We start from the raw sequence: 135,012 nt of genomic DNA on the forward strand, positions 1-135,012 counted from the left end.
CTGAAGAGAGACATAAGTCCTTAAAACCTAGACACACAGTAGTGAAACTATAAACATTTAGAATAAAGAGAAAAATCTTTAGGATTTTTCAGATTCCAGAGATAGAAATCAAATTTCCTTTGGTAATCAAAGGAACACTAACTAGACTGGCAGCTGACTTCCTCTCGGCGATAACAGATGCCAGAAGACAACAAAGTGGTATTTTCAGTGCTGAGAGAAAGTAATTAATATCCCTAAATTTTATAACCAGAGAAATGATCACTTAAGAGCAAAGGCAAAGTGAAAAGGCAACCAATGGAATGGGAGAAACATTTGCAAATCATATATCTGATAAGGGATTGCTCTGCAGAAAATGTAAAGAACTGGCTCTTCCCCTCACCCTGGCATCTCCCACCCCTCTGTCAGACCTGGCCCATCTCTGCCTCAGGGGAGCCTTCCCTTAATCCCTGTCCTTGCCTGGCTGCTAAGGAATTGGTCCCAATCTCACAGGACCAACTTATCCCCAGACCTTGACTTTACTGAATGTAAAAGTAACATTTCCACTAGCCATCCCTTAAACGTCAGAAACGCTCCATCCGTCAGCAGAGATGGGTTCCAGTTTATGGTGCCTTTTCCGCCCTTTTCTTTTTTAATCTTTTTATTTTGAAACAATTTTAAGTTTGCAGAAGAGTTTTTAAGATAGTAGAGCTCCTATATAGCCTTCACTCAGCCTCCCTAATGCTAACATCTTATAAAACCATGATGTATTTATCAAAACGAAGAAATTAACATGGATACAACACTTTAAACTACAGGCTGATTTTTACCAGTTTTCCCATGAATATCCTTTTCTGCCCCAGAATCCCACTTCGCATTTAGTTGCCACATCTTCTTAGTGTCCTCCAGTCTGTCTTCCTTGCTTTGCATGGAAAAACACTTTCAAAAAGTACTGGTCAGGTATTTTTCAGAATGTCCTTCAATCTGGGTTTGTCTGATGTTTTCCCATGACTAGACTGCAGTTGTGGATTTGGGGAAGAAAAGCACAGAGATATGTGCCTTTCTCATCATGGCAGGTGGATGTGATGTTGACAAGCCTACTGTTGACATTAGCCTTCATCACTTGCTTAAGGTAGTGTGTCCACTGTAAAGTCACAATTTCCCTATCCCTGCACTATGCATTAGAAAACAGTCGTCAAGTCCAGCCACATTCAAAGGGAAAGGAACTAAATTCTATCTCCTGCAGGGAGGAATGTCAAGGACTTTGTGGCCATCTGTTCATTTTTGGGGGAGGTACTTTGAGGCTATGCAAATCCTGCTTCTCTGCAAAGTTTCTCCCACTAATTTGAACATCCATTGGTGGACCTTGGCTGCACCAGGCCTTTTTCTTTTTTTTTCTGTGTAGTTGACTAATGATCTGTTTGTTGACTAATGAAATACAGCCAAAAAGTGTGTCCAGAGACTCAGCTGTCACGGTGGGATGACAAATAGATTCCTGACCCTGATGACTGCAAGAGTTTCTGGTTTGGTTAGATCTGTGTTTGCTCAACTGGAATCTGTCCCCAGAAAGCTTCCGGGCCACTGGTTCACTGATCGGTCCAGGCACGTGTCACTGACTGCATTTAGGCTCCAGGGAAAACCTGGGCTTGGCTGCTGCCTTAGGAAACATTGACTCCTTACCAGAAAAGAGCAGGTTTTTAGGAAACATTACGCAGCTCTACTGTCTGCATTGCTGTGATCTATGATTGTTCTGGATTGAGAACTGACAAGTTTCTGGCAAACAAAGGCAGAGTGGACACGCCATTCCAGACAGGAGAGGGGCACAGGCCAAGCTCTTGAGTGTGTCTATGTGTGTGTCTGTGTGTGTGTAGGTGTGTGTGTGTGTGTGAGGGGGTGTCAGTATTTGGAACTGCCCTGTAGTCATTCAGCCTCTCTATGTTAAACCCCTGTATGATACACTCAGGTAATTCTCTTATGTATGATTATTTAATTAAAGATAGTTTCCCTAGACTGTGAGCTTTCTGAAAGAGGGACTAGGTCTGTTTTGCTCCCATGGTGAGCCCAGCACACAGTCAGGCACAGAAGAGGCACTGAGTCATATCAATTGACATAACCTGGAATCAGGGGTGTCCATGCTTTTCCCAAAGTTATGGGGAGTTTTCTCAAACTCCCCATAACTGATCACAGAAGCAGTCTTGTATACGGTGGTGATGTTCTTAGTGTTATTAGAATAGCGTTAATGCTTATTTATATTATGAGGTGAAGAAACATTTGTGGACCAGCCTAGGGATGGAACTATGATGATGTGGAACACTAGTAAGGATAAATTGACTTGGGCATAGTGGAAAAAAGATGGGTTGTGGTGTCAGTGATATTTGGATTCAAGCCCCAGCTTTCTCACTTGTTAGCTATATAATATCGTGGGACTTATCTAAGTTCCCTGAGATTCAGTTTCTTCTGTCTATCAGGGATAATAGCATCAATCTCACGGTGGGAGGGCTAGATGAAATTTTATATACACTGTATGTGTATATACAGGTATATACGTAGTATATGTAAAAACATGTATATATCTACTTGTATGTACACATGAACCTATAGATCTACTGTGTGTATATATACTAGTATGAATCTACGTATGCTCGTCTACCTATCTATCTTGTGTGTCTACAGTTCCTGACATGTGGTCATTTTTATCAGTTAGGATTCACATTAAGTATTTCGACAGAGAAAATTTACTACAAGGACGTGGTTAAACAGGTGTTAGAGAAGCAAACAGCAAAGGGGACTGAGGTCCCACAGAGGAAGCACCTGCAGGAAGGGCCCCCCACCCCTGAGGCTGGGGCACAAAGAGATGAGGGGCAGTGTGTTAGGATCCAGAAGCTTGAAGGAAACGCCCCGGGATGCTTAGTGAGGGAAGCCTGCCAGTGGTGCTGGGTCTCCAGGAGAACACAGCCGTCAGGTTCTGGGAGTGCCAGAACGTTCACAGCAACCAGAACAGTGGGAGACTGGTACCAAGGGCTGCTAGGGTGCTGGCTGGGGCTCTGGGGACATTGGCAGGACAGCAGCAGATGGGAGCATGGCCCAACCCAGCATCACGAGGCTGACTGTGTATGGGAGGGAGGGCTGGGAACAGAGACAACAGCTTAGCAACTAGCAAAATCACGGAACTTAATTTGCTGCCTTCATCACGTTAACCGCTGCCTGGAATTCCATTGTACAAGTCTAGCACAGCTTATGTATCGCTTTCACGGTGCTGGACATTCAAGCCAGTTCAAATGGATACAAATTACATTTGTATTAATTGAAATGATGCTGCAATGAAAATTCCTTCAATTCACTTTGGATTGTAACATTTTGTCACTGGGGAGAGCTTGTATGACATGATGTAAACCATAAAGGAGTTATTAATTAATACTATTTTCTCCCAAGATTGAATGTCTGAATATTATGTAAATCCAGGTGTTATAAATGTCATAAGGAAAATAGTTTCTCCCGTTTCATTCTCTTGGAAAGAAAGCTTCCATACAAGGAAGACTAGCACCTCGCAGAGTGCACTGGATAGAGCAGGTTCAATAGAGATTTGATACTAACGCTGCTGAAGAAATAACCTACCCAAAATACGATGCGTCACCTAGAGATTCCAAAGATTAATTTCCTTCCTCACTGAGCATAACCAAACACAAATTTCATGTGAATGGGCACCATGGTAGCGCCCTGTGTTCATCTCTCTACGAGCTGGTGGATATTTAACCAAGGCTCGCCCGGCCAAAGTCTCCTACGGGGCTCCTTCAATAAGTCATTTTTGAAATACTCTGTAATTTTCTGGGTATTTGCTTGGTTTTTCTGTTAAAGGTCACGCTTGGTGCGCAAGGAAGGTAAACTATTTTGGAAAGGCGAGAGCGCCATCTTGTGGCACATTTGTAAACTATTTTTTTGGAAAGGCGAGAGCGCCATCTTGTGGCACATTTGTAAACTATTTTTTGGAAAGGCGAGAGCGCCATCTTGTGGAACATTTGTGTTGCAGTTCTTTTATTTTAAAGGAGCTGCCGGGCTACGTCACCGGACGGGCAGGGTTCTCCTCACTTTCTCCCTGAATCTCATCTTTCTGTCTCATCTATTCTACGGCACTGGGGTGCTATGGTGTCAGTTTGCCCCCAGCTTTTGAGGACGTGCCGTTTCCCTTAAACACACCTTAGCTCCTCGTCTGCCCTGTGCTGCCTTTATCTACTTCTGTTTCCTTCTTAGCATCAAACTCTGATTTTGCTGTTTGCTTCGTACCTCCCCAGGGAAGATCGGGGAAATTTCTTTAAAAATCCACGTAACCGTTACGATTTAGAGGGAAATACCTGCCGCTTAGGAGGAGAGCGGGGAGACCGTGGAGTTGAACAGCCCCCCAGAGGTCAGGAACCCTCCGCTGAGCTCCAGCCTCCGTCCCGGCCTGACGGGAGGTCGGCGCAACTGCTCACCTTGTGCTTTCCTTCCGTGCAAGGTCGGCAGAGGGCGGCGTCTGGAGAAAGGCCTCACGGGTCACTGAGAGGAGGTTCAGGCGCCCGTACTGCGGGGCAGGTGCCGCCTTTTCTCCCTTCTCCTTCCCCCTGCTCATCACCACCGGGCGGAGGTGAGGGGTGGCGGGATACGGGACACTCGGAGGTTTAGAAAAGAGAAAAGACCCGGGGCTACAGGGCCAGGCCGGCTCCTCTCTGCTTAGCCAGCCAAGTCTCACCGGAAGTCTAAAACGTGCCCCAGTAAGAGGAGGAGAAAATAAAATATACAAATCAAATGAGAATCTTTTCCATAGCTGTTAATTTAGGGAACACTTTCAAATATACTGGTGCCAAAGGGTTACATATGGAGACTTCTTGGAGCAAGTCCTCAGTGGGCAGCCGACTTCTTGAAATCGCCCCTTGATCTCTGGCGCTGAGTCATAGACCTGCGGGCCCCCGGAGACCCCCAAACTGGTCTCAGCCATTAGACTCTCCACGTGGGGAGGAAGCACCCACCCTCGCCCCCCTCTGGGAGCAGCAACCCCCTTTTGATAAGCCTCCTCCCCTGCCCCCTCCAGTCCTGGGGGGGTCAAGGAAGCTGCGCGTTTCGTACAAGACACCACCCTTCGGGGCACATGTGATTGGCCAGGGGTGGACCCCGGTCCTGGCGGCAGCCAGGCAGCACTTCCCTGGTCCTGCGCTGGGCCTGGCGCAGCCAGAGAGGATGGAAGTGACGCACAGAGCAAACGGTGGTGCGGGCCTCGGTGGGTCTTTTAGTGTAGTAGTGTCTGACCATGTGCATATTTATTATATGCTATTATAAATTTAAAAATATAGGTTAGTGCTTTATGTTATTAAAAATATGTAAGGTTATGTTACGTATAAATTTCCTTTCAGGATAGTATAAGGGCGTTACAAAAAGAAATTTAAAAACAAATCGTGGTGGTGGGGAAAGGATATTAGGTCTCACTTGGTGGAGAACCAGGATGTAGATATGAATCCCTTCTTCGTTTTTGACATTTCCAAATACTTTCTTAACTATTCACCCACTGGTTAACCCTGACCATATCATACATTGTTTTTAAAAAATAGCTTCTTTAAGGGGCTTCCCTGGTGGTGCAGTGGTTAAGAATCCACCTGCCAATGCAGGGGACATGGGTTCGAACCCTGGTCCGGGAAGATCCCACATGCCGTGGAGCAACTAAGCCCGTGCACCACAACTAGTGAGCCTGCGCTCTAGAGCCCGTGAGCCACAACTACTGAGCCCACAAGCCACAACTACTGAGCCTGCGTGCTGCAACTACTGAGGCTGCACTCTACAGCACATGCTTTAGGGCCTGTGTTCCGCAACGAGAAGCCACCGCAATGCACCGCCATGAAGAGTAGCCCCCACTCGCCGCAACTAGAGAAAGCCCATGCACAGCAATGAAGACCCAATGCAGCCAAAAATAAATTTATTTTTAAAAAAGCTTAAGATATAATTCACATACCATATAGTTTACCCACATAAACAATTCAGCGTCTATTGGTGTATTACAATACTGATTTTAAAAAATTACGTTAAAAAGGATATATATATACATATATATGTATATACACACAAAACATAAAGACTGCCATTTTAACCATTTTAAGTACACAATTCAGTGGCATTAATTAAATGTGCAAACATCACCATTATGCATTTCCATAATTTTCCATCACCTTAAACCAAAATTCTGTAATCATTAAGCAGCAATCCCCCATCCCCCGTCCTTCCCAGCCCCTGGCAACCTCTAGTCCACTTTCTGTCTCTATGAAGTTGCCTATTCTAGGGACCTACATAAGTGGAATCATACAATACTAGTCCTTTTGTGTCTGGCTTATTTTACTTAGCATTATATTTCCAAGGTTTGCCTGCACCTGTCTTGGAATCAGCTGTTTATCCAGAGAGTGGAACATGTTTTAAATATTTGCACTATTCTTGAGAAGCATATTAAAAAATAATTTTTATTTGCCATATTTAAAATATTTATATTTAATGCCAATTAAATTCTAGTACCATTTTAAATGTTCACCCATAAACCACTATATCCCAAGACACCCTTATCATGTGATCAAGGTTCTCCCGATCACACTTTTTTTTTTAATTTGTTTTATTTTTGGCTGCAATGGATCTTTGGTGCTTCTCATTGCGGTGGCTTCTCTTGTTGCGGAGCACGGGATCTAGGCACTCGGGCTTCAGCAGTTGTGGCTCATGGGCTCTAGAGTGCAGGCTCAGTAGTTGTGGTGCAGGGGCTTAGTTGCTCCGCGGCATGTGGGATCTTCCCGGACCAGGGCTTGAACCCGTGTCTCCTGCGTTGGCAGGTGGATTCTTAACCACTGTGCCACCAGGGAAGCCCCCAAAATGTAGTTTTAAACAGTACATATAAAACAAAATGCACCTCAGTAATTTTTTTATCTTTATAAATACTTTATTCTGTTCCCAGAATATTCCAGAATACTGAAATTTACATATAATTTTAAAGACAACTAATATACAGCTCACTGAAATAAAATGTACAAGAAGTCTATGAGATGTAAGGTACAGATAAGAAAACCTGAAATGCTTTTTCATTTGCCCTACTAGGAGCATCAGGTCTGCAGAACTGATCCTGGCCTCACATCAGTGACTCTTCCTGTGCACCTGTTGACTGCTCCAGAGAACGTGCTGTGCTGCTGTGTTGACACCAGTGAATGACCAGGTTTTCCATCTTATCAAAGTCAAAGCGTTACTTCAATCCTAGGCTTTGGACAGAGTCCACTGTCTGTTTTTGTAAAAGAATACTTTCTTTTTACGAAGTTCTGTAATGAAATCTTACTAAGAAATTATTGAATCAGAAAGCAATACAAGGCATCTTTATATTACAAAGGAAATCAATGAAGACTTAAGATAACCATCTAGTACTTTAAGAAATCCCCAGTTCCGACACTTGGAGCAATGTAATTCCCACATTATGTTTTTCTATAAAAGACCTCTTCCTGCTTGTTTCCAGACTTCTTTCACTCCTTTAATGCTTTCTTTTTTCACACATTTCCAGTATTCTTGTATACTGAGCTGTTGCGGCACCTGTTAACCAAAAATGAAAACCAAGGGTCACGGTCTGCGAGTTAAACCCGGTTCACACGTGCTTGTCGCTGCACAGTCCCGCATTCCTCCAGAAAGGACTGGAGGTGATGACGCTGTGAAGGCGACTGCGGCAGACTGTAAACTAAAGGTAAAGGCTGAGAAGTGAATGTGAGTACGATTATCCCAGGGTACCGAGAGAATGGAGGCTTCTCCCCAGCAAGGTAACAAAGACTTCGCGTAGCTTTCTTTCATATGTTGGTTTTAAAATGTAATTATTTCATAATGTTTTCTTTTATAATATTTTATAATGTTTCTGGTTTTCTGGTGAACTTCAGTTAGCTATGTGGAACAAAAATTATAAGCCTAAAACTTTGACCTAACCTTGGCTAAAATTAAAAAGAAAGAAACCATAAGTCACAATATACTTGATGAGAAGCCTTAAGAAGAAACAGTGGGGCTTCCCTGGTGGCTCAGTGGTTGAGAGTCCGCCTACCGATGCAGGGGATGTGGGTTCGCGCCCTGGTCCGGGAGGATCCCACATGCCGTGGAGCGGCTGGGCCCGAGCCATGGCCGCTGAGCCTGCACGTCCGGAGCCTGTGCTCCGCAACGGGAAAGGCCACAGCAGTGAAGGCCTGCGTACCGCAAAAAAAAAAAAAAAAAAAGAAGAAACAGTGGTTGGCCAAAGAGTTCGTTTGGGAAAACACGAATGAACTCTTTGGCCAACCCAATGATATAGTGATATGTAATATAATATAATTCACACAAGTACTGTGCGGCTGTGATTTCTCTCAGTTGAAGGAGAAAAAGCAAAGGTTAGAAAACATCTGGCTCCTGGTGACCATATGCACAGCATTGCTGGAAATCCACCAAGTGGAAGCAAAAGTCGATTTCAGATTATATTTATGTCCTTTTCCTATCATTGATTTGAAGCTCTTCTCTTTAATAGGTTTTTGAGAAATGGCAAAGAGGCTGCTGGATATGTTAAACTGTTAACTGGAAAGGCTGGTTTAATTTCCAGGAATATGATCATTAACTATGAGGTGCTGGATGACCATAAGCTTGTAAATCACGTCTGCTAGTGGAAATCGTATTTGTTCATTTCCCATAAATAATGTTTGCAGCAGGAAAATGAATGTGCTCTTCTAAGTTGTAAATGAACAGCTCTGTTTACATGAACCTACCGCAGTCTCTCTCCTGTTCTCCCTCCTGCCTTTCTTCTGGACTCATTACCTACTTATCATCTCCTGGAACCTTGTTTTCAACCTGCAGACGGCTTTCTTGAGTGTTTCTAGCAGATTCTAATCTAAACAAAATTTGAGTTTGATTTGTCCCTCAGTTATAGACCAATATGTGAATTTGAGTGAATAATGTTAACAGCTAACATCTACTTCAAGTGTCTCAGCCACTACATTAAATATTTTATGCTTAACTCTCATAATAATTTTTTCTGGTAGATTCTGTTTCTCACTGTAACAGATGAGGAATCTGAGGCTCAGAAAAATTAAGTGGCTTTGCAAGATTTGGCAGTTAATATGTGATAGGGCTGTGGTTTGAGTCTAGGTGTCTAATTACAAAGCCCTAAGTAAAATTCTAGGCTATGACTTCTGAGTAGTGCTTCCTGATTCAGACTATTTTTTTAAAAATAGCAAAGAAAAACGGTGGATCCCATCTGTAGGAGATACTTCAGTGTTGTAACTATAGCTTATAATAGCTTTAAAAATGATAAAAACTCCATTTAAGGCTATACATTTGCTCAAATTCTAGGTTTACTTCCATTCATTTAACTACATATAAACATGTAACTATTTAAAAACTCAAAATCTGTTACCCATAAACCTCGATGCATCCTGTTTTTTAACACCCCAAGAAACTCTTCATGACTAAGACACTCATCACCATCCAAATCAAAGATCTTGAAGACGGTGTCCAAAATATTGTTGGAGAGTTCTTGTCCTGTTGTTACCTTCACAGCTCTCTTAAACTCCGCTAAAAGGAGAAAATATAAAAACTCATCAACAGTGTAAAATAGTCTAAGTCTAAATGTTTATTATTTGAGAAGTAAAAACATATCTATATATTTATCATTTGGGAAGTAAAACAAGAACAAAAATACTCATCAAGAATGTGTTCAAATAATAAACTTGGCTGAGAAATGTCAGCACGCTATTTTAATGTAATCAGTGTTTTGAACACAGGTATTTAAATATTTCCTTCTACTTCTCAGGGGAAAGGTAAAGTAAAAGCAAAAAGGTAATTGTTAATAAATTGTTGTAAATCTGGAATAACCACACTGAATTCATTGAAAGGCCAATCAACTGTTTTTTCTGGTAAGTGGTCCCTTGACTGGTATCAACCAGGTGAAGAACAGAGTGACACTGTTTACAGATGATAAAAATTAAGTGATTCATATAACTTACCTAGTCTGACAGGGCGATGAGCTAAATTAAACATCTGCATGGCAATAGCGAAGTCTTCCAAGTGGGTCGCAAAATGACAAAATGACTTGAACTCATCCAAACTAATGCTCTAATAAAATAACAAAGTGAGTTTTTATTACAATCTTGTAAACACATTAAATAATTTTATGAATACAACTGAGTCCTCTTTTCTGTCATAAAGCCTGTGCACTTACATCTTTCTAAGCAAGTCTACTGAAAAATCTGAGATGCAGAATAACAACAGAACTATAGATTCTAGAGATGAGGAGGAACCCCAAGAGATTAAGTGCAGGGCCCCTGGGTGTGACCGTGCAGACTGCGCACTGTGTGAGCCTGAGTGCACGGCTGGGGGCCCCGGGGCTGTGAGCGTGGGGCTGGGGGCGTGTGTTACAGCCCCGCTGTATCTCCTCAAAGGTCCTACGTGGGGCTTCCCTGGTGGTGCAGTGGTTGAGAGTCCGCCTGCCGATGCAGGGGACGCGGGTTCGTGCCCCGGTCCGGGAAGACCCCACATGCTGCAGAGCGGCTGGGTCTGTGAGCCATGGCCGCTGAGCCTGCGCGTCCAGAGCCTGTGCTCCGCAACGGGAGAAGCCACAACAGTGAGAAGCCCGCGTACCGCAAAAAAAAAAAAAAAAAAAGGTCCTACGTAAAGCCTTAACCCCCAGCATGGCCATGCGTGGAGGGGGCCTTGACAGGGGTCATTAGGGCTGAGTGAGGTCTCAGGGGTGGGCCCCGTTCTGAGAGGACTGGGGTCCTGATGAGAAGAGGGAGAGACACCAGGGTCTGAGTGTGAGCAGAGGAAAGGCTGCGTCTGCAGCAAACCAGACACTGACCACGTTGGCACCCAACCACCTCGAACTGCTGTTTAAGCCCCCGTCTGTGGCAGCCCCAGGAGACGAATACATCCTGTCACGTGGCTGGCCGCCTCCTTGCTCTTCCGCCCCGGGAGCTCAGGGCTCTGTAGTGAGAGGGACCTGCCCTTTCCTCTGTGCACGGTCCAGGCCTCGCTAAGCCTCCAGGGGCCTCTCAGGGGTGAAGTTCATCCTCTAAGGCTACTGAACAGAACGGTCAGGACTTGACCCTTGGCCCATCTGATTTTAAAACCTATGCACTCAAACAAAAAATAAGTTAAAGAACCTAGTTTTTCCACTGAAAAAAAAAAAAGTATGAAAATTCTTATTTTGAAAGTAGATTCTTCCCTGCCTGAAAAACTTTCTCTTTGTGGAGACCTTCGGGACCACGCCCTCTGCACATGTGAGGCTGATTCAAGTTTCACTGCTTTCAGATACTGTGAATTTATCGAATTTTTATTTTTTTAAATTTAAATTTTTGAAGAGGTAATATGTATACATGGTAAAAAAAAAATCCAACAATTCAAGAAGTAAAAAATGAAAAGTCTTCTTTCTTCTTTCACCCGTGACACACCCCTTCTGCGTCCTTCCAGAAAGGCGCTCCTCCTGTCAAACACGCACACGCGCCTGCTGTCCACGGCGGGCATGCCCCCCTCCACGTCTCCTCCCCGCTGTACTCTCATCAGCACACATCAGAGGGCGGCTGGTTCTCTACGTTGTGGTCTCAAAGCAGGCACCGGGGCCACCTTTCTGATTTTGGCTTTACTGCTGGTGAGAAATGGTTTGTCGTCAATGCTGCAACTTGCATGTCTGTAATTGTGAGTGAAGGTAAGCACTTTGCACTTCTATGCGCATCCGTCATCTGTGGATTTCTGCTCCGGGGCTTGAGGGGCTGGCGGGTGACCTGTTACTAGGAGGCAACTCTCCATGGTCTTTGGCGTTTCTGCGTATCTTGTGAACAGAGGCCCAACCACCTTTCTGCTCCAGATGGCCTTTCCAGGATGTCTGTAGAGTGAACAGCCTTGAAGAGAGACGGTGTTTCCCTCGGAGCAGAGGGCAGCCTTGCCTACGGTCCGTCATGAGAGACCCAGGCTCCTCGGCGGTAGCATGAACCCACTTCGTGAGCCTTGGGGGCAGGGGGACGGACGCAGACGTGGTGCTCGTGCTGCCTCTAAGCTGCAGATGATGAGCTTCCCTGGCTCTGACCCAACGGGCTGTGTCTTCTGCCGGCACCCGTCAAGCGGCAGAGGCTAACTTGCAAATGACAAAATCTCAGACACTTCAGTAATTAACACATTGATATCTGAGATCCCATTTTCTCTATTAAGTAGGGTAGAATGTCAGACCCTTCAACGTTCTTGATTTTTTAAGATCTCATTATAAACTAAAGAAATTGGTCTATTACATGTGATGCCAGTATTTCCCCCCATTTTGTTAATTTTTTTCTGTTGACTTTGATTATAATTTTGGGGGGATGAGGGAGGCAACAGACTTCTACATTTTAGGTAGTAATTTAATCAATTTCATTGAAAGCTTCTAGGTTTTTGCTTAGTGTATATGCCTCACTCTAAGACATTGTTTCCAAGTCGTCTTCTGTACTCAGTTTCAGTTTTCTCTTTAACATTTAATTCTTTGATCCACCTAGAATTTACTTTAGAGTAACGAGTGAGGTGGAGGTTTCCTTCATTCTCTCCCTCAGAGGGCCAGTGAACTACCCCAGTGCCACTTACTCACGGTTGTTCTTTTACCCAACCAACTTGCAATCTGAGGTTACACATACTCAATTTCTGTATTTGTAATCTATTTCTGACTTAATATTCCATTCAACTGATTTGTCAAATTCCTTGTCAGTAACACTGTTTTAGTTCCAGTGTTTGGTGATGCATTTTCATATCTCAGCTTTCTTTTTTTAAAGACTTCATTTTTTTAGAGCAGTTTTAGGTTCACAGCAAAAGTCCGGGGAAGGTGCGAGATTTCCACGTGCCCCCTGCCCCCTCATCGGCAGTTTCACACAGACTTGTGGCTTCCCTGGCTCCCTCTCAAGAATCCAAGGCCTTTTGATGGATGCCTGTTGGTGGTCACCAGTATCTGGTGCTCTCCTGAGACCTGCACATGTCAGGACCACGCTGCTTGGCTTCCTTGCAGTAACATGTGGTCATGCAATCAGTCCGGCCAGTGGCCGAGTGTGATGCTTCCAGGCCTAAAGATTTAATTGCTGGAATGTGACTCACTCCTTTCTTTTCCTGCCTCTGAGGCTGGTGTTTCTAGCAGATGGGGGAGCTCCAAAGGGGTGGAGCCTCAGAGAGTGTGGGTACCCCAGCAACTGCGTGGGCAGGGTCTCCCACCAGCCCACAAGGGATGTGCAGCATGACTGAGAAGGAAGCTCTCCCGTGTCAGCCTTGGGCTTCCAGGGCTAATGTGAAAGTGCAGCAAACCAAGGCTGTTCAGACTGTACAACATTACATTTACAGACTGATTTAAGGGACAACTGCTATGTTTATAATAGTTAAGACATTCTAGTCAATACCAGGGTGTGTCTCTACAGTTAGATAAGTTTTCTTTTCTATCCGTCAAGGCTTTAAAGTTTTTTCTATATATTTCTTGTTAAATTTATTTCTAATTGTTATATATCTCTATTGCAATTATAAATGAGATCTTCATTATATTTTATTATCTTTTTCCTCATTATAGAGATAGCTTTAAAAAAATTATATAAAAACACATGCCCACTAAGAGGTAAAATGAGGTTTTTTTAAAAAAATGAATTTATTTATTTATTTATTTTTGGCTGTGTTGGGTCTTTGTTGCTTTGCACAGGCTTTCTCTAGTTGTGGTGAGTAGGGGCTACTGTTCATTGCAGTGCGCGGGCTTCTCATTGCGGTGGCTTCTCTTGCTGTGAAGCACGGGCTCTAGGCACGCGGGCTTCAGTAGCTGTGGCACGCGGGCTCAGTAGTTGTAGCTCGCGGGCTCTAGAGTGCAGGTTCAGTAGTTGTGGTGCATAGGCTTAGTTACTCCGTGGCATGTGGGATCTTCCCGGACCGGGGCTCGAACCTGTGTCCCCTGCATTGGCAGGCGGATTCTTAACCAGTGCGCCACCAGGGAAGTCCCGAGGTCTGGGTTTTAATTTGGGGTAGTGGGACACATAATGAGGGAAATTAAAAAACAAAAAACCCCCCAAAAACCACATCCCCATTTGAAAAAAAAATTTTTGGAACAATAAAGTAAAAAACCACTCAAAATCTTACCACTGTCCATTAATCATTATTAACAGTTTGGCAATCATTTCATGCATCACACAATTATGTAATAGACAGTAGGTTAGTCTTCATTAATTTGGAAGTTACTTTATTGAATTATATAAACACATCTAACGTACTGTTTCATTTTCATCATGAGCATAGTAAAAAGGCACACCAACCTCTCCTGCGGACAGCTTCTCTCTCACATTTTTCCAATAAACGTCTTTATTTTCAGTGTTGGTGAAAAAAAGGAGCCATTCTGCAAAGTCTTCTTTTCTCATGAAACTCAAACCTTTAGAGAACTGAAGGAACTCCATTTCTTGGACCTCCGTCTGTAAGTTTTCCATAAATCTAAATGTTAAAATATGAGATGGTGTCAGTAACTCATGGCTTCGCCTTAGTGCTATAAATGGATTGCAGGCACCTTAAGCAGCACCTCTATGAGTTTCAATATGTTGCAGATCCCCTTACGTACCTGCCACGTGTTACAAGATCTGTACTACATGTCATGTCACAATTTAACAGAAATATACATGGGGAGCAAAAGAGGTATATTCTTGTTCAATGGGAGAAGAACCGTCACTGTTAAAAATGTACTTGCTTTAGAGCCTGCATTTATTCCGCAGACCTTAAAAGTATGAAGGGGGAGTTTGACTTCAGGCTTCTACCTGTGTGACAGGTAAGAGTCGGTTTCCCACAACATTTTCTGAATGTACTGGATACATGAATTTAGTTATCAATGCCGTGTGTCTCTGGGTCAAAGCAGAATTTTATCTAAAATTTGAAGCATTTCAAGTTTGGGCTGATCAACTAACTCTTTTAGTGATACGCTTTGTCCTCCGTTTTACTGAGTTTTACTGTACTGAGTACTGTGATGGCATCAACTGATTCTTATAAGGATTGTTAAAAGGGTGTTTTACTTGCAAATGAGTGTACAGTGATAAGGGAAGTAGAAAATATGGTATAAAAACATTACTAACTGTTCCTTTCCTTTTTCTTTTTCTTTGGGCTCTACCTGAGGCTGAAATATTATAAACTTAATTGTTGTTAAACTATCCATTGTCTGGTTTTAGCTCTTTCATCTTAACTAGTTATACTACTTCTGAAGAACATTAAATATGCTTAATGATAAAATCTTGTCTCAAATTATACGTCTTGTCAAGACATGAAAGTCTGGGTACATGATACTGGACATAAATATCTGAATTGAAGAAGTTACAGTACAAAAGGCCACCAAATGCATCCTGAACAAATTAAATAGTTTATAAATTACTGTCTTAATTGGAAGACAGTGTCATAATTGGAAACAACGGGAAAAATCTGTTTTGCTTATCTGGGTTTTTTAGGCCACGGTGTCTTGTAGAGTATGTACTATTAATTTGCAAGTTTACCAATCAAGGCCGTTCTTCCCGAGAGCCGATCGCAGAATATATTTACCAGCAGAGCACTGCTTACAGACATCTCTGAATTTATAAAAGCTCTTCATGAATTTAGAACATCCTCAACTAATAATTGGTATTTCAGAATTTAAAAAAATCCCAGCCCTAAAAAGTACATCTGCATCAATATCCTCCTAATTTTTCCTGATGAGAAAACTTGAGACCAATTTTCTTCCCTTTCCAACCACTTCCCTATCTTCAGTGACAAAGTTATTTTAAGTTTTAGCTATTTATTGGAATAAAAAACGAGGTCAAACATACCACACAGGAAATAAACACAGGGGTTATTTCTGGTCACTAGTTTTAGGGCTAACCGTTGAGTTTAGAAGAAGAGAAAAAGAAATGTAGAAGACAAGTCCCCAGTAAAGTAAGAGGACAGGGAGGAAAAGACAGGAAAACCAAACAAGACAAACAGGCGCTGGCACAGAGCGGGTAAACACCATCGCAGCTGCCTGCGTAGTCTGAGCTTCAGTACTTTTTCCCCTGCACTATATATATGCTGATAAAGACCTGAATTTTCACAATTAAATTACCTGAATTTTCACAATTAAATAACAATGAATAGACACCAAAATTCTAGGAGATAGAACTTAAATTATACTTTAGCTTTTACTGAAATGGCTAAGTGGTATTTCAGCTGGAGAATCTGACTAGTTGTAGAAGTAAAAAACAAAACAAAACCCCCAAACAAGCCACCAATTTATCCACATGTTCCCTCAGTCACTGGCAAGTTTCTCTTGACACCTGATGGCATCTACTAAGTCCGTCTGTCCCTCTGGTCACCTGGGGGGACTACTTCCTTGAAAGCCCACCCAGTGCCCCCAACCACCTAGCAGGCAACTGCAGGACCACCTCTTTCAGAAACTCTGTGACTGCTCGAAACTTAAGACAAAAGCTGTGTCTGAATTTCACCTCTCCAATTTCCAGCCACATGATCTGTTATAATACTTATACCTGCATCACAGATAAGCTTGTGAACAGCCTCACTGAGTGGGTCTCACTGGTGAAGGAACAGACCTGGCACTCAGGTCCAATCGCTTGTCAAATCAAATCACACTTAGCAAACGGTCAAGCTCCGCACTGGAACCCAGGTTTGTCTAAATCATAAATATGTGTTTTTTTCAAAATATAATATTGTTTCTCTAAATGAAAAAACTAATATCTCTAGGCAAATACCATAATTAGCTGCCACAACACTAACTCCGTGTCACCTTCCCTGCCTTTCCTTGAGACTTATAAGCTGTAATTTATAAAACAATATCCTTTATCAGACAAGCTGTAAAGAGGATGCTAAGACAAACGTCAGAAGAGAAAAGGCAAACATCTTTTTATAAGGAAGGATTTATACATTATACTCCCATAAAAACAAAACTATAAGCTCCACATAACACATAGTGAAAGAACTTCTTGTGTTGTGCAATTTCAATGAGTAATTTGGCCACTATAATGGTGACTGGTTAAAAATTATATATATAATTTTATATTACATTATATATACATAATATAATATAATATATGGAAGCTATTTTCTGTTACTTTACCACTTACGCAAAATGTTAAAGACATGTTATGATTACTGAATTCTAGCCCAGTACACCTGTAACGTTAACTTTAGGGGCGGCCTCCTCCATCCAAGAGCCAAGTCCCTGAAAAACTGCATTTAAAGCATTCTTTGTTAATTGGATCTTTTTCTTAAATTGCATAATGGTATTACAAATTTCACAGGGCCCATTAATTACAGAAACTCTAAGAAAAAGTTTAAAGTAAGAATTCTAAATGAAATTATTCCCTTTAAGGAAAATTAAAGTTAGAAGCAACTTTAAATAATCACTAAGCCCTACAATCTTATCTCCTAAATGTGTCTTGAAAACTCCCAGTTCAAAGTCTTCATCGCCACCCCAGTGGTTCAGGGCTCCCGTCATTCCTCATCTGCAGTAGCCCAGCGGCCTCATGTCGCATCGGATCCCCCCGTCGTTGCCCACCATCCTGCCAGAGTGACGCCCATCTGACCAGGCACCAAGCGCGGGACCCCTGCGGGGCCTCCCTCACGGCCTAACTCAAGCTGGACCTTCTGGTGCGTGAGCCCCCACACAGGAAGCATATGCCTCCCGGGCCTCCACCCTCACCTCTGCCCACCCCTTATGCTTGTTTATTTCTCCAGCACGCCTGCCCTCTCTGATTCCTGGACAAGCCACACGTTCTCCTGCGTGTCCTTCCTCGTGCTGTTCTCCGTCCCTCCCTCCCCAACCATTTCTCCCTGGCTAATTCCTGCTCATCTGTCAAGATCGGCGTAGGGCTATTTCCTCCAGAAAGCTTCCTGATCACCCACTCCAGAAGTGATCTTCTGTGCTGCCCAAAACCCTATCCACCTGTGATAGCACTGACCGAATGCGTTTAAATGTTCTCTGCACATTTACTAGATGGTTCCCAGGAGGGACCAGCCCTGCGTCTGAGGCACAGCCCGGCACATAGCAGCACGTGGAATACACTCAGTCTTTAGTTAGCTGCACTGAGTTGACAAGAGGCGTTTCCTTCCTCCCAAATCAGTGCTTTTCCACCGTTCTGAGCTGCTTTCTGGTATTTGTCCTACGACGCTGGTTAGCGGGGAGGCCCGCGAGCACAGGGTCCGGTTCCGCATGGAGCTGTTCTTGCCGGGGACGAGGTGAACAGGACACGACACCGCGGTGCTTACAATGCCACAGATGTAAGTGCGATTCCCTCCCTGCAGATGAAGACGTGAGTGCAGCGAGGTCCGCAAGCTGGACTGGACCACAGACACGCCCACCACGTACCAACGCATCAACACGCCTGTGCTGTTCACAGCCGCTTTCCCGCTGTGACGGCTGAGCTGCGTAGCCAGGACAGAGACCGTACTCACTGCCTGGCCCTTTACGAAGAAGGGCTGCAGACCCCTGGGCTGCGGGCGGGGGCGGGGGCAGCAGAGCTGGGCTGGCCCGGCTGTGCCGTTTCAGCAGCGCCGGCCCCAGCTCCAGCCACCCATCAGCAGACGGCAACAGCAGGGGCCTGTCCAGTCTAGAAGGCCCGATTCTGGCCCCTGCTGGAGAAGCACCCAGCTGACCCAAAGACTCATGGCAGTAACGAATGGTCACTGTTTTAAGTTGGGCTGGTTTGTTGTGAATTAAGAACTAACTGATACGAGGTGCATCTCTCTCTTCTAGCTGCAAACAGTAAGTTACTAAGAATAATTATTGTCGTCTGTAAAATGAATACTACTTTTCATAATAGGTTAGAGGTATTTTTGAGCATAGTTACTTTAGTTTACATTTCACAGGTTTTGCTCTCAGAGATACTATATCTGGTTTTATGGCCTGCAGTTCTGGGACATAAATAAAGGTATTCAGTTGTTTCTTTACCTCTTACCTATAAAAAAATTTCCCTAAATGAATATAAATATTTGCATTTACCTTCGAAATTCTTTATAGTGAAGTTTTCTTTCTCCTCTTTTTCCAAAGAAACGTATCTGAAGGGTTGTGTTAATTTCAGGTTCTTTCACTGCTGGTTCCTGTAAAAAAATGATACAATAATTTCAAGTAATTATATAACCAAGGACAAAAAATGGATCCTGTAGCCTGGAATTCTTAGGACAATACCCACAAAAGATTCTTGTAACAACAACAAGAGGGTGAGAACAGATGTAGCCATTCTGTCTGTTACTCTACATAACACTATTCTATATCATGGCTCAAGCAGGAGGAAAACAACAGGGCTAAAATATTCAAAGGACCCAAGGTGGACTTCGGCAGTGAACAACATTTTGGATCAGGCCAAAAAGAGAGCTTAGAATAGTGAGATGAGTTATTTTAAAATGTGACCCTTAGGCATTTTGTAATAAAGCAGGACTGAGAGAATTAAAGCAGGGAAGTCTTGGACCTTTTGTTGAATGCTAGAAATGTGAGGAGCACTAGCTTTTCCTAATTATAAAGTTACCAGGTGAGGATTCCATTCAAGGCTACGAGAGAAGCAGATTCGTAGACTCTTCCTCCTTAAAATCTCCAATAAAATAAACAAAAATAATAACAAAACAGAGCTGCTAAAAAGATTATCAGCAGCAACTAAACAACAAATGGGGGTAGAAACTTAAACCAAATAATCTGAAAAAGAGCATCTGGAGAAAGAAATTCAGGCACTGAATGGTCCAGCCTGCTCCCCAATCCTGCCCCCACTTCCCAGATACAGAAGCAGGTGGGGTGACTGTCACATGGTGAGAACTCATAAAAGCCTGGGTGTAGTGGGCGAGAAGGTGGCTGGGACCAGCGAGGCTCCGAGACAGTGTGTGGGCTCAGGCAGAGGGCGGGCCGGCTTCCGGACGTAGAACCTTCTGGGCACTGTTCACCTGAAGGGTGATCCGGAGCCCAGAGAGGGGAATGCCCCTTGGAGGGCGGAGTGGGCTGTGGTCCAGGGCCTTTACGGGAGCACAGGAAGTGAGCACAGTTTAGTCCTCCAGCAAGGGCTGCAGGGCAGGGCACCAACACGTGACCACCTGCAGCTCAGAACCAGAGCTGGCCCGGGGAAGGCAGCGACAGACTTGAAAAGAGCCTGAGGTGGGACGGGGGCCCAGCCTCTCAGCCCGTGAGCAGGGCTGCATCCGCAAGCGGACTCCCTGCTCAGTGTCTGCTCGACACCGGCCGTGCGGACACGGGGACAGCTCCCAGGAGGCCAGCCAGAGACGAGTGCAGCCTCAGGTTCTGGAGGGGACAGACTGCAGAGACTTAGCGCAGGCAAGTCACCCACACATCCAGCAACCAGCCGGCCACGGCCCAGGGGCCGCAGGGGGCTCGCCCGCACCTCAACCCCCTACCACGGGGTCAGTTCATGCGGAGGAAGCGGTGGTCCCAGCAGGGCTGACTGACACAGAGCCTTCCACAGTACTGACTCCTAAACACTTGACTTTGTGTCTAATAATTTTATAAAATAGCCACTATAAATACAAATGTGGATTTTAACTGGACTTTCACACAAGTGTGGACAGGAAGTCATGCCTGGAGTTTTTTCTTAATTCCCATATAAATGCCCAGGAGATACACTAAAATACAAAACCGTATGTATTCTCGTTAAGGTTAGAATATGATCAGGGTGTCTACTAAGAACACTATTACTAAACATTTTTGGGGGTAATTTTGTCCAATACATAAAGGAATAAACTAAGATTAATATTATTTAGAAATAATTTTATACTTAGAACAACCAGGAAAATCAACAGAAAAAATAAGAAAATTCAGTAAGATAGACTGGTACAAAAACATTAAAAATTAAGTGAATTTCCTGCTTAACAGCAATAATTTTTCCCTTGAGGGTAAAGAGTCCATTTATAATAGTAAAAAAGTTAAGTCATGAAATATCCCTAGGGATGCCCTTAAGAAACAAATTTCAGATGAATGAAAACGTTATATGTAAGAAAATAAAACCACAACTAAATCAGAGGATAATATAGGTTAGTATTTCACAACTGATTTTGATGTGGGGAAGGCATTTTAAAGAACGAAAGTAATTGAATAAATAAAAAGACAGCTAAACATGACTACATTAAAAATAAAAACATCTATAACCAAAACATCATAAACAAAAACAAATCTGAAAAATATTTCAATAATTTTGACAGACACTAGGTTAATATTCTCAAGTATATGAAGAAAAACCCTAAAGAAATTCTCAAAGAACAGAAACTGAAAATTTGGGTGTGAGGGAGACACAAGAGGGAGGGGATATGGGGATATATGTATACGTATAGCTGATTCATTTTGTTATAAAGCAGAAACTAACACACCACTGTAAAGCAATTATACTCCAATAAAGATGTTAAATAAAAGAGAAACAGAAAATTTATAAAATAAGAAACATGAATGGTGTACATAACTATCTTAAAAAACAATCTGCAATACCTTTTCCCCGGTCATACTGACACAGATTAAGAACAAAACAAAAAAGATACTAACCTTGGAGAGAGTGCCGGCAGGCCCGTAAACTGTTACAACCTTTGCGGAAGGCAGCCTGACAATATGGGTCAAAGCCTTACAAGCAGTCATGTCTTCATCCAACAACCTGACTCTTAGATCGCTATCTTAAACGTACACGTGTAGCTATTTACTGCATCGTGTCTTCTAACAGCAAAGATTTGGAAACAGTCTTAATGACCAAGAACAGGTCAACGGTTAAAAGTGTTATATCTGGGGCTTCCCTGGTGGCGCAGTGGTTAAGAATGCACCTGCCAATGCAGGAGACACGGGTTCGAGCCCTGGTCCGGGAAGATCCCACATGCTGCGGAGCAAGTAAGCCTGTGCCCACAACTGCGGAGCCTGCCCTCTAGAGCCCGTGAGCCACAACTACTGAGCCCACATGCCACAATTATTGAAGCCCGCACACCTAGAGCCTGTGCTCTGCAACAAGAGAAGCCACCGCAATGAGAAGCCCGCACACGGCAATGAAGAGTAGCCCTGCTCGCCGCAACTAGAGAAAGCCTGCGTGCAGCAACAAAGACCCAACGCAGCCAAAAATAAATAAAATAAATCTATTTTAAAAAAAGTTAAAAAATAGTGTTATATCCATAAGATTAGGTATTTGTTCATTCATTAAAAAATATTTATGGAGTATATAGGGTATGCCTGGTGCTTTACCAGGCTATGTAGATACAACTTGTGTAGTAAGGAATTAGCGTTACCCAGATGTCTGGCCTTTGCCCTGGGCTGCTAGGAGGTGGTCCCTAAGAGAAGGTGTCTTTGTTTACCTGGGGACCTTGGGCCACAACAGGGAGTCCAACAGTGAGATGTGGGGTGGAGGCTTTGGGCCATGGGGTATCAGCTTGACCTCTGGAACGGCTAGAGTCTGAGGTCGGCCATGAGGACAGCCAACCAGGTTTCCATGGCTGACCCCAACAGTCTCTGGACGCCAAGGCCCTGGCTGGCACTACTCCGTGCGTGCTGTCATAGTCACTGCTGGGAAAGTTGCCGCTTTCTACACTCCCCTGGGAGAGGACGACCAGAACCTCTGGATTCTGCCTACGAGTCTCTCCCCTTGGCTGATTTTAACCTGCATCCTCTCACTGTAATAAACCGTAGCCACGGACCTAACAACTTTCGGGGAGTACTATGAGTCCTCCCAATGAATTATCAGACCCAAGGTGATACTGGGGGCCCCCTGAGCCTCCAGCTGGCATCAGAGGTAAGGGTGGTCGCGTGGCCTGCTCCCGAACCTCACACGACCTCAGAAAGAATAAGGGTGCGCACGCTCCAGAGGACACAGACGATTAAACAACTACCCTAAGGAGGGGCAGGTGGTGTGGCAGGACACGCAGGGAGCCGAGGACACGGAGGAGGTGCACACCCGGGAAGCGGGGCACCATCAGAGGACCCGGATACAGGTGAAACAAGTCCAGCATAGGGCTGCTCAAAGGGAATGAAATATAAAAAAATTGTGATTTTAATAATGTGCAAAATTTGAAGCAGACGTGCTCTAAAAGCTGAAATGATTTGGAAATTTAAGAAAATCTCACAGAAAGCAAATTGTGGAATTACAACTGATTAAAAGATTATCAATGGAAAATTTAAGGATATACATTATTGGTGGGAATGAAAGTTGGTTCATTTTCTACAGAAGATATTTGCCAATATTTATCAAAGTTTATCAACAGCCTTAGAAATGTTCATACCTTTTGACCCAGCAAGTGAATTTCTGGGAAGTTACCCCTTGGATATATTCACATATATATAAAGTCATATGATTACAGGATTATTAACTGCATTATTTGCAATATCAAAAGACTGGATACATGTTAAATATCTTTCAAATGGGGAATGGTTACATCAACTGGTACATCCATCCATACAGCAAAGTACTATGGAGCCATTAAAAAGAATGAGATATTCGGATATGGTAAGAAAAAATGGGAGGGTATGGAACAGTGTATAGTATGCTACTGCTTGTATAAAAATGGTAAAAAGAACACATGGAAATGTTTAGTTGCTTATTTACATACATGCTTATATACACATGAAATATCTCTGGAAGAATACCCAGGACCTGAGTCATGGGGAGGAAAGTTCTACCCTGCATACATCCTCTTGTGAGTCTTTTGAGGTCTGGATCATGTGAATGTAGAAAACCTATTTAAAATATTTAGAAAAATTAAGTTACTGTTAATTTCCTCAACTATTTGGGAATACTTATTTGAGCAAACAGAATAGAGAAGCTATTGTAAATAACATCTGCTTGGAAATATTTAGTTTATTTGCACATACCTGGCATTCTGTTTCATTAGTTATTGTTGTCTTCAAGTCATCCTGTTTACTTAAGATCTTCTGCAGCTAGAAAGAATGCAAACACGAATTTAGATGCATTTCTACTGGATTTTAAAAAACCTAAAAAACAGATGCTAAGTTTTTATTATAAAATGTTTACTAGTTATTTGTTAAATATTAAATTATTTTTGCATTGTAACTCCTAATATTAGTTTTTTTTTTTTTTTTTTGTGATACGCGGGCCTCTCACTGTTGTGGCCTCTCCCTTTGCGGAGCTCCGGACACGCAGGCTCAGCAGCCATGGCTCACAGGCCCAGCCGCCCCGCGGCATGTGGGATCTTCCCGGACCAGGGCACGAACCTGTGTCCCCCGCATCGGCAGGCAGACTCTCAACCACTGCGCCACCAGGGAAGCCCTAATATTAGTTTTTACTCCTTAGATCATATAAGAATCAAAGGAGAAAACAGATATGCAAGTATTAACATTATTATGATTTGGATCATTTGTTCTCCTAAGAAAGCTGGCTTACTTTATGTGTGTATCTATCTATCTATCTATCTAAAATATATACACACACACACACATATATATATATTCTAAAGGCATCACTGTATAAAAACTTCATGATTACCCTCATTCTTCAAGAGAATTTTTATTCCCTTCTTTTTTTTCTCTATCTCTTCTTTTCCTATCTCTGGTGCTTTATGGCCACATTTCAAGTACTTAGCTCTTAAAAAGCTATTTGTATCATATAAATGCTCTTCCCTTTTCTCCTTATGCATTTACAAAGCATTAAAATAATTTAAAGGCCTACATTTCTACTAATTATAAACTATCAATAGTACCTTCAAAAAAACCCCCAATAAACAAAAAAACAATACCTTCAGACTGAGTATATTAAAAAACCTACCTACCTTTCAGAGTCATTTGTACCAATCCTCACATGGAAAGCAAATTAAAAAAAAAGTTTTAAAAAAAAATTAAATGCAGACAAAATCTCAAACTATGGATTCAAATCAATTAGGAGACAAACCTTCACCCATTTTTTTCTAGGCTACTTCTTTCTTAATAGTTTGAAAACTGCTGCCAGTAAATTCCAAATTAATAAAGTAGTTGCTTCTATTTTATTTGTTTTAGGCATATGGTTTATCTCTAGTTCTCTAAAGCCCTCAAACTTTTCAACATTCTCCCACTCCCACTTATTTTAGGGAATAAAGTTGAAAAGCTTTCATTTGTTTTATCCTTTATTTTTAAATTGACCATCAACATACTGCCAAGTTCAATACCCAAACATTTCTTGCTTTGCTTTCCACACCTCCTCTTAAAATTTTTAATATGGGAATTTCAGACATAGCAAAGAGACTCCTATAATAACCCACCATATATACACTATTCAGCTTTCACAGTTCACAGTATCCTGCCATTCTCGGTCCAGCTATACTTCTACTACCTACTCCCGGTTCCCTTCTCAATTATTATTTATATCTCTTCTGGAAAAATTTTTATACACTGAAACGTACACATCTTAGCCATACAGTTTTAACCTGAGTAACCAATCCTCTGTCACAGAGCAGAACATTTCCATTCCTCAGAAAGCTTCCTGTGTCTATTCCCAGGCAATGCATTCTAGCTGCATCCCCACAGAGGTAGAATCAAATTAGTCTCACTTAGTTTACAAATTCAAATAAATGGTATCAAGTAGTACGTGTTCCTTTGTGTCTCTTTTCACTCAGGATAATGATTTTGTGATTTATCCATGTTGTTTGCGTATCAGTAGTTTGTTCTCATTTATTGCTGAGTTGTATCCCATTTGTATAAATACACCAAGATTTATCCATTCACTCACTGATAGATGTTTGCATTTCTGTCTCCAGTTTTTGGCTACTGTGAATCAAGCTGCCATAAACTTTCCGTTTTCCCAGCTTTACTGAGGTATACTTAATATACAGAACATTGCACACAATAATGTATACGTTTTGATGAATTTGTACCTAGGCATACACCCATGATACATCACCAAAATCGAGATAATAAACATATCGATCACCTCTGTTTTTGTTTGTTTGGGTTTTTTTTGGTGGTAAGAACACTTAGCATGAGACTCTCAGCCTCTTAGCGGAGTTTCAAGTGCAGGGCACCATATTGCTAACTACACCCACTATGTTGTACAGCACGGCTCTGCCATCAACTTTCCTGTGCAAATCTTTGTTTTTGACATGTTTCAATATTTCTCTTGAATAAATACCCAGGAGGGGAACAGTTAGGTCTGTGCAACTTTACAAGAAACCGCCAAACTCTCTTCCAAAGTGAATTCTCGTTCCTTCACATCCTCACCATTTGGTGTGATCAGTCTTTTTAATATCAGCCATTCAAACTATGGATTCAAATCAATTAGGAGACAAACCTTCACCCATTTTTTTCTAGGCTACTTCTTTCTTAACAGTTTGAAAACTGCTGGGTAACCAGCAGGGGAAGTACTGTACTACTTCACTGTGGCTTTAACTTGCATTTCCCTGAGAACTCACGTGGAGCACTTTTTCAAGTGTTATCTCCCATTTGTACATTTTCTCTCGTGAAGTTTCTGTTGTAGTCTTTTGCTTACTTAAAAAAATTTTTTTAAACTATTAAGTTGTAAGCATTTGTTATATATTCTGGATACAAGTCTTTGGTTAGATATGTTTGGAAAATATTTTCTCTTATCCTACAATTTGCCTATTCATTTTCTTAATAAACAGAAGTTATTAATTTTGATGATGACTACTTTATCAGTTTTTTCTTTTATGGTTACTGCTTTTAGTGCCCTAAGCAACTCTGCCTACCCTAGATTCTGAAGATATTCTCTTGTATTTTTTCCCAGAAGCTTAGTGGTTTTAGTTTTTATGTTTAGATATATAATACATCTCAAATACATATTTTTTTCAAATACATTTTTGTATGTGGTGTGAGGCAGAGGTTATGACTAATCTTTTTCATATATATATCCTATCCGTTTGTTCTAGTGTCATTTGTTGAAAAGACTTTTCCCATTAACTGATTTGGTGTTTTTATTGAAAATTAAGTGACCATGTAAGTGTGGACTCTTTACTATCCTCCACTATCTACTTGTCTATCCTGTGGGCAACATCACAGTGTCACTGTTACTATAGCTTTGCAGTGTCTTAAAGTCAGGTAGTGTGAGAGTCAACCAGATTTGTTCTTGTTTCTCAAGAGTGATTTGAGTATTTTAGGTCCTTTGCTTTTATTTGTTTATTTGGGCCATGCCTCGTGGCTTGCTGGATCTCAGTTCCCCAACCAGGGGTCTTAGGCTCCCTGCAGTGGAAGTGCAGAGTCCTAACCACTGGACCGCCAGGGAATTCCCAGGTCCTCTGCTTTCTCCTGTTTTTTTTTTTTTTTTTAAATAAATTTATTTATTTATTTTTTGGCTGCGTTGGGTCTTTGTTGCTGTGTGCAGGCTTTCTCTAGTTGTGGCGAGTGGGGGCTACTCTTAGTTGCAGTGCGCAGGCTTCTCCTGGCAGAGGCTTCTCTTTGTTGCGGAGCACAGGCTCTAGGCACACGGGCTGCAGTAGTTGTGGCACGCGGGCTCAGTAGTTGTGGCTCGTGGGCTCTAGAGCGCAGGCTCAGTAGTTGCGGCGCACGGGCTTAGTTGCTCCGCAGCATGTGGGATCTTCCCGGACCTGGGCTCGAACCCTTGTCCCCTGCATTGGCAGGCGGATTCTTAACATTGCACCACCAGGCAAGTCCTAGGTCCTCTGCTTTTAAATATACACTTTAGGGACTTCCCTGGTGGCACAGTGGTTAAGAATCTGCCTGCCAATGCAGGGGACACGGGTTCAAGCCCTGGTCCGGGAAGATCCCACATGTCGCGGAGCAACTAAGCCCATATGCCACAACTACTGAAGCCTGCACGCCTAGAGCCCGTGCTCCGCAAAAGAGAAGCCACCGCAAGGAGAAGCCCACGCGCTGCAACGAAGAGTAGCCCCCGCTCGCCTCAACTACAGAAAGCCTGCGCACAGAAATGAAGACCCAATACAGCCAAAAATAAATTAACAAACACTTTAAAATCGGCTTGTCAACTTCTATAAAAAAAGACTGCTGGGATTTTGCTTGGCAAAGTTGAATCTCTACACCAATTTGGGAAGAACTAAATCTTCTAATCCATTAACATGGTATATTCCTCCATTTACTGAGGCCTCCTTGAATTTCTACCAGCGATGTCTGAAGTTTTTGGTGTATGTTTTTTGTTAAATTTATTTCTACTTATTTTATACCATCCAAAAAGAATTGATCTTAATTTCATTTTCCAAATGTTTGCTACTAATTATATGGAAATACAATCGATTTTTCCATACTGATCTTCTATGCTTTGATTTTGTTGTTGGTTCCTTAGTCATATTATCTGTGAATAAAGTCAAATATACGTCTCCCTTTCTAATATTTTTATCTATTTTCTTTTCCTGTATTGCTGTTATCTCTAGAATCTCCAGTAAACTGTTAAGCAGCAGAGGTAAGAAAAGACATCCTTTGCCTTGTTCCTGATTAAGGGGAAAGCATTCAGTATTTTGTGTTATAGCATGATGATATTTTAAAAAATTTTTTTGTAAATGCCCTTTATCAGTTTGAAGAAGTTCTCTCCTATTCCTACTCTGAGTTTTACACAAAAATGCTTATTTTGTTAGATGCTCTGTCTGCATGTTCTGATATGATCATGTTGGTTTCTCCTCTATTCTGTTAATATGATGGACTGCACTGACTGACTTTCAACCATGAAATTAATTTTGTATTCCTTGATAAATCTCACTTGGTTGTGATGTATTATTTTATATGGTGCTTGATGTGTTTTGTTCTATCTGGTTAAGTATTTTCATACCTCTGTTCATGAGGAAAGTTGGTCTATAATTTACTTCTCCTGTTAGGTTTTTGCCAAGTTTTAGTTATCAGGGATATGCTGGTCTCATAACATGAGGGAAATGTTCCTTTTTCTTGTATTTTCTGAAAGAAACTGTGCAAACTGGGCACAGTTTGACAGATTTCACCAGTGAAACCATCTGAGCCTGGACATTTCTTTGTGGGAGAGTTTTTGATAACAAACCCAATCCTTTGATACAGGACTAATTAGATTTCTATCCCACCTCTTGTTTTGTTAAGTTTTGCTTTTCTAAGGCACTTGTCCAGTCATCTGAGTTATCAGGTTAACAGTCACATATGAATAAGTTGTTCACAATATTCCATTTTTATCTTTCTGATACCCCTAGGATCTCTGGTGATTTCTCTCTTTTCATTGCTAATACTGATAATATGGATCTCCTTTTGTTGTTTGTTTTTGCTAGATCAAGTACTGAAAACTAGTCAAAATTTATCATATAATTAAAAAAACAACAGATGTTAGTCATAAAATGATAAATTTGTATAGAAAATTCAAAACATCTTTTTTTATTATAAGACACAATATTGTTACAATAATCTTCAGTTACTATAAATAGTTAAAAACAAACAAACAAAACAAAAAAGCAAATAGGATTAGTTCACTGAAATAAGAATTTTTTAGGAGGCTTATTACAGTACTGGCTTATTCCAATTTTGTGTAATTTAGAACAAGGGTCTGTGCTGAAGTCTACCCATGTGGGTTTAGTGCCACATAAAGCTTGTCCTGTCAGAGTCGTATCTAGAACATTTTGGTCTGGACTCAGGGAAAGTGTTACCCAGGTTCTGGTGCATGTTGAAATTACAGTGCTGTATATTTAGTTCTATAATAGCCCCCTTTGAAACTATTTTGTATCCAGGTATCCTCTTAGGCCAAAAGGTCTCTCTGGTCTACCAAGATACTTTCTAAGATGGCTTGTGCATGTTGCTGACTCATGATAGCAACAGACTAAGTGCCTCTCCTGTGACCATTCTAAGTGCTGGGATATAGTGGTTACCGAAAGATAACATCCTTGCTGTTGTTAACTTACATTCTAATGGGCCAGAGGTAACAAACAAGTGAACAAATAAATAAGAGAATTTCAGATAGTGTCAAGTGCTATGACTAGAAAAAATAAAGTAGGGTGACAGGATTCAGAGACTGCTGGGGAGGGATTTCTGTTACATAGGCTTATTCTGGGTAGTTCTCTTTGAGGATGTGACATTTGGGTGGAGATCTGAATAACTAAAAGCTACCACAGGAATGGGGAAAGGGCATTCTAGGTGGAGGTAAGAGCAAAGTCTGGCACAAACACGGGTGCTTTCTTAGAGAAACAAAGAAAGGTAAAGCTTTTATACGTAAGTGGTAAAAGAAGCAGGAAGACACATTCAAATACAAATTCTGAATGTCTAAAAAACTACCAACAAATTGACTAACTTTATATTGATCCATATTTTCAATTTCAGGCTGAAAATGAAGAAAAGTACATAGGGTCAATTTAACTTATTTTTGCTTTCAGGATGGATCATAATAGTTTAAATTCCGGAATAAGAACACTGTTCCAAAATCAAGAAGGATAAATTCTACTGAAGGCCTTTATATTTAATAATAACTCTAGCAGGTGTATTTAGCATGATAAAATTATAACCTGACTGCATTAAGAGCAGTTCTTCCTACCAGTATGGAAACAATGTGAAACCAGAGGACCACCTAAGGAGAAATTTATACTAGTAAACAGACTTGTCAGTCTATCTATTTATTGTTTAAAGAAGTTGCACTAAAACCCTGGCACTTATCCCAATAAGCAGATGTACTATCTATCAAGGTAAAAATTAAATGGATTTACTATTACTGGCTTTGATCTTTGCTGGTATTGTTTGTTATTATCTGACAGAGAATGGCTTATACACTTAGTTGCTATTTTACTTGTTCTTGGGATAAAGAAGTAAGCAATACACTTTCCAACACAGTTTGTAGATCTGGATATTAATAAGACAGGAATGTATCACAAAACACAAAAGTAATAAACGAAGGCAATTTATATTTTAGGACATTTTTACAAGACTTTATATTAATACATTCCTTTATTACTTTTGCATTTGCTGTTCAAATCACTTTGTTATATCTATGTTTTGGGTATTAAAGTAACTCTCATTACTTTTCTAGCAACAAATAAAATGCACAGGGGAAACATTCAGATAAGCTGAAAAAAAGAACAAACCCACAAAACCCTGCCTTTTAAATATGCTTTTCTGATCTGAAAAGAACTGTTTGGTGCTTTCAATAAACTTTCAAATAGAAGATGCTACAAACTTAGGTTTCCTAACACAATGACCATGGAAATGAAATAATTATTTAAATAATTAATGTAAGCATAGTTTTTCCTCCTCTATGCTGTTATTTTATTTTTTATTAAAAAAATTTATTTATTTTTGGCTGCGTTGGGTCTTCGTTGCTGTGCGCAGGCTTTCTCTAGTTGCGGTGAGTTTCTCTAGTTGACAGCTGCCTGCATGGATGTCCTACCAGTTTATCAGGCTCACATTTCCAAGCTCAGAGTTAAGACCTTTCTCAGCCCAGTCCTCCTCTGAATTCTCCCACATATGAGGCAGGGTAACACTGAAGAAAGAGCAGGCTCCAGAGCTGGACAGACTCAGAGTCAAATCACGTGCTGCACACCAGTTCCCTCATCTTTAAGATGGGGATACTACTACTGATTCTGTAGGCTGCTGTAAAGATCTAATAATATAGCACAGATGTCATAACCAATCCTCAAGAGAAGGAGTCCTCTGTGCCCTTTGATCAGTTAGCACTATCATGACTCCTGGTCAGGCTGGCCAGAAAAAGCAGTGACCACCGTTGATTCCTTCCTCGTGCTGGAAGCCGGGCCCCACACAGCCTGCACGCAGCACCTCTTGGGGGATTTCCCACTTCTCACTCCCAGCTGAAAACTGGACAATGACAACAGCCTATGGGCCTCCTGGCCTCCAGTCTCTCCACTTCTGGTTGGCCTTTCACACTGCGGCCAGAGATGAATCTGGAACACTGACGAGCCGGCTGGTCTCCCCGACAGGGTGTGCAATTCACATCCTACGTGTCTGCGCACATTTCAGCTGCACAGCTTCCACCACAGTTTCAGACAGCGGCCTACAGGTATTATCTCCCCAAGGGAACACTAATGACGGTCACTTAATCACTGTTTGTGCCAAACAGAGCAATGCTATTTCTGCTTTCCTTCACCTGAATGGAACTGATTTCAAAGATAAATTTATGACGACTACCTAGTATTTCCCGTCTTTCGTGCTTTTCGAGCATTTTTAACCCACGGTCCTGAGCAGAGCTACGTGTGATACCTGGAAATTCCTGGTTCTTTCCATTTTGTCTGTTTACAAGTACCTTCAACTTCTTGGTGGAATTCCAGGCTGCTTTCATAAACCAGTTGGTAACTGGTTAACAGTGATAAACTTTACCCACACTGCTTCTTTGGAAACAAACAGATTTGGTAATGTTTGTTCACAATGACCTAATGAAACACATTTTTTTTCCAAATCCGTATCTCTTACATATAACATATTTTGAATACATGAAACATTCCAAAGATTCTTTAAGCAGTTAAATGGTATGGTTTTCTCTATAGTTTTTCTATTACATTAAAAAAATTATTATTATTTATTTTATTTATTTATTTTTGGCTGCATTGGGTCTTCATTGCTGCGTGTGGGCTTTCTCTAGCTGCGGCGAGCGGGGGCTACTCTTTGTTGCGGTGCATGGGTTTCTCATTGCGGTGGCTTCTCTTGTTGCAGAGCACGGGCTCTAGGCGCCGGGCTTCAGGAGTTGTGGCTCACGGGCTCTAGAGCGCAGGCTCAGTAGTTCTGGCGCACGGGCTTAGCTGCTCCGTGGCATGTGGGATCTTCCAGGACCAGGGCTCGAACCTGTGTCCCCTGCATTGGCAGGCGGATTCTTAACTACTGAGCCACCAGGGAAGCCCCTCTATTACTTTTAACTTCTCCCACTTTTGAGAAAATGAATTCCACAAGATCACGGCCTGTTTCTCTGAACAGTACAGTGAAACCTCACATATCTAGAGGAACACTTCAGACAACTCCAATCCTTGGGAATCCTCCAGCTTTCTTACTTAAGCTGAAAACCCAGAAGTAAGAAAAACCTTTTCAGCATCTGAGACAAATGTCATAAAGAGCATGTAATAAAATATACTAAAAAGTTTCTAAAAATCTATAGCCTTGTATGTTCTAAAGCAGTGCTGAGCAACAGTAATATAATGGAGCCACACAGTGATTTTAAATTTTTTAGTAGGGCATTAAAAAAAGTAAAAAGACAAATCTGTATCATGGTGCTTAGCACATACTAACTACTTAGACAAATCACTGATGAATTAATGAGTATTCACATAAATGACTAATTTATGACTTTTAAAAAAAGCCTTTGAGATATGAAACAAATGGAACTCTCTTACATTGCTGGTGGGGATGTAAAATGGAACACAGATTTCGGAAAACAAAATTGGCAACTTCTTACTTTATACTTAGCATATGACCCAGAAACTCCACTCCCACATATTTAGTCAAAGAAAACATATGTTCACCCAAGACCTGCGTATGAATATTCACAGCAGCTTTATTTATAACAGCCCCAACCTGAAAACAACCAAAATGCTCATCAAGTGACTAGATAAACAGATCACATCCACACAATAAAATACTACTCAGCAATAAAAAGGAGTAAACTACTGACAAACGCAACACACAGATGAATCTGAGTCAAACAAACAGTACACATCAATACTTTCTGATTCCATTTATACGAAACTCCAGGAAAGGAACACATCTATGCTGGAAGAAAGCAGACCACTGGCTGGTCTCCTGGGGCCAGGAGAGGGGAGGAACTGAGTGTAAGGATACAGGAGGACTTTGTGGAGTGTGGAAATGTTTTAGACCTTGACTGGGCTGGTGGTGACATGAGCAAGTGGACTCTTTAAACAGGTACATCTGACTGTATATAAAGGATCCCTCAGGTCCCTTTGATAAGGATCCATCCACAGGCTTTGCAAATTTAATTACTAAAATATTTGGTTTTTTATGTAGGAAGCTATCTCAAAGATTAGAAACAAACAATATAGCCAAAAAGGTCTTAAGTAGGGAATACATTTATAAATCAGTGGGATCCTACAAAAATTAGGTTTATAAATATTTAACATCTTTAGAAATTATCTGGAAGAGGGTGTATAGTGTATAAATCTAAGCATAAAGTAAATGACAAGAACACATATGTGAGTGGGCAGTAAAGCAGCAGGTGAAATTCTCAGTGTTTCAGCTTGAAGTGTAGCAGAAACCATTTACTGCGGCCAGTGGCGGTAGTTGTTCAATTATTTTATTTTATTTTATTTTATTTATTTATTTTTGCAGTACACGCGCCTCTCACTGCTGTGGCCTCTCCCGCTGCGGAGCACAGGCCCCGGACGCGCAGGCTCACGGCCCAGCCGCTCCGCGGCATGTGGGATCCTCCCAGACCGGGGCACGAACCTGTTTACCCTGCATTGGCAGGCGGACTCTCAACCACTGCGCCACCAGGGAAGCCCTGTTCAATTATTTTAAAAAGTTTGTTAGGGACTTCCCTGGTGGCGCAGTGGTTAAGAATCCACCAGCCAATGCAGGGGACACGGGTTCGAGTCCTGGTACGGGAAGATCCCACATGCCGTGGAGCAACTAAGCCTGTGCGCCACAACTACTGAGCCTGCGCTCTAGAGCCCGTGAGCCACAACTACTGAGCCCACGTGCCACAACTACTGAAGCCCGTGTGCCTGGAGCCCGTGCTCTGCAATGAGAAGCCACTGCAATGACAAGCATGCACGCCGCAATGAAGAGTAGCCCCCGCTCGCTGCAACTAGAGAAAGCCTGCGTGCAGCAACGAAGACCCAACGCAGCCAAAAAAAAAAAAAAAAAGTCTGTTTATCTGGGGAGTCATTTGAAAAAATAGATACCTACATAACAAACATTTAAATTAACTTAAAGAAGTAACATCCATTTTAGAACCAAAGGCTTTTTTCTTTGGAGTGAAGCCACTGATTGAAATTACTGGTTATTTTTCTTGCCTAAGTATATAAAAGATAATTTATCATCTGTAGTTTCCAGTTTCATTTTTGTTAAAGTGCAGCAAAAAATATAAAGAAACAGGTGAAATTAATATCTCAAAATTATGACATTACCACGAATCAAGATATTTTACATTCCTTTCTTTTTTCTTCAAAATCCAGTGCGTATTTTACATTACAAGACATTCAGATAATGTATCTCATTGGAAATACAGGCACACGTCGTTTTATTGTGCTCTGCAGATTTGGTGTTTTTTACAAACTGAAGGTTTGTGGCAACCCTGCATTGTCAGATGATGGTTGGCATTTGTTAGCAATAAAATATTTTTAAATTAAGGCACATTGTTTTTTAAAGATATAATGCTATTCCGCACTTAATAGACTACAGGATAGTAAAAACATAACTTTTTTTTTTATGTTTCAAATTTTTTATTTTTATTTATTTATTTATTTACATCTTTATTGGAGTATAATTGCTTTACAGTGGTGTGTTAGTTTCTGCTTTATAACAAAGTGAATCAGTTATACATATACATATGTTCCCATATCTCTTCCCTCTTGCATCTCCCGCCCTCCCACCCTCCCTATCCCACCCCTCTAGACGGTCACAAAGCACTGAGCTGATCTCCCTGTGCTAAAACATAACTTTTATCTGCCCTAAGAAAGTAAAACATTTGTGTGACTTGTTTTATTGTGGTGGTCTGGAACCAAACCCACAATTTCTCCAATGTGTACCTGTACTTGAACCATATTTAGATTTTGTAAAATTTACAAAAGTAAATAAAAAGCAAATAAAAGTAAAAATTAAAAAGTAGATTCACATACTCAAGTTGTTTCAAATATACTTGAAAATCTGCCAATACCTGAAGTGAATGTCAGTTTTTAAATTTAAATTTAAATTTAATTAAAATTTGGAAACTCAAGTTTCTTAGTCACAAGATATTTAACAGCCACATGTGGCCACTGGCTACTTGACCGAACAGTCCAAGTATGACTCGTTTTAAATATAATTTCAACAAGCCTTGTGGTCTGTCTTCCCAGTACACTGGGGACTGGGAGAAAGACACAGAGGACAGAACTGACTTATCTTCTCCATAAAGCGCTCCTCTAGATCGGGAACAGTGAGCTCTGCCTGGCATACTCCCCGCTGTTTACATGCACTGACGTACTTTTAACAGTACCATCGACTTCCTTGGAACGGAGTAAAATGTACTGCTGGCGTGTTACAGAGTTATGTCTTGGGAAATATCATTTAAACATATTTCACCTTTTCAATTATGAGCCTTCACAAATTCCTAGAGAATTTGAACCAATTTATACCTTTTGTGGCTTTTTCATTTTCCTTCCCTATTCTTCCTGAAGGCTTAAGGTTTTATTTTCCTTATTCTTTTTTTTGGTGGGGGTGTATCAATAATTTTTAACCCATCTATAAAGCGCTTTTTGTTGTATTATCATTTGCTGAAATCATAAAAATAAAACTCTAAAACATGCAGATGCTTAAGCTCATTTCTCCTTTTGGAATCTCATGCTCTGTTCTGTAACTGTTTCCTCAAGGCCGTATTATAGAAAATTTAATATTTTTGAATGTATAAATGATTTCTTGGCATTTTATATGTAAGCAGTAAATATAATTTTCATTTTAATGGAAATGTAAAATTATCACACAAACATCCAGGTGTTTTATAATAAACCAAAAATAACTAGAATCTACTTACCTTAAAAAATTCCTTTTTCTCAACCATCTCATCGCCGTCTGCATCCAACATTTTAAATGCAACATGAAACCCAGTATGAGGTTCTGCAAGTGAAAAATGAATAATTATGTAAATGTTGGTGGAATGCAAGTTACCTGAAGATCTACAGGTCTTCAAACTTGAAATAAGCCACCAGAAACAACATGAGTAAGTGCCTGAAGTAGAGGAAAAACAGTCTCTCCTCAGGATAACAATTTTCAAAGGCTGGTATGTTTCCATGGTGTGCTGTTCTGCTATTAAGTGTTCTGCCTTTCAAAACAAAATTCATTTGAGAACTGAACGTATTTCTTCCGCTCTACTAGGGGCTTTCCTACATTCTTACAGTACGTTCTCTATTTTCACATTGATTACTACTCTTTATTTCCCTTTCCCAAGAGTAGGGTTTTGTAAAAATTATTTTGAAATAATTTTAGGCTTACAGAAATACTGCAAAGCTGGTACGGTGAGTTCCCACAGGCCCTTCACCCAGCCTTCTCTCATGGCAGCATCTTATGTAACCACAGTACCTTTACGAAAACTAAGAAATTAGCACCTTTAACTAAACTAGAGACTTTATTTGGATTCCATGGTTTTTCTATTCTAGGGTCAAACACAAGGAAGCCTGTTGCGTTTAACTGCTATGTCTCCTTATCTCCTCAGAGCTGTGAAAGTTTCTCAGTCTTTCCTTGATTCTCATGACCCGGACAGTTTGCAGAGAGTAACTGGCCAGGAGTTTTGCAGAATGTCACGTGAAGGATTTTTAATATTCCCAAGTGAAGGCTGCGTCTCACTCTTCAGTTCAATAAGCCTTCAGTTAAGGAGACAAAGTTGTGGGGAGCCCGAGTGCAGGGGAGGTGGTGAGACTTCAGGGATAATCTCACCCCACAGAATCATTCTGTAGGTACAGAAAGCAAGGCACCAATAACATTCTTCACGATAAAGATATAAATACCAAACTTCCAACACCCTGTCTGGTAAGACGAGAGAATTCCACATGATCGATGAGAAAAACTGTGGAATACTTACTAGTGAGGATTGTAAGCAAGAAAAGATACTCGGTATATGAAACCAGCCCTGAAAGAGATAAAGACATCAGAAAGTAAGTTTTAGATGGTTTAGAAGTAACCATATACATACTATATGGAACCTTCACCTAATTAAAAACACACACGTTTACTTTAAATTACCTCTCTGGTATAGCAGAAAAATTTCATAAGAGTTAAGTACAGTACTAATACTTCAAAAAAAAGGAGACTTTTATTAGGTCACTATTACTAGGAAGGAAGGGGAATGGTCATTGGTCAGCAAGTACAAGCCTCCACTAGAGGTTTTATCTGCATGGCATTTTGCATAATTTCATCTCAAATTTTACTACTCATAACATCTCAAGTGAAGCAAACTTATAAATTCAGTAGAGTGACAGAGATTTGGATATACCAAAGGTCAAACCATGTTATTTAAAATGAAGGAATTAAATTTCTGTAGCAGTGACTTGATTTTAATCTATAGGTTCTCCCTGGTCTTTCTCCCCCTCAGTTTCAACTTAACTGTTGAAGAAGCCTGGTCATTTGTCCGGTAAAGTTTAAGAGTGTAGAAGATTTGCTAACTGCATCTTTTTGGTGTCATTTCACATGTTCCTCTAACGTCTATATTTTCTACAAACTGGTACTTACTGAGATCCAGAGCTGTGCTCTGATTCAAGTTTAGTTTCTGGCAACAATTCTTTTTTTTTGGCCGTGCCGTGCGGCATGCGGGATCTTAGTTCTCCAACCAGGGATCAAACCTGTGCCCCCTGCATTGAGAGCGCAGAGTCTTAACCACTGGACCACCAGGGAAGTCCCAAGAATTCTTAATAGATGGTGCTGCATACTTTCACCAGGAGGTCAAAATGTAAATGTTTACAGAAAATGCTAAATACCACTGAGAGATACTGATAGTAAGAGTTCCAGGACTTAAAAAAAGGTGAAGTCTTCCAGGGTTTAGATGACCGAAGATGTCTCAGAGGAAGTAGTTCTAAAAATGGTCTTTGTTCCTTTTTATGGTTGAGTAACTATACTCCAATAAAAATTAATTAAAAAAACGGTCTTTGAATGATGGGTGAAAACTGCAATGAAGCAGGGGTGGTATAAGTGGGAAAGCCATATGTATAGGAGAGATGAAGCTGCATATGAACACTGAAAAGTGAGGGTTTGTCTGCAAGGATGTTCCTGTGGAAGAGTCGGTGGGAAGCACAGCTACATGGTGGCTCAGAGATGAGGAAGGAAGCCTGGCAGAGGGTGACGGCAGCGGACCTGCACCATCCTGCTGTGAAGACGGACCAGTCCCTATGGGCCCCCGGTCGGATACAGCAGAGACGCAGGGCCGAAAGCAGTGCAGAGCAAACAAGGCAGGTAAGGGTTTGACACCCAGGTAGTTCAGTGCTTCAGCTAACAGGCAACTTCAAGTATGTATTTAAATGCTCTTAATGACTTAACAGTTTTTTACATCAGCAATTTTTCTGTCATTTTTATTTTGGAGCAGCTGTGCTTCCCTTTAATAAAAAGCCTAGAGTAAGTCTTCAGGTATTTTTTCCTAGAAATATTCAGTGTTTATATGAAGGGAGAATAAATTAAATGTGTTTTGTCATATCTCATACCTGAGAGAAATGCTCTAACGTTAGTTGAAGGATCAAAGTATTTCATATCTTCGCAGCCTCAAAAAAGTGAACAGTTTTTTTCTAATTTTCAAAGGAATACAGCAATGCGAAAAAATGGCCAAACTGCTGGACTGAACTGGGCTTGGTGCCAAAAGAAGACTTCACTTTTCTTTTCTCGAGACATAGGTACATGTCCTGTGCACAGGGCAACTTTTTGAAAAAGAAAATTCTTTGAAATACTGACTTAAAAAAATGCTTGAATAAACACAGTTGAGACAGTGTAAAAACAGCACCTTACACTCTCAAGATAGATTATAGACAATATAGCTCTCAAACAGCATTCTAGGCACCTGCCTCTGAAAATGCTTTTAAAGGAAACTGACACTTCCGAATATTTATAGGAGAAACAGTTTAATACATATTTGTTGCACTGAATTGTAAAATAAATGCTGTTAAATGTCAATGTTTCAAAACTGCATGTCAAATAGGAAAGTATTTTAAAAAATTTATATTAAAAAAAAATTCTTTTTGGCTACACCGCACGGCATGCAGAACTTCCCCGACCAGGGACTGAACCCCCCCGCAGTGGAAGCGTGGAATCTTAACCACTGGACCACCAGAAGAGTCCCTATATTTAAAAATTTATTAAAGAATCCTTAAGGGCCACTAGAAGAGATGATTAAATTCTGTTAGTTACTATGCTTCTGTAGAAATATTTTAAATTTGGAACCGTTGAAAAATATGACTTGCTACTAAATGCAATTTTGAGAACTCTGTTCTCCAAAGAGAAATTACTACATGTATCATAAGAACATATCTATATCTTACAATATATGTTATAATTTATATCCAGTATATCCCTGAGGATGGTATTATGTTGAGAATTCTGCTCAGTTTCAAAAAATACATAATAGGGGCTTCCCTGGTGGCACAGTGGTTGAGAGTCTGCCTGCCGATGCAGGGGACACGGGTTCATGCCCTGGTCCAGGAAGATCCCACATGCCGTGGAGCTGCTGGGCCCGTGAGCCATGGCCGCTGAGCCTGCGCGTCTGGAGCCTGTGCTCCACAACGGGAGAGGCCCACATACCGCAAGAAAAAAGAAAAAAAACATAATAATTATAACTTATAATTTACTTTTCTTTATAATAAGGCATGGAGGTGGATTATTTTCTTATTTCAAGAGTATACTACCCTTTTGTTAGTTATGATATAATATACATTCTGATAGTTCTTTTAGGTGGTAAAATAGAATATTTTAAATTGTTCCAAATGTAGCTCAATTTACATTCTTTTTTTTCAAATGGCTTCATTAATATCAACAAAGGAGTATATCTGGAAAAAAGTGTATCTTGAATCTTTCCTATAAAATATTCAGTGTTTTTTCTTTTACCTGGAATGTACATTTCAACTCATGTATTTCAGAGAAAAACTAAAAAAATAAGTCTTGTTAAGTCCTTCCTCAACATTTTTTCTTGTCCTGTAAATTCTCTAGAGGTGGGAGAAGAGAGGATGAATTCAATAAATATTTAGGAGGCAAAATTAGAAAGATCTGTGTTTGGCTGCATATGAAGGATGGAGGGGCAAAGAGAAAGTGTTCAAAGCTATTTCCGGGTTTCAATGAGCTGGGTGAAAAGTACCACCACCCAGTAAGACACAAACAAAGCCTGGGTTAAGGGCAGCTGGCGGCTGGGGAAGCGGCAGCACTTGGGGAGGCCGCAGTAGCTCTTACTTGGCCTTTTCACTCACTCTTCTTCTGATCCCTCACCACCACGTGGCTCTGCTGTTCTCCTGCATTTCCGTCAGTGGCTTAATTTCCTTGTCATCAGTAAGTTCTACCGTTAAGTCCCGATTTCCTTACCAGTCCTAATTAGTGACGGCTGTTTTTAATACACCCCCGTGTGAACGGCAGGAAGTTAGGTTGAATTCTCCTCCTGCCGCTGCCCAGCGCACATTTTCATTCGTCCTCTCTGACTCTGAAGTGAAAGCTACCATGGTCTCTCTCCCTGCAGTCACTTCTTCCTTCTAGTTCCCCTTAAAGCCTCTCTTTCCTCTATTTCTCCTACTAACATCCTTATAGATTTGCCTAAAGGGGGGAAAAAAATCAACTTTCTGCTGTGGACTTCCATCGTCTGTTTATTTTCCGAACAGTCCGTCACTAAGGGCCTTCTCCCCTGTCATCCAGAAATACTGACTTTTTATTCTTTAAGAAATCTGTGTGATGCCCCTGTTCATTTTGAGAATATAAGTAGTCCTCCAGTTACATAAAGAACAGGGAACGAGAGCTATGGAGTGAGAAGTGTGAGTAGGCTGATGGATTTGTCTCCCATGGTTAGAAAGCGGTACGTACAGATGGAGAGAGAGCTAGAGATCCAGACGTATATGTGTCTGTTACTGACAGTTAAAGACAGTACATAGAAAAGAAGTTACTACCCATCTTCCTCAGTACCCTCTGTATCTCCTATGGTATGGAAGCAGCACAGCTGGTAACGACACAGATTCACAACCCTCCTTCCCGAGACCAGACCGTGACTGCGGACATGGCCCGGGCCCAGCAGAACCTCTAACTGAGCAGCTCCAGGGACAACTCCGCCCCTGCCCCCCAGCCCGTCTGAAGCGCTACGACTGTAACTAACACAGTTCTGGAAGCTGCACTAACTGTCTACTTCCCCTCAGGTCGAACTGCTGCATTCAGGGCTCCACGAACCCGGAGCCCGGAAGCCTGGCCACTCCACGCTGTCACCTCCGAGCCGAGCACACGACGCTCCGCTCGCTGCTCCGAAACCTCCACTCCGCGTCGTACAGGAGGCCTCACAAACACTGCCCTTCACTTGCCAGGGGGCCTCCCACTTCCTCAGAGTTTGTTAAGTCTTGCCTTTAAACCTCAGTGTCTCCCGGCTTTTCAGGGCTGACGAGCGGCTCTGCGCTCTGTGCACCGCGCCGCCCAGCGCGTGGCCCCTGCAGTCCCTGCGGAACCTCCCGCCGGCTCCTCTTCTGCGCCCTCCTCAGGCGCCTCGGCCCCCTCTGCCCAGACGAGAGGGGCTTCTCTCATCCGACTTGCCGCCTTCTTACCACTCCCCCACGGCAACCCGCCGTTCCCAGGACAAGGCCCACGCTCCTGGACACGCCCCCCCCCACGCTGCGTGCATACGGCTGAGGCTGTGCTCTCCTCTGTGGCTTAGGTCCAACCGCCCTCAGCGGCCACACCCGCTTTCCAAGCGGCCTCTGTCCTCTTTGTTGACACGCCCGCAGCTGGTCTGCACTTCATCCTTCCGGACCCAACCCACCTCCATGCCTCTGCTTCTCCCCGGACGCTCTGCGACGCTCTCCGCAATCGCCTTCCTCAGTAAACACTTTAACTGGTCGCCGTGTGCTAAGCCCTGCCGCACCCGCAAGCGGCTTCTCCGCTCGGGACGCCGGCACCCTTGCAGACGGCTCAGGTGGTGACTCCTGTCCCCACGCCACGCTCATCCCAGACCTTTGCTCTTCCAACCTCTCGCAGAAACCTGTTACTCCGAGGCTGATGCCGTCGAGCTGGCCACCTCCGACTTTCTTCCTGGTCACCTACCTGGCTCCCTCTCTTTAGCCTTCCGTCGCCGGAGGCCTGAGCGCCCGGTCCATCGTCCAGCACACAGGACCACACTCTACTCTCAGACCCGGGGTCACCCCTGTCACATTCACGCTGCCACTCACTCTGCTCCAGCCGGCCGATTCCACGACCGCACCCGAGGCCGAGCTCACCTGCAGCGGCTTCCGCTCCGAAGCGGAGCGCAGACCCTGGCTCTGCGCGCACGGTGGGCCCCGCTCCCGGGTCCCCAGCCCCCCTGCTCCCACCCTCACCGGCCGCTCTCTCCTGACTTCCCACTTTCTTTCCATCGCTCTTCCCATCTTTCTTCTCTCCAAGGCTTGTTACTTAAAGCCTCTCTTGTTTGTAAGTAAAACTGCTGCCCTCGACACCGTTAACCCCCTAGCCCACGACTTTTTTCCCTGCGTTTGCCTAGTAACACCCTAACCGCACGCTTCTGTGCGCTTCCCCGCCTGCCCGCGGCCGGGGGAGAACCAGCTGGTGGCTGTTCCCTCACCACCCACATTGTCTTCTGAGCTCTGGCCTTCCCAGAAAGCTTCCTACGTTTCTCTGTCAGCTCTCTTTACTGGTCACAGACGCCACTTCAAACCTCCTCCTTTCTCCACACCCTCCACTTTACGAAGGAATCAGGGCCACCCCCAAACCTGCCTCAACTTCTCAGCCCTGCTCTGCAAACATGTGTGGTAAACACCCGCACATCACCCCTCCCCACGCGGTACGACGCAAAGCTCCCCGCTGAGGGGCGCGCCCCCCACCGAGCTCTGCACGCCCCCCACCCCCTCACACCCAGACACGCGCTCAAAGCCCTTCGTGCAACACAGACCGCCAGGACCGGCCTCCAGCTCACACCCGCCCCGCCCTGCACCACTGTCCTCCACGCTCTACAATCTGCCCCCAGAACCCGTCCCAGCACCGCCCCTGCCCTTGCTGAAGCGCGGGAGCACCTCCCCACCGCCAGCCCCAACCACGTTCTGACCCCCTTCCTTCACGGGCCCTGCACACTGATGCTCCCTCCCTCCCAGGCTCCTGCGACTCCCTCTCCCCCTCTGATGTCTCTGCCTCCTCTCCTCCACGGGCACCTCCTCCTCCCCTGCTCCCGTGAATGCTGGTGTCCTCTGCGTTCTCTCTGAGGCTTTGTCTTCTTACTTTAGAATAATCACTTTACTTACTTACTTATTTGGCTGCACCCTTTGGCATGCAGAACTTCCCTGACCAGGGATCAAACCCGCGCCCCCTGCAGTGGAAGCACAGAGTCTTAACCACCGGACCGCCAGGGAAGTCCTTTCTCTTCTTCTTTTTTTAAAAAAAATATTTATTTATTTGGCTGTGTTGGGTCTTAGTTGTGGCACTCGGGATCTTTTGTTGCAGCGTGCAGGCTCTTAGTTGCGGTACGTGGGCTTAGCTGCCCTGCAGCATATGGAATCTTAGTTCCACAACCAGGCATCGAACCCGAGTCCCTTGCATTGGAAGGCGGATTCTTAACCACTGGACCACCAGGGAAGTCCCAAGTCCTTTCTCTTCTCTTTTTTTCTTTTATAAATAAATAAATGTATGTATGTATGTACGTATGTATTTATTTATGGCTGCATTGGATCTTCGTTGCTACGCGTGGGCTTTCCCTAGTTGTGGCGAGCGGGGGCTACTCTTCGTTGCAGTGTGCAGGCTTCTCACTGTGGTGGCTTCTTTTGTTGCAGAGCACAGGCTCTAGGTGCACGGGTTTCAGTAGTTGCAGCACGCGGGCTCAGTAGTTGTGGCACACGGGCTTCGTTGCTCCGCAGCATGTGGGATCTTAGTTCCCGGACCAGGCATCGAACCCGCGCCCCCCTGCACTGGCAGGCGGATTCCCAACCACTGCACCACCAGGGAGGCCCATCTCTCCTCATTCCAGATGCTGTGCCTCACCCTTCTCTCCAAGTTTACTGAAATCAATGTTTAAATAATTTTTCTGTGACAGCTCAAAAAGTTTAAGAAAAAGCTGCTTCAAATGTAATGAGTTTATTATGATTTAAAAACATCTATTAAATAACACACTGTTATAACAGTATCTCTGTAGATTCTCTAATGTATGTTCTTCAATATGCAGCTGCAAACCTCATAACTGAATTCCTTAATAATACTTTGGTTAAATAAAACACAAGTTATACAAATAAAAATTACCTTTATCGCCAAGGTCTCTAAAAAAAGTTGATCCACAACCAGCTCTTTTGATTCCTGCCAGCACGTCCTCAATATCCTTTGAATAAACAAATTAAAGTCTTTCAATTTAATTTATAATAGTTGATTTTCTATCTTAAAAAAAAAGAAAAAGAAAAAAGACCTTCACCTCCATTGCTTACCTTATTTGTCAGCCTCTTGACTAAAGTTTTACCTATAGCAAAGAAGAAATATTATTTAGTACCCATATACCTTGGTAAAATTCAACTTCCATTAAGAAGAAAATCACTTAAAAGACAAAACAAATAACTAAATATTTATAAAAAATAGAAGTCTGGCAATTTTACCTAATATCTTTAAACAAAAGTTATGAGCCAGAGAATTCTAAGTGTAAACACAAACACTGTATGTAGTTCTTTGTAAGACCTATGTTCATTTTCACTCACTCCCTTCCAGAAACATGGAACCTTCTAACCATCTCTCACTCATCGTAGCTGTCTAAGAGAAATAAATTTGTGCCAAACATTCTTTCTTTCTTTACATGATTATTAAAATCTGCCTCCTTTTGCTTTCATTGACTAAAAAAATACACATTCATGTTTCAGAAAGCTACCTTTTTAACACTGAAAAGTTCTTAAGGTCACAGATCTGCAGTCAGATCTAAAGGCTGGTCAGGGTCTCCCCTGGTGGTGCAGTGGTTAAGAATCCACCTGCCAATTCAGGGGACACGGGTTCAAGCCCTGGTATGGGAAGATCCCACATGCCGCGGAGCAACTAAGCCCGCGAGCCACAATTACTGAGCCTGCGCTCTAGAGCCTGCGAGCCACAACTACTGAAGCCCGGGCGCCTAGACGCCACGCTCCCCAACAAGAGAAGCCACCACAACGAGAAGCCCGCGCACCGCAACGAAGAGTAGCCTCCGCTCGCCGCAACTAGAGAAAGCCCGCGCAGCAACGTTGCGCAGCAACGAAGACCCAATGCAGCCAAAAATAAATAAATAAAATAAACAAATAAATAAGTAAAAAAAATAAAAGTAAAGGCTGGCCAAGATGGCTGTTCATTCTAAAGTGATGTTATTTTTAACAGTTGCCTACTGGATAACAGATTAAAATTCTTTCAGGCTTTCCGCCATCTTCTTTAGGCTGACCTCATTTTCCTCTTATCCACTGTAATTCTAAAGCAATCACCTTGCTTCTTTTGTTGAGACTTTTTCTGAAGACAGCCTCAAGCCATTTACACACCTAGAACACTGAAAAATATTTTGTTAATTTTATTTCTTACGTAAGCCATATGCGTCACAAACTTCCCTTCTTGCTCTCAAAATTATCCATAAAGTTCGTTCAGTGCAATTACATGGTGTGTGAAAATTCAGGTGACAGGTTGAAAAAAAAGAATACTTTTAGATGTGGCTTTTTGCAGTTTGCGATGCTTAAATTTGGACTATAAATCTACTGGGGACAAATTCTATTATTTACTGTTAATAAATTATCAAGATTTTATTTTTGCTTTAATAATTAAAACATTAATTGTGAACATGACTATATAATTTTTAGAAACATCTATGACCATGTCTGTAAGCTTAGGAGCTACTATTTTGGAAAAATTGTTTGTCATTGATAAACTATTAAGTGTTACCCAATGACAAATAACGATTCTAATGTTACGTGCTATTATAACATGAGATCATCAAATAGATAGAAGTTACCCAGTTATTTCATGTTGACTACAAGTTCTGCCCGATACCTGTATATGTATTTGATTATCAAAAATGGAGAATCCATGTACTAAATGAACTTGTCTTGCAAAAAAAATTTTTCAAAATGGAATCAATAATTAGAAAATGATAAAGAAATTACCTTTGCTGGAGCACAGGGAAATCAGCTCGGTGCTTTGTGACGCCTGGAGGGGTGGGATGGGGAGGGTGGGAGGGAGGGAGATGCATGAGGGAAGGGATGTGGGAACAGATGTATATGTATGACTGATTCACTTTGTTATAAAGCAGAAACTAATAAAAAAAAAAGAAAAAAAAAAGAAATTACCTTTGCTGATAAAAAGTCTGGGGTACCTCTGTTTCAGAAAATTCATTTTTAGGTTTAAAAAAAAAAAGACAAGGCAGAGCTCCTAGGAAAACACCCTGTCTTTCTTATTTCCTTTCTCCTAAGTCAATAAACATTTCTCTGAGTAAGAGAGGGGATTGTGGTGTTTCCAACCCAGAACGCTCTGCTGGGGTTTCTTAGTGACTCTCACCCAGGCTGCCTGGTTTTAGACCGCTCGTTTATGGGCTGCCCAAGGAGAGAGACCAAGTATCAGATTTAAGAGGGGTGCGGTCTGGTCGGCTACACAAGGGGCATGACCTTTGTCCATCCGACAACAGTAACAACACAAAGACACATTAAATATACTTAAATATATGTATTCATTTTTTGCCAGTCCTCTCCCCCCCACTTTTTTTTTTTTTTTTTTTTTTTTTTGCTGTACGCGGGCCTCTCACTGCTGTGGCCTCTCCCGTTGCGGAGCACAGGCTCCGGACACACAGGCTCCGCGGCCATGGCTCGCGGGCCCAGCCGCTCCGCGGCACGTTCTCCCCCCCACTTTTTAAAAAACTGAGGTAGAGTTGATGTACAATATTAGTCTCAGACATAAAACATAGTGATTAATAATTGTGATAGGTTATACTCCATTTATAGTTATTATATTGGTTATATTCCCTGTGCTGTAGCAGGGGTCCCCAAACCCCGGGCTGCGGACCGGCATCGGCCCCGCGGCCTGTGAGGAACCAGGCCACATGGCAGGACGTGAATGGCGGGTGAGGGAGTGAAGCTTCATCTGCTCCCCCATCGCTCGCATCACCGCCTGAACCATCCCCCCCCCACCCCCCGCCCCGTCCTGGTCCGTGGAAAAACTGTCTTTCACGAAACCGGTCCCTGGTGCCAAAAGGGCTGGGGACCACTGCTGTAGAGTATATCCTTGTAGCTCATTTTACACAGAGTCGTTTGTATCTCTCAACCCCCTATCCCTATATTGCCCCCCCCTTCTTCTCCTTCCCCACTGGTAACCACTAGTTGTTTCTCTGTATCTGTGTCTGTCCCTTTTTTGTTATATTCATTTGTTGTACTGTTTAGATTTTCCATATATGTGATAACATGGTGTTTGTCTTTCTCTGTCTGACTTACTTCACTTAGCATAATGCCCTCTGGGTCCATCTATATTGCTGCAAATGGCAAAAATTCATTCTCTTTTATGGCTGAGTACTAGTCCACTGTATGTATACACCACATCTTCTTTATCCATTCATCTATTGATGGACACCTGGGTTGCTTCCGTATCTTGGCAATTGTAAATAGTGCTGCTATGAACATCTGGATGCATGTATCTTTTCAAATGTTTTCTTTGGACACATACCCAGGAGTGGAATTGCTGGATCATATGGTAGTTCTATTTTTATTTTTTTGAGGAACCTCTATACTGTCTTCCACAGTGTCTGCATCAATTTACATTCCCACCAACAGTGTAGGAGGGTTCCCTTTTCTCCATATCCTCACCAACATTTGTTATTTGTGTTCTTTTTGAGGATGGCCACTCTGATTGGTGTGAGGTGATACCTCATAGTAGTTTTGGTTTGCATTTCTCTGGTGATTAGCAATGTTAAGCATCTTTTCATGTGCCTGTTAGCCATCTGTATGTCTTCTCTGGAAAAATGTCTATTCAGGTCTCCTGCCCATTTTTTAATTGTGTCTTTTGTTTTCTTGAGATTGAGTTGAATGAGCTATTTATATATTTTGGATATTAATCCCTAATCAGCCATAAATACTTTCACACACATAAGAAATGCATTCTTATTGTTTTCATAGCTATTTCATATACATTTATGCTGTCATATAAAAATAACAGAATGGGAAAAACAACAGCAAAAAAGGCAGATCTAGAGTTGAGGCTGCCTTGCTTCACTGTGCAGTATGAAAGGATGGAAAATACATTGTAGCTTTTCTCGGTAGGGGAAGGGATAAATCTTCAACACTATGATGGGATTTTGGCTCAAGAAGTAGAGTGTTTTAAAAGGTCTCCACCTACTCTGGAGATTCCACCATGTGGTTTTCACTGTTTACAGAGGATTTCTGAAGTTAAAAACCAGGAACAAGCACGTCTTGTTACAGGCAAACAGCCATTTTAATACTTAAAGTAAGTAAAACTGCAACAATACATATTAAGTGTTGTTATAGGTCAAATAAATCTTTGCCTGTAGCCAAAATAAAGTTATTTGATAACCATAACTATAAAAACATTGCTAACTGTATCTAATTCAACTTCATTTTGCTAGAGATAAGTGGACTTCTGACACATAAAAATTAGACAATAGAGACATTTACATCATTTCACGTCTTGCCTAAATATATGGAACAACTTAGTATCAATATTAGAATTGGTATAAGAGCTGATTACACACTTGCTTGAATCCAGTCTCAGCTATGATGGAAATCAAGGCAGAAAATAGCACATCAGCAAAGCAACTAAGCTACCAAATATCACTAATAAAAGTGATAACTGGAGGAAAAAAAGGAAGGCAAATTCAGTGGTGCTATTTTCTTTCAACAAAGCATATGGCTTGTTTATTTTGCTGGAATATTTAAACAGTGAGAGCCAGAGATGACCTCTGGTTGGCATTTCTTCTAGAGGAAGACAAATGTGATGCCCTGAAATGCCTAAAACTGGCCTCCTTGCCAACTTTGATAAGTCGCTTCTTGAAATACATTTACATCATTTTTTTTTTTTTTTTTTTTGCGGTACACGGGCCTCTCACCATTGCGGTCTCTCCCGTTGCGGAGCACAGGCTCCGGATGCGCAGGCTCAGCGGCCATGGCTCACGGGCCCAGCCGCTCCGCGGCATGTGGGATCTTCCCGGACCGGGGCACGAACCCGTGTCCCCTGCATCGGCAGGTGGACTCCCAACCACTGCACCACCAGGGAAGCCCGGGTAAAGTGGAAAGATAATTAAATTGTTGCCAGAGAGTGGGATTCTGTAATTTGGGATTTCAAAACTGGAGCAATTCTAGGTAATGGACATGGGAGGTGAATGATAAGAACGAAGGTCACTAAAATTGAGGACTAAGTACTGTAAGGCTAACGACATTTAGTAGAAAACAGCATCAAAGCCTGGAATTCAATAGAAAAGAACTTAAATAAGGGAAGTGGTGTTTTAGCTAGATAACCTAATTCTGAAAGAGCACGTTTTTATGGTTTTCTGAGTGTGCAACAAGGGATTACGATGACACTGATCTCCCCCAAACCTAACAAATAATGAAGGAGAACAAACAGCCAGCATCCACCTGAAAGAGGCGTGGGGAGACGGTTCAAATAAGCACCATCAATTACTATTAATAAAGTATATTATTTGTAAGAAGTCCAGGAAGATAAATACCAGGTAAAAATGAGTTTAGGAGCTAATACATTTCAGACTGCTTTATTTCTTTCTGTTTACACATGAGGATCACGGGTCATTGGGTTGGCTCCGTTTTTCCTTGTTTTGCTGTTCATCATGATCCGTAGGAATGCAACCAAGATTCTTCTTCTTCTTATCCATGATGAAAAATGAAGATGAAGGACATCATATGCATAAAGGATGTATTATTCAGCCTTCAAAATTACTCAATTCTTCATTTAGCTAAATGCCTTCTGACAGAGTTTAACTGCATTCCAATGAATAATAAAGTAGAAACATTGTAAGAACCTAAATTGGTTGAATCAAGGGTTGCATAAAAACAACAACGAAAGAAAGAAAAAGCCATGTAAACTTTGAACTTCATTAGAAGAACCTGGGCCTATGGCTAAAACAAAGTAGAGCGAAGTAAAAGTTCGATTCAATTGAAAGAACATAAAATGGGAGAAAATTCTTTTTTTTGGCAGGGGGGTGCTGTGCTGCGCAGCTTGTGGGATCTCAGTTCCCCAATCAGGAATTGAACCTGGGCCACAGCAGTGAAAGCCCGGAATCCTAACCACTAGGTCACCAGGGAACTCCCAGGAAAATTCTTGAAAGAACATAAAATGGGGGAAAATTCTTTGATGACACTGAGCACAAGAGTAAATAGCTCATGTTACATGAGGAAGAAAATACAAATGTTTGTGAGAGAAAGTCAAAGGAGTGAACCACTGAGTCAGGTGAAGAGAAAACAGACATTAACACATACTGTTTACAAGTATATGATATGTTAATATTCTGCTAATCAAGCTTTTACAACCTCCACTTGTAACCCTAAATGAAAAAATTAGAATAAATTACAATATAGGTCACAGCACAAACGTTTCGGATAAACAAGAACTGTTTGGCTATGAAGCATTTCTAAAAAATTCTTTCATTATCCTTTGTTTTCTTTCATAATATCATCCTCTCTGTTTTGTACCTTACAGATAAAAATTTTTAGAAAAAGCAATCTATACCTGTCATTTTCATTTCTTTCTAATTCTTTCTTTAACTGTCCACCACTCTCTTGATACCTATCTACCAAAGGTCCTGGTGACCCATGCTAATGACCAAATCCAACAGCCTCTCCCCAGTTCCCATCCTACTGGATCTTTCTGGACACCCACACTACTGACCAAACACTTCCTGCTCCCATGACACTGCACTCCCATCCGTGGCCAATGGTCTTATTTAAAAAATCTCTGTAACTGGCTCTTCTTGCTTCACTCACCTTCTAAATGTAGATTTCTTTAAGACATCTTTTTAACTTTTTCTTTTTAATGCAAATAATAAATATTTGTTGCTGATGAATAAGAAAATTACAAGACAAAAAGAAAATACAAAAACTGGTAATTCCGGGCTTCCCTGGTGGCACAGTGGTTGAGAATCTGCCTACCAATGCAGGGGACACGGGTTCGAGCCCTGGTCTGGAGGATCCCACGTGCCGCGGAGCAACTGGGCCCGTGAGCCACAGTTACTGAGCCTGCGCATCTGGAGCCTGTGCTCAGCAACAAGAGAGGCCGCGATAGTGAGAGGCCCGTGCACCGCGATGAAGAGTGGCCCCCGCTTGCCACAACTAGAGAAAGCCCTCGCACAGAAATGAAGACCCAACACAGCCATAAATAAATAAATAAATAAAATTTAAACTGTCCTTTCCCAGGGTTGCTTCTTTGAAAAAAAAACCTGGTAATTCCAAAAGTAAGAGTGAACTATTAGCAATGTGGCGAATATCCTTCAAGACTGTATTTTACTCATACATATATATAAACAAGGAAAAAATGGGATCTCACTCTTTATATGCTTTTAAAAAGTTGCCTAACTGACAGACTTGAAGGGAAAAAAGACAGTTTGACAATAATAGATTTCAATACTCTCCTTTAACAATGGACAGAACCACTACAGAGAAGATCAGTAAAGAACTAGAGAATGCGAACAACACTGTAAACCAACATGATGAAACTTACGGAACACAGTAAAAAACAGGAAATGTGAATGTATCCAAACAAGTATGGAGTGTGAATCAGTAATCAAAAACTTCCCAACGGGGCTTCCCTGGTGGCACAGCGGTTGAGAGTCCGCCTGCCAATGCAGGGGACACGGGTTCATGTCCTGGTCCGGGAAGATCCCACATGCCGCGGAGCGGCTGGGCCCGTGAGCCATGGCCGCTGAGCCTGCGTGTCCAGAGCCTGTGCTCCACAACGGGAGAGGCCACAACAGTGAGAGGCCTGCGTACCACAAAAAAAAAAAACAAAAAAAAAAAGAAAGAAAGAAAAGGCCATCTTAAAATTAATATGGAATTTCAAGAGACCTTGAATAGCTAAAAGAATCTTGAAAAAGAAGAACAGAGTTGGAGGATTCAGACTTCCTGATTTCAAACCCTAATCCAAAGCTATAGTAATCAGGCCTGTGTGGTACTAGCAAAGGATACACATACAGAACAACAAAACAGAATTGAGAGTTTGGAAATAAACCTATACATTTATACTCAGTTGGATATTGACAAGGAAACCAGGACAATTCAATGGGAGAAACAACACTTTTCAACAAATGAATAATCAGATCATTAGATAATAGATAATAGATTAAAATAATTAGATAATAAATAATAAACAGAGAGCCACATGCAAAAGAATGAAGTTGCACCCTTTTACTTTACACCACTTACAAAAATTAACTTAAAATGGATCAAAGACCTAACCTCAATAGTTAAAACTATAAAACGGGCAAATCTTTATGACTTTGTATTTGGCAATATTTTCTCAACTATGACACTAAAAATATAGTCAACAAAAGTAAAACAAATACATATGACTTCATCAAAATTAAAAGCTTTTGTGCATCAGAGGACACTATGAAAAGAGTGAAACGATAATCCACAGAATGAGAGAAAAATGCAATCTGCCCATTTCACCTAAGTTATCTGCATACAGTTGTTCACTGTATTCCTTTATGATCCTCTATGATCTAAGTTATTTGCACACAGCTGTTCGCTGTGTTCCTTTATGATATTTTAGGATCCTTATGATTCCTTTATGATCCTTTATGTATTCCTTTATGATCCTTTTGAGTTCTGTTAAGGTTGTTAGTAATGCTCCCTCTTTCACCGTTTTCCAATAGTTTGAGTTTTCTCTTTATTTTTCCTTGGTCAATTTAGCTAAAGTTTTTTCAACTTTTGACACCTCTTTTCAAAGAACCAGTTTTCAGTTTCATGGATTTTCCTCTACTTTTTCTAGCCTCTTTTTTCTTTATCTATCATCTTTGTTATTTCCTTTCTTTTGCTTGCTTTAGGTTTAGTTTGCTCTTCTTTTTCCAATGCCTTAAGATGACAGGTTAGGTTACTGATTTGAGACTTTTTCTTTATTAATATAGGTATTTACAGTTGTAAACTGCCCTCTAAGCACTCTTTTAGCTGCAATCCATAATTTTTGATGTATTATGTCTTCATTTTCATTCATCTCAAAGTATTTTCTTTTTCTTTCTTTTTTAAGAAATTGAAGTATAGTTGATTTACAATGTTGTGTTAGTTTCAGGTGCACAGCAAAGTGATTCGGTTATACATATATATATATCTGTTCTTTTCCAGATTCTTTTCCCTTATAGGTTAATACAAAATATTGAGTATAGTTCCCTGTGCTATACAGCAGGTCCCTGTTGGTTATTTATTTTATATATAGTAGTGTGTATATGTTAATCTAAAACTCCTAACTTATCCCTCTCCTCCACTTTCCCCTCTGGTAAAGTTTGTTTTCTATGTCTGTGGGTCTATTTCTGTTTTGTATGTAAGTTCATTTGTATTTTTTTTTTGGTTCCATCTATAAGTGGTATCATATGATATTTGTCTTTGTCTGGCTTACTTCACTTAGTATGATAATCTCTAGGTCCATCCATGTTGCTGCAAATGGCATTATTTCCTTCTTTTTTATGGCTAAGGCTCCACTGTATATGTAGACCACATCTTTATCTATTCATCTGTGGATGGACGCTTGGGTTGCTGCCATGTCTTGGCTGTTGTATATAGTGCTGCTATGAACACTCGAGTGCATGTATCTTTTTGAATTAGAGTTTTCTCCAGATGTATGCCCAGTAGTGGAATTGCTGGATCATATGGTACCTGTATTTTCAGTTTTCTGAGGAACCTCCCTACTGTCCTCCATAGTGGCTGCACCAATTTACATTCCCACCAACAGCGCAAGAGTGTTCCCTTTTCTCCACACACTCTTCAGCAATTATTGTTTGTAGATTTTTTTTTTTTTTTGCGGTATGCGGGCCTCTCACTGTTGTGGCCTCTCCCGTTGTGGAGCGCAGGCTCTTGATGCACAGGCTCAGCCACCATGGCTCACGGGCCCAGCCGCTCTGCAGCATGTGGGATCTTCCTGGACCGGGGCACGAACCCGTGTCCCCTGCATCGGCAGGCAGACTCTCAATCATTGCGCCACCAGGGAAGCCCTGTTTGTAGATTTTTTGATGATGGCCATTCTGACTGGTGTGAGGTGATACCTCATTGTAGTTTTGATGTTCATTTCTCTAATGATTAGTGATGTTGAGCATCTTTTAATGTGTTTGTTGGCAATCTGTATATCTTCTTTGGAGAAATGTCTATTTAGATCTTCTGCCCATTTTTTGATTGGGTTGTTTGTTTTTTTGATATTGAGCTGCATGAGCTGCTTGTATATTTTGGAGATTAATTCCTTGTCGGTCATATTGTTTGCAAATGTTTTCTCTCATTCTGTAGGCTGTCTTTTTGTTTTGTTTGTGGTTTCCTTTCCTGTGCAAAAGCTATTAAGTTTAATTATGTCCCATGTTTATTTTTGTTTTTATTTCCATTACTCTAGGAGACAAATCCAAAAAGATATTGCTGTGATTTATGTCAAAGAGTGTTCTGCCTACATTTTCCTCTAGGAATTTCATAGTATCAATCCCACATTTAGGCCTTTTGAGTTTATTTTTGTATTCATCCTGCTTGGTATCCATTTTGAGTTTATTTTTTTATTAATCCTGCTTGGTGTTCTGTGAGTTTCTTGAATCTGTGGTTTGGTGTTTGTTAATAATTTTGGAAAATTCTCAGCTGTTAATACTACAAACATTTCTTCTGTTCTTTCTTCTCTTTCTGGTATTGCCATTACGGGCATGTTACACTTTTTGAATTATCCCACAGTTTCTGAATATTGTTTTTTTCAGTCTTTTTTCTTTTCAGTTTGGGAAGTTTTGACTGACATATCTTCAAGATCACCAATTATTTTCTGGGCCCAGAGGATTATTCTGATGAGACCATCAAAGGCATTCTTCATCTCTGTTACAGAGTTTTTTATTTCTAACATTTCCTTTTGACTCTAAGAGTTCCCCTATCTCGGTTTACATTACCCATCTGTTATTATATGTTGTGAACTCTTTCTTTTAGAGTCCTCAGTATATTAATTATGGTTATTCAGAATTTCTGGTCTGAAATTCCAAAATATCTGCTACATTTGAATCAGGTTCTCATGTTTGCTTTTGCCTCTTCAGATGACGCTTTTTGCCATTTAGCATGCCACTTGATTTTACTGTTGAGAGCCAGATATGATGTGCTGGGTAAACATTACTGCAGTAAATAGGCCTTTGGTATGAGGTTCTATGTTTACTTGGCTAGCAGTAGGCTGTGTTCACTGTTTGCTGTAGTTAGATGTCAGCAGCTAAAACTTCCTAATGTCCTGGTTTGTCTCCTCTGCTGTGTTTTTGTCTCCCTAGAGCCTTCTTAAGTAAGGTCTGAGAGGCATAGTTCTTTCAGTTGTATCCGCATGCTATATAGGAGCCCTACTGATGCTGGGTGGTGACGTGTGGGGAGATCCTATGATGGGTCTCAGTCTGTTAGTGAGCCCGTGTCCCTAGGCTGTGATCTTCGCAAGTGCTTTCAGTTTTTGTTTTTGTTTTTCCTCCTTAAATGAGGCAGGAATGGGGCTGGAGTTGGGTTCTTCCATTTCCCCAGGTTGGTTAGGCTGTGGGTTAGACTTGGGTAACACAGCTTCCTTTTTGTGCAGGGCTTTGTTAAGGAGAACAGAATGCTCTGGGAATTTCAAAATGGTTACTTTTCTCCTCCCCTTGAGGGGAAGCAGGAGAGGATTTTTCTCAGACCTTCACTGTGAGGACTGTTGGGGCCCTCAGGGTGGATTTTCACAAATTTTTATCTCTGAAGGTAGCCCATGCTCAGGCTCTAGCAGCTCCTATAACACTCTGCCAGATGGTGGCTCCAGCGGTGGCTTCTCTCTGTGTCTACCTTCTCCAGTTTTTGCTCTGTGTGCCCTGGGGTCTCAATTCTCTCATGGATCTGAGAAGAGCTGTTGATTTTCAATCTTTCAGCTTCTTTTGTGCTGTGAGAACAGGAGTGACAACGTCCAAGCTCTTTACATGTTGAAGAGGTGAAACTACTTTTTTAAAAAAATAAGTTTATTTATTTATTTGTTTTTATTTTTGGCTGCGTTGGGTCTTTGTTGCTGCGTGTGGGCTTTCTCTAGTTGCTGAGAGCAGCGGCTACTCTTTGTCGTGGTGTGCAGACTTCTCATTGCTGTGGCTTCTCTTGTTGCAGAGCACGGGCTCCAGGCACACGGGCTTCAGTAGTTGTGGCACATGGGCTCAGTAGTTGTGGCTCGTGGGCTCTAGCACGCAGGCTCAGTAGTTGCGGCGCATGGGTTTAGCTGCACCACGGCGTGTGGGATCTTCCCAGGCCAGGGATTGAACCCATATCCCCTGCATTGGCAGGCAGATTCTTAACCACTGCACCATCAGGGAAGCCCTAAACTATTTTTTAAAAGAAAATTTTTTGTATCTCTCCAATTATTTACTTAGACAAATTTTCTAGGAGGGAACTTATTGCAACAAAATAAGTAAATATTTTAAAGGTTTCTGATATATACTGTTAAGCTTCCGTCCAAAACAGTGTGAAAGCTAATAAAGGGAGACGTTACTGCAAGGGAGTCGGGAGGCTAGGAGGGCAGCGCTCGTGCACACACCTCCAGTGCTCAATGCGACCCCCAGGGAGACACACCCCGCATCTCCAGCAAGAGGGAGAAACACGTGCTCCTTGCCGGGCAATGAAAAGCCACTACTTCAAACTCCCACTTCCCTCCAGTGCACTTTTCATTTATAACAGCCCCTCCCAATTTTCCCTTCTCTTTTATGAAAGAGTTTTCTCTCCTTTGCTTTAAGGGACTTGCATGTGGTTTGTCACTGATGCACGTTCTGAACTGCAATTCTTTGCTCCTCCCAAATAAACCGTTTTGCTGGTAAAATAACTGGTTGTTTTAGCGCTTTAGATTAACAGAAGCTGTACCAAAATAATCTAAATATATTTTTACCACCTTATTTTCCTTCTCATAAACCTTCACTGATCCCTCACTGGTTCGAGATGATGTCCCCTTATCTCCACCAAATACACATTTCTCTGGTGGTTGCACAGCGTCACTGAAATCCTCTGTACATTTGGCCCTTATTGTTTTTCAATTTGATCTCTCAGTACCCCCCAACGCCATGCTTTGGTGCTAGTGACTGGTGAACTTACTGTCCCTGGAACACATTATGATCATTTGTTTTTGCTCAAGCCATCCCTCAGTATCAATAATGTCTTCCCAAATTCAATCTACACTTCTTCCAGCTCACCTTGCCCTGTCCCATTCCATCTGTTCCATATGCACCTATCCACAGGGCAAAACTGTCAGCACACTTTGAAAGGTGTCAGGAAGCCAAGAACTTTTCAAAGAACACTTCTGCAATATTGGGCACAGAGGACCAGGCCATGTCTACTCTCTGCAAAGTGAAAGGGACTGATTTAGATAAATAAAACTAAGAATTTCTGACAATTTGGGATAACTGGGAGTAGACAGTTTACGAAATAAAATTATTTAATTAAAGCTTTTGGATTTTTGCTTCTCATTCTATTTTTTCAGGTTTTTTTTAAACCAGTGGCATCATGACTCTATTGTATGACCCTCCTTTTTTTTAGTTCTGAGCAAAACTTTAATATTGAGAAAACTAGGTTTTTTCAAGTAATCAAAGACCTGGTGATAAAGATAACACAAAGCACAGGAAATTATTTTGATAAAACACAAAATTGTTACTTTCTAGGCAGATTACTTAAAAACGGAAACCTTTCACAATAGCTTATCAAGAGCAGACCATTAGTCCAATGAAGCTTTCTCTTTTTAGCAGATGAAAGAAAATTAAGTTTTAGTTTTATATAAGTACAGTATAGGTATTAAAGCTTATTTTTTAAACTGTTACAATAATAATTCAATTTTTAGCCAGTCTGACCACACAAGATTCCTGTTCTCTCTCCCTCTTTGTCTGTCTCCCTCTCTCTCCTCAACCTTTTTTTTTTTTTTTGGTATTCCAAGCATTGTTCCTTATAATATTTCAACTTTTTGCACTGATTAAAATACAACCTGAGACAGAGTAAAGCTGTGTGTTCAACAATTTCCAGAAATACATCCAGTATCCATACATATGAAAAGACCCACCGCAAGAAAACAAAATAGTATTTAATATTTCAAACATTCAGAAGCATAGGAATGCATTAGAAAAGGTCTTTAAAAGCTACATAGTAAACCAGTAGTTAACTCAGGAGAGCGATCTAGGTTTGAGTAAGGTCAAAGGTGAATTTTTAATTTCTGTTGATTATTTTTTTCAAAGATCAAATATAGATATATATATTTTAGACTGTAAATATGGTCTATTTTTGCTTCTTTCCAATAGAATACATTTGATCACATTTTTTTTTATACAGCAGGTTATTAGTCATCCATTTTATCCACATCAGTGTATACATGTCAATCCCAATCGCCCAGTTCATCCCACCACCACCCCACCCCGTGTGACCCTCCTAATTGCTCTAACCTAGTTTCTTTTTTTTGCCCAATTTAAAACATCAACGCCACCAAAACGTAACATCTTGGATGAATTAGTTACCCTATTAAGAACTTAATTAGTGACATTTAAAAACTTACCTATTTTTTCCTTTCTTTAGAAAAACCCACGTACAAAGCAACTATTTCTTAGATAAATAAATAAATAAATAAATAAACAAAAGTTTAGTGTCACAAGGGTTGAAAGTCTAAATAATTAAGTAAACACATGGTACAAAGAGTGATGATAATTAAAATGAAGAAAAGCTGTTACCAATTCTAAAAAACAGGTTTTTCAGCCCTAATATTTGATTTTTTTTTTAACTTAAAAAACGAAAACACAACTTACGTTCGATTTGGTCAAACATTACTGAGAAGAGGAAGTCCCGTGGTGTCATGTAATACTCTCCCTCGTGTTCCAGTGAGGAAAACTGCATGAAGCGCTGTTTACGAGGAGATGGTTTCCCTTTCATCTCTCCAGAGTCCACACTTTTCTAAAAGAAAAAGAAATTGCAATTGCAGATTTTTTTCAGTATCATTCCCCAACTTAGCTACTTCTACAATAATCTTTAAAGAGTAATTTTAGTGTTTAGATATAACAACCTCCAAACTTTGAAGTCATTTACTGAACAGATATTTACTGAGTGCACAGGCACTGAAGATGGAGCAGTGATGAGGCTAACCTGAGGAACCTGCATTCCCAAACAGGAGAATGACAATTAATGAATAAATGTATAAAATAATGTAAGACACTAAAAAGTGCCATGAAGAGATATAAAGCAGGATAAGAAAGTGATTAGTAACATTTCGGGACTTCCCTGGGGGCGCAGCGGTTAAGAATCCGCCTGCCAATGCAGGAGACATGGGTTCGAGTCCTGGTCCGGGAAGATCCCACATGCCGCGGAGCAACTAAGCCCGTGCGCCACAACTACTGAACCTGTGCTCTAGAGCCCTCGAGCCACAACTACTGAGCCCGTGTGCCACAACTACTGAAGCCCGCACGCCTAGAGCCCGTGCTCCACAACAAGAGAAGCCACCGCAATGAGAAGTCCACGCACCGCAACGAAGAGTAGCCCCCACTCGCCGCAACTAGAGAAAGCCTGTGCAGCAACAAAGACCCAACAGAGGCAAAAATACATAAATAAAATAAATAAATTTTTTTAAAAAGTAATTTTTCAATAGGATGGACAAGGAGAGTCTTTCCGAACAGGTGACATTCAACGAGACTAAATGAGGCACGCCTTGTGGGCTTGGGCTCTGGAAGGAGAGCATTCCAAGGAGGAGGTAAAGAAAGAATACAGACCATGGGACGGGCACAAGCGTGGTGTGCTCAAGGGTGGTATGGCGGAAGAGAAGCTCAGGGAGACAGGACGGCAGCAGATCATGTAAAGATGAAGTACATCCATTCTGATCAGTGGCCCTGATTTTAGGAATATATTGACATCATGGGTGCACAGTGCTAAGAGAACAAGAATGGCTAAGATAGCGCTTCCCTGGTGGCGCAGTGGTTGAGAGTCCGCCTGCCTATGCAGGGGACACGGGTTTGTGCCCCGATCAGGGAAGATCCCACATGCCGCGGAGTGGCTAGGCCCGTGAGCCATGGCCGCTGAGCCTGCGCGTCCGGAGCTTGTGCTCCGCAACAGGAGAGGCCACAACAGTGAGAGGCCCGCGTACCAAAAAAAAAAAAAAAAAAAAAGAATGGCTAAGATATTGTTACTGTCAGAGTCTGTACCTTAGATAATGGGACCTGGGCCTTGACCCAAATGCTGATAGAGACGATACTGAAATATTTATTGCTAACCTTTCACGGAGCACTTACTATGTGCTAGGCACTGTACTAGTTAAGTACCCTCCATGGATTATTTAGTTAATCCTCAGAATAACTGAACAGTAGATATGAAAACCGTAAAGTAAATGGCAGAGCCAGGATAAAAAACCAGGTGTGTCTGACTCAAAAGTGTTTCAATCTCTTAACTACCACAACTATCCTCCTACCCACGGCTAGGCACTGTGCCCTAGGCAGACTGGAAGAAGACGACATACCAGTCAGCACACATGCCAAGGTCAAAATAGCAACCTTGACTCAGAACGTGTCATCTGTGAAATCCAAGAGCACACTGGCACTCGAGACCGCTTTCCTGAAGGTAACATCCTTCCTGGACACATCGCTTCCTTTCCATGCTGACACACAAGTCATGTTCAGTAAGTGCTGAGTGGAACTGAAAGGGGGAAAAACAGCAATTCCAGTTGCTTAAAGCTCCAAATTCAAAGCCGTCAACAGCTCCTTTTAGCTGATCTCAGCCCTCTAACCAGTATTAACTCTCTCTCCCCAGTTTGACAGCTGGCTTCCTTGAGTGCCTCTCAGAATACTGGCCGTATCCAGAACATTCAATAATGCTGTACTGATGGTGCCGTCTTCTCCAGGTCTTGCCTGTTCATGTCTTTCCTCTTCTTTCCCCTTACATTGCTACTATAAAAATAACTCAAGGGGCATGTCTTAAGTGTATGAGTCCGTACTCGTATCTCAGTCATCAGAAAACTGAACTTTGTTAATATTTCCTGAACATTTTATACATGAAGTAGATACATGATCCTTTGATTTATTATCAAATGGATAGTATTTATAGGAAAACAGTGGTAAACAAGACAAACAGTAATTCCTACTAGGATGTACTAAGTGCCTTGGCAGTGAATTTACAGAAAGTATACAGATGGGATAGGGAAGGGAGAGGGGTAAGAGTCTTCTCAGTAAATGTCACAGCACTGGCAAAGTCCTAGATACAAGAGTAATACAGTGTATTGAAGAGCTAAAGAAGTCAAACATGGATATATACATTATTAGCTTAAAGAATATTTATGTTTATTATACTAATGTTAATATATAGTCTATTAGATTTTAAAAAGTAAATAATCTATACAGAAATAGGTATATGTATTTCCAAATCTTTAAATAAATGTTGGTTCTTGAAAAAATTATTTATTTATTTATTTATTGGCCATGCCACACGGCATCTGGGATCTTAGTTCCCCCACCAGGGATTGAACCCGTGCCCTCTGCAGTGGAAGTGCGGAGTCTTAACCACTGTACCGCCAGGGAAGTCCCAATGTTGGCTCTTTTATACTATCTTGTATCTAAGTTGTTCATGACTAGTTAAAAAAATACCTTTTATCAACCACTTAATCCCTTTTATGCAAACAAACACATTCTTCTTTCTAAACTTCAACCAACTAAAAGGGGCCATTACTCATTTATCCTCCTCAAGTGCTCTCATAACAGGATGGATCGTTATTCTATGTCTCTTTTGGTTTTCATGCTGTCCTCTATCTTGTGGCAATCTTCCTCTTTCCTGGTCCTAACCTATACTGAAAATGACCAACAAGTAAAAACGCAAACCTCCCACTCTCTTGCAGCAAGATATGAAAACTATTCCTCCATCTCATAGTTACCATATTCTATATACTTGTATGCGTCTATAACTTGCATAAGCGTAACATTTCTGAAGATTCTTGAGAAGAGTCAATTATTCTAGGAAGTGTCATTTTATTTTTATTTTAAAAATATTTTTAAAGTCTTTACTGAATTTGTTACAATACTGCTTCTGCTTTATGTTTTGGTTACTTGGCTGCAAGGCATGTGGGATCTTAGCTCCCCGACCAGGGACTGAACCCGCACCCCCTGAAATGGAAGGTGAAGTCCCAACCACTGGACCACCAGGGAAGTCCCCTGGGAAGTGCCATTTTAGATAATGGCTGATTGGGTTGCCATCCCTTCCAATATTGGTTAAATATCCTCCCCAATGAACAAGAAAAGGTAGAGGAGGCGAAACCTGGGTTGATTTCTGAGCTTGAAACTGCCATATGAATTGTAGACCATGAATTTAGAAGGTCACTTACAAACAAATGACCTCCACATTTGCCCACCACCACGATTCTCTACCAGTAGGCGATGTGGCATAAAACTATCTAATGACCCCCTACTAACATCCTCACAACTCAACCTGGTGTCGTACCTTTAATTTCTGCTACTTCGTGGTATAAATTAACCTATTCTACTACCCCCAAATCCTGCAACTCCCTTTGCCAGCACTAGATGTCTCTCCTTTTTCTCATCTTTTCCACCACCTCTCACACTGCTTACTGAGGACACAGTCCTCAGTTGGAGGCCATCACCTGTGCAGATACTAATCCCACCATTTCCCTTATGCAATATACAGCGGAAGCCCCCAAGTCACCACCTCTTACTACTAGAGTTTTTCCCTTCATCCTAACTCGTATCCGCCGACCTCCCAAGTAAATACGTAATCGAGCATCTACTAGTGTGAGGGCACTCCAGGAAGAGACAGGACACATACTAATCAACGGGGCAACAATACAGTAATAAACACTAACAATATAGCTAATGTGAATTAAACACATGCCAGGTAGGGTGCTAAAATCTTTACATACATGGTCTCACTCAAGCTTCACAATGACCCTAATGGGAGACTTCATTTTATCAGCTTCATTTTACAAAAGAAGAAACCAAAGCTTGTCAAGGTTAACCAGCTTGCCTGGGTTAACATGGCAAGTCCGCGGATAGCACAGAGGCAATATGACCACCTCAGCTCAACCACTATCCTATGGCAGCTCCTCTAAGGATTACATAAACTAGGAAAATAGAGAAAGCAGTGTGGGTAATGACAGTTGAGAAAGTTTTCATGAAAAGAGTGGGATTTAAGTTAGGCTCTAGAGAATAACAAAGAATAGAACTAGAATTAGCCATCCTTAAGACCTGGGCTAAGAGTTGTCCATTTCCTAAATGACATGTATTATTTCCGTTGCTCAATAAAATTTAAAATAAGTAGGATGTTATGAACACATTTCTTCGCTACGTCAAACTTTACGCAGAGGAAAGAAGAGTATTGTTCTGAAATTGCCAGAGCCTTTCTAATTCCAAGTTGAGGAACCAACAAATCAATTTTCTTTAAGTCCCCTTTGTCATACAGTAGTTGAATTTTAAAGGACCACAAACTGATGTGTATTATATATTTATGCTTACTTCACAGAATTTGGAAGATCAGTTTGGCATTTTGAATCTTTTGTTTATCTATAAAGTTTATTCTTGCCATACTTCACATGTACGACCACTATGATCAGAGCTCCGATGGATGGATTTAACATCAAGAATTAACCCTGTCTCTCTGCCCCCAACCCTTCCATCCTCTCCCCTGGTGCTCTCCTGCTCACGTGAGCGTGCCCTCTCTGCCCACATCCTCCTGTCTCTCCCCTCCTTCCCCCGCACGTTTCAGGTGGCTTTTTTCTGTTGCTGCTGTTTGCGTATTCCCTGAACTGACCATATGGTTTCGGGCACTCATTTTTCTCTCTCTCACAGATACGTGTACATGTGGCGTATCTGTGGTCAGTTGTGCTTGGTAAACTGAGTCTGGGCAAAGGCAACGGCTTTCTGAGTTTGGTTAAGTGCAGTGAGAGGATGAGTTTGGATGCAGAGGATGGGGAGGAATAACAAAGGTCAAGGTATTAAAATTCTGTCTGAGACAACACAAGGGCAGATGCCCAGCTTAGTACCGTTAGTACTGCTCCATAGCAGGCGGTGAAAAAGTTCACAAATTCATCTTCAAATATTTAAGAACCTGTTATGTGTCACTGTTCTGAAGATATACAGATGGACACTGTGAGGTCTCGGGCTTTAAGGAGCTCACAAAAGGGAGTGCTGGAGAGCAAACAAACAATTCAGAGCACTGGCTCCAAGGTCAAACTACCCGGGATGCAAATTCCAGTTCTGTCACTCACTAGGTATGTGACCTCGGACCAATTATCAGCTGACTCACGAACAGTGAGGAAACAGGAATCAAGCTGCCTGAACTTAAATCCCAGCTCTGTCACATGGCCAAGTTCCTACTGTGACTTCTCCCTAACTAATCTGTAAAATGAAGAAGACAGTGGTATCTACTTAAAGGATCTTTTATAAACCGTGTGTTCAATGAAATAATACACATACTGTGTGCTCTGGAAGGTCAGCCATTACTATCATGATAGTCGTAATTTAAACAAATGCTCTAACAGAAATATGTAAAAAATTGTAGGAGAAGGCAGAGGGAGGACCAGTTAACTGCCTTGTTAATTGGAAGACTTCACAAAGGCATCCCAGGCCAGGAGAAACGGGACCTGGGCTGCAAACGTGAGGAGCCGCCAAGACCAGGAGCAACAGTAGAGCAAAGCACGCTGCAGCCAGTCCCGAGGGCTGGGCAGAGGGTCTCTGGGGGACACGACAAAAATGGGCAGAAGGGGAGAAGGGCAGACACAGTGCACCAGGAAGACCGTCCTGGATGTGGGCATTTTCTTTTAATTCACACAAGAGCCAGCGTAGATGGAAGACACTGGAACGTACACAGCTGATGCTGCAGGATATCTCATACCATGATTCAGCACTTAGTCTATACATCCATCCAATACGCTTGGCTTTTCAGTCTCAAAATCTCAGCATATTAGAAACATTACATTACAAATGCTAGAGTCAAGTATACTAATGGCAGAAGGGAGATCTTACAGCCTGAAAGTGAGACAGGAGAGAAAAACTAAACAAGCCAGACCTGGCCACAAGAGTCTGGATCAATCAATGTTATGACGACCAATAAATAGCCACTAGGTCTATTTATGTGATGATGATCTCCAGTCACTTAGAAATTGCTAATTATGTAGAAAACATTTTGTTAAAAATGTAGCTTAACTGTTTTTAATGTAAATCTTGCATTAAAAAAAGATGTTTTATTACTTATGAGGGTAATTTTAGTTGTCTGGAAGATTCACTTACAGGGCATAACTCATACCCCACTGATGCTGCATAAACTCAGCATTACTCTCTAATCTACTATATATATCCAAAGCACTTTGTGGAATGTATGTTATATAAAAATACCAGGGCCACGTTTATATAAACTGAAAATGATTAGAACTGTGAGTAAAAGCACAGTGTCTTTCAGAAAAATACAAGAAGACATAGCTTGGGCTCGTCATAAATACTATTACATGTCAAATAAAATTAGACCACAGGATACAAATCTTTTCATCTTTCCAACACTGTTAACAGTCACTTTAAAAAAAACTTACTACTAGTGTATTCTTAGTCATGATGAGCTCTCACTTACAGGAAAAGCATCGATACAAATAGCAATTCAGTATGCTGACACCTAGGTCTCAGGATGTCAAGAGGAATCTGAATGTCATCTCCTAGGGCTAAATCAATTCCTTTCAAAGATAAAAGGTATCATAAGGCAAACCATAATTTTAAGTAATTTATATAGGATATAAAGAAACGTTGCTATTCACGTCTAAAAATCTGTTAAATTCCAGGGGCCATTTCAAGGGTATGGTGAGAATACCAGTACTGGAGGAACTCGGAACCTCCAGCTTTTATTTTTTTTTAATTTTTAAAAATATTTATTTATTTATTTAGGCTGCATCGGGTCTTAGCTGCAGCACGCAGGATCTTCGTTGCAGCATGTGGTATTTTTTTTTTAATTGCAGAATGTGGACTCTTGGTTGCGGCATGCATGTGGGATCTCGTTCCCTGACCAGGAATTGAACACAGGCCCCGGCACTGGGAGTGTGGAGTCTTACCCACTGGACTACCAGAGAAGTCCCGGAACCTCCAGCTTTTATAGGCTCTGCTACAGAAAACAAGTTTTCTTTTTCCCTTTGGATTTTTGGTTTTCACTCTCAATCTATATGATAATCCACTTGCAAATAAAATTTGGGAAGGTCCTTTCTCTATGCTAAAAAAAGAAAAAGGTATAATGTACCTTCCTGAGTTAACTCTTAATAAAACCAAAGGGTCATTAAAAACAGCAAAAACAAACAAAACACCCCCCATAAATTGATGAGAAAGCAGTAAGTAAAACTTCTTAAAATCTCCGTCCCAAAACCTGACAAAGAACCAGAACGAAAACCAGAAAGTAAGGCAGCCGTGCTGGTGCTAGCTCCTGTCTCCCACTCCAAACTTGTTCTAGAAAGACCTTCTATTGATAGACACTGATAATGCTGACCCGCCTGCACGGCAGTGCTGGGAAGGAAAACTAGTTTCCTCCCTCAGAGTGTGATGGAACGAGAGGAGGAGATTCTGGAATCCCTTGCGGATGGGGCAGCCGGGCCTGGGTGTGCATTGCACGCCTCCGGGGGCCCCTCACACTGGGATCGCAGACAGCTGTGGAGCAGATGGCAGGAAGGTGCACTGTGGAAGGTGACTTCCTCTAACCTGCAGGGGTATCGCTGTCACTGAGAGCTCCCAAGTGCAGGGATGTGCAGGCCAGAGAGGACCGTGGGGAGTCCCCCCGGCAACCCCTGTCACTTGCTGACGTCACTAGAGACCCAGCACGTGCCTCTTTCCCCTCTTGCGTCCTATCAAAGGAGGGCTGGCATCAGCAGAGGATGCCGGGCACGGCTGGGCAGAGGAAAATACTGCGTCCACAACCACGCTGACCAAAAAGCCAGCAACTATGTCTGAGGGCATTTCTCTAAAGGGGCAGGCACCCCAAACAGGGGGACAGAGGGAATCGCAAAGCCCACCCCTGGGGATGCGCTAACCCCCAGCGTGGCAGGACGGCAGAGCGCCCAGAGGAGAGCCAGGACACAGCCTCGCTCCTCCTCCAGTCCCGCAGGCAGCAGACTGACCCACAGGCCATGGAAACTCCGAACATCCTGCTCTGCAGCGTATGTTCTGCTGTGAAGGTAAGGAGTGGTCAGTTCACGACGGAAAGGGGTCGAGCTTAGACACTCACACTGTCCTTGGCAAGTGACATACCTGGCCAGACCATCTGTGTAAAACCTGATGGTGGGCCTATCCAAAGTCTCTGGGAAAATGAAGAGCAATAGGAAACAATACTGAAAATCAAATTCTGAAAGAAAGCAGAAAAAAATCACAGAAAACAAAAGACATGATCGATGGACTTTAAACATCCGAGAGCAAAGGTAAGATGCGAGATGGCAGAGGCCTCTGAAGGGGAGCCAGCCCAGCTGCACGGGAGGAACAGAGACGAAAGATGCCAGCGTGGACTGAGAAGCTCTAAGAAACAGGAAAGACTAGAACCAACACTGCAGAAAACAAACAAACCACTGATAGGAAAAAAAATCACATAGAAGGCAGAAGAAAAGCACAGAGAAAAGCATTTAGGGAAAAGACTATCCACATGTGTGACAGACACCAAGGATTCAACATGAAAACTGCTGTACTTCAGGAAGACAGAGAACAAATCAGCAACCATTTCCAACACAGAGTGGGAAAAAGCTCACTGAAACCCTCAAAGGCCTGAACTTACTACCCTATCTGCCACTGCCCTATGTGAATATACTCAGGTCTGAATAATCCTAGAAGACCTCGGGGGAGATTGGCCAGTTTTAGTTCTTTCAGAAAACCTAAATAAGGCAGGTGTTAGAAAATCTAAGTAAGGTTAGAACTATGATGCCCTTACTGCTGGATTCAACCTCTTCAAAGCTGTTCTCAGAGAAGATAATACAAAAAAAGGACACAGTAAATGATTAAGCAAAATGTAGTTCATACCCTTGTATACTAAGTGAGGAAATGGAAGCAGCGTGAGGGGGTAACATACTCAAGCTGTTCAACCCGAAAGGCTGGGGAGAGTTTGTTTTGCCCCTCTTCACTCCAACTTATTGACTGCAGTGCAGGAGACCTATTCCAGTAGGCATGGACCAAACGGTACCAATCTTAATATTTACCCGAAGGAGATATCCTAAGTTACTTGGACTCAACCCTGTCGGCCTCAGGAAGAGGAGGAGCCTGTGGAGATCAAGGCACTGCTGAGGGTCTGCTGGGGGCTCTGCCCCTAAACCTCCCGGGACTGGGTGGAAAGCGATGGGAGCGGGGATGAGCCCGTCCCGGTATCACTCGATCTGCTTCTCAAACCTGCCTCTAAAGCTAAATGGATGGGAAAGGAGGGGCAGAATACAAGCTGGGATTGGAGCTCTCGTCCACATGGGAGAACCGTCCACATGGTTCTGGTTAAACGTAAAATGCTCCATGGCTTTCGAGGATTACCTGTAATGCAGTAACAAATGTGACAAAGGAATTAAGAGCAATGAGTGATATGAACTGGATCAAAGAGATCTTTGAAAGCTGATGACTTCTGTTGAAACATTTCACTCGTTTATTGCCTTTAAAGCAACAGGTGCTTCACCAGTCTGTCTCTACTTTCTATCCACGAAGTGACAAACTGGAAAAAGTGTTTTGTTCTTTGTTGAACATTCTTTGGTCTCTACATTTCTCATGAAAAAAGTGGTAAAAGAAAAGGCCTTCCTTACAATGCTTTCAGTATGTCCAATAGATATACATTGCATCAGGCAAAATGTAGTAAAACCTATTCATTTGGGGGTTTTATTTTGGAATTTGCAGTAATCTGGATAAAATGTAATTGTTTTGTTGTCTTTGAACTTTCGGTGGTGTAATTAAAGAGTATCTTTTCTTCTTAAAGAAAACTTCACAACTGGAAATTTTCAGTCATTAGACAGAACTTTTCCATTTCACTCTGAATCAGGGAGTTCTTATTGTACATGAAACAAAATACCACCAGAGTAAATTAGAACTATTCACTGCATAAGCTATGCTTCACGATAAATTCTACAAAATGACTGAGTATTAGTGAGGGAGACAAAAGTCATTCCTGGGAAAACTGGGAGCTCTGGAAACTATTCTCTGTGGCTTCTGGATATTGTTTCATCTAGTGATGGCCTAGCCTAGACTTCCTTCCAGAGACGGGAAGAAAGCTAGTGTGGCTTTTCTTAGATGAGCACAGTAAAATGAAATGACATATGCCTCTCTCTATGTATATGAATTTAAAAATAGCCCCTAGGACCACAGTAATCTGTCAGAAGAGGAGTGGCCACTGTTAGGGATGCTGATGAGTAAAGAAAGAAGCATCTTCTCTTCCAGTAACAGCTTTCTCTCTCCAGATGAGATCGCTGAGCAGAATACTCATTTCCCTTTCTCCATAACTACTTTTCAGGAGGTACATCATAACCACATACATTTTTGTTTAAGTTCTAACCAGAAAGTTTAAATTAGGTTTCAAGTGATTAAAAAAAAGACTAGAGCCCTAACTTAAAATCTCAGTACCTTCCTGAAGCTTCATCAGTATCACTCACTGCAATCACAACTAAGTAAAGCTTTTCCCGAGAAATGACGGAGTTGCTTTAGCCTACTGCCCTACTCGCAAGGGAAGTACTACTCTGTGAACTCCTCCTACAACCATTCAACATCAACTTATTTAATAAATATTACATGTCTCCTACGACCAAGCACTGTATAAAGTGACACATGAACAGACACCCCCTTTCTAGTGGGGGGAGGCCTAACACAAGTGGGTGAATGCTAGACAGAAGTACGAAAGGAGCACTAAGCATTTAGCAAACATGAAAGTCCCACAATGATAAATTCCAATCTGATAGTTACTTTTCCAATGTTACTTATCAATCATGACATTTTGACTTCTTTCTTTTCAAAATGAGAGATATGTACACGTACCCCAATGTTCATAGAAGCACTATTCACAACAGTCAAGACATGGGAGCAACCCAAGTGTCCATCGACAGATGAATGGATAAAGATGTGGTATATATACACAATGGAATATTATTCAGCCATAAAAAAGAATGAAATAATGCCATTTGCAGCAACATGGATGGACGTAGAGATAATCATACTAAGTGAAGTAAGCCAGACAGCGACAGACAAATATCATATGACACCATTTATATGTGGAATCTTAAAAAAATGACACAAATGAACTTGTTTACAAAACAGAAACAGGGACTTCCCTGGTGGCACAGTGGTTAGGAATCCACCTGCCAATGCGGGGGACACGGGTTCGAGCCCTGGTCCGGGAAGATCCCACATGCCGCGGAGCAACTAAGCCCGTATGCCACAACTATTGAGCCCGCGTGCCACAACTACTGAAGCCTGCGTGCCTAGAGCCCGTGCACCGCAACAAGAGAAGCCACCATAATGAGAAGCCCGCGCACCACAAGGAAGAGTAGCCCCTGCTCGCCGCAACTAGAGAAAGCCCGTGTGCAGCAACAAAGACCCAGTGCGGCCAAAAATAAATAAAAAACAAGACAAACAATAACAACAACAGCAAAAACAGACTCACGGACACGGAAAACGAACCTACGGTTACAAAGGTGGGGAGGGGGCGGGGTAACGTAGGGGCACGGGGTTAACAGACGATACACACCGCTATACATAAAACAGATAAACAACAAACAGGGAACTAAGAAGAAAAAGAGACAGAGATGCACCAAACTAACAGTGCTCATTAGTATAGAATTAAAGTTAAACAGAAGACGCCCAACAGGTCTGGGATCAGCAAACTTATCTCGGTTGTGATCTCTCTTCTTCAGGCGACTGAGAAGTACAGCAGAGCCTAACAAGGAGCCTTTTGTGATAGAAGCTACGATCTAATTTCAGGACCCTTACAAACCCATGCAAAAAAGTCTCCTCAAAACTGAGAACTTCAAGTATGCCTGGGGAAAGTGCTGCTATCAAAGGGCTGAGTCATAAACAGAGGCTACCAAGAGGGTTAACAACATTTAGGATATCATATCCTACAACACACAGTGTGGAGTGAAGAGGGGATGGATTAAAGGATCCCTTCTCGCCTTTCTCCCATCCCTCCACGGGCAACAGCTGCAGTCTGTAGCTGTACGTATTTTATAGTTTAGGATTCCAGAAGGAAAGTGATTCATCCATACAGTATTTTGCACTGCTTTCCCCCCGTGCTCCCACATTCTCCATGATCCGCGCAGGCTTCCATACCCCCAGTCCCCAGCAAGACTGTCCCCGCTACATGCTTCCTCGGTTTACAGGAAGCACATAGTGCGGATGGCTTTTTAAAGCTTGTGGCTGAATACTGATGGCAGTTTGCCTCTCTACCACCAAGTCCCTTAAGCCCCACACCCTAACCCTACACAAAATTTGGTCAAAGACTGGAATTAGTTAAAAAACAACAAGAACAAAAAACCCCAAAGAGCAACATGTTGCTTGCATACAAATTTTATCCCAAAAATAGAACAAATTTTTTGAAAACCTTCAGATAAATGGAAAAATAATGAAAGCTTGAAGGAAGGGGCAGATATGCAATTTCCTATTAAAAACGAAAGTTACATTTCTATTTTAAAAGTCCATTGATACTTTTATTTTTATGAATCGGTCTTGTACAAAACAAATACGGTACTAATTTTAAATGTCAACCTTAGTTTTGGTCTTTGCTAACATAAATTTCCTGAAACTGACAAGGTTTGCTGGTGCGTCCTTAGCTTCAGTTTTCACCTTGCTACCTCTGATGAGCTTTAATAAACCTTTGCTGCACATCTTTCCAGAAGACAGATTAAATAACCACTTATCGCTTCTGATGGTTATTAAACCTCACAAAGCTAAGCGGGTGACAGTTAGCTGCTTCTGGCCCTTTCATTTGTTAGGGTTCCGGTACTCCCTCCTCTAAGAGCCCTCCCCCAGCGTCCATTCTGGGTTAGGGTGTCCTAGAGCGAGTGTACAGGACTCAGTAAACGCTTATCAAAGCCCTGGTGACTCTGCACTGCGTCTGTCTGCCCCCGGCATGCCTTCCTTTGGTTAATATGTTAAATGGTTAAAAAAGTGTGCCAGGAATGAGTGAATCTTTATGAATGGGAATCAATTCCAAACTTGAAGTGTGATGTTAAAAAATAACAATTTAAAAATAGATTTCAGTCCTTGAACCAATATGTGAAAGGGTTTTGTGCTTCTGTATTTTAAGCCCTATTAATAATTTATTAAAATATCTTTAGGTAGCTAGGTATGCACAAGTGCACCCAAGTGTGCACACAGTTATTTCCTCTTATTACAACCACAAATTATTGCACACTGTTAATTACTTTAGATTTTAAAAATGCCTTCATAACAGGAGCACAGAGGCAAAGCTGTGGACAGGGGGTGGCAGTGTTAACTGTACCAAAAGATATTGCTTATTTTGCGCCTATTGCACAAGCCATGGAATCTCAGAAACAGATGCTCTGAAACTGCGCTGCACCAGCTGCTGTGCGCTTTCTGTCTGTAAATCTGAAGAATCTGATGGATTTCAGGCCTTATATCATGTTTGGTTTGGGTTGTAATGGATTTTTTCAGCTTCCGCTTGGAGTTCGTGGACATAACAATACAGTATGTCTAAGATAAAAGTTTTGATTAAAATGTATTTGTAGCAAATGAGCAGGGGATGAGCTGAACATTTTACCAAGCCTTGACAAAACACATAAAGATACTACTTTCACAAAAAAGGTACTAAGATGCATGTCATTTCTGTTTATAAATTAAATCACCGGTAAATAAAGTAATACATAGATTACATGATACAAAAGTATATGATTATATGATTACACATTTTGGCAAATTAATTTATTGTTCAATAAAGCTCTGCTTTTTATCTGTAAAACATGAACATAGAACAAATCGTTTAAGAACTGGCAAGGACTTGCCAAAATCTCCCTTTTTGCTTTTACCTGATTCTTTGGACATATTTCATGCTCGTAAGACACCCACACTCTCATTTAGTAATTTCTGAAGATACTTTAACAGTGAAGATTTTAGAAGATTCTATAATAGAACCTGCTATTTGCTTTAAGGTAGCACCTAACATAACTAACGTAAACAACCGCTAAATAAACAAGCTGACGAGAAGCCCCACTTTCCCACTCCTACTGCCAGCGCTGCTACTGTTCAGCCCCTCTTCCCTTCAACTTCACCACCCTTCTCCGCCTTGAACGGCAGGTGGCACCCAACGAGGACACCCGAGTTTCCACACCTCGCCTTCACGTACAGGGCAGAAGCAGGATAAAACTGTGCCAGTGAATCATATACTAAGTGAGCAGAATTGTTAGCATTTGCCCAGGCAACAGTGAGGGCTGAACCAAGTATGAAGTTTTTGGCTGCATGTTTCAGAAAAATCCTTATCTTGACCCTTGAGAATTTCAGAATCTTATATGAGAAACAAAACCAGTGAAAACATATAGTTCAGGATGGTTGTCACATACATATTTAAGGGTTGGCATGGTCTGAACAAGCACTTGGGTGATCTTTCCCTTTTAAAATTTATTTGGTGGTGAATTTACTCCTGTGCTCTTTATAATCAAGAGAATAATCCTAGTTGAATCTTAACTAGGATTAGGGAAGAAAGTAGGGAAAAAGAATGAACAGATATTTGTAGGCTAAAATAGAGCCTGAAGTTCTGAAATGATTCAGGCAACCCTAATCTCCAAACTTGAATTGCTAGCGAAGTCCCAAAGAGTTACTCTGAATATTTAAAGACTTGGATGAATTTTGTCACTTTGTTTAGTGCAAAATTAGTTTCTAAATATTCATGGCTGTTGTTTAGATACTCTTCTAACTTATAATAAAAAAACTGTATATAGGGCCTCCCTGGTGGCGCAGTGGTTGAGAGTCCGCCTGCCGATGCAGGGGATACGGGTTCGTGCCCCGGTCTGGGAGGATCCCATATGCCGCGGAGCGGCTGGGCCCGTGAGCCATGGCCGCTGAGCCTGTGCGTCCGGAGCCTGTGCTCCGCAGGGGTAGAGGCCACAACAGTGAGGGGCCCGCGTACAGCAAAAAAAAACAAACAAAAAAAAACAAACAAAAAAAAACTGTATATAGTTATATTATTACCAATATTTAAAATGTTACTATGAAATCATAGTTTACGCTCTGAGTTCCTGAATGACCCACCTCACTCGCATGCTAGAGGGTAAAGAGAATAAACCTGATGACACTTTCTTGGATAATGGATCTTTATGATTTAAAGCAGAGGGATGTGGTAATAGACCAAGGCATCTGTGACATTTATAAAGGTGTACACAGGATAAGCTAGTACAACAGGGCTAACAGAAGGCACACTGGGCTAGAAAAGAGAATGTACAGTCAGAACAGAAGTGAAGTACTGGTAAAAGGGAAGAGTTAATACCATAAAGTAAAGGTAAATATTGTAAATTATCTGATCTGAGGGTAATATCCAAAACCGAAGAGTAACGCAGTGACAGGATCAAAACAGTTTACTTGAAAATAATTTTAGATATAACACCTGAAACATTTTGTAATGTAAAGAAGGACAGGGCTTCCCTGGTGGCGCAGTGGTTGGGAGTCCGCCTGCTAGTGCAGGGGACGCAGGTTCGTGCCCCGGTCCAGGAAGATCCCACATGCCGCGGAGGGGCTGGGCCCGTGAGCCATGGCTGCTAAACCTGCGCGTCCGGAGCCTGTGTTCCACAACGGGAGAGGCCACAACAGTGAGAGGCCCGCGTACCGCAAAAAAAAAAAAAAAAAAAAAAAAAAGGACAAATACTAAGAACCTAGAAGTGACAAGAATGTAACCTAAAAATTTAGAGCTGAGCCTCATAACCCCACACTACAATGCTTCCTGGTGCTTGTGACTCCTGGAAATTATAGGTGAAAACACTGTATGAGCTTTTTGGGAGAGAGTACATAACTTTTATCATATTCTCAACCTATTCAAAGAATAGGAAGACAGGGGACTTCCCTGGCAGTCCAGTGGTTAAGAATCCGCCTTCCAATGCAGGGGACGTGGGTTCGATCCCTGGTCGGGGAACTAAGATCCCACATGCTGCGGGGCAACTAAGCCCACGTGCTGCAAACTATAGAGCCCTCACACTCTGGAACCCGTGCGCCACAACTAGAGAGAAGCCCACGCACTGCAATGAAGAGCCCGTGCGCCACAACAGAAAGATCCCACATGCCACAACTAAGACCCAATGCAGCCAAAAATAAAAATAAATAAAATAAATATAAAAAAAGAATAAATGACAAAGATGAATCAGCAAACCTGAGTAATAATATGGTAAAATACAATAACAATTAAGGGCTTCCCTGGTGGCGCAGCGGTTGAGAGTCCACCTGCCGATGCAGGGGACACTGGTTCGTGCCCCGGTTCGGGGAAAAAAAAAAAAATACAATAACAATTAGTTAAAAAAAAAAAAAAAAGCTCCAATTCTAAGCACTGCTCATGTTAGAACAGTGTACAGTTAATTAACTCTGAGATGATACGTTCTCAACACATGGCTGTAGAGGACTCTTAAAATTGAACAGAAAAAGTTTTCTCCAGCAGGACTAGATATAAAATGAGAAAACAATTAATTCCAAGTCCTTTAAAAATGTCTTACATTTTCCACCAGCTAAAGCATATTAATTAAAATAAAAAATACACAACCGCTGTATAGCCAGAATAAAGCAAAGTACTAAAGGACATCATCGTTGTATAAAAAATTCGAATAAAAGCTTGGTCTTAATAAAGTCTTATATGTGTATCTGCACAATTCTGATTTTCACATCACTTTCTCTTTTCGCTGATATGGGCTAAAGCCATGTAGGCTGCCTTCCCCAAACCAGGCACTGCCCTATATAAGCAAGCATAATAAATACTCACAGCCTCTAACAGAGAAACAACTAAAGAGCAATACAGACGAAAAGAGCCTGGAGAGCGAGGAGACAGGGGCAAGAGGTGGTCTCCAAGAGGGCAGCGACATCTCACTGTCACTAGAACGACCTCTCTGGAACCACACTTATTTCTTTCTTTCTTTTTTTAAAAACTTACTTATTTAATTTATTTTTTGGCTGCATTGGGTCTTCAGTGCTGCGTGGGCTTTCTCTAGTGGCGGCAAGCGGGGGCTACTCTTCGTTGCGGTGCGTGGGCTTCTCATTGCGGTGGCTTCTCTTGTTACGGAGCACGGGTTCTAGGCATGCGGGCTTCAGTAGTTGTGGAACACATGCTCAGTAGTTGTGGCACACGGGCTTAGTTGCTCTGCGGCATGTGGGATCTTCCCGGACCAGGGCTCGCATCTGTGTCCTCTGCATTGGCAGGCGGATTCTTTTTTTTTTTTTTAACATCTTTATTGGAGTATAATTGCTTTATAATGGTGTGTTAGTTTCTGCTGTATAACAAAGTGAATCAGCTATACATATACATACATCTCCATATCTCTTCCCTCTTGCATCTCCCTCCCACCCTCCCTATCCCACCCCTCTAGGTGGTCACAAAGCACCGAGCTGATCTCCCTGTGCTATGCGGCTGCTTCCCACTAGCTATCTATTTTACGTTTGGTAGTGTATATATGTCCATGCCACTCTGTCACTTTGTCACAGCTTACCCTTCCCCCTCCCCATATCCTCAAGTCCATTCTCTAGTAGGTCTGTGTCTTTATTCCCGTCTTGGCAGGCAGATTCTTAACCACTGCACCACCAACCAGGGAAGCCCCCACACTCATTTCTTAACTTCAGAGCCATTGGCTTTATTTCTAAAACATGAGAGAACGATAGTTGTTAATACCTTAACACTGCCTTGCAAAGTTTTAAATAAGTTTTAAATGACTTGAAGAGACTAGTCACTGTTAAAGCTTTGGGTGTTGTATCTTGAGTGAGAAGGTTTTTATTAATAAAATAAATAATTATTATTTATAATTATATTATTATTATAATAACTATATTATTTAAAAAAATAATTTTTATTAATAAAAACCTTCTCACTCAAGATACAACACCCAAAGCTTTAACAGTGACTAGTCTCTTCAAGTCATGAAGAGGCAAAATGGTTCTTATGTGTTTCTTTTGGCCACTTTTCCTAAATTTTCTATAATATACACATATCTCAATAAGAAAAAAGCCAACATAAGTAAGTAATCTTTAAGAATTAAGAAAGAGCCAACAGCTGGAACTCCCTTCCTAATATATTTCAAGAAATTTCAATAACCATAATAAAACAGCATTTCTTTAGTGTTTTAAGGAGCAATCTTTTCATGACTGTAATTGAAGACGGATTTAATCACTGCCTAATGGCAGTACTAATAAAATACAAAGTCCTACTTTAAAAACAAAACAGTTGCAGTATTAAATAAAGTCAAGCTTCAATTACAAATAAAATATGGTTAGTATTAAGTTTTTAGGAAAGAAAAGTGTGTCTGGCTCACAGGATAACCCTTACTGTCGTCTGTCTACCGCAGCAGTTCCTGGTTAAACCGCAATGTTCCCTTATCACCACTCCCTCCTGCTGCACACTAAAGTAGCTCACTCGGGGAGTCGGGGAGTCGGAGCCTTTCACATCACACTCCAGCGCAAGCGGGACTGTCACTGGAGGAACGTCAGGAGGTGTTAGGCTGTTCGCTGCCTCTCCTCGGCAGCGGCCGAAGCCACGCACTCAGAGCAGGATGCACCACAAGAGCAGGCTCCTGACCCTGACTTCAGCCCTGGAGCAAATCCAAGCGTTCCAGAACGCCCCACCAACGTGGGTCTGAACAGAGGCAGAAGCCCTACTAGGGATCTGCTTCTGATCTGAGCTGGCTCGTAACTGGTCAACTACGACCAAATTTAAACTGAAACAGATTTTGTCTTTAAAACACCTCATAGTGTGATTTAATCTCTTGGTCTTTATACACTGCACACACTCAAAAACACAGAAACTAACCCATTTATACTTTCTTATTACGTATAATCTTCTAATTGTGCATACTAGCAAATGAGAAAAATGACTGATATTCCCAAATAGCAGACAGACGAAGCCAATCATATTTTGTTTTGGAATATCTGCTGATAAAACAATTTGTGACAAAACATTGTGCTTTCCTATTTAAGGCTCATTTTGTCTAATTTTAAAGATGGCTTGCACGTCTAGGGCGCACAGCAGCCAAGTGATGCGGAAAGAGGAGGGAGCCGCCTGGAACTACGCTTGTGTCGCAGGAAACACTGAAGCTGCACAACTGCTAGCAGAGGCACATCCATCGTGCAAGACACACGTGGGCACACGGGAGAGTTTGTAAGGCTGTACTTCTTAATGCAGAGCACTCACAACGTGTGTTCTGCAGACCACACAGGCTTGAAACTGTCACGGACGTCAGTGAAAAGTGTCTATAGAGACCAGGCTGTGCTGAAATATACGATCCAGTAAGTAGTAGTTCTATACTGACATTATTTATCATCGGAAACATTGAACAATCTTGTTTATGGAGAGCACGTTAAGAGAAGATATCTGCTATGGCTTACTTTACCAAATATTTACCACTTTTTAATGTAAATTTTAAGTTCATATACTGCTACTATTGATGGCTTAAGATATGTTTATACACTGTTATAATTCATAAAACTCCAAAACTCACAGTAACAAAAGCATTAATTTGAATGCATTATCCACCAGAACATATGCTTTATAGAACAAGAGTAAATAGTAATTTTTTACTCAGGTTCAGCTAAATAAATATAATTGCAAAAGGACAGATTAAAAAATGCTTCTTTTACATTACAATTTGCTTTTCTTCCGTTCTTGGCCCCTTTGTCCCCCCTCCCCAAAAAGCACCTCCATAGACTTGCAGTAAGATACAGAAAGAATGTCCTATCGCACGAGGAAGGAAAGACCACCTCGCATTCATGCAGGACAAATAGCTGTGCCAAAAGCACAAATTACATCTCATTACAGGGTATAACTTGTCATCTTTTTTTCATAATCTGGCCATTTACACACTTTGATTTTGGACTTCCATTTGGGTTTATTAACATCAAAGCTTTGTCATCACTTATGTGTTTCTAGAGACATTTTTACCTGAGGCAATAAAGTGTAAAAACTTCTTTGCATTCTTGCTGTACTGCTGCAAGAAAGCTTTAGTCTTCATTAGGCTTACAATGTTTCACGGTTATTAAACTTCTGTATGTTGCTATAAAGTTCATTGCCCTCGGCATACCAATTTTAAATGTACTATCGTTAAACCCAATGCACGGCACACAAATACACTCCAACCAAGTAGACTCCAATATATTATTGTTTTACTCTTGCTAATGTCTTACTAATGTCCTTTCCTCCCCTTTTCACGAAAATAATGACCACAAATATACTCAGACAACTTGAAATAAAAGAAAGCAATGCCAACTTAATTTTATGAATTGTTCAGGGCTCTTATAGCAAATTAAAATAGTTTCATTAAATACATTATTTGAGCTTTTAAAATACTCATTGATATGCAATAGAAAAAGAGTCCTGCATCTAATGACACTTGCAAAATCGCTTTCCCAGTTAACATATTTCTGTTTGACTATTTAAACATGATGATCCACATTCCTTGCTTTTATTTATTTAAAATTTGTGACCACCATTTGTTTTAGTCAGGTTATACTCACAAAATATGAGTTCAAAATGTGAATTTAAGTAATATCAAAGGGCTTCCCTGGTGGCGCAGTGGTTGAGAGTCCGCCTGCCGATGCAGGGGACACGGGTTCATGCCCCGGTCCAAGAAGATCCCACATGCTGTGGAGCGGCTAGGCCCATGAGCCATGGCTGCTGAGCCTGCGTGTCTGGAGCCTGTGCTCCGCAACGGGAGAGGCCACAACAGTGAGAGGCCCGCGTACAGCAAAATAATAATAATAATAATAATAATAATATCAAAGAAACACCATATTTGATGTTCTCTTACTATTTTAGAATTTTAGAATGCCACGATGCAATATATCCTTCTCATTAAACTCATAATACCAAGGCTTCTTTTGTTTTAGACATTTAAAAAATTAATTAATCTTTGGCTGCATTGGATCTTCGTTGCTGTGTGTGGGCTTCCTCTAGTTGTGGCAAGCAGGGGCTACTCTTCGTTGCGATGCACAGGCTTCTCATTGTGGTGGCTTCTCTTGTTGCAGAGCACGGGCTCTAGGCGCGTGGGCTTCAGTAGTTGCAGCATGTGGGCTCAGCAGCTGTGGCTCTCGGGTTCTAGAGCGCAGGCTCAGTAGTTGTGGCGCACGGGCTTAGTTGCTCCGTGGCATGTGGGATCTTCCTGGACCAGGACTCGAACCCGTGTCCGCTGCATTGGCAGGCATATTCTTAACCACTGCGCCACCAGGGAAGCCCAAGGCTTCTTTAAAATAATTCATTAGGTAAGATTTTTTAGCTACATTGGAAACACTCACCAAAAGCAAGCCATCAGAAGTTTGTGGCCAGTGGTCCTATATTCATCCTAACTACTGTCTTGAAGCTCTCGTTCTTCATGAACGCGTTAACCCGTCGCCCCCTCCCTCTCTGGGTTTTCTTTCCGGCAGCAGTCATTACTGCTCTGACCCGCCCACGTTTCCCTGATTCTACCTCCTAGTTTTCCAGAGCAGCTCACCATCAGGGTCTCCTGTCTACAGCCAGCTGCTAGGGTTAACCATGCCCTCTGCTTTCACTCCTGTCTGAAGGAGGAAAACTTGTTAGTCTCAAAGCCCAACCTTCTACCTGGGGTCTGACTCCAGGTAACCTCCTTCCTCAAAGACTTCCACCTATAATCACCCCCCCAGAGGTGGACCAATTTTTGCCCCCTTATATCATTCTCCCAGCCAGTGTCTCTTTTAATACCCTTTACAGCAACACTTCTAGAAAGAAGCATCTCTATTCGCTTTCTTTGCTTCCTCACTTCAGTCTCTCCTCAACACATTCCAATTAAATTTGCCCCCAGTATTTCACTGAAATGCCCTTTGTCAAGGTTACGAAGAACTCCCCTACTGCCACACCCAAAGCTCAACCTTCTGTCCTCACCCGCTCAGTAGCAACAGACTTAGTGAGTTACAGATTCGAAGCAATCCCTATCAAAATCTCAGTGACATTTTTTATGGAAATAGAAAAAAAATCGTAAAATTCATATAGAGCCACAAAAGACCCTGAAGAGTCAAAGCAATCTTGAGTGAGAAGAACAAATCTGGAGGCATCACACTTCCTGATTACAAAATCTATTACAAACCTACAGTAATGAAACCAGAAGTAGCAGGTGCTGAAAAGTATGGTACTGGCATAAAAACAGATAATACGGACCAATGGAACAGAAAAAGAGACCAGAAGTAAATTCATGTATTTACAGTCAACTGATCTTCAATAAGGGTGCCTAGAACACGTAATGGGTAAAGGATAGTCTCTTCAAAAAGTGGTGTTGGGAAAACTCGACAGCCACGTGCAGAAGAATGAACTGGACCCTCATCTCACACCTTATACAAAAATTAACTCAAAATGGGTTGAAGACTTAAATGTAAGAACCAAAACAGTAAAAGTATGAGATGAAAATATAGGGAAAGCTTCTTGACATTGGTCTGGGTAATGATCTTTTTTTTTTGGATATGACACCAAAAACACAGGGAACAAAAGCAAAAATTCTCAAGACTACATCAAATTAAAGAGCTTCTGCACTGCAAAGGAAACAATCAACAGAGTGAAAGACAACCTATGGAATGGGAGAAAATATTTACAAACCATACATCTGATAAGAGGTTAATATCCAAAATATATAGGGAACTCAAGTCGATGGCAAAAAAAACAAAACGAAAAAACCTTGATTAAAAAATGGGCAAAGGATCTGATTAGCATTTTAAAAAAGAAGACATACAAAAGACCAACAGATATATGAAACAGTGCTGACGATCACGAATCATCAGGGAAATGCAAATCAGAACCACAATGAGGTATCACCTCCCACCTGTCAGAATGGCTATTATCAAAGAGACAAGAGATAAGTGCTCGTGAGGATGTGGAGAAAAGGCAACCCTCATGCACTGCTGATGGGAGTGGAAATTGGTGAAACCACTGTGGAAAATCCCTCAAAAAGTTAACACTACAACTACCATATGGTCCAGCAGTCCTGCTTCTGGGTATGTATCTAAAGGGAGTAAAATCGCTCTCTAAGAGACATCTGCACTCCCAGGACCACTGCAGCTTTATTCACGAGAGCCAAGCTATGGAAAGAGCCTGTCTGCGTCAGCAGACAGTGGGTAAAGACAAGATCGACACACACCCTTACCCACAAGATGGAGCACTATTCAGCCTTGAACAAGGAAGTCCTGCCATTTGTAACAACATGGATGATCCCGGAGGGCATTGTGCTCAGTGAAAGAAGCCAGATACAGACAGATACTACATGGCTTACTCATCTGTGAAATCTGAAGAGTCAAGCTCACAGAAGAACGAAGTAGAATGGTGGCTGCCGGAGGCTGGGGCTTGGGGAGATGCTGATCAAAGGGTAGAAGTGTCAGTTACGCAGGATGAATAAGTCCTGGAGACCTAGTGGACAGCACGATGACTATGCATATACACCATACATACAATACTATATCATATGCTTGAGGTCTACTAGGAGGGTAGATCTTAAGTGTTCTCACCAACCACAAACACACACACACACACACACCTCACAATGGTAACTTCATGAGGTGATGGATGCTAATTAGCTTGACTGTGCTGATGATCTCTGTTACACAAAGAAAACATCAAGTTGTACACCTTGAATATATACAGTACACCTCAAGAAAACTGAAGGATAAACAAACAAAAACCCCTTCCAGGAGTGCTGCTAAAAGCCTGGGAACGGGAGGGACTGCATTCTCCAGCCGCCCCTCCTGGGCATCGCTCCATCCGATGCCGCCTCTGCTTAAACCACAGGCGTTGCGCGTAACTCTGCCTAAGCCCTGAGAATACACCAGACTTTAGACTGGGTGGGAGGTGGGGAGATCAGCAGGCTGTAAGAGAACACACCCTTTCCAGTCCCACGCCTCTCTCTCCCTTCCGTTCCTACGCCCAGACTGGCCTGCGTGCTCCAAATTCTCCTGCCCTCAGGCAAGCAGCCCGCCCTCACCCGCGGAGCCTGAGCCACACTCACATCCTTAGGGGGCTGACTCTTCACGGAAACACTGGCCGTGCAAACCCAAACCATTCTCCCCCAAGAGGAATTCAGCCAGTTGTTAACAGACAGACCTTGTTGTATTTAAATCTTTAGTCAGTGTAATCAATACTACACAAAGTGTGTGTCATGCATTTAACTACAATATCAAAATATAGTGTCTATTAATCCATTTGGTTTTAGCCATATGTCAGGATTATTTTCCAAATTTAAAAATAATTTAATTGGCTTGAGGTTTACAAGTTGAAGCATCTCAATAATTGGAATGAAAATGCAATTTATTTTATTCTAAAATTTATTCTGATATTTTAATGTGATAGCTCAGGACAAAACCTTGCTGCATAAAGACAGATATAAACATTAACAATATGAATTAAAAATTAAATATCATACACAGTAATAGGTGAAATGGACCCACCTTTAAACTTTTGAGACAAAGGTATACCAATTATTGTTTCATTATAGATTTCATCAATTTATTTACCCATTCAATAAATACTTAGCACACCTACTATGCACAAGACTCTTTTCTAGGCTCTTGGGATATAGCAGAAAAGAGCAAGGTTTCTTATTTACTTAGGTTTGCTATTGGGAAAATGGCATATGTCTCTATGACTCTAAGTGTGTAATTGAGTACACATAGGACATTTAGTAACTGAGCTGATTCTGAACCTTTCTAGAAACTGCCTGCCTATTATTTCTACAAAGACTAATTAAACCAAAGTTAGACAAGGTCACTTCATTACATAGTGCAGTTCATTTATTTACTTTTTGTATAAACATTTATTATGTGCCATTGTGTGACTGTGAATGTTTCAGGCACCAAGAATATACAGATGAAAAAGATAAGAGGCAATTCTTCCGGGGGAGACAAAATAAACAAGAAGATAAAGTAATTGCAGGGAGTGATAAGTTCTACAAAAGAAAAGAAAAATGAATTCAATGTTAAGAAACGCTTTCAAGGATTTATAAATACAAATATAAATAAACATATCAAAGGGAATCTGACACTTATGAATCTACAGAATAAAAAATTTGATTTAGAATAAAAAACATTTATACAGTATTATAGACTAGGTTATACAAAACAACTTTACCTTAAACATGGTGGACAAATTTTTCATTAAAAAGCAAACCAAAACAATCCTATTATGAAGTCAGGGAAACATATATTCAATATCACGTATAATTTGAAAATTAATGTAAGGCCAAAAATTATAAAAATTTAGAGAATAAGTGAAATACTCATTCAACAAATCAATAAGAACAAATAAAATATTATCCCTGCTGTCACCTGCAAACTGGAATGCACTTAACTCTGGCTTTATGGTTTTCTCTTTACTTCTCTCCCCCCTCAGTTTTAGGCCTTATTTACAAGGATTTATAATATCAAAATGATTCAGAAAAGCTTTACTCTTAAGTCTGATCTTACATGCCATCGAGGATTTACTTAGTAATATGGAGATGTTTGTTTTCATCAGTTTTTGGTTTACCAATATATTATTTCTAGCTTGCAATAACAAAATACAGTAATAGCAAAAAAACTTTTACATAGTATTGAAATTCCTGCAGGAAGAAAATTATTTTGCCATTGCAACTTGAAAACTCTATAGAGCTTCTGTTTCTCCATGAAATAACTTTCTATATTTTTTAATATATCAAGGTTAGAATGCAGCTATCCTTTTAAAGCAGAATGGACTGGAATAATAGAATAATTTTGTCTTCTCCCTTCTATCATTTCTTACCTGATTTTACTATGCCAGAATCAAATATAATAATACTTAAAGAGAGTAATACTAAAATCTAGAACAGTTTTCAAATATACTTAAATGTTTCAGAGGAAGCAGGTTACATACAAATAACTGACAGGCTGACATGCTCTAAAGCAAGTCATGCCCTAAAGGATATCTGTAGGAGCAATATGTTGTTGTCCAGATGTAATCACTTGTTCAGGGCTCCTGTAGGGATCCCCCGGTTCAGGCCACTTCGCTTTCACCAAATTCACCAAAGACCTACACCGTACCCGCTTCCGCTAACCCAAAGAAACCTGAAGAAGATTTTTGCTTTTACGAAAAAAGGCAAAAATCGAAAAAAGTGCTCACAGCCTTTGTTTTTCAGCTAGCCGTTAAAGGGGCAGTGCACAGCCCAGGCAGCAAGAGCGGCCCTGGGGACCACACTCAGCATCTCAGCATCAGATGCCAGAGCTCTGAACTGCGTCTGTGAGCATCTGTGCTTCATCTCCATTTATTCTGTGCATCCGTTAGCAAGACGTGTCCTAACTGCTCCTTCACTTTATGCCAATTCGGCTTACAAAAGGTTTCATAGGAATGCTCTACTGTTGGATAGTGGGGGAGAACCTGTATATTTTCTGAAACAATACAATTACATTTTACACAAGACTCCTGCAACTTAAGACTCTGCAAATTTATCTTCTAAACTTCTTTCAAATTCATCCACTAATTTAGCCATCACCAACTCTCTCCTGAATTATTTCAACAGCTCCCGACCTCACTTTCAATCCACTGAAAGTGGAGTCACTAAAGTCTCCATACTCTTTCCAAAGGTCCAAGTCAAATCTGCAATACAGTAATACGTGTAATTCTTGATTTATGAGTTAAATAACATGGTATGGTGGCATGTTTAATAAGCACTGTAATTTCAAAGACGTGATTCTTTGAGATATCTGTCACAACTGTATCAGAACAGGACAAGATCTGAGGTTGAGGCTGTTATACTGTCGGTTACTGTTAATACTTCTGTAGCTAGTTGCCTACATTCACAATTGAAGAAAATGTTAAGTTATAGGTCAATGAAAACAAAAATGTAATCTTTTTCTATTTAAATTCAGACTCCCTTAATTCTATGCCTGTATTCTTGGGGGACCATGAAGGTTAAGCCCTATGATGGCTCCCTGCTGTCCTCAGGATAAAAATGTCTTCATGACCTGATTCCCTGCCACCCCTACCTGTTCTGAACCTCATCGCGTGCAGCTCTCATCCTACTGAGTCCAACTCCTCCCTCCAGACCTCTGCAACACTGTTCCCTTGCGTGCAGTATTCCTCCCCCTCTCTTTGCCCAGCAAACTCCATTCATCCCACAGGCGTCAGTTTACAGGTCATTGCTCAGGAACCCAAGCTTGTGGGAGGGGCTCTTCCAGGTGCCCCCAGAGCACCCAGCACTTACCACCCCTATCGCCCTCTATTAAAACTGCCCCCGCGGGCTTCCCTGGTGGCGCAGTGGTTGAGAGTCCGCCTGCCGATGCTGGGGACACGGGTTCGTGCCCCGGTCCGGGAGGATCCCACATGCCGCGGAGCGGCTGGGCCCGTGAGCCATGGCCGCTGAGCCTGCGCGTCCGGAGCCTGTGCTCCGCAGCGGGAGAGGCCACAACAGTGAGAGGCCCGCGTACCGCAAAAAAAAAAAGGCCCCCGCACCAAGCTGTAAGCACTTGAACCGTGTCTTGAATTCCCCACTCCTTGCATACTGCCTGGCACAGAGGTAGCACTTCAATAATTGTGGAAAGAAGAAAGAAAGAAGGGAAATGCCAACATATCTGCTGTTTCATGAGCTTGAATTCTACCCTTAATTCCTGACTGACCCTCACAAATGCAAGCACTGGTCACAATGGAAATCTGAAGTGTATGAGTCAGTGAGTATAAATTCACTATTTTTATTGGAGAAATCACTTACTGTGATGACTGAAAATGAAGGACATTATCACTATTATTCAGTCCATGTCAGGAAGACTGTACCACCTTGCAACGCTAAGTAAAATAACTATATAATACATATAAGTGTACCAAGAGCACATCTATCTCAGTAGTTCTCGACCATGCACACGTGGCTCCAAAGCGGCGGTGGCACTGACGGCCGGGGCGGCGGCGGGATTGACAGGCCCCCTCTTAGGGAAATGTTACCCGAGTCAGTGAGGTGGAGGGAGTTTTCAAACTACAGGCCCCTCAATTCCTGCTGTATTCAGCCACTGCTGCTGAGAGGAAGGTGAGGTCATCTTCAAGTCCACTGGGGTGGCAAAAGGACGAAAACCACTGTTTTAATAAAAGTGGTCCAACAGCAGATCAAGCCAATGCTGTGTCAACAGACCTTGTAAACCCATTGATAATACAATGGTTTCTGCATTACTTTAGCTGGACTGAAAGTACCAGAGGTTGCAGGGAGGGAAGGGAGCTGGGGAGAATTCAAAACACCACACTGGTGTAAAGTTTCAGTGTCCTGTCAGGAATTGAAAACACAAACAGGCTAGCAGTGGGCCACAAAAACACAGTGACACAGACGGACTGAACCTGGCATCTACAAATTGCTGAGTGGGTAAAACTGAAGCCATTTCTGGGCACACGGAGTGAACCCCTTTGATAGAAGGTGTGTCTGAGTAGCGCTAGGTCAGAGCGTGACTACAGATGGCTCTGCAGGACAAAATTTAAAAATGTGGATTTTATCCTAGGAGCACGAGGCACTAATGGTTTCTGAAGAAGCGTACGTCATGTGGTTAAAGTGATACTCTTGGGAAGATTAACTAAACAGGATGAATTAAGCTGTTGAGAACAGAGGCAGAGAAACCAAAGATGGATAATAAACTGAATTGCTTGACACAAAAAACACCGTTAGATAGATCCTTCCACCTGTAATCAGAAATGGTATGAGAATGAGGGGAGAGTTATTGTTTTAACTTTGTGGCATCTTAATTTAATACAAGTAAAAATACTGCATGTCAATCCTATACTTTTATTCACAAGGCCTGCTTTCCTCTCTTTTGTTTTATCTGACCGTTGAGTTTTTCAGAACTCAAGGCACTTAGAAAGGCATAATGTAAATCTAACCAACAGAAAAAGAATACTGCTTTTAATTTTCAAAAATATTCACACATAAACTTAAAAGAATTAAAATGTCCTTTAAATATTTAAAAAGTAGTACTCTTTTTCAAATGTTCAAATGTTTTGCGTGACAATTTGATATTGAACCAGGGAACATGACCTTTACTTTCAAACATGGTAGTTTTAAAAGAAACGTCTTTTGCGTGGTACTCAGAGTCCGCGGAACCATGAAGGTTTACGACAGGTGATACTGTTCCTGACAGCTGACCATCAAACCTGGCAAGCATCGACCAGCCGACTGCCTCTTTTATTATTAAAAAGGTCACCTGTTAGGACAGCTGGACCACGGGGCGCACCTGCGGGCCCGGGCGCACGGGACACGCCCCCACCGTCCCCGCGGGTGGGCGGCGCAGGCTGCCGGGGGCCGCCCCAGCACCCCACTCCTCACCCGCACACTCCACCCGCCGGGCGTCCGAGGACTGAGGGGCGCGGCGGGGTTGCCGGACGGAGCCCGTCCCGTACCTGGGCTACCACGGTGAGGCCGCTCTGGGGCGCCGCCATGTTCACGCGGCCGTGGTACCACGCTGCTCCTGCTCCCGCCAGGGCCACGCCGACCACTGCCGCCGCCACGGGCCCGGAGCTTGGCCAGGCCCGCCGGCCAGCAGCCAGCCCGCGCCGCAGCCTTCCGCCCCAGGCCGCCAGCCGGGAGCCTCCCGCCGCCGCCATTTTTGCGGAAGCGCCCAGTCGCCGCGTCCGCGTCGCTTCACACGGCGGCCCGAGAACTCGAGCGCGGCCGCGGTGTCGCGAGACCCAGGCGGTCTCCGCCCCGCCCCCGAGCCCGCGCGCTGTGAGCGGGCGGGGCCTGGGCGGGGCCTCGGGGCGGGGCGGGGCGGGGCCTGGGCGGGGGCGGGACGCAGTGGCCGGGAGAGAGTGGGCACGCTGCCGGGTGTGGCACCAGGATCGCCGTGCCGTGTGAGGGGGGGGGGCGTGTCCTGTGGGGCCAGGGCCGGGCGGGGGTCGAGGGCCTGGGGCCGGGGTCGCGCGAGGCGGCTGGCTGGCGGGCGCCGGGCGGCGGTCGCGGTGAGCTGGGAGCCGCTTTCCCGGGGGGCGTGATCAAGGCGGTGCGACCGGGTCCCTGGTGTTGGGCGCTGACGGACACGCCCTGTGGGTCCTGGGAACCGGGTCGCCTCGGCATCCTACGGGCTGCGTTCCGAATCACTTACCTGAGTCAGAAAGCTGCTCAAGCTCTACAGGCTTCCGCACAGACCTCGAGGACACAACCTGGTTTAAAAAAATTGTATTCTGTTGTCTCACTGTGGCAGCTAAGCAAACTTTTTAAAAAATGTATTCTTCAATTGTGGTGAAATATACATAACACTATCATCTTAGCCATTTTTTAGCTCACAGTTCGGTGGCATCAAGTACATTCACGTTGTTGTGCAACTATCAGCAGCATCATCTCCAGGACGTTTTTTGTCTTGCAAAACTGGCGAACTTAAAAAAAAAAAGCGTCTTCGCTGTCTTTTAAATCCTTCCAGTCCTTACATTCTCGTCTGCTCTTTGGTTTTTGCTAAATCATGTTCTTTCCCAGCCGTCTAACTTTGACGAAGTAGTTTTTTTTTTAAATAAAATTTTCTGTTTTTTAAAAATGTATTCTACTTATTTTTTATTTTAAAAAAATTTTTGGGGGCTTCCCTGGTGGCGCAGTGGTTGAGAGTCCGCCTGCCGATGCAGGGGATACGGGTTCGTGCCCCGATCCCGGAAGATCCCACATGCCGCGGAGCGGCTGGGCCCGCGAGCCATGGCCGCGGAGCCTGTGTGTCCGGAGCCTGTGCTCCGCAACGGGAGAGGCCACAGCAGTGAGAGGCCCGCGTACAGCAAAAAAAAAAAAAAAAAAAAAAAATTTTTGGCTGCATTGGGTCCTCGTTGCTGTGCATGGGCTTTCTCTAGTTGCAGCGAGCGGGGGTTACTCTTCGTTGCAGTGCGTGGGCTTCTCACTGCGGTGGCTTCTCTTGTTGCGGAGCACGGGCTCTAGGCATGCGGGCTTCAGTAGTTGTGGCACGTGGGCTCAGTAGTTGTGGCTCGCGGGCTCTAGGGCACAGGCTCAGTAGTTGTGGTGCATGGGCTTAGTTGCTCTGTGGCATGTGGGATCTTCCAGGACCAGGGATTGAACCTGTGAAGCAGTTTTTAATGAACTCGCAGAGTCAGTCTCTTTACTTCAGGCAATCACTATTTGCTGAGTGTTGGCTTTAAACTCTTCTAATAAAGTGTTTGATGGTGTCTATTATCCCACCTGGCCCCGAGTCAGATGCAGCAGCACACCTTCCCCATGTCTCTAGCATCAGGGACCCAGGTGTTTTCCACAGCACAGGCTTGGGCAACACCTCAGTCCTGGCCATTCCACTGATTATAAGAAATGATTTAGCTGAGGCAGATGGCTTGGCTTTGTTTTGTAGTCTCTGATCCTCCATTCACTGGTCTTTACTTTTCAGAGTAAATTTACTTAATAAACTTGGTTCAGCCTCTGAAATGTCCCTAAGCCATCAGAAGCTTTACGGGGGCATGCAGTAACTTACAGCCCATGTCAAAGGTGCCAAGAGTCCTCATCACATAATCACTGCCATCTTGAAGTTATGCAAAACAAACTAAAAACCAAAAACAAAGAACAAGTGCCACACTAAATCTACTTGGACCACTTAATCCCTTGGATCCTCTTGTCATGATCCACCCTTCGTTCTTGCTCCCTTTCCTTAGCCAGCTTGTCTAAACTGATCTGCAGTTGGAGCTTCCTCACTTTTCCCACCTGCTGGAAGCACTTTCTGTGTCCGTCCCAGGCAGGAAGTAGAGGGACTCAGTGCACAGCTGTCTGATCCAGACCACAGGGTTTGCATCCTGCCTCTACCGGGATGATCACTGTGATTAGGGGCAAATTACTTAAACTCTCCGAGTCTGAATTTTCTCAACTGTAAACACTGTCTCAGGGTTTGGGGTTGGGGGATTACATGAGATGTCCCATAGGAAGCGACTAGTCAAGTGCCCTGTAGACTCACCGCAGATGTCAGCTTACCCTCTTCAAGATTTGCCTCACTGCCGCCTTCTGATCACAAATGAGCTTGACCGAATGCCAATGAGTCCAGAGGGCTGGCCTCTCTAACCGGAGATCTTCCCGCTCTTTCTTACCTGACTTGACCCCGTAGACCTCTGGTCCGTTTTCCACCTCTGCTGACTCTGGTAGCTCTCGGCATATGTCCTGCTTTTCTGGGTTATTGACATCTAGCTCGTTTCTGTCCCTGGGGATTATAGGGTTTCTAGGACATGTTTGTACATCCTGGACGTCTTACCTTAAAGCTTCTTCTTTTTTTTTTTTTTTTTTGGCCTGCGGGATCTTGGTTCCCCAACCAGGGATCGAACCCACGCTCCCTGCATTAGGAGCACAGAGTCTTAGCCACCGGACCACCTGGAAAGTCCCAAAGCTTATTCTTGATTTCCGGGAACCACAGTTACAAGATGTAGTTGTGTGGTTGTGTGTATACACGCCGCCTAATTCACAGTTCCTCTACACATTTAATGAAAGCTGGCATCTGTCATGTAGTCATGGTTCCAAGCCCCAAACAGGGGCATCATCCTATGAGAGCATTTGGTGTCTTTAAAAACATTGTATTTCTCGCACAGTTTGACATCCTCGTGGGCGAGGATATCTTGTTTTTCTGAGCACAATGCCCCGCACATATTAGACACTCAGTGACGGAGGGAATATGTCACCAAGTGAGGACGGCACAAATGAAGCACTGCTGTGCCCATCTCCATTCTTCGGGCATCAAACATACAGAAATATTACTATTGTGTTATTTACTTTCCAAGACAAAAGCCTCATTTGTAATTATTTTCTTTTCCTGAAAATCTTTGAAACTACTTGAAAAACTGTGCTTTGTAATTATTATTACTTTTTGTGTGTGTGTTATGTGCCCAGACCTCTAGAACTCTCATTAAGACTTAATGCGTTCCAGCTTTTCTTTTGCAGAGGAAACACATTCTTATAATAGAGCCAATCTCTAGCCGACGAACCATTCTAAGTATGAAATCTTCCCTGGCAGCTGCTGACATTTGTCTGAACACATTGAATGTATTGGTCTTTTTAGGCTCCGGCTTTGTTCATTTCTTCCTCACCAGCTGTAGACAAAGTCCCTGGCTGGGATGTATTTTCAACCATGTAGTTTATAAACCAATCCCCAAATAAGGAACAGCTTCTAAAGCTATCAGATTTCTGCTGTTTTAAATGGTGATTGGAGAAAGACAGAATATAAACACCGATCGTTTCAAAGTATCATTCTTTTTTTTTTTTTTTTTTTGCCGTACACGGGCCTCTCACTGTTGTGGCCTCTCTCATTGCGGAGCACAGGCTCCAGACGCGCAGGCTCAGCGACCATGTCTCACGGGCCCAGCCGCTCCATGGCATGTGGGATCTTCCGGGACCGGGGAACGAACCCATGTCCCCTGCATTGGCAGGCAGACTCTCAACCACTGCGCCACCAGGGAAGCCCCAAAGTATCATTCTTAATTCACTTACTCTGTGCTCATTTTCTGTAGGAGGGACAAAATTTATATGGAAGAAAAACTGTGCTCCAGGGGCATTACTTTCACTGGAGAGTCCAAGCCTGAATTTCAAAACAATGCAGGATGGCATTGAACTATGTACTGAACAGAGGAGGAAGAGCTTGAATAGAGGGGAAGGTATCTAGGGAAGCGGGGAGACGATCTAGAACTTGGGAAGCCAGAAGGGTTGCTACAGGTAGAATCCTCCAAGACTGGAGGAACACTAGGGTTGACAGCCTGGGCACGAGGTAGGGGTGTTTCCATGGCTTGGAGCAGAAGGGCTGGTTCAGGGCTGCCCTGGAGTAGCTTGAGGGCCATTAGGGGGTCATGCAATCATCTCCACCAATGTATGGACCGCTTGTCAGCTCTCTTGATCCCTCTACACGTTTGTCTTTGGGGTATTCATGCCTCCTTTCTGGCATCCCCACCCACCTCGTGCCTGGTCTCCTCTGCAGCTCAGACCCTCTCTGCCCAGTGATTGTCTTCTACCTGTCCAGATTTTATCCTGGCCTTTATCGCCCACTGTCCCATGGACTTCTCTAAATTATCTTCCTTCCTGCCTACAACCTGACTTTGATTTTCTCTGGGTTGCTGGTCTTGAACAAAAGAGATCACCTAGCTTTTCTTTTTTTTTTTTTTTTTTTTTTTTCTTTTTGCGGTATGCGGGCCTCTCACTGCTGTGGCCTCCCCCGTTGCGGAGCACAGGCTCCGGATGCGCAGGCCCAGCGGCCATGGCTCACGGGCCCAGCCACTCCGCGGCATATGGGATCCTCCCAGACCGGGGCACGAACCCGTATCCCCTGCATCGGCAGGCGGACTCTCAACCACTGCGCCACCAGGGAGGCCCATACCTAGCTTTTCTTATTGAAGGCATTTATTCTATCATATCTCCATTTAAAAAGATGAAGTTATTAACTCAAATGCATCTTTAATCCTAGCATGTGTGGGGAAGATTAAAAAAAAATTGCTATCCTGGGCTTCCCTGGTGGTGCAGTGGTTGAGAGTCCGCCTGCCGATGCAGGGGACACGGGTTCGTGCCCCGGTCCGGGAAGATCCCACGTGCCGCGGAGCAGCTGGGCCCGTGAACCATGGCCGCTGAGCCTGTGTGTCCGGAGCCTGTGCTCCGCAACGGGAGAGGCCACAACAGTGAGAGGCCCGCATACTGCAAAAAAAAAAAAAAAAAAAATTGCTATCCTGATTCTGAAAGATTATTTACTGTTATATTACAGAATAATGGGTGTTAAGACTGATTGTCTTAGGTGGAGGAGAAAAAAATATGGAGGGTCTCAAAAGATAAGTTAAAGATGTTGAACTCAGTCCTGTAGTAATAAACAGTATTTGAACGGACATTATAAAGAACTATTGCTTGGAAAAGACAGAGGTTAATCTATATTTATGGTGGATAATTGTGTAGCAGAGGGTATGAATCATCCTCAGAGGCCCTAGATGAGTCAAAAGAATTGCTAATTATGTCTTTTTTTTGCAGCTTGGGGCCATGGGTAAAAATATCTGGGTATCGTGATTGATACCAGCATGTGTAGAAATAGGTCAAGATGAAATCTTCCTGACAGTGACAAAGCAGTGCCGAGAGCTGCATTTTCAACGTCTTTCAGATCCTCCTCTGCTTCTCATTCCCCCCCCATCACCCAGCTCACACTCTCGTCACTGCAGGCTTTGATGATCGCCGTCGTCTCTTACCACGGACTGTTGCTTCTACTCTTTTTCTCCTCTGAAGCAGCCCATAGATCTATGTCAGATCAATCTTCCGAAAACAGTTCTTTCACCATACTTCCATTAGCTGTGCAATTTAACCTTCCTAAACCTCCGTCTCCTGGTTGGAAAATGAGGAGATTGCTTTCAGTTTATTTTTCCAGTTCTAAAATTCTCACTCTATGCCACTCCAGAGTGGCTTTTTTTTTTCGTTTGGCAAATAATACTGAGTGTAGAATCCATGCCAAGCACAGTGCCACCTCTTAGAGATGCAGACACAGCCTGCCGCCACGGTGCCCTGTTATGGGCAGGGGTCTCCACACATTGGATTGTGCCCCTACGCTTAGAACTTGTGAAAGTGTGTTACCCCCATTTGTGTATGTTTTTTCCCAAATCTACACATTTACAACTAAATGTTAAAAATCACATAATAAAAACTTAAATGGTGAGATAAAAGATGAAATAGTATTTATAAAACTTAAATTTTATTATTTAAGGTGGAATTATTGTTTTGCTCTCTCTAAAACTGTTAATATTATTTTAGTGAGATCGGTGTGATTAAATTGGCTTCATTAACTTAGAAAATCTTTTTCTAAAATAATTTTTTTTTAAGTTTATTTTGTTTATTTATTTTTGGCTGCGTTGGGTCTTTGTTGCTGTGCGCAGGCTTTCTCTAGTTGCAGTGAGTGGGGACTACTCTTCGTTGCGGTGCACGGGCTTCTCAATGCAGTGGCTTCTCTCATTGCAGAGCACGGGCTCTAGGCACGCAGGCTTCAGTAGTTGTGGCGCGCGGGCTCAGTAGTTGTGGCTCGTGGGCTCTAGAGCACAGGCTCAGTAGTCGTGGTGCACAGGCTTAGCTACTCTGTGGCATGTGGGATCTTCCCAGACCAGGGCTCAAACCTGTGTCCCCTGCATTGGCAGGTGGATTCTTAACCACTGCGCCACCAGGGAAGTCCCTGTTTTGTATTTCTTAATAATGTTTGTAATCCAATGAACACACAAAACTTCACCGAGAAAAAAATGCTGGGAAGTTAGGGGACACCAAGGAGTGGAGAGAAGAAGAGTGAGTGAAAAGTCTTGTACAAGCGTGTGTCACACTTCCACATCCCTGGGAGAGCTGTGTGTGTGTGATGAGGTGCACTAGCGAAAGCATGATGGCACAACGTCTGAAGTTGCAAAAAGCAGGATTTTCTCTAGAGAGCACATTTATGAAACAGACTGTGCATGTCCGGGATATTTGATTGTTTTCAAATCACTTATAATGTCTCCAAAGTTCTGTATATTCCACCAAGAAAGAAAATCAACACTTTTTTTTCCTCTGCCCTTTTTCCACTGTAAACCACACATCTCAAGCAAATCAAAGATGGTGACTGAAGAAGAGTTAAGGAAGATGACACGTCTGTCCAGATGAGCAAGGGAAGACGGACAGGAATGAAAAACCTAACGGGATGTTCTTTGATCGCAAGATTTCAGCAGAAATTTCCAAGTCCGTGATATGTGTTTATGTGATCAAGACACCCAGAATACCATAGATGTCTTCCACTGTGTAAAAAGCTAAGGCGTTAAGTTAGTGCAAAAGCTTTGCTACTTTCACTGTTTCACAATAAAACAAATTTCAGTTTCATTATGCTTTCCCTTCCCCCAAGGGTAGATCTGTTCTTTTTCTGTCTTCAGGCTACCACGCTATGTGACCATGTGGCCTTAGGTGACTTGTCCAGTGGAGGCTGGCAGGGTGCAGGACGGTCATCTGACAGCAGAATCTCAGGTCCCTCCAGAAGCTTCTCTCTTTGTCTTGGTTTCCTGAGTTTCTTTTGTGCTCCAGGGACTCAGAAAAACACACGGAGATGGTCACCATTCAGTGGTTCCCCTGAGATGATGCTGATCCCAAGGTGCTGGGACTTATTGCGGATCTGGCAGGGAGGGTGGGGCCTGGGGGACAAGTGACCCTCCAGTAAATCACCATGAGACAGCAGACTGATGGCTGGGCATGTCGGGGACCTGCTTGGTGGCAGGGAGGTGACACCGGTGGCCTTGAGGGATTCGGTCTATGTCCTCCTGGCCGTGACCACAGTGACCTCTGCCAGTTGTGAGGCCTTCAGCTGTGACCTTTGGGTGCTGGGGGGAGGGGAGGGCCGGGACGCTGAGGCTAAGAGGAGCTGGGCGGAAGCCGGGTGGCTCTTGAGAGCCAGCAGCCCTGGCCACGCCAGGGGGACAGCTTCAGAATTTGAGCCAATAACCCGAGTCTGTGAAGAGAAGTGCAGAGCAGCATCCCGTTTGGGGGTGGGCTTCAGGACGCGGACGTTGGTTTGTAGAAGAGCTGGCACAGGGGCAGGATGGGGCTGCTTCTGGGCTCCTTGGGGGAAGGGGTGACCGTGGAGGTCTGTCTTCAGGGAGACAGCCACGGGGTGGGGGGCAGGCCTGCCGGTTCCCCCGGGCCCTCTGACCTTGCACACCAGCTCAAGTGGCTGATTTGCTGTTACTCTTTGGGGGTCCCCTGGGCCTCCTGGGGCGCCTGAGATGTTTTGCAGGGCTGGGCTGGCAGGGCCACCTGCCTTCAGTAGGAGGCCTGGGGTGGGAGACGCGTCCAGAGCCAGGGGGGCAAGTGAGCAGGGGCTGCAGGAAGCGGAGGGTGTGAATGCTGAGTCCGGGCGGGGAAGGCTCGGGGGCCGCCGTGTGTGTTCCGATTGCTGGGGTGACGCTGAGGATGGCCGACTCTTGGCAGGGCTGCTGGCTGGTGGCGTCTCTGTGGGCCAGTGGCTGCCCTCGGCTGCTTACACGCAGTCCCACGTGGATGAGCTATGAGCCCACGGCTGGGGCCTGGGGTGGCGTGAAGACAGTGGGGACATCGCACGATCGGCGCTTCCGACCGCGTGGCCCGGATTCTCACCGTGACATTTACGTAGAGTCCCACCTGTCACCGAGCCAGCCCGGGTCTGCGCCCCCGTGCCCAGAAAGCCAGCCCACTGCCTCCGGGGGATGGAAAGGGCAGCTTTTATCGCAGAGCCAAGCAGGAGCCCGGGGGACACGGAGCCACGTACACAGGGACTGTGGGACTTCCCACCTTTTTGCTGGACTGAAAGAAAACGACGCGTGGGAGCTTTAACATCTCGCTCCTGCGTCATCCGTGGTGTATACCCTCTCCTTTGAGAACAGAAGGTCTGGTGCATCTTGGAGCAAGTCCAGCCTCCCAGCTTAGTGTTCCCAGTGGTGGGAAAGACAACCTCATAGATCCGCCAAACCCCAGCGTTTCCCTCTGCGGGGGCCACGCAGGCAGCTGCGGTGAGATGGCGTTGGGCCACCAGGTCCGGCCGCGCTACATCAGGGGAGCTGGTTTCCGTCCACTCCGAGCTGACGAGTTGAGAGCCAGCGAGCCATACTTTCTTGCTAAAAAGATAAAAATAAATCACTCTTTTAATGTTTCTTTAAATACCTCAAATACTTGTTGGTAAAGAAGTTGATATGAACACATTAAGAAATATGGAGACTTTTACAGTTATCTGTCTTATTTTTCAGTTAGAATATAGACTAGTTTGTAACAGGTTTTCTAGGTTTTTGGTAGCCTTCCCAATAGCACATAATAAATATTTCTTGGTTGATTGATTAATAAAGATGTTAGTATATGTGTTGATTTAAAAAAACACAAAAAATGTGTTGATTTAAAATTCCATTTTAAATTTAAAATGGAATCAGATGGAATAAATGGAACAGAAGTTAGGAGAAGGGATATTATAATATTAAATGATTAAAGATCAGACAAACTGTAGATATATTTATATGGTGCACATGTATTTTGTGACATATATGCTTTTCTATATTTCAGTTCCAATGATCTCAGTGTGTATTACAATCTTTTTGTAAGAAACATTTTGTTTCTCACTCAAATGTAGATATTGAGAAGGATAATAACATTCAGGCAGAAATGTAGTGTTTACAAATTTCATTAAATACCTTTTTATGAAGTAAAAGGAGAAAAGTAGTGAGATAGTACGTGGGACATTTTTTTATTAATGTAAGAATTGTTTAAGTATAGTTTCCCCTAGTGCAAATATCAAGAGCACAATGGCTGCAGAGAAACATACTGAAACGCTGCATTGTGATTTTTTTTCAAAAAAGATGACAGCAATGATGAGTTTCATAGTGAGTGAAGAAGAAGTCTGACAATAGCCGTATCTACCTGTCAACGTCAGGGGGAACAGCAGCTATGCTCAGCTAGAGTAACGGCCGCCAGGACACAAAGGAGGTGCTGCAGACAATTCCTTCATTCCTTGGACGGCCGTGATGTCCCCTGGGGTAGGCACTGAAAAATCTCCAAGGCTCTGGGTCCCTGTTAACGGTAACTCCTTAAAAAGCTACCTGCAGCATCAGAAAGATACACGATGTTTGAAAGCATGGTTTTCATGGGTGAATTGCCAGAAGACAAATATGTATGACTATGTAGTGTGTATGTGTGCGTGTGCGTGTGTGTGTTGCATTTGCTTATTTGTGAACAAATGTTTGTTTGAATTTGTTTGTGTGAAGTATCTTTTTGTAAATGATAATATAATGCATCCAGAGGGTGTCAAATTCAGGAATGAAGGATTACTTATCCATGTATAATACAGTATATAAAGTAGTAAACTGTATAGTATAGATCTGAAGCATTCTTGGTAAAATAAAAAAGGTGCCCTTTGTTAAAATTTCACAGTGCTTCTTTCTTTGTGAAGCCTTATCAAAGTTCTAAGTCCTTTTTCTAGCATGTGTGAGATTCTTCAACAATACTTTCCTCAGAGATCAAAATTCTAAATTTCAGATTCGGTTAAATACATTTTATAATTCATCCTGCAGCTGTCGGAGCTATAATGGGGTAAAATGAGAATTGCTTTTTAGGGCGTATTTCTCAACAGAGCAGTTTTGAAAATGAAACCAAATCTTCACGCTCCACTTGACATTGGAATTTAAAGTTATTTTTACAGGCTCCACTGCAGTCACTATGTGAAACATTAAAAAAGTTATTAGAATATAGTAAGTTAATAGTTAAAACAATTTTCTTCTGGCATCTTATTCGGTAAATAAAAAACAGCAATACAAATTATATGTTGCTATCACCTTTAATGGGTTTTTGTATTTATGCTTTAACCAAATAACACATTTTCTTGTGTTAAATGTTTCCTCCCTTTTAATTATAGCCAGATTCGCTGCCTCGGCAGGTAGAGCTTTTATTAACTTGAAAGTATGTTTGTTTTAAGTAAGGGCTGTATGACAGACCCTTCAAGGGAAACCACATTTTCTCTGAAATGCAGTGTGGTGTCTAAATATAGCCCCAAGTCCCTAGAACATTGAGGGACTGGAACACTTTCAGGTATCCCTACTGGAGACAGATCTGCTTTCGATTTTACAAAGTACTGACTGTATGAAATCACTGAAGCTGGACCAAAAGAAAAAAAAAAAAAAAGGCTTCCAATTCATGGTAAATCCCAGGGAAGACAGACAAGCCACAGAGCGGGAGCGAGAAGCCCTGGGTCCAGCCTCCTTTTTGTCTTTGACTTGGAAGGCCTCTGACCTTGGGCACCCCCGCGAAGTGGGGCTCCACATTTCTGTCTTATTCTCCGTCCTCCTTCCGTGACCTCCCGCCCCCCACAAGCGCCTGTCCCCGAGGGCTTGGCCCCCCGACGGCCAGCTAATCCAGGTAAGGGATCTGTGAAGGGTCCCGTTCGAAGAAGGGGGCTTGCTGACCCTAATCCCCATGACTCTGAGAAATCAGGCTCAAACTACAGCTTAAGGATGGAAGGATTTAGGTTCTTTTACAGTGGAGACTGTTAAATATCACTCCCGTAGTAATTCCGGAAGGCTTATAAAATGAGAGAATTTCTCCTATGTCTGAGACAGCTTAACTCTTGACATTAACCTGGGTGGCCATGAAGATGTTGTGGCGAAGAGTAAGTTCTGGGTGACCCTACTGGGCTTAGACGTGTGACTTCAGCGTCAAGCTCTTTAGATACAAGAGACCATTTGAGGTCTGATCACTACTCTTGTGAACTTCCAAAGAGACTGTGGGTCCCAGTTTGAGAGCAACAAGGAGAAAACCCTAGTTTCATATATTTAGATGAAGAGTAATGAAACAACAAAAACAAAATAACTGAAACCTAACAAAATAAATGGCTTGCCCAAAGTTCTAGCACAAAATAAGGATGGCATCAAGAATAAAAAGTTCAGGTTTTCTGCTCTCAGTGGAGCACCCTTCTCACAACAATATACTACTTCTCAAATTTAAATTATGACAAATGAACTTATTTACAAAACAGAAACAGACTCACAGACATAGAAAACAAACTTATGGTTACCAAAGGGGGAAGGGGGAACGGATAAATTAGGAGTTTGAGATTAACATACACACTACTATATATAAAATAGATAATCAACAAGGACCTACTGTATAGCTCAGGGAACTCTATTCAATATCTTGTGATAACCTATATGGGAAAAGAATCTGAAAAAGAATACATATATATGTATAGCTGAATCACTCTTCTGTACACCTGAAACTAACACAACATTGTAAATAAACTATACGTCAATAAGAAAAGAAAATAAAATTACCATTAATTAGTCAATTGATGAGCTTTTCACAAATGATTTAAATATCCCCCCAAATATAATACTGGCTGAAGACCAGCCGATTACCATTTTTCTAATAAGAACAAATATTTAGTGACATCAGTGTGGACAATTCTGAATAGTTTAGATCAGTGCTTTTTTCCTGTAATGTGCCAACAAATGACTGGGATGTCTTGTTAAAATGCAGGTCAGTTTCTGCAGGAATGAGGTGGAGCTTGCATTTCTAACAAGCTCACTAGAGATTCTGATGCAGCCTGACCAGCAGGGTTAAGACTGAGCATGGAAGACCCTACCACCCTTGGAAAGTTTCCCGCCTTTAGAAAACTCCCACTTATAGCAGTAGATGAGACAAATGAACAGAAGTAAGACAACAATAAATATAACTTGAATTCATCTGATTTTTAAAAAATGTATATTATTTCTTTCTGAGTGATAGATTTTTCCCAATTCGCTGAATGTCCCTCCTGGCCAGCTCCTTTTTTTACTTTTTACAGAGTGTCTAGAAAATCACTCTGTACATAGTAGCTGTTAAGAAATGCCAACTACCTGTCATCACAGGTCATTGCAAATACCAGATGGAAATTCCAAGAGGAACCGGATCATTCAGTCTCGTGATAAAATTCCTTTCAGTAATGGATTATCCCAATGGCTGGATGGTGGGTTTCTTTGCAACTTCATCAACTCCCCCCAAACTCACCCCTTCACAGGCAGGGCAGGGGCAGGCCGTCTCTTCACTGCCTGGGGACATTCTGCAGATCGCGAGGCCGGTAGGCAGAGTGTGTGCAGATGGATGGCTATTCACTGTCTCCTGGTTAGACCGGGGAGCTTCAGGGTGAGGAAGCAGGAGATGAAAGCCATGAAAAAGCCCGGGATTCTCTCAAAAATAGTCCAGAGCTGTGCTGTCCCGTACAGGAGACACTGGCCACTTACGTCTGTTTAATTAGCATTCAATGAAAAATGTAAATTCAGTCCTGCAGTTGCTCTGGGTACATTTCAGGCACACACATGGTTAGTGCCTACTGTGTGGGATAGCGGTGCGGATACAGGACATTTTCGTCATCCCAGAAAGTTCTGTTGGACACAAGGGGCAAAAAAGGAAAGAAAAGCTTGATCCGTGTGGTGGCTGGAAGTTATCAAAGAAACGTTCAACTAGACAGAGATTGCTCAAGGACAGCATTTCAGCTGGAGAGCAGGGTAGTGGAATGGGGCAGGTTTAGTTTGGGGGGAAGGGAGAAGAAGGATAAAATGAGTTGCTCACATCATAACCAATTATTTTGACTTTTTACATTTTTTTCCTGAGCAGTGGGTACACACTACAGAACCCATCCACTTAGAAAATACTTTCTTTCCCTGACTGTATAGTGCTTTCTGCAGTGCCGTCATGGATTGCTTTACACGTAGTTGATGCTGTGTAACCTGCTCTTGACTTTGGGGGTCCCCCGCGCCCAGTCGTAAGCCCATGTTCTTGTGTGACTCCGATTAACTTGTGAAAGCTCTTTACGCCGGTGGATCAGAGGTTCTGCCTTTATGTCTTACGAGATTTTCTGATAATTCTCTTCCCATTCACTTCACTCATTAATTTGACGAGTGTTTATTAAATACCTCCTAGGTGCTAGGCATCTGTTAATTCTTCTTCTTTCTTCTCTTCTCCCAAGACAGCTTCTTTCTTCTGGTTGAGATTTTAAACAGTAATAAAATGAAATTTCCCAGCCAGAACTTAATATAACAAAATCTGTTCTAAGTGGAGCAAACCACACTCCTTAGCCATCTGGGCAAGTGGATTAAGTTTGATCTTAGGAGGAGAGAACGTTTATAGCGTTCTCCTCGGGTCTGAGATCCCCTCTGAGGACTTAGCATCCTTAGGGCCTGTTATCAGTTCCCTAGGGCTGCCATAATAAATTACCACAAACTGGGGGGCTTCAAACATAAGAAACACGTTCTCTCATGCTTCTGGAGGCCAGAAGTCTGAAATCAAGGTGTCAGCAGGGCCGTGCTCCCTCTGAAGGCTCCAGGGAAGAATCCTTCTTGCCTCTTCCCACGGAGTGGCTGCTGGGAATCCTCAGCACTCCTGGGCTTACAGCCGCATCCTCCAACCTGTGCCTCCATCATCACGTGCTGTCTTCCGTCTGTGTGTGTCTGTGTGTCCGTGTCCAAACCTCCTTCTCTTTTCTCTGACAAAGGCACCAGTCCCTGGGTTAGGGTCCATTTTAGTCTGCTATGACCTCATCTTAACTTGATTACATCTGCAAGGACTATTTCCAAATAAGGTCACGCTTGCCAGGACTGGAGCATCTTCTCGGAGGACACAATTCACCCACCGCAGTCCGTTTAAATACAGACACACAGATGTATACACGCAGGTCGTTGATTTTAGCCCCAGTAAAAGCAGCAAGGAAGCAGGGCTCCAGGGAGAGCCTGAAGTTCGATGAGAGACGAAGGAACATTGCTCTGACCCTTGGTCCTTCCAGCTTCTCTAGGGAGCAGATGGGACGAGCCGTGAAGAAGATCAAAGACTGCCGGGGCCCAGAGGGCAGAGTGCTGAGCACGCGGACGCCGAGGGGGTTGTAACTCACGTCTGCCTGTCGTTCTCTCCTCCTACCCTGCGCTCTGCCCTCCTCTGCCCTTGCCTCATCCCTTCTCAATTCAGTCTCTCTGTCACCCCTTTTCTTTGAGCCCCAAAGCAAAGAAGAAATATATTATGTGACCAAAGAACTTCCGAGGGACACTAGCCTATTCCCCATTAGGTTATAAGTGTTTAATCCAGCATTCTGAGCACAAATCATAGGGCAGGGTTTGTAAATTTCATTACGTTGGCCTTCAACCAAGTTTTGGTGGAACTGATTTTCTCAACCAATATTCTCTTGTCTCCTGTCTTACTAATTTCCATAGCACACAGTAGCAACATACAGTATCTTGTTAATCAATACATAGACATAAGACATTTATAAAACAGGGCATCTTCTCTTAACATTTCCTAGAGGGCTGACTCATATTATAGGTTAATCTACTCTGATTTTCGTGAAACGTTTGTCCATTCCTCTTAGAAATATTTATAAAGCACCCACTATGAATAAAGGATTTTGCTAGAATTTGTGGATGATGCAGAAATAACTAGGACATAGTCCTGCTTTCAGGAAGTTTCCGATTTGGTGGAAAAAAGACTCAGATATAAATAACTATGATATAAGGTAAAATGTGATAAGTGCTGCAATCCAGGTTCAAATGTTTGGGGACAGAGGGGTTGATAATGACTGGGAGGGCCTTGGAAGAGGTCAGGAGTTTGTACTGGGAACTCAGGATGGAGAGTGTGTCAGCTAGAGCTGTTCCTTGAAGGACGTTGTCCTCGGAATACGTGGGCAAAGGTGTTGATTTGTACAGAGCGGGCAGGTCCTGGGGGAAGGAGCAACAGGAGGGTGTGGTTAGAGGGATGTGAAGTGGAAATAAGGCTGGAAAGAGGTCGAACGATCCAGAAGACAAGGGTCTTTCTTTGAATTCCAGATTGAAGTATTTGGACGTCATTCCATATTTAATGGAGAATCATCAAAGTGTCTCACTGGAGGACCAGAAGGTCAGTTGGGAAGCTGTTGAAATGGTCTGTGAGTCAGGATGTAAAGATCTGACCTAGGAAAGGGGTGGAGGATGTGGAGAACAGGGGAAATCGAGGCACAGGTGGAAGGAGAATCACGAGAACCTGGCAGCGGACAGGATGTTGACGAGGAGGGAAAACAGAGTGCCCAGGAGGAGCCTCGTGCAAGGACATGGTGAGGGGGCCATGGAGAATCTATTGTGGTCTTCTGGTATTTTTGAACCATTGATGTAGGGAAGTCCAGAAGGGGGTGAAAAATGCATGTTTGGAGTTGTGAAGAGCAGTCAGAGTTAGGGATGAATATTATTAACTAAAGAAAGGATTTTAGAGAGAAAGGTGATGCCCAGCCTTTCTATACTGTAGAAATACTGTACGCTTAAAGTAAATTTATCCTGTCGGAAAAACACTTAGAAACAAGAGCATTATTATTTACTAAACATAACTGTGTCTAGAGAGGGAAAAATATATAAAACGGAAAAACACCAAAGGCATAAGAAAAGACTTAGGATCCTAAGGAAAAAAGGGTTAGTCCTCCCCAGGGGCTAGTTTAAAAAATTGTTGATTGAAGGGAGCCTTGTTATTGATTTCATATTTTTGATTATATAATTGGCTATTGAGTTCTGGGAAAGAAAAAAGAGGGAAGTTTAGGAACAGAATGATCATTGAAACCCTAGGTATCCGAGACTTCAAAAAAAGATGCTGTGTACTTTCTGCCTAATTTCTTCCTAAAAAGTATTCAAAAGTGTGATTACCCCTAGATGTCCAAGACAATGTCTTCTGGGGGGAAAAACACCCCAATGAAGATGAAGAATTGACTGGACTTACAGTAAGATGTTTGTAGTCACTTTATAGCTTTCCATTTGCAAAGCTAGCACTCATGAAGCTTTACTTTTTAAATGTCACTTAAAAAGCATTGCGGTTTGGGTGTTTGTCACCAGATTGGTGCCAACCACCGTCAAACAAAGGCTTCTCTCTAAATAAGCTAAATTCAATTTCATACCACCACATAAAAATCTAACTGCTGTTAAGGTTTTTCTTTAAACTAAAATCTTGATTAAAATAAGAGAACAACAATTAATGGACTCATTTAATACCTTTGAGTCTCCTTTTACTTATAGAAAATGTAAGGTAACATGTAAGGGCTCAATTATTTTTAATATTCCTCTTCTGTTCTATGATATTGCACATAAGAATGATATGTGATTTAGAGCAAAATTTAAAGAAATATGAACACCCAAGGTACAACTAAGTATTTGTTATTAAAGTTTTATTTATTTATTTTTGCAGTATGCGAGCCTCTCACTGTTGTGGCCTCTCCCGTTGCGGAGCACAGGCTCCGGACGTGCAGGCCCAGCAGCCATGGCTCACGGGCCCAGCTGCTCTGCGGCATGTGGGATCTTCCTGGACCGGGGCACGAACCCGTGTCCCCTGCATCGGCAGGCAGACTCTCAACCACTGCGCCACCAGGGAAGCCCCACCTTCACCATTTTTAAGTGTACAGTTCAGTGGTATTAAACACAGTCACAGTGTTGTACACCTGATACCAAAGCCAGACAAAGACACAATCAAAAAAGGAAAAGTACAGACCAATATACCTTATGAACGTTAATGCAAAAATCCTCAACAAAATACTAGCAAACAGAATTCAGCAGCATATTAAAAGAATTACACATCAAGGTCAAGTAGGATTTATTCATGATATACAAGGATGGTTCAACATATGAAAGCTAATCAATGTAGTTTGCCACATCAACAGAATGAAGTGGAAAAAAAACCACATTATGATCTCAATTGATGTGAAAAAAATCATTTGACAAAATTCAACACCTTTTCATGGTAAAAACACTGAATAAACTAGGAATAGAAGGAAACTATCTCAACATAATTAAAGCCATATATGAAAATCCCATAGCAAACCTCATACTCAACAGTAAAAGATGGAAAGTGTTTCCTGTAAGATTAGGAACAAGGCAAGGATGTCATCTCACCCTTTCTACTCAGCAAAGTACTGGAAGTTCTAGCCAGAACAATTAGATAAGAAAAAGAAAGAAAAGGCATCCAAATGAGAAAGGAAGAAGTAAAATTAGGTCCATTTGCAGATGATATTATCTTATATGTAGAAAACCCTAAAGTTTTCAAAGAAACCTGTTAGAACTAACAAATGAATGCAGTAGCAGGATATAAAGTCAACACACAAAAATCAGTTGCATTTCTGTGCATGAACAATGAACAGTAGCACCAAAAGAATAAGATACTTAGGAATTAACCTAAGCAAAGAAGTGAAAGGCTATCTCCATGGGAGGCCTCTGCCTTTATGACGTAAAGGGAAGAGTGAGCATAGAGAATTTTACACAAAACTCTGCTCCGTAAACCCTCCGGTGACACTTGTCATCCAGCTCACATTTACTGGGGGAGAGACCTGGGAATACAGTCTTCCATACGCCCGGGGAGGGGTAAGGAGGACCAGAGACTCGTTAGCCTTAGTGACGACTAACCATACCTTAGTCCCATAAACCCAGCACTGAAGCAAAGGTGGTGTTTCATGCAAAATTCATTTGTTCCACAGTGAGTTGTCCTTTCAGACTCTCTAGCCTGTGATGCCACCGGATTGGGAGGCCCCAGCACATTCTCAAGTGCGCTAAAACTTGAGAGCCATGCGATGTCACAAATCCTACTTTGAGTTTCCAAAAACTCAATTGATTAATTTTGATAAGGTGTATGGAATATGAGATAGTTCCTAATGTTATTTACTCAAGAGCAAATGCTTGAATTATTTAAATTTAATGAAATAGATGATAGTGGATATCAATTTGGGTAGAGAAAGCACAGAGTAGTATATATAAATATAAAGGAAGACGTTGGGAAAAATACAGGTCAAACAGGACTGAGAAAGGTAAATGGTTTTTGGAAAAAATTATAAGGCACACATGTTATCACTCACACTGCTCCTTTGAAGCAAAGGAATATTCCAGATTCCTCTCTGATAAGTATTGATAATGGTACTTGGGTGAAATGATTATTTCTAGAAAGTTTAGGATGTGTAACAGTAGTGGAATTAGTTCTTGTTAATTCTTATTAGAATTATTAATTTTGTTACTTCTTTTATTATTGACCGTTTTCTTGGTAACATGTGTTATAATATGACATTTTATATATATGTAAATCATATATATATATATATATATATTTGGCTCTAGGCTCTAAAATAAGCTGAATTAAGAAGCATGATAAATCATGTCAAGATTAACAATGTTAATTGATATATTTTACTCCAAATTCCAGTAAGATTTATTAGGGTCTCTGTATCTAAGTCTAATGTGAATTACAGAGTTTTGGATAATTGCTATTAAGTAGAAGAAACAATTTAAGTAGGAAAGAAGTCTGTTAGGTCACAACACTATTAGGACACAAGCATAGAATTACTAGTGTTTAAATCTGTTTTCAGTATTTCAAAATTATATGTTGCGTGAAAATGCTAAACTTGGAGAAGATTATTGAGTCTCTAGTTCCTCCGTGTGAGCAGCTGCCAAAGTCTAATGATTATAATTAATATGATTATTGTTAATAATAATAATTGATAGTAAAGTCTATCTTAAAATGTGATGCTTTAAAAAATAATATTGGAGATAACAAGTGTATGTAATTTTTTCCTCAATAAAGTTTAAGATTGTAAAACTACATCACAATTATTGTTTCCTATAAAACACATCATATTTTAACTGGGATTATTTCCTGTAGTCAAGATATTTAAAGAAAATACTTCTGAAAAACACATGAAACTCCTTGGGAAAAGAGGTGCCATCTGAATAGAGGAAAAGGTATTATTATTCTAATATTTGTACTAATGACAAGGGAAAAAGACCCATTTGACCTTTGTATGTAATGATAGGAATGTTTGAATTCTCTGGAAGTTAATTTTATTGTTGAATGACTATTTAATTGAGCAGAAAATTAAAAACACTCTTTTTTCATGATAAATTTTGTTATGGGATTCTGCAAATTTCTTATATACTAGCAAAAAAAAAAGTTTTTTCTTAGAACTTAAGTGTAATGGCCACACGGCTGGCAGGATGCTCTGGGTGTGAGGCCGTTCACTCTCCCCAGCAGCCGGAAGGGTAAGTCACCAAACTGGATGCAAAGCAACCGAGGATCCGAACTTGGGGGAGTCTGGTTTCCAGTCATCTTCCCTGACTCTGGGACTGTGCTCCCCTGCAGCGAGGAAGTCATGGAGCCACCCTACGGATTTACTGCTCTTTTTAGAGTTGACCCTCCTGCAACTGACTAATTTTCAGTGGGGTCATAGCTGACTCATGTAGATACAGTAAAAATAAGGCAAAATATTGGATACACAAATCTAGAGTTAAGAAAAGAAAAAGGTGAAATTTGAAATTTCTTGTTCAATTGTTAAAGGCATTATATCATTTTAGATTTGGGAGAAACATTTGAAATTTTTTATTAACTCTAATTTTACAAAGGAAGTAAATGAACCCAGAGACTGGATGGTTTTTGTGCTGATCTTGCAATAACCCAGGCCTACCGACTCCTAGTTAGCGACTTTCCTCTAGGTAAAGATTTTACTTTTTTTTTAAACACCATCTTGTTACTAGGCTTTAATAATGTTGCATTCTACGAGCGGACTAGCAAACCTGAAGCCTATGGCGTCGGGTTGTGAATGACCAAACTCTTGTTTACTTCTTTCCTACCTTCAACTTTCTCTTTTTTCTTAATGTGTCTTTATGGATGTATTCATGTGTAATGTGCATCCAGCTTCTCTAAATGGAGGGTGACCGGAAGATGTGTTTCCTTCTTTTGACTGACAATAAAAAATCGTGATATGAAATTAATGCTCTACATGTCCATGACAGTGTCTTTGGAAGATGTTTTGTCCCACGGGTGCCCCATTGGAAGTCAGAGGGAGGTCAACTCCGTAGCTCGTGGTCACCAGCCTGATGGCTCGGGAGGCACTATTTGGGGGTGGGTCTACACCTCACATCTGGGCAGCTGTGGTGTCACTCTTCTGGGCTGTGTGGTAGGCAGGTTCTCACAGTGCCCGTGCCCTGTCCTCAGCTCGGACTCACAGACAGGAGGGAGAGGCCAAGCGTGTCTCACCCCTCCTCTGCCCGCTGGGCCACTGTGCGCCCATCGGCCACCGAGGGACCCTGGTTCTCTTTCGCTTCAGGTGTCACTGCTAATCTCCGTCACCTCCTAACACCTCCATCTCAAGTGCATTTGACTCTGGAGTTGACTTTTTAAAAGACCAGTCCTCTGAGTCAAGTCCAAGAGCTGCCACTTATAACCTGACTGCTCTTCTCTCGAGCTGAGCTAAAATTTTCCTTCCTGGGCTTCCCTGGTGGAGCAGTGGTTGAGAGTCCGCCTGCCGATGCAGGGAACAGGGGTTCGTGCCCCGGTCTGGGAGGATCCCACATGCCACGGAACACCTGGGCCCGTGAGCCATGGCCACTGAGCCTGCGTGTCCGGAGCCTGTGCTCCGCAATGGGAGAGGCCACAACAGTGAGAGGCCCGTGTACCACAAAACAAACAAACAAACAAAAAAAACCCAAAAACTTTTCCTTCCTTTCTCCCGGGATTGTCTGTGGTTCCAGTGAGATAATGTCAGGGGAGCCTTTGTAATAAAGAGACTCATTGTTATTGTGTGTTTCTGTCATCAAAACTGATAGCTTATCTGGGCTTGAGCCCCTGGCACAGAGATTCTGATTTCAGTTGTCCTGGGGGTGGTCTGGGCACCACATTTTCAGAAGTTTCCAGGAGGTTCTAACAGTGAGACTCACACTGCACTTCCCATCAGTGGTTCTCCAAATGTGGTCCTCAGACCAATAGCATCACCTGGAAACTTGTTAGAGGGGCACATTTTCTGGCCCCAGCCAGACCTGCTCCCTGGGGCTCTGGGGAGTCTGCCGCCCTCTCAAAGGGGCAGGAAGGGGGTGGGCTCGCCCGGCCTGCACTCCTTCCCCCCTGCTCCCCTGTGGCTGGAGGAGGGAGCTTTTCCCTCACAGGCCTGACCAGTCCTTCATGCAGGTCTCACCTTCTAGCAGGCCAAATTCGGACATCGGAATGGGGTTCATTTGTGTGACACCCAGTTTCCAAGCACCCAGCATATGCCAGCAAGGCCTCCGAGTGCTACAGTCAAAAGGGGAGAAGGCCGCTGCCCCCGCGGCACTGACGGGCCGAGGACAGAGCGCCCCACGGCTAATGCTCCCAAACAGCTGTCCCCTCCAAACATAAGGACGGCACTGTTACGTCTCTGAGGACAAGGATCACGAGATTTACTCAGGTCAGGTGTTCTTTTCCACGTAATGAAGCTTCCGTGAATGCACAGTGCTCGACAGGGGGGTCCTGTTTCTTAGATGTGCAGCAATAAGGCCAGGGCGGCTTCGGGGTGTCCCGAAAGGGTGGGCACCTCCCAGCACGGGGGCCGGCAGCCCCTGGGGCTCTGGAGATGCACAGTGGGTCTGCTAAGGAGACTTTGGGAGGCAAGGCCCCTGATTACACAGCACATGAAGCTCCGAGGTCCTTGCTTAGCAGGACGCGTGTTCATCTGAGCAGTAATTAGGAAGGTGAACGTCTTGGAAAACTTACCCGTGATTCGGGCGGTAGTCTGATGTGGACGAGCCATCCTGACGTGCAGTGTCGGCTCCGTCCACAAAGGGGCGCCTATATTCTTTGGTTTTATTTTCCACCTGGAAACCACCATTTATATTTTCACCCCGGCACAGGATAAACAGAAGAGTGACTTAGGTTTTGCTGTTTGCACAGCTGATTGCGTGTCACTTTTGACAGTTCTGTTACATTCCAAACAGTTGTGATTTTTTTCCATCGGGACTTTGGGATGTTAGTTTAGGACATCAGGAAATATGCATCCCTATAAACAAACAGTATCCCTATAAAATATGAGCTCTGTGCTATTTGGGTTATCTGTGAAAATATCTCCTTCATCAGTGCCCATGAACAAGATCTGTCAGTAAAATAATAGTCTCCCAATTGCGCTGCTGCATATTGGAAAGAATATTGACATAACAGAGAAAGCAAGTTGATTCATTTAAGATAGTGAAACAACGGAATGATACATTTCCTCATGATTAGACAGTTACAGCTCTGGAGACATTCCATTAATAGGGTCAGATGTGAGTCACATGACACTTTTCAGGTGGCACCCAGCTATAAGGAAAGGGCTGCATGTGAGGACACAGGTGGACAAACACAAACTCCTTGAGGGGCCGGAAAGCTGGAAGTTCAAGATTGTGGCTTTCAAAGTCAGTGTGAAATTGCAACACAGATAGAGAACTAAGCAGCTCAGAGATGGAGGAAACAAGTTAAACTTGATGACACCTGGATAAAAGCATGTGCACAGCAGTGCCTGAGGCCCAGGGGTCTCTGTCCAGTGGTCCAACACACGGTACCTGGTGAAGATGCTGTTTTTAGAGCAGATTCATGCCATTTTCTGCTTTCCTGGGAAGTGTTTCCCTCTCTCCCTCTTGGCTTACCTGCCTCACCTTTTACTCCTAAATTAATATGACACAGGGAGGGGTTTGCGTCGGCTTTTTGTTTTGTACAGTTTTCTGCAAAGAGAAGAGACATTAACAGCTCTGCGACTCATGGTTTGGCCCCTTGCTCTGCGGATGAGGAGCTGGGGGAAACTTTCTACACTCTTCTGCAGGCCCTGCACTTTCCCTGCAAGTGCTGGATGGGGACCAGAGCCCTGGGCCCCCCTTCCCAGCTGGTTAGGAGGAGGCCGGGGTCTGGGACTGAGCTCTGAGGATGCGCTGACGAGATCATGGGTGAGGGGAGAGCTGCGTGGCTCTGGGGGTCTGCGGCGGGACCCAGTCCATCATTATCTGGGGGTAATTGGAGTTGAGAGGGTAGGACCTCTAATGAGCTGCTTCGCTCCCTAATGGCCGGGGGCCTGGGAATTAGCACGGCCGCTCTTCCACATGAGTGAGCCCCGGCCCCCGGCCACCAGCGAGCCCCTCTGGGAAGTTCTCAGCAACTGCCTGATGGCAGCCCCGCTGATGGCGACAATGACCGCCAGGCCCTTGCAATGAGGCCGTGGGCACCAGTTAGAGACGAGCCTCATGGAGTGACGGTGGCCTTTCAGCGACGAGTGCCCCAGCGCCAGTGGCTGGGGGTCCAGGGGTGCCTTTCCAGCCCCCGAGAGAGCCCAGACAGACAGACGGACTCTAGCCTGGCTGCCCCCTCGTGCACTGACAGACCCCCAAGCTCTGCCTGCGGAGCCCTGCCCCTCCCCCAGAGGCATCGCTGCATCCCCACAAGCACAGAGCCTGTGCCCCCGGGCCTACTCCTCCATTTCCCTGCACCATTTCGTCAGGAGCAGTGGAGACAGGAGACGGGGATCCCACTTAAAGGACTTGCCCAGCTCAGCATCACGGGTTTAACGCCACAAGGGGACCGGACGGGGGCTTCCAGGCCTGGCAGTGAGGGCCACTGTCCTTTAAGGGACTGTTAGTGGGAGCAGCCCCGCCCGGTCCCACCGTCCTTGCCCACCCCAGAGTGACCTCGACTCGGGGAGGGAGGAAGCAGACCTCCCGCTCGGGGCCCCGCCAGGGCAGGGTCAGCTCGCCAGAGCCTCCTAAACCTCGCATCCTGGGCGACTCCCTTGCCCACCCCAGGCCCTCCCGGGAAGAGACCTTCAGGTCTAGTCACTCTTTCTCGAAGTGAATTCACTCATTTATCTTTTCTGCACTTAACACCTTGATAAATTTGCTGTAACGTGGACACACATACTACTTCCTCTGTGTAGAAAGACAGGAGTTGCATGAATTGCAAACTATTTTTAAATACGGCAACTAAGAAAAAAAAATTAGGACAGTATTTTTACTGGGTGGATTTGGAGATAAGCTGGGTTTTTTTTTTTGTTATTATAGGAATTTTTCTTGAGCGTAACTATTGACTCAAATCCAGGCTTTTTTTGGGGGGGGGAAATGAAACATGTGAAGCTTTGAATTTATTTTAGTTTTTTTGAATTTGCATGTGTGATAGGTGTTGATTTATCATCTTAGAAAAGCCAGGAGGAGAGAAAATGACAAATACTTTTAGTGTACTACCAAGTTTTAAAGAGAGCGGTTGCTGTCATCTTTAGGGTGGTTGGTTTCAGCCGTAACATGCAGACACAGAAATTGCTCGTAAAATGTAATTTCACTAGAAGATGATTCCTGTTCAGTCGAAATGAGGAGTCAGTGCTGAATTCAGCTCACAAGTGACCAATTTAACTTCTATTACTTGTGCCTGAAAATAATTGCAGGTGCAAAAAAGGAGGGGACCTTTAAAGAACTGGACTTCGGTGTGCTGGGTGCAGACGCCCAGTCCAGCTGGGTTCTGCAATGGTCCTTCTCTGCTTTGGCTGAGTCATTTTGGTGACTTGCAGCTTTAAGGGAGGAAAGACACAAAGAAAAACAGACTTCACCTGATTTACAACAAGAGTTTTCTATTGACTGGTTTTATTCTTTTCACTGCAGAATTTAGAGAAAGCAAGCAGTTCACAAAGCACCTATTTCTGGTTTGAAACGCAACTTGTGGTTTCCCACTTGTTAAACATTTGCTGTATTTTAAGACACTTTGCCTAAGAGTTGATAAAGTACTTGTAAAGCAATGGTTGTTGGGGGAAATTCCCCGAGGAACTAATTTCTTGTTGGGAGCTCGCCTGAGAGGGCAGTGATTTCCTGCCGTGATTTCTAAATCAGAAGTGGATTCAGGATATGAAGGTGCTTGTGTGTGTGTGTGTGTGTGTGTGTGTGTGTGTGTGTGTGTGTGTGTGTGTGTGATCTCTGGGTGAAGAAGCAAATTCCTCACTTTGAAAGCTCAAACAAATGCTTTCCTCTGGAGAAATAGAAAAAAAAAATAAATCCAATGGGCTGGGTAAATATCCTTGACTCCATAGAATGGAGCTCGACCCCACAATTAAGTGGTCCTGACATGAGGTGACGGTCAGGTGCAGCCCTTGGTCCACAGAAAAACCCCAGCACGTGAGCAGAATGGTGGCCACGGGCAGTCATCAGGCCAGGAAAACAAGATGCAAGTACTCGGGAAAATAAAGAGCCGGCAGTTTCTACACACCCATCAGGAGGTACGAATAACAGAGCGCATCCATTTTTAAATGTAGCGCATTTTTGCTGCTCAATAAATGTATCACAGTAATCATCATCACATTTTTATTAGACACTGTGCACTTAGAAGCAAGCTTGGTGGTCTCCTTGGGTGTCTGCCAAGGTCTAATGGAGCCTTCAGGGCTGTTCAGATCCCTCATTTAGGGTTTTCTCTCCTTTCTGCAGGGTCTAAGGAACAACAGCAAACGTCCCTACAGTGAAGGGAAAGGAAGGGGGGAGCTCGTATTTTACCTGAGGGTCCACCTGCCCCAAAAGGTGAAGCGGAGATAATCACCTACAAAGGACAAGGAAGACGTTAGCATTGGCCTCCTGCTCAAAAGTTGGTTTCTGACCCGGTGTCCACATTCGCTGACCTATCGTGCCAGAGGGCGTGCTTACTTAGCGAGGATGGCAAGGCTGGGGCTTGGCATGAAAACATCGCCTTCAAAGTCAGTGCTGTAACGGCAAGGCGACGAGTATAAAACACCTTGAGCGGACGAGGCACATTTTGGAAAGCAGCCGTAGGTACGATCCTATAGAACGCAAAAGCTTCTCCTCTTGTGAAGTGTAGTCAGGCACCCTGCCTGCCAGCACAGCGGTGTTGGGAGAGGGGAACTGAAGGCCTGGAAGGTTACAGGTCCTCTTGAGGAGAAGCAGCCCCTTCTGGGGACTTGGACATGTGGGTGACAAAGCCTGACTTGCAGGGCTCACCCCAGGGGGGTGTTGGGAGCATGTCCTACTGCATGGGACGTGCAGAGAAAATCCAAGACATAGTGTAAGGTCGGAAATTGAGGACAATGAAAATGGGATGAGGAAATCGGTGGAAATGAGACTTATTGATGGCATTCAGATTACGAAGAATTGTTATCCGAAGAGGGCAGTGACTGTCTCTGCTGAGGACAGAACGGAAGGAACAAGTCAACTAGGAAAGAAATCTAAACTGGAGGGTGTGGAGGGGTGGAGTGTGATGCCAGCGGGGGGAAAAACAAGGAGATCAATCACACGCCGCACCTGGAACAGCCCTGACATATTGAACATAAATGAACAACAAATCGCCTTAGAGAGATAAACACAGAACGTGAACCACACACAGTTCTGCATGTTAGAGAGAGAATGCGTTTTGTGTCTGACCTGCAGATGCAAATTCCCGGAAGGAACGCGCGGCGTGACATCCACGTGGGGGGCTGGGTCTCACTTCCAGGTGTGTTGTCTGTACCCACCCGCCTATGCAGGTGTGTGTAATGTATATTTATATGCTTGTTTATTTACTTACTTACTGCCAGATGTACAGCCAGCATCTCCCAGAGGAGAACTGTGTGGGATGCTCTTGGGTGATTTCATCTCTGGAAAGGTGGCCAGGTACTGGGAGTGGCTGGGTTCATGGGGCGGGCATAGTTAGTGGAGGTTTGCAGGGGGTGACAGCGGGACCTGTGGAGGCCGTCGCCCCTACCTCTGTCCTCCCTCTACTCTTGTTTCCATCACCAGTTGGCACCTGACAGCGTGATGGCAAGTCCCCTGAGGGCAGGGACATGCAGCCTTGAATTCCCAGCACGTCACATGGGGCTGTGCACTTAGCAGGACCTCAACCCATGTTGATCAGCTAGAGTTGAATATTACGAACAGGTTAGGAAAGCCTCCTGGGGAGAAGGGTGACACCACGAACGGTGCTAAAGGGGCAGGTGCTTTGGGCTGCACGACCCCTGGCGCCCTCTCACCTCTGAGCATCATGTCCTGCGGTCCTGTGAGGAAGGGTTCACATATATCATATTGATTATATTTCTTTAGAGAATCCTGATTAATACAATGGGGAATGAAAAACCCACAGTTTTCAGTTTATTTTTAGCCTTTATTTTTCCCTCAGTGACAAATATATTGGATTGTTAGCAGAAAATGTATTACACATAAATTAGAATCACTGGGCGTGAGGATGCTACACTTATGATCTAGAAAACTTCCTCTCCTTCCACATTTGAGGTGAATGGATTTTGAAAGGAGCATGTGATATTTAATGTAGGTTCTGTTAAAGAATAAGTGAAAATTGAATAAATCACTTGAAATATGTTACTTTAAAAATCAATAACATAAATTATGTTTCATGATAAACTAACAGCACTGTGGTGGACATCTCATACATGTGATCATATTTAAAGATTTAATACTACAATCAATAACAGTAACTTTCACTCAGAACATGTGTGTTTCAGCTAGTTTCAAAGCAGACATATTTTCTTCATCTTACTCTTTCAAAATCACTAAAAACTCTAATACGATCTTGAAGGGAAATGTCAGCAATGTCTGGAAACTAGAAGTTAAGAAAGTTTAGCAAGTTTATTTTCTTTACAGCCTTAGTTTTTGAGGGACTTGATTGGAATTTGTGGCAGGACTCATGCTAGACCAGGGTTTCTTAACCTTGGCACTAGTAGCATTTGGGTTGGATAATCCTTCACCATGGGGTCCTGTCCTGTCCATTGTAGACGCACCTCTACCTGTAGATGCCAGCCGCACCCCCCCGACTGCAATGGTGGCCACCAAACAGGCCTCCAGCTTTTGCCTAGAGTCCCCGGGGGCAGAACGGCCGCAGCGTAGACACGTGAGACATGAGCAAGGCTGGTTATGTGAATAAGTAAGGGACCACAGCCTCCAGTAAGCGCAAACAGGAGACTGCCCAATAAAAAGGTAAAAATAAAGGTTAATGAATCACAGAACCTCTGGAGCCTGCAGTGTTGGCTCCTGGCACGTGATGTGCGGTTAGTAGGAAGTGGCTTTTGCCGTTCGTGAACTTTCCTGGTTCCTCTCTACCTTGGTTTCGCCAGGATCAAAGCAATGGCCTTTGTTTTTACCCAGAATAAGAGTACCGTCCAGTGACAGAGCTTTTATACCTGTGTAGTAACAACACCGTGTTTGATTAATGATGGTTCAGCTACGTGGAAAGTTCCCGAACAACCAAGTGTTGTGTCCAGCTGGCCTAGGGAGGGAAGACAGGGTCTTAGCAAGGATCTTGCTTCCCGAGAGCCCTGCTTCTGGTGGGGTCTGACATGAGCTCAGACACCAGCGGGTTTAAGTAAATGAGGAAGTAGGAGAAGATAAAGGAGGGCAAAGCTGGGTGCCTGAGGGGGGGGGGGGTCAGTGTGAGTGTCCACCTGGAGAGGCCGCAGCCCCCAGTTATCCAATCAACAGTCCTGCAGGCTTGCTCTCAGGTATTTGTAGGTGGTGTTAACATCTGGATCAGATGGCTTTAAGTAGATGAGATTATCCTAGGTGATCTGGTGGGCCTGATCCAATCAATTTAACCTTAGAAGCAGAAGTAAGGTTTCCCTGAAGTAGAAGAAATTCCTCCTGCCCCACAGTTTCCAGCCTGCAGGCCTGCCCTGCAGAGTTTGAATTTGCCAAGCCAGCCCCCACAATGCCTTGCGATCAAACTCCCGGGCCCACCCCTCCCCTCCCTCTCCCTCCCCCTCACCTTCCTCCCCTCCCCCCTCCCCTCTCCCTCCCCTCCCTCCTCCTCCCCTCTCCTCCCCCTCTCCTCCCTCCCCTCCCTCCCCTCCCCTCCCCTCCCCCCGTCCCCTCCCCCTCCCACTCTCTCTCTCTTTCTCTGTTTCCCTGGAAGCCTAATGAACAAGCTGATTTACAATAAGAGAACTACCACCATTGTTATTGTCAAGGGACATATTGAGGACAGAACCCTATCTCATTTATTTTGTTTCCTTCTGGACTCTGGCCCACAGGCTCTCAATAAATGATGAATTGAATGAAATTATTGTTAGCAATTACACAAACAGCTCTGGAGTATATAAAACAATATTTTGAATGTCTCTGCTAGGAAGTTGGTAATTTTTATGAGAAAGGGCATCATTTAGCTTTCAAGATTCAAAAACAACTTTTTTCATTATGTAAGTAACATTAAGCACACGATTGAAAGCCTGTGAACTAGAACACAAACACTCGGCAAGTTCACGATCATAACAAGCAGGGCCTGGCATTCCGTTTGTCCGCCAGGCTTCCCTCCCGAGCCCCTACCCCATTCAAACGTGGGTTTGTATGGTGGGGATCATACTGTATTAAAAGGTTTTTTCTTTTTTTGCTTTTCCCTTTGTTATTACTTAGTCTTCATAAATATCATTTCCTCTTTATTTTTCCTTTGTTGAAAATAGCTTTACTGTTTATGTAAAATTAATTTCTGCTTATTAATAAGACGTACTTTTATTGAGCCTCTTTTAGGTATCAGGCATTTTACATGGTCTCTCTGTTTTTATTCTCAAAACAAGTACGGGGCAATTATCATCTTCACTGTACAGATGAGGAAGTTGGTCTTAGGACCATTAAAGAGCTTGTCTTGTCTGCCAGGTGGCAGGATTCTGAACTGTCCTCTTTCTACTTTGCTATAGTGTCTTATTTTGCTTATCTTACTTTATCTTTCCTTTTGTGGATACAGGGGTTTATGAATTGTAGGGGGACATTCCTTTGCATATTGTTCTGTGGAAAAGAGTATGTCAGAGATTCAGGATCTGATTCCATAGTTTGTCATATAGTGTAAGTGGTTTTCTACAACTTAACAAAGGGGAGCACAGCTTTCTTTAGGTGCGTGAATATTGATGTTTTACTTCAATTTATGTTTTCAAATTTAGTTCACATTCCAATGATTTTTACAGAGGAAAAAGCCGTAGTTTTTAGGATTTGGGTTAGTCACTGGTAACTATCCCATTCAAAATCCACATAATCACATACGTACTTGAAACCGAAAGAAGAAGTGCTACATGAGCATCCAACCCAATTGGAAAGATAGAAAGTAAAATAAATAAGTAAAATTCAGCTATCGGTAAAGAAATGTTCAAAGATTAAGAATGGCACTGTCAGATGGATCTCCTTGTAGTTTTTCACATGAGAACTGATTCAAAATATAGCATTCTCTCCATATTAGGGTTTACTTAGAAATACTAAGAACTTTTTATTGTCCTTTCCCTGTGTGTATTAATGTATTGAAGTAAACGATGCCATACTAAAGGAAACACCCCAAATATGGGCGGTTGATTAAAATACGTACATGAACAAATTACAGCACTGTGGAGAAGGAAACATCACCACTGCTGGTGTTTAAAACATGCTTTCAGAGAAAAAACAAATACCATATGCTAACGCACATATATGGAATCTAAAAAAACGGTACCGATGAACCTACTGACAGGGCAGGAATAAAGACGCAGACGTAGAGAATGGACTTGAGGACACAGGGTGGGAAGGGGAAGCTGGGACGAAGTGAGAGAGCAGCACGGACATATACACACTAGCAAGTGTAGAATGGATGGCTAGTGGGAAGCTGCTTCATAGCACAGGGAGATCAGTTTGATGCTTTGTGACCACCTAGAGGGCTGGGATAGGGAGGGTGGGAGGGAGGCTCAAGAGGGAGGGGCTATGGGGATGTATGTATATGTATAGCTAATTCACTTTGTTATACAGCAGAAACTAACACAACATTGTAAAACAGTTATACTCCAAAAAGATATATTAAAAAAAATAATTACAGAAAGAAAAAAACCCACTTTCACTTCCTTTGCCCTCAAGTTGCTCCTGTATATTACAAATAAGAATGCCTCACCAGCATTAACTGTCTACCGTGACGCAGTGTTCTGGGTGTCTCTGTATTTTCTTACTTTTCTTTAAGCCCATGCTATTTAATTATTCTTGATAAATGCTCACACACCACTTGATACTAACGGAGTCTTCTGGGTCTGGCTAGTTTATGAATAAGACTCCCTCTCTTTTCCCCTCTGATTTTGTTGTTGGTGATGCTTGGTTTTAATTGCATTAGTGTGAGGGGAGAAGTTTTGGGCAGAGAGACTTTCTGGATTTCGTTCAGAGGCTACTGCAGAAATCCTGCTCACCACGATGCTGAGGACCAGCTCAGCCAAAGAGCAGCCACTGTGCCTCAGGGAAAGGGCTTTGTTGAGCTGGCCAAGATATCTACAAGAAGATGCTTAAAGATGCTGTGCTTTCCATGTTCTTACAAGGCTAGCTTGGTAAAGTTCTCTAGAGAGATTGTAAGGATAAACAACATTCTCTCTGTTTTATAATATTGAGAAGCCAGCATAGTTATCTAGAGGTGGGTTTACATACCAACATAATTCATAAAATTAATGTGCCAGGAGGTTCATATAGGGTACAATTTTACGGCCATATATATATCCTTAGACAAATTTGGAATGTAATGTTTGATTTTGTGTTTTCTCTGTTCAGTAACTTAGTGGAAAATGCTGGTTGAGGTGATTGTTTCATGAATGTTGTAAAGCCGCCTTTATGAAGACCTAAGAAGGTAATTCACTGATGAGCTTAACCTTCACCTTGAACCTGTCTGCATTCATGCAGTCTTATAAGCGAAGGCTGGCAAGTCTAAGTTAGTTGTTGAAGGCTATGCTTTTAGCCTGGTGAATAACCTCTCATTTATTTTTATGTCCTTAAGTTAGCATCAGTGCAGACAAGCTAGGTCTTGGAAGAACTTGGACAAGCCCTCTTGGCTTTTCTCATGGACAGTCATGCCCAGGGGGTAGGACTTCAGTGACTCCTTTGAGGCAGGTGCCCAGGTTTATCCATGTCCCAGACTTGGGAAAAGGTTCAGTTGAGATAGTGGATGTGTAAGATCTTTGAAAACTGGAAGACACTATGAAATAGATGGTAGAGTCCTTGACATAATAATTCACCAATATGTTTGGATAGCAGGTGGTTGGTTGGGGCAGGACAGTCGTCCTACTGCAGCTAGGAAAAACTGGAGAAATTACAAAAACGATATCTTTAAAGACACAGAACGTTGTGGAAGAAACGAGATGGAACTAAAATTACAGAGCAGGGACATTGTTCCAAGGCAAGTTGGTGATTTATGTATATATATATATATATATATGTATTTTTTATAAATTTATTTATTTATTTTTGGCTGTGTTGGGTCCTCGTTGCTGCGTGCAGGCTTTCTCTAGTTGCGGCGAGTGGGGGCTACTCTTTGTTGAGGTGCGCAGGTTTCTCACTGTCGTGGCTCCTCTTGTTTTGGAGCACAGGCTCTAGGCACGTGGGCTCAGTAGTTGTGGCGCATGGGCTCAGTAGTTGTGGCTCGCGGGCTCTAGAGCACAGGCTCAGTAGTTGTGGTGCACAGGCTTAGTTGCTCTGCAGCATGTGGGATCTTCCCGGGCCAGGGCTCGAACCCGTGTCCCCTGAGTTGGCAGGCAGATTCTTAACCACTGCACCACCAGGGAAGCCCTAAGCTGGTGATTGACAGCTGTTTTTGGCCCTGGAGTACTCGTTGATTTTGGACACAGGTTGAGGCTCACACCCTCAGGCAGAGGGTTCTTGTGAAGGAAAGAGAAACTGGAAAGGCTTTAACACCCGTGGGGCTAGTGGGACAAACTGGAAACTTGAGAGGCTTCAGACTCAGAAACTTTCTGGGGCCAGGAGGCTGGAGAGCTGGTTTTAATACCTCTGAAGGGTAGAGAGAGATTTCCCATAATCTTTCAGGGTTGAGGAAACTGACACCCACCAGCCTCCTCTTCAGAAGCATGGGGTCAGGGGGCCACACCAAGGAGCAGTGGTGAACCACAGGTCCAGAGTCTGCCTAAAAGTGCAACCCAGCACCAACCCAACTCAATTCCTGGTTGGATTCAGGTGATCAGCCCCTCACCCAGTCCTTCCAAAAGAATGGAATTCAGCATCGTCAGGATCCTCCCCTTTTTTATATATAACATCTGGCCTACAATCAACAACATCTAGACATGCAAAGAAGCAAGAAAATATAAATGATGATAAAGAGATAAAAACCAGACAGCGGAAGCAGACCACATGCTAAAACTAATGGAGTTAATAGATAAGAACTTTAAAATAATATTCAAGAATATATATATATACACACACATGTATATAGGGGGATGGAAATAACAGATGAAAGTATGGAAAATTTCACCAGAGAATGGGAATCTATTTAAAAAAATTCAAACAGACATTTTAGAACTGACAAAACCATTACCTGAAATTAAGCACTTAGTGAGTGGTTTAATAGCAGAATGGACTCAGTAGAAAATGGGATTAGTGAATTGGAAGAGAGACCATTAGAAAATACTCAAACTGAAGTACAAAGAGAAAAGGAATGGGAAACAAAACAAAAAATGTCTAATATACACATACCTGTAGTCCCAGAAAAGAGAGAATAGGGAAGAAGCAATATTCAAAAACATGACCAAGAGTTTTCCAAAACTGGAGGTCATCAATTAGAGATTTAAGAAGCTCAGTAAATCCCAAGCAGAGTAAACACACAAAAACTTGTGTCTAAGCACAACATATTAATGCTTCTGAAAAGCCAAAGACAAAAAGAAAAATATTAAAAACATCTCGAGGTAGAAGACACATTACCTGCAAAGTATCAACAATAAGACTTACAGAAGACTTCTCCACTGAAATTACAGAAACTATAAGACAATAAAATAAAAGGACTGTGAATCAGGAGTTCTATACCCAGTGAAAATATCTGAAAAGATGAGAGTGCAATGAACACATTTTCCAACAAACAAAAACTGAAGGAATTCGTGGCCTATAGGCTTCACTGAAAGAAAAACCACAGAGAGTTATTTAGGCAGAAGGAAAACGTTCCCAGAAGAAAGCAGGGAAATGCAGGAGAAAATAAAGGAAAAGAAAAATGTAAATGAATATAGACTGTATAAAAATAAAAGAGAGGAAGAATCCTGTCTTTTTTGTATGCATGTCCCAAACAAACTCTAGTACAATGCCTTGTACAAAATATGTACTCAATAATATTTTTCTGGATATTTTCTCCTACTCTAAAAAATTCTGATTTAATTGGAAAAGCAATTCTTTAATGAAGTATGAAGTTTTTGCTAGCAGATAGATAGTGGAAGTTAGATGCCCTTACTTTCTTTGTTAATAGTTTTCTCTTTACCCTTCTTTTCTTTTTCACTCATCCTTCACCACGTTTGATACATGGCTTCTAGAAATTTAAGTCACACCTCTAATACTATTTTCTTCTTAATATAATCCATGCTTTTATAGTTTTTCTATTCTTCCTATGTCTTGTGTTTTTAGGTACTTGTTATAAAAATGGTAACTTGGTAATTACCGGTTGAATCACAAAGAAGCACAGGACAGTGAGGCAGATAGATGTTCCATTAAGCTCAGCATCCTATTAAAGAGCCAAGGTGGAAAAAATGGAGCAGAGAATATGGACAGATGACTCAGTGGGTTCCTGGTTACAAATTAAGCTTAAGTTGGGGACAAGTGGGAGTGGAGAAACCGGGGGAAAATATAGTCTCGGGAAAGAATAAGGAGTTACAGGAAGTACTGGGAAAGATAAAGACTGGTTATAATGAGAGTTAATAAAATTCCAGAGGACTTTCATTGTGTTGTTAAGCACCACTCAGTGTGTGTTAGGTTTGAAAAGTGCAGTAACCGCACTGTGTTGTCCATTGTGTGGACCCTTTCAAGGGAATCATTATCAGTCACAGTGGTTGTTCATCACACCTGGAACGACGCCCAACTCCTCAGCAAGGTTTTCCAGGTTCTGTAGGATCCGGCCCATCTCTCCTTCGTCTGACACGACTCCAGCCCGCACTTACGCTGCTGCTGCCATTGGCCTTCTGTTCCTCAGTCATTTCACTCTCATTCTTGCTGTGGACTCTGTACAGCTGGAATTCTCTTCACTCAGGTCTTAGCAAGATCAGCTCCTTTTTGTCATTTTCTTAGAAAGAAGAGCTCCCAGGCACCTCTGCAGGACTCTTATTTTCTGATAGCACACGATACTCTCTAGAATTACCTTCTTTACTTGTTTGTTGTCTGCCTCTCTGCATGGAATGTAAGCTTCATGACAGCAAGGGCCTTGTCTATTTTGTGTATTGTAAACATATTGACCAGTAATAATTATTGTGACAAAAACTAACGATAGTGGGTGAGAGAGCACTGTTTTAGGTAGAGTCACCAAGGAACTTCTCCCTAAGAGGATGGCGATTCCGTGGAGACCTCCACAAAGCCATGGGGTGTTTGAGGAAAGTGTTCCGAGCAGAATGTCAGCCAGAAGATGGGAACGTACGCGGCATCTTAGAGAAACTCAAGGAGCCAGCTTTGGGGAAGCAGAGGGACCGTGTGGGAAGTAGGAGATGATGTCAGGAAGAAGTCGGGGCTCAGGCGCTCACAGGTGTTGCAGGTAAGAGCGACAGGGGAGTGACAGGATCTGACGTGTTGATGTGGCCTGGATGACACGCTGAAGCAGAGGAACCAGAGGGGCAGGCGTTGCAGCCTGTGGGGGGGATGCTGATGTGAAGCCAAAGTGGCATCAGTGAAGACAGTGACAGGTGGCTGGGTTTGGGATGTGTCTTGAAAGTAGAACTGTTAGGGTTTGGATGAAGAGTGACTCACATTTGGTGTCTGAGCAGCTGAGTGAATGCTGGTGCCTTGGACTGAGACAGGAGATACCTGGGTGCCCAGATTTCCGGGGGGAGTGGTAGTGTTGGGGGTTGGAGGCCCCCTGGACAGTCAGGCGGAGGTGGCAGGGAAGGGGCTGGTTACACATTATTGTTTAGGGGAGAGGGGGGTCCAGAGAGGTAATTCGGGACGTCTCAGTTCCTGGACTGTAGTTAGCGATTTGGGAGGAGATGAAATCGTCTAGGAAGGGAGTATAGAGAACGGCCCGGGGACTGAGCCTCTGGACGCTCCAAGTGTTGGATGCTGAGAAGCAGAGGGGGATGCGGCAAAGGAAACCGAGAAATGGAGAAAGTGATGCTGAAGGAGGAGGAAACAGAAGACGTTCGTAGTCGTGGAAGATGCGAGACAAGCGTACGCAAGCCGAGCGCGATTAGCTCTGTCAGGGGCAGCAGGGTCAGTGCAGAAGGCTGAGAACCTCATTCATTTCAGGAGAATTTGGGTGGCACCAATGAGACCAATGAGTAGTGATTTGCTACTTGTTTCTAACCATCCCTGGAGAATACTAGGAACGTTCCATCAACTATAAAGGAAGAAGCAAATATTGAAGAGGCCTTTAGAGAAAAAGGGAAGCTTTTTTTCACCTAATTGGTCGAATGGAAGAATCGCTAAGTTAGCTATTTAGCAGAACCCCCCACCCCGCCCCAGTTTTAAGTTATTGTTAAATTTCACGAGATATTAAAGGAGAAGAAAACTCAAGATTTGGTGTTGGAAGGTCTATGTTAGAATCCTGCTCCCTCACTTAGCTGTGTGACTTCAGTCAGGTGTCTTAAACTCTCTAAGCCTCAGTTTCCTCCACCTTAACAGACAGATAATAATGTCTGGGTCACACTGTAATGAAGTTTAAATGAAATAATGTATGTGAAGTTCTTTCTGTAAATATATATCTCTAGAAATGTTAACTTTCTATAAATATATTTGATACATATTATTGTTTTGTTGTTGTTACTGTTTGACCTCCATCTGTATTCTAAAAGTTAGGGAAATAGGCAAGAAAAGTTAAAATGGGCTACACGGGCGTGACCAAAATGAAAGTGAAGAAAAATGGAGTTAAAGAGGCAAACCAGAAGGGGAGACCACATGAGGACGCTGGCAGCTTGCTGGCCACGAGGATGCCCTCGGAGTGGGAGGTGGGCAGCAAAGTGAGTGATGTAACGTTGGGACAATTGTAAGTGAAGAAAGTCCCGGGCTTTGTCAGCCACGTTTTGTGACAGGAGAAATAGGGAGAGGCAGGAAGGCAAGATGGGCGGGAAGAGAGCTGAGCACGGCTAAGGAAAGACAGGCACTGCAGTGGAAGAGACAGGGAGGAGAAGCAACCCACAGAGCTGCCCTGGAGCCTGAGGGGTTAGACGTTGTCACGTTTTCAGAGATGTGTCAGTTCATGCTCCTGGGGTCGTGTGTGGGAACGTGGTCCCTAATCACAGCATCTTCTGCGGTTGCTCCCAAGATCTTTGCATCAGGCACTGTGCTTCCACTCCTTTGAAGGAGGGAAATGTAATTATTAAAAAAATTAAACTGGGCTTATGCCTTTGTAAATAGATACTATATTCACGTGGTTCAAAAAGGTAAGAAGTGTATATAGTGAGAATTCTCCCTCCTACCTCTTATCCCTCAGCTATACAATTTCTTTTCCTGGAGGCAACCAAAGAGATTGCATGTATTTATAGAGATATTACTTACATGTATAAATAGAAAAGCTTTCTTTTTAGGACACAAATGATGGCCATATACACTGTTCTCACTGTATTTTTTTCCTTAACGATATTCTTTGGAGATGAGTTCATAGCAGTATACAAAAAGCTTCCCTTTTTTTTTTCCTTTAACAAACTGCTCAAGATTTTACTTTATGGACTTATTATAATTCATATGACCAGTCATTCATGATGGACATTCTTTTTTTTTTTTATTTTATTTTTTTTGTGGTACGCGGGCCTCTCACTGCTGTGGCCTCTCCCGCTGCGGAGCACAGGCTCCGGACGCGCGGGCTCAGCGGCCATGGCTCATGGGCCCAGGCGCTCCGCGGCATGTGGGATCCTCCCGGACCGGGGCACGAACCCGTGTCCCCTGCATCGGCAGGCGGACTCTCAACCACTGCGCCACCAGGGAAGCCCCATGATGGACATTCTTGATGGGCTGTTTCCAATCTTTTGCTACACGAGTAGTGTTTCAGTGAGGAATCTTCTACACACACACTTCTGTGCATGTGCCCATAGACATCTAAGATAAATTTCCAGAAGAGAGATTGTTGAGTCAAAGGACCTGGGTATTTGTAATTTGAGTACATATTACTGAAGTGCCCTTCATAAACGCTGTCTCAATTTCATCTCCACAGTAATGTATGAAAGTGTCTGAATCCCCCAGACTCTAACACCAGTTCATATTATTTTTAATATTTGTCAAATTTATAGGTAAGAAATGGCATATCAGCACAGTTTTATTTTTTGTTCTTTTTTGTTATGAATGGAGTTGAGCATATTTACTAATGTTTAAGAACCATTTGCATTTCTTTTTCTGTAAACTATTTTATCCTGTTGTTAGTATTTTTCCTTTTTCTTTCAACACTTTAAATATTTCATTCCACTCTTTTCTTGCTGGCATGGTTTCTGAAGACAAGTCCGATGTAATTCTACCCTTGTTCCTCTATAGATAGGATATCTTTTTTCCCTCTCTGGCCCTTTTCAAGATTTTCTCTTTGTCTTTGGTTGTCTACATTGTAGACATGGAATATGATATGTTGAATGTGATATACAGCATAGATTTTTTTGGTATTTTTCCTACTTAGTATCTCTGAGCTTCCTAGATCTGTGGCTTAGAGTCTGTCATCAATTTTGGAGATGTCTTAACTGCTATAAATTCAAATATTTCTTCTGTTTTTATTCTTTTTTCTTCTTTCTTCTCCTTCTGATCTTCCCATTATGTCTATGTTATACCTTTTGTAATTGTCCCACAGTTATTGGCTATTCTGTTCTACTGTTCCTTTCTTTCTTTTAATCTTTGCATTTCAGCTTGAGAAATTTCTATTAACATATGTTCAGACTCACTGGTTCTTTACTTGGCTGTGTCCAGTCTATAGATGAGTCCATCAAAGGCATTCTTCGTTCTGTTAGTGTTTTGTTTTTTTTTTTTTGCGGTGCGTGGGCCTCTCACTGTTGTGGCCTCTCCCGTTGTGGAGGACGGGCTCCGGATGCACAGGCTCAGCGGCCATGGCTCACGGGCCCAGCCGCTCCGCGGCATGTGGGATCTTCCCGGACCGGGGCACGAACCCGTGTCCCCTGCATCGGCAGGCGGACTCTCAACCACTGCGCCACGAGGGAAGCCCTGTTAGAGTGTTTTTGACGTCTAGTATTTCCTTTAGAGTCTTTCCGTTAGTCTTGATCTCTCTGCTTACATTACCTGTCTATTCTTGCATGCTGTCCACTTTTTCCAGTAGAGCCCTTAGCATATGGATCATGGTTATTTCAAATTCCTGGTGTGATAATTCCAAAACCTCTGTCATATATGAGTCTGTCTAAGTCTGGTTCTGGTGCTTGCTTGTCTCTTCATACTCTGGTTTATTTGTTTTTTTAAGCTCTTTGCATGCCTTGTAATTTTTTGTTGAAAGCTAGTTTGATGTATTGGGTAAAAATTACTGAGGTAGATAGTCCTTTAGTGTGAGGTTTTATGTTTATCTGGCTAGGAGCTAGTCTGTTTTTACTGTTTGCAGTAGCTATGGTGTCAAGGGCTAAAATTTCTTCTGGTGTTCTTGTTTCTGTCTCCCTTGTTGTCTTTGGGTTTCCCTGGAGACTCCTTAAATAGGGTCTGCGTCTTGCAGTTCTTTTAGCTCTAATCCCTGTTATTACATGGAAGTCCTGTGGATGTGGTGGTAAGGTGGGGACACGGAAATGTTCTGTGGTCCTATGCCCATGTCTCCGTCTTTCAGTGAGCCTGGGTCCGGTGTTTCCCTTCCCAACACTGAAGGCTGGAGTGGGTTGGAGTTGGATATTCCCCTCCCCCCAGGTGGGTTGGGTCCTGGTAAAATAGCTCCCCTTGAAGGCAGGCTTTGTTAAGGAGAACAGAGAACTCTGGGCATGTTTCAAAATGATTACTTCGTCCCTCTTCCTGAAGGAAGCAGGAGGGGGTTTTTCTCAGATCTCCCCAGTGAGAACCTGATGGGGCTTCTGGAGGTAAATCTCAGGAGAGAGTGAGGACCCGTCTAAGACTGGGCCTCTTCTGGGTTTTTCAGCTTGTCCACACTGAGCTCCCAGCAATTCATCAGTTACAGTTTGAAGTGTTCCTGATGATACTGATTCCAGCTGTGGGCTTCTGTTCCAGTAAGAATTCTCCGTATCTGTCTGTCTTGTCTCTCCAGTTTCCAGACCAGCAGTTTATCCTGTGACCTCAATCATTTGATGGATCTAAGAAGTGTTGTTGACTTTCAGTGTGTTCAACTTTTTTCTTTTTGTGAGGAGAGGGGACCTCCAAGCTCTGCATGTCAGACTGGAAACCATAAGTCATATTTTTCTTATGGATTTGTAGGAGCTCTTAATATATTAGGGAAATTAGTCCTTTATCTTGATATGAGATGCCCATGTTTTTCTATTTTGTCATTTATCTCTTAAATTTGTGTTTTCCCCCCGTGCAGTTAGACAAATGTTTTGTGTGTGGTTGAACTTATCATTACTCCCTTTTAGATGTTTTGATTCTGTGATACAATTACTAAGGCCTTCACAACTCAGATTATAAGGGAATTCTTCCGTTATTTCTTTTAGTACTTGTTATGGCTTTATTTTTTATATTTAAATATTTGTTCCATTTAGGTTTTACCCTCAAGTAGAGTGTGAAGAATAGGTACTACTGCTTTTTTTTCTAGTTGTCTATTCAGTTGTTTCAAAACTATTTACTCAGTAGTTCATTTTTCCCATTGATTATCATGTATTAAATTCCAATATGTATTTGAGTCTACTTCTATAATTCCTATTCTGTGTTATTGCTTTATCTCTTTATTCATATGCTAATATGAATAAGTCATAGGATAATACTACTCTGTTTTAATTAATACAGCTTTAAAATATTTAAAATATTGTATGGCTAGTTACCCTTTTATTTTTCTTGTTAATTTCAAACATTTTTTTCTCAATTTAAATTTAATTTTGTACATTAACTTTAGCAATCGGTTCTTCTAATAAAAAAACACTTATTGGCATTTTTATTATGATGATGTTAAGTGTTTTTTAGAGTAATTTAGGAATGGTTGCATATTTATGAAATTGAGTTTTTCTATCTAAGAACATTGTGTGGCTTTCCATTTGTTCATGTTTTCTTTTGTGCCCCTAGAGAGCTTTAAACACATTTATTCATATAAATCTTGCACATTTTTGTTCTTTTTTTCCCTAGAAATCTTATCTTTCTTTTCCTGTTATAAGTGTGGTCTTTATTAATTATGCATTTAACTGGTTGTTTATACATGTATATAAGCTGTTTATTCCTATATGTTTACTTTATGGAAACACGCTGTTTCTAAATGTTTAGAAGCATATGCGCAGTATAACAGAGGGCAGCTGGGGGTCTGCACCGTGGGGCTCTGAGGTCTATGGACTTGGCCCCGGGGCACTGCGCCTCTTACTCAACCTTTATAAGCCAGTTTCCTCATGTGTAAAATGGGACAATAGCAGTACCTACCTTGTAAGGTAGTTTTGAGGATTAAAAAGGTAAAGCACGAAAGCACTTAGCTGAACCTCTGGAGCCCAGTAAAGCCATAGGTTAATGTTGGCCTCAGTGGTTCTGTCCTCTTAACCACTGAAGCTCGAACCTAGTCAGACATGGGGGTCAGACTGGGAACAGACTTGAACCTCCCAACCAGTGCTCCCACCCACCACTCCTCAGAGCTCCCACACCAAAGCCCGCCACTAGACGAAAGGCTGTGGGGTGGGAGGATGGGGGAAGTGGACACAGAAGGACCCTCACCTGATTGTTGTAGGAAAGGAATGAAAGGGTTCTGTGGTGGTCTGCATTTGGGGGGGGTCCAGGGAAATCAAAGGAGGAGACACATGCTAATGAAGTAGTGGAGGTGGACAGGGCACTTTCCCCAATGGTCACCTTGGATCACCAGGCCGTTTTTACACACATGCATCCTAGACCCATCTTTGCGTCCGCTCAGCAGTTCCGCGAGGGGGGAACGGGAAATCACAGGGAGTGGGTGGGATGGGGGAAGCCGGGTCCAGACGTGCAGACCCCTATCCAAGTGCGCATTCCCCTCTGGATCTCTCTTCACTTCCCTTGTTACTTCTCCTACTTGGGTCTCAGTCCCAAATTATCAGCAGGAAAGACAGGTGACAAACTGGAAAAAGGAGAAACAAGAGGGATTAATATGCTGGGAAGAGGTAGCCTAAGGGACCGTTGGGGTTCAAATCAATAATACCATTTGCTAAATACCCCATGGGCAGCAGAAATCCACGGAGCTATATTAGGAGTAGTGTACTAATAGCTACCGTGTCTTAAGTGTCTATTGTGTGCTGCCTGTTTCATGGGCATTTTTTCTTTTATTCCTAACAACAGTCTTCCAAGGCGGTGTTATTAAGCCAATTACACCACCTGTCTCTAGGAAGCAAGGCCTCAGTCCTCTTGGAGCTTAGCGTCTGTGTACTAACTGAACAGTATTTGTGAGCGGAGCTCTCGACCACGGCGGGGCTGGGCGAGATCTTGAGGGAGTCAGCCCTGGGCAGTGGGTGAGGTCCGGAGAAACGGGATGTGATCGGTGAAAGGAAGGATACCGTGCCTATTACTGGAAGAGGAAAGCTCGACCCAAGAGAAGCAGGGGGAGAAGCCTGATGGCCAAGTTCAAGGGGCGAGGGAGCAGCACAGGCTTCCTGCAGCTGGAGTTGGAGCAGCGAGGAAACGCGGGCTAAGCAACTGCAGTGGGCAAGAGGCGCCCGAGGAGGCAGCTTCCAGCCGGGAAAGTGCTCCCTCAGCTCCCAGCCCGCTCGCCCACTGCTGCATCGCTTTTAAAGGGACAGTCACCGGGCTGCCGAGGCTTCGGAAGCGGAAATGGTCTCTGCTCACTGGCTGACGGTCTAAATTCAGACCGAAAGAATGTGCTTGGAGACAGCTGGTGGAAACTGTCCCAGGCCTGTCTTCAGTGGACATGTCCACGTGCTGCTCGTCTTGCCCTGTCAAGCGTCTCCCTCTCTCCATCGCGCCCTCCGTCTGCCTGCCTGTCTTGCTTCATTAGGCTTTACAAAAAAGTAACCAACCCCGCGCCTTGTACCCAAGCAGTCCAGTAACGCCTGCGTGATGAATGCGAGCTACTCGGGTGCTTTATGAGAAGTGACACTTCTTCCCCAGCTTCTTGTATCTGCCACTGAGCAGTTAAGGTTAAAGCCCACCGCCGACGTGACTGCTGTAAATACCACGGGGCAGGGCTCTGGAGCTCACTAAACGCGTAAGCGAGACGCACGAGGCAGCCCCGGACGCCCCATGACCCGGGACTGCGGCAAAGGGTGTGGGAACGGAGAGGGAGGACACTGCGCCCCCTCCTTCCTCCCGGCGGGCCAAGCACACCTTCCCGCCCGGGGGGCAGGGGCAGGTCGCTCCAGGTCGCCGGCACCTCCGGCGCCCGAGAAATCTGCAAATTCATTGCTCCCTTTCATCTTCCGGCGAAAGCCTTCCGTCCCGAGTAGGGCCAGCCCCGTCCTTCGCCGCCAGCCTCGAGCTGACCGCCGAGGCGGATCCGACTTCTCCCCATAAAAAGGCTCCGGTTCCCTTTCCCCGCGCAGGGGTCCTAGGCTGCTTTCGACTTTGCTTCTCGCTCGCACGTCCCGCGGTCTGGAGCGGTGCTCAGTCTCGGCAACTTTCCCCAGCTCGCCCCGGGAGTCGGGCCCTTTCTAAGACAATGAACAAAGAGGAGCAGGGGCGAGCGGGGCGCGCGGGCAGGCTGGGGGCGAGCGTCGGGGCGCCGCGCTCCAGCCGGCCCCGCGGGGATCGGGCGCAGAGAGCGCCGCGCGGCTCCCGGGCCGCTCGGGCGGCGGGTTTCTTTGTCCCGGCCCCGGGCTGGGCGCGAAGGCCGCCGGCCGCGAGCAGAACCGCGACCCGGGCTCGGGGCTCAGGCTTCCACATGCGCCCCGCGGGGGCAGAGCAGGAAGCAGCGGCCGCGACCCCGGGCGCGCCCCGCGCCGGGCTCCCCCTTTTCGGCGGCGGCTTCGGGCCGTGGGGGACTCGGGGACCTCGCCTCTCGCGTCTCCGAGGGCAGGCCCTGCTCGCCCTCGGAGCGCGGTTCGGGGTAGGGAGCCCCCGGCGCGCGCTCCTGCACCCGGACTCTCCGCAGACGCGCGCCAGGCGAGCTCGGGGACAGAGGCGGTGCTCTGGCGCCCCCAAGCCGGCCGCACCGCGGGGCGGGACCTAAAAGCAGCGCCGGCCCGAGATGCCCAGGAAGCCCCGAACCAGACGGGAGCGCGGCCACAGCAGCCTGTGTGTGCGCGTGGGAGGGGGCTGGGCGCACGCCCCCGTCTCACCTGCCGCACAGCTTGCGCCTGTGTGTCTGCAGGAGGAAGGAGAGAGGAACTGCGGTGTCTGTTCAAGCTCGTTAGACCAACCCCCTTCCCTCCAACTCTCAGCTAAGTTTTATTTCATAACGCAAAGTAGCATCAAAGCCCAAGTGAAAACTAGTCTCCCGATTTCAGTCTGCACCTCCGCCACCGCATCGACCGAGGGTTCGGTTCCCGGCTTCGACTCCGCAGGAGAGCGGCCGCCCCGGAGGCCCGGGGCTCCGGCCTCCCTTTCCCTTTGTGAGGCCCAGGCTCGGGGCGCCCCCGGTCCCGCGCTCGGGCACGCGGCGCGGGGCCTGCCGCAGCGCGGCGGGCGAGGCGGGCGCTAGGACCGCGGGGAGCGCGGGCGGCGCGGCGTTACCTTAAACCCAGCCCAATGCCGCTGCCTGCGCCACTCTGCGCGCCGCGGGGCTGCGCAGGAGGAGCGCTCGCCGGCCACCTCGCCCCGCGCCCGCGGCGACACCTGTTCGCGGCCGCCGGCGGCACGCGGGTCCCGCCGCGGCGCCCCTCGCTCCCGCCGCCGCCCGCCGCCCGCGCTAAGCCAATGGACGCCTGCCGAGCCCCTGGAGAATTCTGGATACCAGCTTTGGACGCCTAAAGTTTTTCCTTCGTTTTGTTTTATTACCATTATTCTCATTTTTGGAGGGAGGACGGGGGCAGATTTGTCGCCGCCACCAACGTGAGATTTTTTTTTTCCCCTTGA

The 135,012-nt window shown here is 43.2% G+C and overlaps 1 protein-coding gene across 2 annotated transcripts; it reads right to left on the minus strand.

Annotated features, from left to right (window-relative positions):
- Positions 1–5,900: 5,900 nt before the first annotated feature.
- MICU2 (mitochondrial calcium uptake 2) lies at positions 5,901–89,500 on the minus strand. 2 transcript variants are annotated; one of them, XM_082602589.1, is made up of 12 exons: positions 89,251–89,500; positions 59,553–59,697; positions 45,061–45,092; positions 44,882–44,957; positions 37,533–37,580; positions 36,489–36,571; positions 23,768–23,833; positions 18,941–19,038; positions 14,256–14,427; positions 9,969–10,077; positions 9,380–9,537; positions 5,901–7,551 (listed from the first exon to the last, which is right to left on the minus strand). In XM_082602589.1, the coding sequence occupies exons 1-12, from the start codon at positions 89,452–89,454 to the stop codon at positions 7,447–7,449; spliced, it is 1,296 nt and encodes a 431-aa protein (XP_082458715.1). In that variant the 5' UTR covers positions 89,455–89,500; the 3' UTR covers positions 5,901–7,446. The 2 variants fall into 2 exon arrangements, with proteins under 2 accessions (XP_082458715.1, XP_082458716.1); XM_082602590.1 differs by lacking the exons at positions 44,882–44,957; positions 45,061–45,092.
- Positions 89,501–135,012: the final 45,512 nt, after the last annotated feature.

The sequence above is a fragment of the Mesoplodon mirus genome, assembly GCF_964341445.2.
Source record: "Mesoplodon mirus genome assembly, chromosome: 17".
NCBI classification, from domain to species: domain Eukaryota; kingdom Metazoa; phylum Chordata; class Mammalia; order Artiodactyla; family Ziphiidae; genus Mesoplodon; species Mesoplodon mirus.

Bases quoted from the DNA above. Each gene is read 5' to 3' on its own strand.
- MICU2 (XM_082602589.1), bottom strand. From the start codon at position 89,454: ATGGCGGCGGCGGGAGGCTCCCGGCTGGCGGCCTGGGGCGGAAGGCTG. The intron at 37,581-44,881 runs GTAATTTTTATT...TATCTCTTTCAG, and splicing joins TAGAGACCTTGGCGATAAAG to GGCTGGTTTCATATACCGAG. The intron at 9,538-9,968 runs GTAAGTTATATG...TTCTCCTTTTAG, and splicing joins TCATCGCCCTGTCAGACTAG to CGGAGTTTAAGAGAGCTGTG.